The sequence below is a fragment of the Phaseolus vulgaris genome, chromosome 4, assembly GCF_000499845.2.
Source record: "Phaseolus vulgaris cultivar G19833 chromosome 4, P. vulgaris v2.0, whole genome shotgun sequence".
In the NCBI taxonomy this organism is placed as follows: Eukaryota; Viridiplantae; Streptophyta; class Magnoliopsida; order Fabales; family Fabaceae; genus Phaseolus; species Phaseolus vulgaris.
The window spans coordinates 26,801,162-26,945,340 of record NC_023756.2 but is presented as its reverse complement, the minus strand read 5'-3'; the positions used below and the strand labels follow the sequence as shown (position 1 = coordinate 26,945,340).

Here is a 144,179-nt window from a genome sequence, read left to right as displayed (position 1 = left end):
GGATTGACTCATAAAAAATCAAAGTTGGAACAGAAAAAAAAAATATAGATTCAGAAAATAACATTTATTTTCTTGATAAATGATATATTTATAGATAATATGAAATTATAATTAATATAGATTCATATTTTAAAGTTGAATTAAATTTTATAAAACTAAGGTTTAGATTCACTTATATATTATAAAAATATTCTTATCATAAAAAAAAATAATGAAAATGAAATAAAAAGAGAAAGGGAATAAACTTTGTTCATTAATTTCTATTGGCTTTGAATTGGAATCTATTATGGTACTAGATTCTGCAGTTTATCTAGATAATTGTTTGTTATGCTAGACTCACCTGTTCTGACATAAGTGAAGGGGTGTTGAAATCTTGAAAACATTAACAATAAATCTTAAACCTTGATTCTAGGTGTTTTTTTTTTATGCATAGTAGCAGAAAGAAAGTGGTACCTCAAAGACCCTCTTGAAGAAATGGAGAGTAACAGCAGATTGAAGGATGGTGGACCTCACACTTTGAGGAGGAAAGATCCAGAAGGATGCAAGGCCAGCAAGGAAAGCAGGAGTGTACAAGAGAAGCATGCCAGCTTTACTTGGCAACTTGATCTGGTTTTGTGCAGAGGGATTAGCATTCCAAAACTTAGAATAGTTCAAATGCTTCCCTCTAATTTCTGCCAGGAAAGAACTCACAAGTATCAGGAAGCTTATCACTGTCAACCCCGAAACCAGCAGAAAAGGTGGAGGTGGGAACATCAAGCTCAACAAAACAGACATCACCATGGTGCTATATATGCTAATTCTACCCTCTCTTCACACCTTTTTTCAAGGACTTAGATAAAGAAAATGCATGATAATGGTCCACTTATATAGTTACATATTGTGTTGAAATAATTATGGTGAGATCCACATCTATTTGTCATTAAAGGATCACAGAATCTTTAATGGAATCATATCAGACAAAACTTAGAACACCTCAAGATTATATTAGTAAATAATTGTAAGGGTTTATTAATGTTGAAAACTCTCAATAGAAAAAAATATTTATAGTGAAATAGAATGATTTTGAAATTAAATTATGTCACATCAATAAATAAATAAAAAAACATAATAAATGACTGATAAAAGAATGAGGATCATAAAAAATGAAATTGAAAAGAATATCAAAGGAAAATTGTATCTTCTTATTTTTGGGCTAAGTATATATTTTGCTTTGAGTACTGAGTGTATACACAGTAAATAAACATTTTTTAACTATTCAATAAATCAAGATTTTTCTTATTTTTATTTTATTTTTTAATTAAAAATATTATTATATTATTATAAGTAATTGTGAAATGAAAGTGCGTTACTCTTTGTGGTATCAAAGAAGTTTTTCACTTTTCCTTTATCTTATTTATAAAATTCAATCTGGTCATTTTTCTTTTTAAAAAAAGTTCCTTTACTCTTTTAAATTTGACGATCATTTTAAAATAGATATTGTTTTAAATTTTAAGATAGCATTTTAACCGTTTCTCCACTAATTCAGACACCAACATTCAAATTTTTCCTCTAGTATTGTTTCTGACTTCTTTTCTCAAATAATACTATTTTCACTTTTTAAATATTTATAAAATTGTAGTGAATTTAAGTATTTATAAAATTTAAAAAGATATCAAAATAAGTAATAGTAAAAATTAAATAAAATTATTTAGATATTTTATAAAAAAATATTAACTGAATGGTTTAAAAAATTATAAATAAAAATTAAGTTATTCATTGATGATATGTATGTAATAAAAAAAAGTGAATAAATTTATTATTAGATTTAATAAAAAAATAAATGTATAATTTATAATTTTAAAATAAAAATTAAGAAAAAATTATATTTAGATTGAGAGACTATGTAAATAATGAGTTATATATAAATATATGTCATAAATTATAATAACAAATATAATTATATAATATTTCTTATAATTTCTTAAGATTTAGTCTTTAGGGTTTAGGATTTATGGTTTGTGATCTATGTTAGGGTTTAGAATTTAGTGTTTATGGTATAGGATATATGATTTAAGATTTAGGGTATATGGTTTAGGGTTTACATTTATTTTGTCCATAATATTTACTTACATCAAAATGCCTATAAAATATTTTATTTCATTTTCTTTGTATTGATATTTCTTCATAAATTTTTATATATTTAATTTTTAATTTTTCTTCTATTTTAATTTTATAAATATTTAAATTTATGATAATTTTATAAATATTTAAAAATGAAAATAGTAGTATCTGAAGAAAAAGATAGAAAAATAAAAACAAAAGGATTGATAGAAAAATAAAAGCAGAAATAGTGTTATTTGAGAAAAAAGACACAAACATTCACCTACATATTAAAGAAATAAAAATAAATACGATAATATTTAGTTGAAAAAGTATTTCCACAAATAGTCTAAAAAAGAATATGATATTGATTATTTTTTAATTGTTGGTGAGTAATTAGAAAATATTATTAATTTAATTTGATATATTAAAAATTAATAATATTTGTTTCTATTAATTCAAATATATATTAAGACAACATTGGTTAGATCACTAAATTTAAAATAGTTTTATCATGGGAAATTCAACACAATAAAAATAATATTTCAACCAGAACAATAAGCAGTAAATAATAATTTTCCCAACTTGCAAGAATCTGTGAGGAACAATAACAAATAATGGCAGTAACAAAAACACATTTAAGGAAGACACAAAAATTTTAACGTGAAAAACCTTCTCAAAGTGAGAAGTAAAAACCAAGGGCACAAGCCAGTCAATCAAACTCCACTATAATCAAAGTTATGGTTACAAGAGAGTCTCAAATCACAGCAGAAACTGTGTTCAATAACCAACCAAATAGCAATACAACAAAGATAAACACAGAGAACAAGAAACCTGACAATTTCACAAAACTGTAGCTACCGTACACAGCCTATATGTCACTATTCCGATGACTTTTGAACAATCCGAACGGTCCAATTGAAGCACCACAAGATATGACTGTTAACAAAATTTCGGCCTGATTTAATGGTGGAAGAAAGAACAGCAACAATGTAAAAATTTTCCTCCTCAATAGAAATTAAAAAGTATTTTGGGTCCTAGAAGATTAGAAAATATTTTGGGTGTGATGACTTATGATTGAAACATTAATTACACATTTTTACCATAATTTAAGTTCATATAAATAAATTGTTCTTTAGTATACAGTGAAAAAAAGAAAAGAGACAGGAAAGACAGACACGTGTGAATTTGAAGGTCGTTTTATTTGACACGTTTAACCTTTCAATTGAAACCTGTAAATATAAGTGTAATGGGTTTTTCAAATTTAAATAATCTATGAATAACAAAAATTAATTAAAGTGAATAGAAAAATTATTTTCTTATTATTAATAAATATTTATTGTATTTAAGGATAAAATTTCTAAAGTTAAGAAAAATGCAAAAATGTATTAGTAAATTTAGAATGAATTATATATTTTTATTATCCAACTATCATAATTTCATAAATTTTATTACTTAAGTTTATTTTCTACATATTTTATTATTAATTTTGTTAATGTTTACACATTTTAGGCTTAAAGACTTCTTCTTTTTTATTAAAAAATATATGAAATAATTGACAAGTTATAACTAAATTTAGTTTATGTTTAATTTTAATTTATTTAATGATATGTTTATTTACTTGAGAAATATGAGGATCCAGAGCAGGATTTTTCAATTTAAACCCCTTCATTCAAGCAATAAATCTTTTTCAAATTTCAGTAAGGAAAAAAAAAATATATTATATATTGAAATGAGAAAACTTCAATGAAATAGTTTTTTTTTTTGGTTATTTAATATGAAGTTTCATTTGTTTTATATTAGTTCTTAAGGGTACTATAATGTATTATTTCATGAAAATTTGATATAGCTAGTTATTAATGGTTTAATATGTATTACAAATTAATGAAATGAAATTAAAGGAGTATTTTAAATGTATAATTTATTTTTGTTAAAACTTAATTCTCTCTACTGAAAAAATAACAAAATGGTGTAAGTACTTCATTTATTTATTCATGTTTGAAGTCATCTACAACAAGAGAATGATCACTACTTTACATGTGGCCATTTTCATTTTATTTTTATATTTTTAATATCATTTATTCTCCAATAATTTTTCATTAGGCACCTCCATTCATAAAGAACATACAAACAAATATGATCACAAGAAAAAAAGAAGATGCTAAGAAGAAATCCTGAAAACAAAGAAGCAATAACAACAAAGTGAGCACAAAGTGAAAAATCCCAAGAAAGAGTATTACAAAAGGATCGAAAAGAATATGAGAAAGAAAGAAAAGAGTAAAATTTATTAAGCAGAAAAGTAAAAAACTGTGTATCTGTACAAAGAGTTATATGGCCAATATACAAAAGATAAACGAAATAAAAACAAAATGTATTGGGCCAAAAACTCAAAAGCTCAAAAAAATAATTTTTTATCAACTCTCTCAAGCTCGGAATATATGTTTTTCATTCTCAACTTGGAATACAAATTCTTAAAAGTGGTTTGTTGAAGAGGTTTGGTGAAAATATTTGTAGTTTGTAGCGAAAAAGGAACAGTGAGAAGCTTGATCAATCATTTGTTAATTTTTTCTCAAAGCACATGAAAGTCATTCTCGATGTGCTTTGTCCTTTCGTGAAAAACTTAATTATTTGCAATCTGAATTTTTGACTGATTACCACAGTACAAGATGGTTGAATAAAGGGAACACAAAAATCTTGCAGCAAATAGATAAGCCACTGAATCTCACATGTTACAGCAGCTAAGGTCCGGTACTCGATTTCAGATGAACTCCTTGAGATGGTTTGTTGTTTCTTATATTTTCAGGAAATAAGAGTTTCCCCCAAATAAACGCATAATCTAGTGATGAATTTTCTGGTTTCAAGACAAGTTGCCCAATTTGAGTCATTGTAAGCTTTAATCTAGATTAAAGTGTTGCTATGAAGAAAAATACTAAAAGCAGAAGAGGCTTTTTCAGATATCTAATAACATACATAGTAACTTGATAATGTTCACTAGTTGGAGTAGAAACGAAATGACTGAGGTGGTTGACAGAAAAAGCAATATTTGGACATGTGTTGGTGAGATAAATGAGGTGTACTATGAGTCTCCTATGAGATAAGAAGTGGTGGTTTTTCTGTCATGTTTTAGAAACAATGAATGATCAGCAGCAGAGATATTATAATTGTTTGATTTTAAGAAGTGAGAAAGTTTTGGATACCATTGGTGTCCTGCTTGATTGAGACCATAGAGGACCTTTGGAGCTTGCACACAACAATCTTAATATTTGTTTGAAAGTTAAGTGGAAGTTTCATGTATACTTCGTCATGCAAATCATCATGGGGAAGGCATTATTCACAACCAATTGCTTCAGGATCCAATTATTGGTAGCAACAAGTGCCAAAAGGAGTCTCAACTCAAGGTTGTTAATTTTGCCACAAAAACAAAGGTTTCTAGGAAATCCAAACCTTCCAATTGATTGTATCCTTTGGCTACAAGCCTAGCTTTGTAATGCACTATGGGTCCATTCGAATCTTATTTGATATTTTAGACCCATTTACACATGATAGCAGTTTTTCCAGAAGGAAGACTTGTTATTGTCCAAGTCTGATTAGTTGGAAGGACAGTTAATTCTTCCTTCATAGCTTGAACTCAACATGGGTTTTTAATTGCTTCCTCATAATTTGGAGGTTCAATATGTGAAGAAATAGACATTATGGTATGTCTAAAACCAGTTAAGAAGGAATTATAGTTTAGAAATGATTGAATGGGGGTATTAAGTACTTGCATGATTGCTACTGGTTTGAAAATCTTAGAGATAAACAGGGGTTCTTTTCCTACGATTTGATCGTCTAAGAGGTGTGGTAGGAACTTCATTGTCAACAATTACATCATCATTATTATGAGAAACATTAACATAATATTGTGGAATGGGGAGAGAAAGACTATTTGAATCCTTGTCATTTCAAATTATATGGAAAAGGATTTTCGTAAAATATGACATGTTTAGAAATTTCAATTTTGTGATTATTGAGATTTAGCAAAACAAAATCTTTTGTATACGATTTAAAACCAAGAAAAACATCAGGTACAACATGACTATCAAGTTCTCTTTTGTAGGCAACAAGAGTAGTAAAATAGCAACCAAAAACACTTAAGTCATAAAATATCACATATTTTCTCATACAATTTTTCATACAGTGAGACATGTTAGAATGGATGGCTTTAAACTAGAGGGGGGAAGGGGTGAATTGTTTAAAGAATATGTTCACAAACTTTTAAGACAAGAATGAATTTATCTCAGGAAACAATTGATAAGAAATTCAGTTTACCAAAAACAGCAAACAAAACAGCAGAACTAGAAAAACAATCGGTTGTTTCACATAAACAATCGGTTGTTTATACCAGCAAACAACAAACAAAACTGAAATTAAAGAGTTAAGGATAGAGAGATTGCACACAAATGTTTATACTGGTTCACTCTAAACCCAGAGCTACATCCAGTCTTCTCAGAAACCCTGAGGAAATCCACTAAGCAATCACAACTTGATTACTTACACAACAACCAAGAGAATGACCTTGAACACCTCAAGACACACACTCTTCTTGGCCAACACACCAACACCAAGAATGTTGATCTTGATCCCCTCAAGAACACACAACCAATCTCAGCAAACACAGAAACGAAAATTGTTTCACAGAGTACAAGGATTAAACTTGTTACAGAAGATAATCTGAAATCAATACAAGCAGAATCCTATTCCACAACTTTGATCAATCACAAACTTTCAGCAATCTCAGCTCTTTTAAAAACTCAGAAAACTCTATTCAAAAACTTGTCAAAGATTGATTCTCAAATTTGTTTTTCTGAATTTATTCAAAGATGTAGTTTGTTATCAAATCTTAACAAACTCTTAAATTGCATTAAAAGATTGGTCAAAGCATTTAATGACTGGAGCATAAGCAGTTAAATCATTTAAAGCTCAGTCAAAGATAAAACAATTTTTCTGTTATCGTCCCAAAACAAACAATCGGTTGTTTCTTCGTATCAATCGGTTGTTTTGGTTCTTAACAGTTCAACCATTTTAAAAACAGTTTTCAATCTTTTTCTCAAAACATCTAAGTATAAACAATCGGTTGTTTCGACAAAACAATCGGTTGTTTTAACTTAGTTTGAAAACATTTTTACTTTCACAAAGATTGAGATGCTTATGCTTTAGATTCGATCAAGGGGTGGATTACAATACTCAAACTACCATAGAACTATACTAAACCAGCACAGCAACACCAAGCACAACCAAGGCTTCAACATCCTTCAAAGGGTTTGGATTCTTCAAAGTTTGAACACCACTTGGTTCAACAATCTCCCCCTATTTGATGAAGACAAATCTCTGATGCTTGTATTGTACCTGATTGAATCTGAAGCAGTTCCTGCAAGATACAGTTTTGAGAAAAACATAGAACTTCTGGTATTTGGTTAGCACAGACAAACAGTAATAAACTTCAGAGCTAAATATCAGAAAATATTACTCATCCAAACTGTTTTAACAACTAAAAACAGAAACTTAAACAGAGCATATATATCTCCCCCTATTTGTCTTCACAAATAGACAAAGAGAAGAAATAAAACAAGATATTGTTTTGATTACATCAGAATTAAAGCAGCAGCAACAGAAAGAAAAGATTTAAAAACCAAATATAAGCACCAAAAACAATCGATTGTTTCGATACACCAATCGGTTTGTTTTTCCTTTATTCTTCATCATCGGCAAACTGAAGATCAAAGATTTGGTTCTGGACAGCTTCAATCTGTTCATCTAGAGTCATGAATCGTGCATCCATGTTATCAAACCTGGTGTCAATCCTCTGGAAATTACTAACACAAAGATCATGAAGGCTCCTTTGATTTTCAGCGAAGCCATCAAGCCTATTCATCATTAGTCTTTCAAAAGGAGACATGGTTTGCATCCTTTCTTCTTAATTTCCAGCACCAGCACTTGGTCCAACATCTTGATAATCTTCAGGTGGATCTTCATGTCAAACATCCATATCAACAGGTTCATCTTGTTCAAGATCAGCAGCACCACTAGATGAGGCACCAAGGTCACCATCCTTACTAATCCATTTTCCACCTACTTTGGTAAAACCCATCTTGCTGAGTGATCCATTGTTCAACTCTTGAGTTGACTTGACCAACTCAGAAGTTTCATCTTCAAGGTTCACTTCAAAATAGAGTAGAAATTTAGATACTAAAACAGCATATGAATAGTGATAGTCACTTAACCTCATAGCCTTTTGCATGTGCTCTTTGATAATGTGAATCCAATTGATTTTGATCTTCTTCATGATGCAGAAAATATATACCAGATCTTCCTCAGTAAGAACAGAATGATTACTTCCCCTTGGAGCTAGAATCCAAGTCACAATGAGAGCAAGCAATCTTTCATTAAGCTTTAGACCTCCAACTGAGCATGTTCTCACTTGAGCATGTTGATTCTTCCAGCAACTCTTGTAGTATTGGATTTTGTTAAAATCCTCCACTACTCCAAGATTTCCTTTGTTGATTCTAAGGCCAAAGAACTTGAGACCAGCAATAGCAGTCCATACTTCATGAGTTATCTCCATTTCTACACCTTTCACATGAGAAACTAGATTGTTTCCCTCAAACTTTAGGTTTGTGTAGAACACCCTTACCAAATCTAGATATATGTTTCCCTTCATCTCCAGGAACTTTCTGAGAGATTGATCCTTGAGCAACCTTCTCACATTATCAAGCTTTTGACTTTTCATCCAATCAAAGCATACAACCTTGGGGTTGTTTATCTTTTTGATACTTGTTTCATACCTATACTTCTCAATAAGATCATTGTCTCCAGAAAACCAGCCTTCTAGCCTTCCTCCAAACCTTACAGCCCTGGTTTTGACTCTCTTTGAGGTGGGAGGAGTTGATTCCATGATGGCAGAGAAAAAACAGAGAAGAGCTCTCTTAACAGAGTTTTGCAAGAGATGTTGCAATTGGTTGTTCTTGTGAAAGAGATCAGCTGCATCAGATTTTATAGCAGAAAAAGAATCAATTAGCATTCAATTTTATTTAGTGGGTACTTGATTTTCAGAGAGAGAGGACTTGACTCTGCTCTGCACAGAAAACGTCAGAAAAAGTTGAGAATCACATGGTCTTCACATGTGATCTTTGACTAGTCATTAAGGCTCTTGAATTTTCAAGATTTTGGAATATTCTCCTTTATGACTGTTGTAACTTCTCTCTGAACATGATCAGCTTTCAACACAGATTCTTTGACCAAGATTCTCTCTTTGAATTGATCTGCAACGTATAAAAATTCAAAATAGCAATTAAAAAGATTTTTTTCACAGTGCTGTCAGACTCAAAACAATCGGTTAAAACTATTTTTGAATTTTAACCATGAGCAGAAAGAGTTCAAAGCAGATGATACTAAGCGTATTAAAAAGATTTTTAACCAAGATAGAAGACTTTTACAACACAAATTAAGAACAAATAAAGGAAAGTTTTATCCTTATGTTAAATCTTCCATGAGCCATGTGCTTTATGATCAAGAAGCCTCTTTTCACTGTTGAGGTCTTTTGCATAGCATTGATTCAGCTTCAATGACTGTCTTTTTCTTCAAGAACTTGATGTGATAACTCAGTCCCTCCTTTTTCTTTAGTTTTCCTGCATAAAACGATTTCAAGCAACAAGATTCAGTCCCCTTACAAAATTGGGTCCGTTTGGCTTTTCTTTGCAGTTAGAAACTTCACATCCCTTAGGAATCCACTTCATAAAACCTCTTGGAACAGAATATTTCCTTATTTTGCAGAACCTAACAGAGTGACCTTTCTTCATGCAGTAAAAGCATGTAACAACCGGTTGTTTCGTCTTAACAATCGGTTCTTTTCTGGCTTTCTTGAAAAACTTTTTGAAAACTTATCTTGTTTGTTTTGTGGATTAAAGCCTAAACCATCCCTTCCAAAAACACAGTTTTGAGATGCCAAGACATTCTCAAAGTTAGATTTTCCTTTCGAAATCTTATCCACAGTACTTACAAGATAGTGCACTTTCTTTTCAAGGTTTTCACAATTTTCACAGATAAGAGTATCACACTTGCAAGAAGAGTTTTTGAAATGTATTTCTAATTTTTCAAAATCACTTTTTGCTTTTTCCAGATCTTCTTCAAGTGATTTAACTCTCTTTTCAAGCCAACTGTTAAGATCTTTCAATCGGTTGTTTGAAAGAACCAATCTATTAGCTTCATCATGTGTTTCTTGAAAAGCTTCAAGTAATTCACTGTAATTTTATTCATTTAAGGAAGCACATGAACTTACCTCACTTAAGCTGCAAGATTCATCATCATTTTCAGCAACCAAGCAGATGATTGCTTTCTCATCTTCATTTGATGAAGAACTTGATGAAGATATCTCATTTTCATCCCAAGCTATGTAGGCTCTTTTTGTCTTGCCTTTCTTTTCCTTATAAGTAGGTTTTTTCTCCTTGCTTTTGTTTGCACAGTCTGTCTTTATATGACCTTGCTCACCACAACCAAAACAAGTATAGTTATTGGAATTAAAATCATTGGATTTCTTGTTTCCATACCTATCTTTGTTGTTGTCTTTATTGCGGTTTCTCTTTAGGAATTTAATAAACTTTCTTGGCAGCAAGCTAAGGTTTTCCTCATCACTGGAATCTTGTTTCCCTTTGTACTTGGATGCTTTTAAGGCTATGCTCCTTGTGTGCTTATCTTCACTCTCTTGAACATTGAGTCTATTCATCTCTAACTCATGTTCCCTAAGCTTTCCAAACAAAGAAGCAACACTTAATGATGTTAGATCTTTAGATTTGGAAATAGCAGTTACCTTTGGTTGCCATGCTCTATCAAGACATTTCAAGATCTTGATGTTCAGCTCTTCTTTATCAAAGGTCTTGTCAAGGCTCATAAGGTGATTGATGATGTGCGTGAATCTTTTCTGCACCTCAGCAATTGTTTCTCCTTTAAGCATTCTAAACATCTCATACTCTTGGATTAGAGCATGCTTTCTAGCTCTTGTCACCTCATTTGTTCCTTCATGAGTGACTTCCAAGGTGTCCCACATTTCTTTTGATGATTTGCATTACGAGACCCTGAAAAACTCATCAAAATTTAAAGCAGAGGTTATAATATTTTTGGCAATGTAATCGAATTTGGCCTTTTTGCTTTCTGCATCAGTCCATTGAGACCATAGCTTCTCAATGACAGATCCATCTTTTTCAAACTTTGGGACAAAAGGACCATTTTCAATTGCATCCGAAATTCCTTTGTCAAGTGATTCCATAAATATTTTCATTCTTACTTTCCAAAATTGGTAGTTCAAACCACAAAACAGAGGTGGTCTGTTAATTGAAGCACCTTCCCCAAAAGGTAGTCTATCAGTCATTAAAAAAGGTTTTTAGGATCAACTTGAATAACTTTCAAGAACCAAGCTCTTAATGCCAATTGTTAGAATGGATGACTTTAAACTAGAGGGGGGGTGAATTGTTTAAAGAAGATTTTCACAAACTTTTAAGACAAGAATGAATTTATCTCAGGAAACAATTGATAAGAAATTCAGTTTACCAAAAACAGCAAACAAAACAGCAGAACCAGAAAAACAATCGGTTGTTTATACCAGCAAACAACAAACAAAACTGAAATTAAAGAGTTAAGGATATAGAGATTGCACACAGATGTTTATACTGGTTCACTCCAAACCCAGTGCTACATCCATTCTTCTCAGAAACCCTGAGGAAATCCACTAAGCAATCACAACTTGATTACTTACACAACAACCAAGAGAATGACCTTGAACACCTCAAGACACACACTCTTCTTGGCCAACACACCAACACCAAGATTGCTGATCTTGATCCCCTCAAGAACACACAGTCAATCTCAGCAAACACAGAAACGAAACTTGTTTCACAGAGTACAAGGATTAAACTTGTTACAGAAGATAATCTGAAATCAATACAAGCAGAGTCATATTCCACAACTTTGATCAATCACAAACTTTCAGCAATCTCAGCTCTTTTAAAAACTCAGAAAACTCTATTCAAAAACTAGTCAAAGATTGATTCTCAAATCTGTTTTTCTGAATTTATTCAAAGATGTAGTTTGTTATCAAATCTTAACAAACTCTTAAATTGCATTAAAAGATTGGTCAAAGCATTTAATGATTGGAGCGTAAGCATTTAAATAATTTAAAGCTCAGTCAAAGATAAAACAGTTTTTCTGTTATGGTCCCAAAACAAACAATCGGTTGTTTCTTCAATCGGTTGTTTTGGTTCTTAACAGTTCAACCATTTTAAAAACAGTTTTCAATCTTTTTCTCAAAACATCTAAGTATAAACAATCGGTTGTTTCGACAAAATAATCGGTTGTTTTAACTTAGTTTGAAACATTTTTACTTTCACAAAGATTGAGATGCTTATGCTTTAGATTCGATCAAGGGTTGGATTACAATACTCAAACTACCCCAGAACTATACTAAATCAGCACAGCCAAGGCTTCAACATCCTTCAAAGGGTTTGGATTCTTCAAAGCTTAAATACCACTTAGTTCAACAAGACATTATTAAGTAAAGGTGTAGGAATATAGTTTATTAAGAAAGTAGCATGTTGGACAACAAAACTCCAAAAAGTTAGCAGGAAGATTAGAGTGAAAAATAATAGTTGTAGTGACATTTAAAAGATGTTGATGCTTTCTTTCTACAATATTGTTCTGCTCTGGTGTTTCCACACAAGTAATTTGGTGTATAATATCTTTAGAAGCAAAAAAATCTTTCAAGATAAACCCGACAACGTTATTAGTGTGAATAGTTTTAGTCTTTGTTTGAAAATGATTTTCAATGTAAGAAATAAAATTTACAACATTAGCTCTAACTTCAGACTTGTTATGCATAGGAAAAACCTAAGGGTAACGGGAAAAATCATCAACAACATCGAGAAAATATCTATAATCATGCATAGAAATAACAAAACATGGCCCCATATATCCATATGTATCATATCAAAGATATGAGAAGTGTGAGAATTACTAAAAGAAAAAATAAGTTTTTTTTGTTTGGCTAGGTGGAAAACATCACAAATATAAGATTTTCAAAAAAAAAAAAATACTATAGGATAAAAAAGACGCTTCCATTTGAAGGTTTGAGATACACAAAAGATCTCCTTGATCGTATCTAGTTCTGAGGTTGTTCCAGATATTTGTGGCTTTGTTCATTCAAATAATGTTTTGACGAATCAGAATGGAAACAAAGTGAACAAGCCACAAAATCACCATGTTGTTACATCGATTCCACACTAAAAAGGTGGAATCGGTTTTTATTGGTTAAGAAGTCATACCATCCACACACTCAACTTTATTCTTTGCACTCAACGTCGTGATCATGGATCTACTCCACAAATGGTAGTTACTGGAATCGAGCACCTACGAGACAAGAGGGGTCACTAGATTTTCATTTGAATAAAGATACAAGAGGTTTTGTACACGTTCTTCTTCTTTCCCCATACTGAAAGAACAAAATAGAAAAACAAAGCAAGTAAAAGTGGAAGAACAAGAACGAAAATGAGATCAAAGAACACAACAAAGCTCTTCAAAGAAAAGCTCTGACACCATAACAAGAAATCCTAAGAAGAAAGAAACATAAACATTATTACAGTGAGCACAACACTGAAAAATCCTAAGAAAAAATATTACAAAATGATTAAGAAGAAAATGATAAAAAAAGAAAAAGTAAAGTTTATTAAGCAAAAAGTCAAAAAATTGTGTATTTGTTAAAAAAAATAAACATAACAAAAACATATTATATTAGGCCAAAAAGCCCAAAAATAAAATTGTATCACCTACCCGTTCTTATAAAGATATCTCTCCATAACTTTTTTTAGTAATAGTCTCCATCTTCATAGTGTGAGATGAGTTACTTATGATTTTATTTAATCCTAAACTCTAAATATTAAATAAAAAATAATTTTTTAGAAAAAAAAAAACAATTAATTACTAAATTATTAAGTTAGACACTATTTTATATACTAAAGAAATAATTGGTATAGAAAGTAGTTCCTATTATTAATAATAGTTTCTAAATTAGTATCTGATTAGTTATCCATATTTTAAATGTCAACTTTAGAATCTAAATATTGGTAGCTAATATAAATTTAGAAACTATTTATCAATTATAGAAATTATTTTAGATACCAATAATCTTTTTAATCTCTAAAATAATATATAATTTAGTCAATATAATAATTTATTATATTTGATTTTAGAACTAATTTTTATTTAATAATTAAATTAGGTAGAGGTGGACAACAAAAATTAAATTAAATTCAACTAATATTAAACTGCAAACTTTCATGAAATAACAAATTTTTTTTCTTAAAGAAATTATATTGAACTATTTTTAGTGGTAGTTGGTAAAAACTGAACTGTTGTTGTAATAAACTTTTAAAACCAAACCTTAATTTATTTTACTCATAATAACCACCTAATTTAGAAAAATCCATCCACATGTTTAGACATAAATGACTACTTAAATTATATGACATTCACATTGACATTGTCAGATTTCTCACTATTAACTGTACTTTGGATTAGTTGATCAGTTAATAATAATAAACAATTCTGGCACTATGTATATCTTTCAGTTTGTACATAAATTCATTGAGATTGTGGCATAATATTGGCCATACATCCCTTATATAATTTTTAAGTCTATCAAATATGTTCACCAATATCATGCATTCTCACATATAGATCATGTAAAGTAGGTTCATTAATTTTATAATAATTATTTTAAATACTTATATTAGTTAAGTGTCGCAATAGAGCATTGTCAATGCAAACTGACATAAATATCACATGAAACAAAAGGAGAAATTAGCATGAAAGTTTAGATACACAGATATTAGGTTTATGATCACAATTATATTTAAATTATTTTCCCTTCAACTAATTTAATTAATATATAATTTAAAATAGCTTTATAAATCAAATTCAATCTTATAAAATTAATTTATAAAATGAAGTTTTCATCTACTTAATGATAATAATTTTTTAATTTTATAATAAAAGTTATCACTTTATAATGGTTTAAATTTTTTCTATCTATTTATACGGATTCACATCTCAATAAAAAAAATTATTTTTCTTTAATATATTTAGTATTTGTAATTGAAGAAAAATGACCTTGCCGTCTCTCTTAAATTGATTCTAAAATAATAAAATGATTTCAAGTAATTTTTAAAATATTGGATGCTAGTCCCTAAATTCATTTATTTCAGTTAAACTTAGATATTGATTTGAAGGATTATTTCGGTACTAAAGAGATTACTTAACATGATTTCTAGTATTTTAAGACTGCTCAAGTAATTTGTTTTATCTTAAAAATCATTCAGGAGAGAAGATAATATTTTAAAGATAAAATTGCTACTTTTCTTTTTATAACATGATAAACTTTATTGTACATTACACTACAATCATTTTAAAACGAAATTAACTAATTTTGGAGGCTAAATTTGTCATGAATTTAGTAAAACTGAATTCTAAATTATCATATATTTAACAAATTCAAGGACTAGAAATAATTTAAAAAAATATATATATATTAGAAAAAAGATAGTTTTAAAAATTAAATTATATAACCCATACTTTAAAGAATTAAATCAATATACCATCAAATTCAACATCTCAACATGCATTTTTATTTACACGAAAATAAATTTAGAACATATATTCCTTCTTTATTGGTGTTAACATATTTAGTTTTTCGGTTTTAAACTATTGGGTTTTGTTTGTTTGACCCAACTTTCCTTTTCTGTTTCAGCTAGGTCTTAGTCTTTTTCTTATATATATACCATGTATTTTATTCTCACATACACAAGTAAATAATAATTTCTTTTGTATTTTTTTGATCTATTTTTCTCTCTTTTATGCTTAAGTAATTGTCTCTTTTTCATTTGCAATTAGGGTTCATCAGAACCTCCCTTCCTCCATTGCTATTACGTGTGCTCCATTTGATGCACCACATCAGACAAGGAATATTCATCTTCATTGACTATAATATGGTATCAGAGCTCTTCGAATGAAGAGCTCTGCTGCGTTTCTCTCTGATCTTTATTTCTCCCTTTGTTATTCTTAGTTATCTTTTTCTGTTCTCTTTCAAAATCTTGATTGGGTTTCAAAATCTCTTAGGCAATGTCTAATGAAAACCCTAGTCTTCATAGTCTTAATAGTAGTCACACTATTACATGAAATTTGTGGTAAATACGGCCATACTGAAGCTGTTTGTTTTCGCAAAGTGGGTTTTCCTTCTGGTAATGTTAAAACCTCAAAGTTTTCTTCTACTAGAAAAGTCTGCACTTTTTGTAATCGTCTTGGCCACACTATCGACACCTGTTATAAAAAAGCATGGGTTGCCTCCTGGCTACAAATTCACCAATTGGACATCCCAAGCCAATAATATGATTACTACTGACACTTTTTCTGAGCTTTTTCCTAAAGAACAGAATGTAAAGGGGATTCAACTTACATCACAACAGTGTCAATTCCTTACTAACATTTTGCGTCAACAAAACCTTGAGGATCTTGTCCCTCACACTCAAATTAATCAAGTCATGATGTGATTCCAATAGCCACATAGAACAAGATTCTTGACACTTTGAGGAATCACCTTGAGCTGGAAAATGTAGAGGCACTTTCTTAGAAGTTGGATCATAGTTCTAAGATCAAGAACTCACCAAAACAAGTACCAAATCCCAAACTCATTTGGATGAACCAAATATTGTCAAATTGAATCAACAAAGGAGAAGGAAAAGAACAAACCGAACAGAATTGAACTTCAAAACAAAAGAACCGAACAGAATTTAAAAACTAAACAGAAAATAGGTGCTGGAAAATTAAAGGAACCGAAACAAAAACAACTCAAAACTCAAGGCAATAAGAACAAATTGAAGAAGAAGAAAGGAAGGAGAAGAGAATGCTCATGAAGATGGAGGAATGGTTGGATGATCACGCCACTAGAAGAATGGATGCTCCTAGATGAGTGTGGAAGCCGCCACTTGAGGAAACCATGGTCCTTCAAGATAAGACTAGAGAAGAAGCTCAAAGCTCTCCAAATGCTCACTCCAATTTTGAGTATAGTTTCTTTAGATAAAATTCAAATCTGAATTTTACAAAGGAAGCACCTCTATTTATAGCCTAAGGTGCTGAAAAATAGGTGGGAAATTTCAAATAAACTCATTTGAAATTCCCACCAAAAACAAGTCACATGGGAGGTGTGACCTTTTTCTACTATGACACCTCCCAAAAACTACACCTACACCACTCTCCTAAGTCACATGGACAATGTGACTTTATTTTACATTTTCACACACCTTTATTTAATAACCAAACCTCCTAAAACTATACAAGAGTATTTCAAAGCTTGGCCTTGCCCCTCGTGGGATGGACTTGGGCTCTTTGGGCTTTGGCCTTCTTGGGCTTGGGCTTGGGCTTTGGGCTTGGGCCTCATCTTTATTTTATTTCTTCTTTTAATTTTGAGAAGACTAGAAGGAAGAACTTCAAATGTGAGGGTGGATGTCCTCTTCCTCCATTAATAAAAGCCTCCTTTATTTGATTCTCATCATACTCCTCGAGTTGGAGAGAATTCGTCCACGAATTCTGAATCCCTGCATATAACAAAGTCAGTTTAGTTTTACAATTAAAAGTGGAAGAAAAATGTAAACATGACTTAGCATTTGTAAATAATGGGATTTCAGAAAAGGAGGTTCTATAAATCGACCAAGTTGGAAAAATTTGTTTGGGAATGATGTGATGTTTTGGAAAAAGACCTCTTAAATGGTGACAACCATTAGGAGGTATGAACAAATCATCCCTAACATTTTTTAACCAAGATGGTGGTGAAATAGGAACCTTGGGTAATGAAAAAGATAAGGAAGGAAAACACCTTGGAGGTGAAAGGATAAGACCCATGTCAACTTGGCCTTCTTTGTCTTTTTCTTGTTTACTTGTGGTAGGTGGGTGAGTTAGGTCTTGTTTTACCTTGTTGATCTTTAAGATTTGCTTTTGTGGACAATGAAGAGCTATGTGCCCAAAACCTAAACATTTAAAACATTTGATATTTGAAGTTTTGGTAGGTGACTTAGGAGTAGAAAGATTTGTAGTAGAAACTTTGTTTGGAAACATGGTTTGTTTGGAAAAATTGGAAGGAGAAATTTTGTTTGCATCCTTCCTAGAAGAGTTGTAGAAATCATCATCATGAGTATTTTTGAAAGTTTTGTTCAAAAGATATGATTCTACCTTGATGGCTTTGCGAAACACGCTCTTTAAAGAAGAATATTCTTTTAATTCTACAAAATCTCTAATATCTCTTTTCAAACCACGTACAAACCATTTAATCTTTGACTCTTCATTAGCATGCATATTCATTTTAGTCAAAGTTGTTTCAAAATCTTTAAAGTATTCTTCTACCATCCTATGTCCTTGAGGAAGCCTTTGGAACTTCAACAAGTGTTCCTTCCTAGAAGGAGGAACAAACCTCGCGCGCATACACTCTTTCAAAGCATTCCAAGAAACCACGGGAGGTTTCTTGCGATATATAATGTCCATTACAATTTTATGCCACCATTCTTTGGCATAGCCCAAAAAGGATAAAGAAACTAATCTAAGTTTTTGGTCATCTTGGACCTTATACACATGAAAATAATGGTCAACCTTAGTCTCCCATTCTAAATACACATTAGGATCACTATCACCATTAAAACTAGGGACTTTTTTACAAGCAATGTTGAACACTTGGTGATATCTTTGGTCACGGTTATAGCTCTCTTCATGAGAATGATGGTGATGCCACCTTCTTCTATGTTCTTCTTCACCAAGGACTGAAACTTTGCAAGGAGAATGCTGCTTGTAATATGCACCACTTGAATAGCCAGCCATTTTGCAAATAAAAAAACAGCAAACACACAAAAACAGCAAACAAGTTAAGAAACAAAATTAGCAAAAACAGTGAGCTTGGCAATGAAACTGCCGAAGTGAATTTAAGGCTGAAAAAGATATCACTCTCAAAGAAAATAATGTTCTTGCTCCAATCTGATCTTGAGGCCTTGGAATCCTCAAATGAAATATGTCAAAGCAAGCACACCAATCTTAAGAGCAAACCACCACAAAACCAAAGAAACAATAAAGACAAACAAGAAAAGGTATAAGCAAGGAAAGGTAATTGCAAAAGGAATACTATATGTAAGACAAACTCAAAGAGTAAGAATGAAAGACAATCAAGAAAATAAAGAACTCAATGAGAAAAGTAGGCACACAAAAGAATACCTAAGGAAAAGCACTAGAGTAGATGAAGAAAACAAAAAATATTAGCTACTGGAAAATTTTTTTTTATGCAAACTGTGCTTGATATTCACTGATTTAACTGGAACGTTGTAGAGCGAACTGGATTATGAAATTTATACCACAGAAACTTCAAGATGTTAACTCAAAAATGGCACTGGAATCAATTAAAAACAGTAAGCCAATTGAGAGAAATAAATTTTTTAAAATCACTGCCAGATTACCGTATTTTTTTCGGCAGGAATGTACACTTTTTTTATTTTATTTATCATTTTTTGTGTACTTCATATTTTTGAATGATTCTTTTTTCTATTCTTTTCTAACACTTTCAATATCTCAAATCCAGAATGATACCACATGATGTGATTCCAATAGCCACATAGAACAAGATTCTTGACACTTTGAGGAATCACCTTGAGCTGGAAAATGTAGAGGCACTTTCTTAGAAGTTGGATCATAGTTCTAAGATCAAGAACTCACCAAAACAAGTACCAAATCCCAAACTCATTTGGATGAACCAAATATTGTCAAATTGAATCAACAAAGGAGAAGGAAAAGAACAAACCGAACAGAATTGAACTTCAAAACAAAAGAACCGAACAGAATTTAAAAACTAAACAGAAAATAGGTGCTGGAAAATTAAAGGAACCGAAACAAAAACAACTCAAAACTCAAGGCAATAAGAACAAATTGAAGAAGAAGAAAGGAAGGAGAAGAGAATGCTCATGAAGATGGAGGAATGGTTGGATGATCACGCCACTAGAAGAATGGATGCTCCTAGATGAGTGTGGAAGCCGCCACTTGAGGAAACCATGGTCCTTCAAGATAAGACTAGAGAAGAAGCTCAAAGCTCTCCAAATGCTCACTCCAATTTTGAGTATAGTTTCTTTAGATAAAATTCAAATCTGAATTTTACAAAGGAAGCACCTCTATTTATAGCCTAAGGTGCTGAAAAATAGGTGGGAAATTTCAAATAAACTCATTTGAAATTCCCACCAAAAACAAGTCACATGGGAGGTGTGACCTTTTTCTACTATGACACCTCCCAAAAACTACACCTACACCACTCTCCTAAGTCACATGGACAATGTGACTTTATTTTACATTTTCACACACCTTTATTTAATAACCAAACCTCCTAAAACTATACAAGAGTATTTCAAAGCTTGGCCTTGCCCCTCGTGGGATGGACTTGGGCTCTTTGGGCTTTGGCCTTCTTGGGCTTGGGCTTGGGCTTTGGGCTTGGGCCTCATCTTTATTTTATTTCTTCTTTTAATTTTGAGAAGACTAGAAGGAAGAACTTCAAATGTGAGGGTGGATGTCCTCTTCCTCCATTAATAAAAGCCTCCTTTATTTGATTCTCATCAAGTCAGCACCTTCTCTGCGGATGAAATCCCTAATACTGAGCAATCTTCAATAGGTAAGTTTCTCTATTCACTATCTATATAAAAGAATCGTGGATTATTGATTTTGGTGTCAAGGATCATGTTTATCACAATTTGAACGTTTTTACTACTTATACTAAAATTAAATTTGTCTTAATTAGTCTTCCAAATGGCCAAACTGTTTATGCCACATATTCTGGTTTAGTACGTTTTTCTGATAAGTTTTATTTGTCTGATGTGTTATATGTGCCTCATTTTCAATTAAACTTAATATCTGTTTCTAAACTCACACACCAACTTAAAAGCACTTTAACTTTCACTTCAACCCCCTGCATTATACAGGACAATCTCACCCAAGAGATGATTGGTACAGTTAAAGCCACTGTTGGCTTGTACCTTGTCACTACCTTGTCTGCTTCTAGCCATTCTAAACCGCATGGTTTTGCTCCTTTTATTAATTGTAACATCACGGACAAAACACTGTGGCATTATAGACTAGGACACCCTTCACTTGAAAGATTACATGCCTTAAGCAAACAATACTCTTTTATTACTGTTTATACTCATCATGTATGTGACACTTGTAGTCGTGCAAAACAGAGAAAACTTCCTTTCACTTTAAGTAATATTGGTACCTCTGCTATTTTTGATCTTGTACACCTTGATCTTTGGGGACCATATTCCATAATTTCTATGCAAGGTTTTCGTTATTTCTTGACTATTGTTAATGATTACTCGCGTTATACTTGGGTTATTCTGTTGCATAACAAATCTGAAGTGCGTCAACACATCATTAACTTCACTGTTTTCGTTCAAAATCATTTCAAAACTAATATCAAAACGATTCGTACTGACAATGGTGTTGAGTTTGCTATGTCAAATTTTTATGCTTCAAAGAGAATTATACATCAAAAATCTTGTGTTGAAACACCACAACAAAATGGCATTGTAGAACGTAAACATCACATACTAAATGTAACCTGGGCTTTACTTTTTCAAGCAAATCTTCCTCCTATTTTTTGGGAATTTGCTGTAAATCATGTTGTTTTCTTAATAAATGTTATTCCAACTCCATTACTTAATAACATCACTCCTCATGAAAAGTTGTTTGGAAAACCGTATGATATTTTCTTTTTAAAAGTGTTTGGTTGTCTCTGTTATGCTAGTACCATTATTGCACATAGGAAAAAATTAGATGATAGATCTATCAAAGGTATTTTTCTTGGCTTCCCGCAAAACACTAAAGGTTATATTATCTTAAATTTAAAGTTTCATAGCTTTGAGATATCAAGACATGTAATCTTTCATGAAAACCATTTTCCATATAAATTGGATGGTGGCTTGCCTAGGGACCATAACACTTTATTTCACCCTATTTCTAACGCATATAATTCTGCTTTTGATATTTTTTCTGATATTGCACCTCTTGTCGAGCCATGTGCCTCTACTCCTGCACCCAATATTGTCCCTCCACCAGCCTCATTATCCTTTGATCTTTCAGCAAATAATGTCTCTGCTCCTGCATCCAACATTGCACCTCCACCAGAATTATCACCGCCTGCACCTCAAGGAAGCACCTCACCCCAATTTCCAAGAAGATCAACTCGTCCTCACCGAAAACCTGCCTATCTTGCGGATTTCCACACTGCAACCAACACTGTAAGTAGTAGATATCCTATTCATAATTACTTGTCTTACAATTCCTTATCTTCCAACTTTAGAAATATTATTTTCTCTATCAATTCTCATCATGAACCTCAAACCTATAACGAAGCCTCCAAACATGCCTATTGGCAATCTGCCATGCAAGATGAGCTTCAAGCTCTTGCTGCTAACAATACTTGGCAACTTACCCATCTCCCTCCAGGAAAGAAAACTATTATGAGTATATAAAATCAAATACCATCTTGATGGCACTGTTGAGCGCCACAAAGCTAGAGTTGTTGCCAAAGGGTTCACCCAACTTGAAGGACTTGATTTCTTAGACACTTTTGCACCTGTTGCTAAACTCACTACCCTCCGTCTCCTCCTTGTTGTTGCCACTACTAAAAAATTGGATTTTAAAACAACTTGATGTCAATAATGCCTTTCTTCATGGTGATCTCCATGAAGAGGTATACATGACCCCCCCCACCTGGCCTCTCTCTTCCTTCTCCCTAGCATGTCTGCAAGCTTCAACGGTCTTTGTATGGCCTTCGTCAAGTTGGTCGCCAATTGTACGCAAAACTTTCTACTTTTCTTTTATCAAATAATTACTCTATTTTTGTTGTTGATCACTCTCTTTTTCTTAAATATAATAACGATAAACTCACTCTTATTCTTGTTTATGTTGATGATTTGGTCTTAACTGGTGATGACAAGAAGGAAATCAAGACAACTACTGCATCCCTTCACCATCACTTCAAGGTAAAAAATTTAGGTCATCTCACTTACTTTTTGGGACTAGAAATTGCTCGCAACAGTTCTGGTCTTCATTTAAGTCTACGTTGTTGCAGATGGGAAGCTTTGATGTATCAAATCCTCATGAAACTTGAAGTTGTGTTGCTTTTTAGGTTTTGGTTTAGTTAAGGGGGTTTAGAATATTTGTAAGATCAGTCTTGATTCTCACACAAAGCTTGTTTCCATCTATTTTAAAGAACTAGGTGTTTTTCCATGCAATTGGAAAAACAACTGATTAAAGTTTTGAGACAATCGGTTGTTCGTCACTAAGCTGGCAAAGGAGTTTTGAAACTGTTTTTTGAATCAGTTGTATAACTGCTGAAACCATTCAACCGGTTAAATCGCAGTTTCAACCGATTAAATGTGAGTTTTCATAAAAGCTTTTCGAAAACCTATTTTAACTGTTTCAATTGTTTAAATATGCCTTAAACAGATGTTTTTCAAAGGTTATAAATATAACCTTCTTTCAAATGTTTAACACGAATAAAAAGAGAGAAGTTTTACACTCTGATTTGAGATAAAAAAGAGAGATTACCAACTGTTTGAGAAAATGTGTTTTTCCAAGTTTAGCAAGATTGTTTTTGGGATTTGCTATGATTCAAGAACTGATCAATAGGGTTTCTGGTGTAATGTAATTTCAAGTGTTTTCTACCCTTTCTTAGTTTCTTGTAATTGTTCAAATTACACTCTATAAAACTGTTTGTAAACCCGTATAAACCTTGTGTGTAAATCTCTCTATCTCTCTTCTCCATAATTGTTTGAAATTTTCGCTGTCATAAACAACTGATTAAATCGTGCTTTTAACCAATTGAAATTCTGATATCAGTTTATGTTTGACTATTTGATTGGCTTTCTAAATTGCTTATCTGAATTGATTGTTAAAGATTCATTCTAAAGAAAGTATTTGTGAAAATATTTTATAAACAATTCACCCCCCCCCCTTCTTGCATCAATCCTAACAAACGCAAATATACTCTTGATCTTCTTCACGAAACTGACATGCTTGACTCTGCACAGGCCACTCCTATGACTCACACCTTCCGTCTCTCTCCCGGTCAAGGCTCCCCTCTTGATGTTGATGAAACTTCCCAATACAGAAGACTCCTTGGACGTCTAATCTACTTAACCAACACGCGACTAGACATCGCCTTCGTTGTCCACAATTTAAGCCAATTCACATCTGCACCCACAACTCATCATCAACAAGTTGTCTCGCGCCTTTTGCGTTACCTCAAGGGCACCCCTGGTGAAGGACTATTTTTCTCATACTAGCTCATTTCACCTCTGTGGTTTTAGTGACTCTGACTGGGCAACATGTCCTACCACACGCAAATCTGACACTGGATATTCCATCTACTTAGGAGATTCCCTAATATCATGGAAATCAAAGAAGCAGCCAACTATCTCCTACAGCTCCTCCGAAGTCGAGTATAGAGCCCTTGCCACCACCACATGTGAGCTACAATGGTTGTCTTACCACCTTCAGGATTTACATATTCCTCTCTCCCAGCCTGCAACCCTGTATTGTGACAATAAATCTGCCCTTCAAATAGCATCCAATCAAGTCTTTCATGAACGCACCAAGCACATCGAAATTGATTGTCACCTAGTTCGTGAAAAACTTAACTTTGGTCTCCTCAAACTGTTGTCCATTACTTCTATCATGCAAATTGCTGACATATTCACCAAGCCTCTTGCTTTCACACAGTTCTCTACTCTTAAATCCAAGCTGGGTCTGACCAATATCTACTCCCCAGGTTGAGGGGGTGTTAACATATTTAGTTTTTCTATTTTAAGTTATTGAACTTTGTTTGTTTGACCAACTTTCCTTTTCTATTTATGTATTTTATTCTCACATACACAAGTAAATAAAAATTTCTTTTGTATTTTCTTTTCTTTACTTTTCTCTCTTTATGCTTAAGTCATTGTCTCTTTTTCATTTGCAATTAGGATTTATTAGAACCTCTCTTCCTCCCTCTCTTCCTCCATTACTATTATGTGCACTCCTTTTGATACACCACATCAAATAAAAAATATTCATCTTCTTTTGAATATAATAATTGGAACAAATTAAATGTATAAATAAATGTAAATTTTAACTTTTAACTTAATACTTTTAAGTCGAATTAAGATAACGATACCCGTATCCCAATTCAAACAACTCCAGCAGCATTTTTACTACATTAATATCTTTATCAAAGTGAAAATTAAGAAATTAGGGCTTGACACCATGTTTCTTTTAAGAAATCCTCATTTTTGCACTACAATTACACTTTGAAGATTTCTCTTAGACCTTTTCACACCTTGAATTACAATTACAACACATGAGCATGGGCTTTTGGAGTCCAAATATCCTTTAGGACAGATATCTTATGCATTTTTAAATGGTTTTCTGTGCAGAATACGCTTTTTTTCTTCTAAAGTTGTAGTCTTTTCTAAAGCCACCAAATGACATTAGATATAACTAGGTACTTTCTTCTTTTCCTCTTTCAATAGATCCACTTTAAAAAAGGACCCAAAGTTACAGATTGAATCACCAAAATTCTGATGTTGGTGAGTCATAGTTCCAAAAAACACAACCTATTTCATGTAACTCAAGAATAACTAGTTGTTCCTGCCAATTTAGAAGACAAATGGGATGATGGCCTTAACATTCTTAGGGAAATCCTCAAACTTAGAAAGATACCATTTCCTAGTTGAATAACTCCTGCCAAGCAGATAGAAAGTAGTGCCTACAGCAAATGATAGTGCATATAATGTCTGAGAAATGAAGAAGATTCCATAAAACATAGTGATCTCAAAGAGGTAATGGGGGCAGATCACAAGCTCAAAACAGCCACCCTTTGGAATCTTGTACTCCTTTTCACCCTTTCCCCTCAAGTTGGATAGAAGGTAGTGGTGGTAGAAGTTGCCAAGGATGCCCACCACAAACATCAAAATGCCAGGATACAACAGATTCATTGCTGGTTCTGGAAGGCCATTTGTAAGGTGTTGAGAATAGATCAAAGTTGCAGCTGATAGGAAATAACTCAGAGTGATGGGGATTGCAGATTCAAGAGTCATGCCTCCACTATATTTGTGAATAAACAGAACCTGCACATTAACAAACATTCTTACTTCATCTGAAATCAAATAAAATAACAAGCAAATAAGGCACCACGGGTTGTTTAGTGTTATAAAAACAAGAATCAACCATTTCCCATCAAAACAGAGCTTAGATTCTTTCTTATCAAGTATTTGATAAAAGCCTTGTACAAGGGTGCTCCTTTCTAGAAGTTCCTTAAGACTGATTCTAAAAATAAATGAGAAATTAAATTAGAAAAGTAGAAAAAATGAATAATTTAAATTCAGATTGCAGATTGTATCATGGTGATGAGGCAGCCTCCAGAAAACTACCAAGCCATGATTGTGGACTGCATCAAACCCAGTTGTGACCAAAAACCATAATTTAAAACCCAGTTGAATCATAAGCAAGGCATATAATTTCTTCCACACAATCCCATCTATTCCAACTCTGTGAACAAACAGAATCTACACAGTTGAGTAACAACTGCATTCACTTTTGTGTACTCTACAACTCCCAAAAGCAATCATAGAGCAACAATAAAACAATAAGCCCAGGTACCAGAAACCAAACAGAAAAAAAGAAAAACTACTTCAGCACTAAGAAAACAAAAACCCAGCCATTTCCAGCCAAACATTGAACGATTATTCTTTGCCCAGGTTCTTAAAAAAGGTTTGTGAACCGTGATTCTAGCTGCTGCCTCGAGGTTTTTGGATTCATTGCAATCATTATCGTTGCAATGACAAAGATAGCAATGAAACCCTAACCCCAACATAAAACCTTGTTCTTTATAACCATGTAACATGCTTGAACCCTTTTACATGTTACTAGATTCCAAGGTTTACGAGTTTTCAACACGACCTTTAATATTGTAGACAATTGCTGACAAATACAATGGACCCCGAACCAAATTCTAAAACCCTGCAAAATTCTATATTCCATCGTCCAAACAAACTACCAAGACGGTTTTCAAAATTGAATGCTAACATAAACTGAAAAAATCACTACAAAAAGGGGAAAAAACAACTTTGTACTAAACACTCCTAAAATTCATTTCATCATCACAAACCATTAAAACATAGGGTTTCAAATTGCACTCTACAATTTAATTGCAACCGCAACATAAAGGTTTTATTTACTCAAAACCACAATTGTGACTGTATCAGCAACAACTTCACATAAACATTCTCACAAAACCTAAAGCAATGATATTTAAAACCCAACTAACTTTTTTTTTCTTCCATATATATAATGCAATGTTAATTCCAAATTCCAAACCTAGTGGGTATTTTTTTATATTTTTGTGCATGGTAATTAGTAAGTATCAGTGTGAGAACATATCTACATAAGCATAACAAGCATTAGTGTTACTCACCTCAAAGACCCTCTTGAAGAAATGCAAGGTAACAGCAGATTGAAGGACGGTGGATCTGAGACCTTCATGAGGAAAGATCCAGAAGGAAGCAAGGCTAGCAAGAAAAGCAGGAGTGTATAACAGAAGCATGCCAGCTTTACTTGACAACTTGATCTGCTTTTCTGAAGAAGGGTTAGCATTCCAAAACTTTGAATAGTTCAAATGCTTCCCTCTAACTTCTGACAAACCAGCATTTGCCAGTGACACGAGACTTATCACTGACATGGTAGAAACCACCAGAGAAGGTGGCGGCGGGAAAATGAAGCTCAACAACACAGACATAACCATTGTTAGGTGTGTAAGCAGTGTTCTGGTTTGTTTCTTTTAGCATTGAAGGAAAAAGTTTGATGATGAAGCAATTTTATAGCCACATTTTTTGTTGAACATGGTTGTAGTGGGATCCACAAATAGGTAAGGAAATCATAAAAAAAAGACATCAAAATAATAAATTTTATCAAATTTAAATTACTCAATTTTTCAAATTTTTAATATGTTGAATTTGGTTTATTATTAGTAACAAAATATTTCCTATTTATTTGTATTATTTTTATTAGTAAATTTTGTTGAGGTTTGTCAATATATATTTTCTTATTTTATTAGTCAGAATAAAAAAAATTATATTTAAAATTTATCTTAAATTACACCCACAGGTTTATAGTATTTTAACTAAAAGAAGCATTCAAAAAAACTAAAAAGCTAAAAAACAACCAAATATACTATATAAAATGTATTACTAAATTTAATATATATTTTTTGTAATTTCTAAAATGTTAAATAAGAGAAAAAGAATATGTGTAAAAAAAATGTATTATCGACATTTATCAACTCATTGGATAAGGAACACGCACCGACTCAGATTGGTACAGAAAATTCAAAGGTTCACATAAAGACGCAGTTGTTAAATTCAAATTATAATTGATTAAAATGATAATGGTTTTAAATTTTGTTTAATTTATTTTATAGTATAAATCATCATAAATTGTAAATAAAATTTAGGAAACAGTAATTTAGAGGAATAACAATAAAAATAGAAAAAAAAATGTAGTTGATTTAACAAGACTAAAAATAGTTTTATCTTTCGTATTTAAAAATGGTTAAAAATGAAAATTCATTTTATAATTTGATCTCTAAAATTAACAACGTTAAGGACTATTTTATTAAGAAAAATATTTGTTCATATATTTAAAATATGTATCTATAAGTATTTCTTATAAAAACTCTTTTATAATAATTAATTTAAAATTTATTTTTATTTTTTTATAAACTAATGTTAATTTATTAAAAGATTTGTTTTATTTTTGTTAAATTTTTATAATATTATTTCTTAAAGGTTCATCGAACATCTTCTAATTTCTTCTTCGTGTTCTTACACACCTATAACCACTAAAGTTAAAATAAATAAAAAATAAAAAATTATGAAGTTCAAATACATTTTTTAAATCTGTGTCGAACAATATATCGAATATGGATATGAAATGTTCATTTAAAAAATATAAATTTTAATTTCGTTCTAATACAATTTAAATAAGAAAAAATATATTAATTTTTTAAAAATTTAAATTTATTGTATAAATTTTTATTATAATTATAAAAATAAAAAATAAATCTTTTAAATCAATTATAAAATTTTTACTTAAAAATTTGAAACATAATTATACCATAAATTTTTATTATTAATTTATAATTTATAGTTATATAATATATACATTGATATAGTATCTCTAATTTATATATTAAATACATATTCGTGTCCAAGTTCCGTTTCGTATTAGTGTGTACATATATCAGAAATGAAGTTGTGGAGATCCAAAATCACTTCTTTGTAAAGTTATCATTGCTTTATATATTTTGCTTTTGTTTTGAAAAGCTTGGAATTTGTGATGTGGTGCGTGCTGGTCTATGTCCTCACGTGGTCGTTGGGAGTTACTACTTATTAATGGGCATTCACATATACCTTGAGACGTGTCAAACCAACATTCATATTGGAACATCAAATAATTAAGAATATTGTGATTCTCGTTGGAACATGAACTTATCCAATTGTGAACTTATCCAATTGAGATGCTACTTTAGGTGAAGTTTCGTTAAAGATAGTAAATCAACTTGTTGTTGAGGAATGATCTTAATAAGAATTCATGCTTTGCTTTGAGTAGTTAATTCAAAAAACTTATTTTTATTATTCTCTTCTATCTTTTGTTTTATTCATTTGAGTAATCATTATTTTGTTATGCAATTTCATAGGAAATATAAAATTCAATTTTATTAAATTAAATTACTTTTAAGATATATATTTTGATTATTTCTATTTTTTAAAATATTTTTAGTTACTATTTATTTTATGTGACGTGAAAAATGAATAACTCTCAATTTTGAATGTTTAATTCTATAAATTTTAATTCATTGCGTAATCTAAAGGTATTATGTTCTATTTGTTTTGTGGTTCTTAGTTTTTTTTTTTTTTTAAGATCACTTATTTTACTAAGCAAATCAGTTTGATATCCACCATCAATTCATTGATGTGTTTTTCACCTCAACATTTGTAAAAATAATACATGTTGAGATTGTTATGAAATTTTAATTATATGTAATTGTTTATCTTTTTTCAATAATTACTTGATATTTATATAATTGTTATTTGATAATCTATTTTAATATTTGTGAAAATTATAATTTTATTTCTTCCTTAAGATTTGATCTTGAAAAAATAGATGTTGTTCCTATACTTATGAGTCACATGTTGTTCCTATACTTATAATCAATCACCTTCCATTGGTCATTGGGTTATTGACTATGTTACAATTGCTCACATATATGACAATTGTTCTTTTTTCTTTTTCGTCACTAAAGATGGCAACTTTCCTTTTATAACTGTTATCAGTGGTTCATAAACACAAGCTTGGAACATTGGTACAACTTAACCCCTTCCATCTCTTACTATTGACTCAAATCTTTATGTCCTCGCCTTCCTTTTAAATTTGTTGTTTGTTTCTAGATTGATTAAATACCATGATATTGTCCTCACCTTCACTTAAAATAATGTTACCTAGCAGAATCATATATCAAGTCGGACGATTGGCATCGGATGTGAGTCACATTGCCTTTATTATCTATATAAATCATCATTGATGATACCAACTCGAGAGGGATTCACTTGGAGTGAAAGCTTCCTTGACCAAAAGGTAATATATACATTGATGATCTCTAGAGGGATTCATGTTTTTTAGTGAAATCAACCTAGACTAAGCAAAAATTACAATCTTGATTGTTTAACTAAAATAAAACTTCAGGTGACTTGCATTCCATGTTTCCAGAATCACTTTTCCATCCAACCATTCAAGTATATAAATGCCATTTTGTAGATTTTCGATTACTCTCAATGGTCCTTCTCAATGGTCCTTCTCAATTTGGTGCAAACTTCCATTGGGTTGGATATTTTCTTTCTTATGTTCTCATTCATCATACTAAATCTCCTTCATTAAAGGTTCTCGGTTTGACTTTAGCATTGAATCTCTTTGTTGCTCTTCTCTTTACAGCCTTTTCTCGAATTTTTCACTTCTCTCGGAGTTCTTGTAGTAAATTTAAGTCTCTTCGAAGACATTCATCATTTATTCCCAAATCTTCAATTTTTCTTTGTAGTGTCGGCTCTCCGACTTCCACGGGTATCATTGCACCAGTTCCATATATAAGGTTGAAAGGAGTTTCTCCAATTGATGTTTCAACAATTCTGGTAATTTTTCTGCCCATATACCCTTTTGCATTTTCAAACCTTCTTCTTAGTTAGACGAGTATGATTTTGTTTGCTAACTATGCTTGTCGATTCATTTTGTAGATGTTCGAATAAGCTTGTTATCGGTTTGATTCCCAAATTTACATAGAATTCCACAAGTTTTTTATCAGTAAACTGTCGGCCATTTCTTGTTATCATGGTATATGGTATACCAAATATAGAAACAATATTTTTTTAAACAAAGGTTTGGACATGTTGCCCTGTTATTTTTGTCGCGGCTTATGCTTCTATCAATTTTGTGAAATAATCTATTACCACAACTAAAAACTTAGTTTAACCTCGTCCTGGAGGAAATGGACCTCGGATATCCATTCCCCATTTTGTAAATGGACACAGTGAATTAATTCCTTGCGACTCTTGAGAAAGCATATGGTTGAGATTGTTGAATTCTTGACATTTCTTATAGGACCTCACAAATATATTGCAATCTTTTCGCACTGGCGGCCAATAATATTCCGCACATAAGACTTTTGTTGCCATTGTTTGAGCACTACAATGCAAAACACATATTCCTTCATGTAATTCTTGGAGGATGTATTCAATTTGTTCTTGTGAAAGACATTTTACCAATGAAGTTGAGTGTCCTCTTTTGTATAAGTCATTTCCTATCATAACAAACTTCGTCGCTTTTCTTGCAATATTTACGTCATTCTCTGCACCCTTCTCTTGATTCTTAATAAATTATTTATAGATCTTAATCCAATCATTTTTGAGCTATATTTGTTGTCAAACACTTTTCTACCCCAACTTTCAGACTACTCATGGTTTGTTGTATGACCGAATTATGTTGAGTTTGTCGTTTGTAACTTGCTAACTTAGCAGAGAATTTGCTCTTGTGTTATGTTCTCTCATAATATTTCAATGTCGGTTTTGTTAATTTTAGGATAACACATTTTATGTGTTGCACTTTGTTTAGGATTTTCTTTGAATTAACAATTATGGTGAGAAACCAAAAGAAGATTCTCACTAGACACGAACTTAACCAAGTGGTTAAGTAAGTGTGAAGATTTACTTCTAGAGGGCAAAGAGAAAAAACACAATTATGTGGTGTTGATGATAATGAGGTGTGGAAATAAAAAATATATAATGGAAAGAAACAAGACGAAAGAAACCAAGGATATAAAAGGAATGTTAATGGCAGCAAATAAGAAAGGAAAAAGATGAATTGTTGAAGAAAGCTTATGGAATATAGAGCAAAGAATCACGCCACTTGGAATGGTGGATGATTCCAAGATGAGTGTTGCGGAGCTGCCACTTGAGGTGCACTACTCTCAAGATAAGACCCAAGAACTTTAGGAGACAAAGCTCACTAATCACTAAAGCCCAAGTTCTTTTCTATTCAATTTCAATTGTAAAAATACATGAGGCAAGACAATCTATTTATAGGATAAAGTGTCTTGGAGAACAAGATAGAGGGGTAGGGGTATCATTTGTGAGAAACCTTATAGAAGGTAGGTCAAAGAAACCCTAAACCTAGGTGCAATTTTCATGAAAGGTGGGCTTGCCAGAAGCCCAATTTATGCTAAGTACACCCCAATTTATTCTAAGTGATAGCTTATTCTTCTATTTGGACCCCTAAAGTGAGCCCAATTTATTTACATAAACTTGTCTTTTAAAAAGACCAGAAGAAAGAACATTTGATACTCTGACACATGTCCAGTTCTTCTTCTACTGAGGTCCTTCTGAAGTTTGGTGGGGCCTTGTCTTGGATGCTGAGATGACTGACTTAATTGTGAAGTGTCTGTTGTGTACTTGGTTATCTCCTTGTCTAATTGGTTTGTATCATTTATGTATCCCCCTGTATCTACCTTTTCACCCAAAAACCCGATTATTTGCTCTCGGTGTGGCATAATATCTTTTTCCCTCAATCTTAACTTCTGAAATGTCTCCCAATACAAGATATCAACAGAACTTCCGTAATCTACCAAAGTTTTCATCACTATATACTCTACTATCTCTACCGTAATCACCATAGGATCATCCTGATCTGGATCAATTGTTTGAAAGTCTTCATTAGTAAATGTAATTGGCGACATACTTCTTTTTCGAAAGATCGAATACATTGTTGGAGCCATTCTTAAATGATTATTTATGGCATACGAAGATATTCCTCCTCTGGCAAATCCTCCTGAAACTGTATTAATAAATCCTCTTATAGGTCTTCCCGAAATTCGTTCTCGACTTCTTCTCCTCTGAGGACTTTGACGATTCCTCTCATTTTCTTCCCTTCTCTCTACCCTTTCCTCCCTTCTCTCATCTCTTCTATCAAACTTTTCTTCCCTTCTATTCCCATACCTTCTCTCCTTTTGTTATGGGCTTCTTCTTCCCCTTCTCGGAATTCCTACATGTCTTATGAAACGCCTCAACTGCCCAGCTTGGATCAGTTCTTTTATTCGGTCTTTCAATGTTATACATTCTTCTGTATGATGACCATAATTCTAGTGGTACTGACAATGTTTACTTCGATTAACTCGTTCTGGTGTTCGAACCTTTCTTGGTGCGGGTATTATTTCTGTCGTCAATACTTCTTGTAATATTCGAGTTTGGTTAATACTCAAAGGTGTGTATTGTGGGAATTTTGGTCCACGATGCACTTCTCTCATTCTTTTATGCTGCTGACCTCCTTCTCTTTCATCCTGTTTCTTTTCAACTTCACCATCTGCTCTTACTTGATTTCTAACCTCAACTCCTCCATCTGCATAAACTTTGTGGCTCATTGTCTTAAATCATCTAGATTAATGGCTGGTTTCTTACAGAGGTTGTCGACAAACGGTCTCGGCCTCAACGTTGTGATCATATGATGCATTGTCACTTCGGGACTTAAATTGCATATACTCAATGCAACTTTTTCAAAGTGTTCCATGAACAACCTGAGCGATTCTCCTTTTTCTTGCCTTATATTGACTAGGTACAATTGAAGTTAAGTAATGTGGACGACTTGTAGCAAATTGTGCTCCGAACTTTTCAACAAATATATCAAAAAACAATCAATGGATAAAGGTAGTAAATGATAAGTGTCAGATTTAAGTAATATTTCATATTAAAATACATGCACTTATGGATATTAATTACTAAAATAAACATAATATAACCCCTAATTTATGAATTTATACATTTTTACATATTTTGTGATTATAATTTAAATAAGAACGATTTATTCCCAAACTTGTGTTAATTTCAAAATTATAGGGAAGTTTGGAGATGAAAAGGAAAAAGGAGAATATACAAAGCTAAAAGGGAAAGTTGGAACGCACCAGCACTCACCCAAACTCGCCCAAGCCAAAAGCTCCCAGAGGATCTCGCCCAAGCGAGCCCAATATCGCCCAAACGAGATCACTCTAGTGATGTTGGGTCTGTTTTCGTGCAACTTGCCCAGCGGAGAAGTCACTTAGCCCAAGCTCAACTAGGTTAAATATGAGGCATGAGACACTACCCTAGACATCCTTTAGTGGATTGGTATCCAATTGGGAGAATAAAAGGTATTAGAAATCCTAGAGGAGGCAACCGTTAAGGAGAAACATCCTGAATCTTATTTTCCTGTTCTTCATGCTTGTAATAACCAACATGAGTGGCTAATTCTACCCTTTGGGATTGTGAGTAATCCATTCAAACTCTTATGTATTGAAGTGATATTTAATTATAATATTTTTTTATTGATTGATGATTGATATTGTGTCATTTTATTTGTAATGTGTGTTTCTTAGATTTGACTAGAAAGTACTTCTAAGTTTCTGACCCAAATGATAATACTTAACATATTTGAATTCTAGGAATAGATTTCAAATGTTAATTTCTATCAACGTCTAATCGTAATGATAAGAAATTTTTATAAATATGCGAGGAATAAATATTTAGGAGACTCTCTTAATAATTTTATATGTGAGGAATCGATATAAATGACATTTATACGGGCATCAATATCAATCAAATGATAGAATATTGCTGATACAACCCAAATAGCCAAGAAGATGACCAAGGACACAAGAAACACTTCACACTTTCATAAGTCATCTCAACATCTAAGACAAGGCCCCACCAAATGTTGGAAGAACCTTAGTAGAAGAAGAATTGGGCATAAATAAGAGCATCAAATGTTCTTTCTTATGATCTTCTCACAAGACAAAATGTTTGTAAATAAATTGCGCTCACTTTAGGGGTCCAAATAGAAGAATAAGCTAGAGTCGGTTTACATAACATAAATAGGAGTGTACTTAGCAAAATGGGTTTGTTTCAAGCCCACTTTTCATGACACATGCACCTAGAATTAGGGTTTTTAACCTAACTTCTAGAAATTATGCCTATGGTGCGGTTTTGACCATGGTTAACACCCTAGGCAGACCCTCTCCCTTTCCTTTTCTACCCCTCGCTCATCTTGCCCTCCAAGTCATTTCTTCTAATATAAAGGGTCCCTTCCTCCATGTATTAACACATTGAATTTTGAATAGTAAAGAAATTCTACATGAGTGATTTTGTGAGACTTGTGAGCTCTCAATTTTTAGTCTTATCTTGGGTGGGTAACATCTCAAGTGGCGGCTCTTTGCACCACTTATCTTGGAGTCCTCTCTTCTCCAAGTGGTGTGACATCTTTCTTTCTTCCATAAGCTCTCTTCATCTCTTCCTCTTTTTATCTTTCTTTGTGCCCTCCATTCCATTCCTCTTTATACTTTCACGTTTATCTCTTAAATTGTTGGTTATCTTTGCCTTATTCTCTTCAATTCCACACCATTGCATCATTTTCATCATATAATTGTGTTTTTCTCTTTGCCCTCTAGAAGTGAACCTTCACACTTACTTAACCACTTGGTTAAGTTTGTGTCCAGTGGGGATATTCTTTGGGTTCTCACCTTACATTGCTAAAAATAAAAAATCATAAACAAAGAGCAACCAATAAAATGTGCAATCCTAAAATCAACTCACATCAATTACTATGCTAATAAAAATACAAAAGAGTAAGAAGGATGAACCTCAATCCCAATTTTCCCAATTGAACCAACAAACTCTTTAACTTGTTTTCCTTTTAATAATTGCAATCTTAACAAACTCCCAATAAACTTTATTGTTTTGTTTTCTATTTAGTGAATCTTTTACTTGATTATTCAATTTTTCCATGTGGATTCAATATCCGTCCTTAGGGATAAATTATTACTTCTAACAACATGGTGTACTTGTCATAAAGTAGTCATCAGTAAACGGGTGAATAAAAAGCTTAATGTCGCTCCTTTCAATGTTGTTGGAAATATTCAGCAAAGAATGACATCATTCCATGTATACAAGTTGATCTGCATTGTGTAAATTGTTATATGCTTAAAAGGATTTGTAGTTCCATCATACTTATCCATGGTTGGATTCTTCCAGTTATCAAGCAATGAAGTTTCTATATTTGCTTTTGATAAGTGATCATGCCTGTTGACCGGAACGCTGGAAACTGCTTCGTCAAAGGATCGACGTGCGCACCGCTTCTCACCTCCGTTCCTCTTCGAGATCCACCTCAAGAACCTGCAAAGAAACAGAGCGGCGCCGCTGCGGCCGATCGCACTCCAACGCTCAAGTCAGTGACGGTATCACCAAATACTAAGAGAACAAGAACCGTGCAAATCCTCTCTCACAGTCAGCTATATCACTCGCAAGCGTAAAGAGTGTAAACTGAACGTGCGTACCTCAGAAAGTTTGTTGAGAACTCTTATATACCTGGCTGTTTTCTCTCTCCTGGCAGTTACAGACCTGGACACGTGGCTCGCATCCAGTCGTACACGTGCCATCATCTGGAGCCTCCTTGACTTGGCGCTGCTTCTACTCTCATTTTGGCTAAGTTACTTATGCATGGTACTGCCCAGTGCATAGCTAACTTGGGAGTGCGATCTCTACTGGAACTGGCGAGTTAGGGTGCCCTCATACACCTTCCCTGTGGTCTCGCCGGCCGCCTTCATAATCTGCTTCTCTTTTATCTTTGGCGATGTGCTTGCTCTGGCGATCTCCAATGATCAGGTCGCCTGAATCTACACCTGGCGACTTCATCTTTAACCTGGTGATCGCCGATTCTGGTAAACTGGAGATCGGAACACGCCAATTTAACAATTGGCGACTACACGAGCCCCCCGACTTCCTTCCCTCTTGCCAACCTGGCGCCTTGCCAACACGCCTATACTGTAGCAGGGTGCCACGTCATCACTCCCGACCACCAGGGCGGTACACAAGCCCCCTAGTCTTAAGCGAAGACTTGTCTAGCGAAAAGACTGAAAGAGTCACGTCAACACCGGTCTACGTGGCACTGACGCAGAATTCCAAGCGGTTGTACCTTCTGCTGCTCTGACGCTCCACCAAACCCCTCACTCATCGCTTGACGCGTGGCTTCATCAACGGCTCTCTTCAGTTGCCGTTTGCGCTTCCTAAACCCATTTCGAAAAAACCCTTAAACCCATTTTCACTCAACACTGTTCCATCACTTTCCCTCGCATTCATGAACGCTCTAACTTCCTTCTGCGAAAAACTTTCAGCGCTCTCCAGCATTCTGAATCACCATCAACCTTCATCGTCTTCCTGATCATCAAAAGGTACCTACTTTCCCTCTTCTGCTGGTTTTCCTTGCATTTTAACCGATTCGCATCATCCTGTAACTGCCTGGTGCATACGTTGTGGGTTGTTTTTCCATTTCTCCTTCTGCGTAACTTAGGGCTTCGTCAATCGTCGCAACGAACCTACATTCGTTCGTTTTTCACCTTCCTTCTATGATCGAGTCAGCCTCTGTAACCCCCTGATCATTTTTCCTTTCTTCTTCCTTTGCAGCTGCTACCATGACTCGCACAAAGATTACCCCGAATCCTCCTCCTTCATCACGAAATCTCCCTTCACAAGCACACGACCCACCACAAGTTCGTGGCGCTTCATCTTTGCAGGCTGAGAGGCCTGCGTCTTCCCGTCCTGTCCTGGCCCAGGCGACTCCACCTATCGCTGGAGGAGCCCCCGTTCCTCTGCCAGACTTCAAAACTTTGTATCCCTGGGCCAACTCGACCCTTCTGAGGGAGACATCCTCTGTGAACACTGCGGGAGCAGTTTTGCGGCTGACAAAGGGGGACGAGATCTATCAATCGTTTCACAAGGAGCACGACGAGAAGATGATGGTGCTGCCTTGCCCCCCGATCTGCCTGTTTGTGCTGATGACAAAGTAAGCGCCGACGGGCCCTTCTGCTTTGTCTATACGACTTTATTCAAGAAGGTCAAGCTCAGGTTCCCTTTCACCCGATTCGAGAGGGAACTTCTTACCGAGCTCAACATTGCTGCCGCCCAGCTCCACCCCAACAGCTGGGCGTTTGTTCGAGCTTTTCAAGTGATGTGCGACCACCTGGGGTTGCCCGCGTCGGTGGACGTGTTCTTATTCCTCTTCAAAGCCAAGCACCCAGGAGACCGCCTATGGGTCAGCTTGAACGCGATTGCTGGGAGGTCCATCTTTGCTATCTTCCAGCAATCTTACAAGGACTGGAAGGGGAAATTCGTCCAAGTGCGTGCGAACGACAAGGACGCCTCCCTTCTCGATGGCTTCCCCTTGTACTGGGTGGACAAGGGGAAGAAGGAGTCCAAGAGCTGCTTCAGGAGGCCCAGAAGTCCTGACAGCATGGGAGCATTGGACAGAGACCTCTGTCTCTTCTGGAAAAAGGTGGCGGACGCCAATATAACTTTCCTTACCACCACCTTGATATGCTTCGAATTCTATGAAGATCAGCTAGAAATTCGAATAGGTTAGGACATTAAACTATTGCTTTGATACTGCTTCTGTTTAGCTGTTTCTGGGCGTCTTGTGCGTTATGCGCAAGACTTTGGTTTTACCTTTCCTGCACATATCATCTGCTTTGCTGTTTATTACCTTATGCACTTATTTGTTTTCCTTGAGTTAACCCATGCATTTTCGTTCCATGCAGACAACATGTTGCCCAAAAACATGCTCGCTGAACTAAAGGCGCTCGCCCGAAACCATGGGTTGGCGACGGGTTCGCAAACGGTGCCCAACTCGGTGGTGGAGACAGCCATCGTCCAAGGGCGATCACCTCCCAAGGAACCCACCCAACGCAAGAAACTGGTCCTCAGACCTAAAAGGAAAGCCCCTCAGGTGATCCATGAGGAAGAGGAAGAAGATGACGAGGCCACCGAGGACGGTTTGGTCTCAAAGAGGAAGAGGGTGGCACCTTCCTCACCGCCTGCTCCACCCCCTCTTCCAACCTCAACACCTCCGTCGACGCCTGCTCCTCCTCCAGCATCGCCACCCCCACAGGCTCCTGCCTCTCCAGTCCAAGCGGTCCCACTGGCCACTACGCCACCTGCAGCTGAGGCCCAAGAGCCAAACTTCCTGGAGGACCCCCCAAGCGCTTCAACGCCATATGTGTCAGCTGAAGGGGGTCCCCCTTCAAACGCTTCAGCTGCAGAAGATGCTCCAATCGGGGATGAGGTTGCTCATACCTCTCCGATTCTGATCACCGAATCCCCGATTCCGTCGCCACGCCAAGAAGCAACTACTGAAGAACCCGCTAAGGAAGGTGGCGACGAGAATCCACAACAGGCCCACCTGGTGCCCCTCCAAGCAGCAAACCTCCCTTTGGAGGTCACAAGGATGTGGGAGCCTCTAACCGCCAAGCTGAAGACCATAGTAGAGGATATCCCGGCGATCATAACTAGGGCTGTGGAGGGCACAACCAGGAGGCTCCAAGACGACCTCTTCAACCTCAAAACCGAAAACAGCACCATGAGGGTCGAGGTGGAGAAGTTGTCTTTCAGCCTGACGCTCGCAGAAATCGAACACTCCCGAGTGGAGGATGTAATGAACACCGAGCTCAGGCTGGCGCGCAAGGAGGCCACTGACCTTCGCCACAAGGTTCATCAACTTGCTCAAGAGAAAGTCGAATTGGAGAGCAAGATCGTGCCTCTTCGCGCCAGGGCGGTTGACCTAGAGGCTCTCATGAAAGCTGACGCCGCTAAGGTGCAAAAATTGGAGCAAAGGTCGATCGACCGAGAGAAATTACTTGGGCAAGTGGAAAAGGCGAGGGACGACGCCATAGCTGATCTTGCCGAGGCCAACAAAGAGAAGGGAGAGGTGGCTGCTGAATTGGCCCAAGTGCAAGCGGAATCCAAGAAGGTTACTGAAGACCTTCTCCAAGCTCAAGAGACCAACAAACAACTCAAAAAACAGGTTGAAGAGCTGGAGCAACAGAATAAAGAGCTGAAAGAGCAAACTGAAGACCTCAAGAAGCGGATTGAGGAACTTCAAAGGCAAATTGAAGAACTCAAGCTAAACTCTGCTCAAATTCTGGCTGCTGGATTCGAGGCTGCGCGGGAACAATTTGCTTGCCTATTCCCCGACCTGGATCTCAGCATGGTGTCGCTGAACAATGAAGTGGTGGATGGAAAAGTCGTTCCTGCTGAAGACTAATCAATTCTTCTTCATCTGCCACCTCTTGTGCTTTCCCTTGTATATAACTTGTAATAAACTTTTATGTCCCCTCGTATATATGCTCTAAACTGTTATTCATTGCTATCTGTTAATGACAAAGGTTTACGCTTTTCCCTTTATAACTTCTTCACTCGCTTCAACTTTCCTTGCTTGTTTAATTTCAAAGAAATGACTTAGGAAAACGGTAGGTACAACCTTTGACTTAACCGCTTCGGATCACTTCAGCCCTAAGCAACAAACACTTAACAATTCGTAACCTTAAGGCAATTAACCTTATCGTAAAAATACCCTTCAAGCAACGAACTGTAACTCAGTTGCTGGCTTAAACACGCTCCACTCGACCTGTTTCATCAAACAGGTCTTTTAACCTTCTCGCCGCTGTTTGAACTCTTCCCGATCGCCAAGGACTCTTGGTGACATCAGCTTCTTTCTAACCTCATGCTTTGGCCATTGTTTCTTTGTATGGGGGCAGAGACGCCTTTTGGGATCTTTCTTTACCTCCCTGAACTTCAGAACAAAGACCGGTTGACTAGGCGTTCTCTTCGAACCTACCTTAGCCACCTTCCAAACTTCTTCCACCCTCTGCACCGTACTGAACTCGTTCGAGACGAGAAGGATTTTATCTTGCCTAAGCTCGCATGTAGGCGAGAAGGTCTTTAACTCGCCTGAACTCGCTCATCGGCGAGAAGGTCTTTAACTCGCCTCTACATTGCCCAGGGGTTACATCTTCTCGCCCCCAGAAACACGGAGGACTTTTCACTGGTGCCTCTACATTGCCCCAGGGGTTACATCTTCTCGCCCCCAGAAACACGGAGGACTTTTACTCTTTCTCGCCTGCACACGCTCGACGGCGAGGAGGTCTTTATCTTGCCTCAAAACGCGCGAGGGCGTTGAGGTCTTTCATCTGGTGCCTCCGACCGCTGAAAGACGATGAGGACTTTAAATCTTTAAATGGCGCCTCCAATCGCCAAAAAACGATGAGGACTTTAAAAACTTTAACTGGCGCCTCCAATCGCCGAAAAACGATGAGGACTTAAAAACTTTAACTGGTGCCTCCAATCGCCGAAAAACGATAAGGACTTAAAAACTTTTTAGAAAGCATGCGAAATATCTTTTCTTGCCTTAAATCACGTACAAGCGACAAGGTCTTTCTTCAAAACTCTTGGAAAAAAGCAAACATGCAATCTGAAAACGCCTTATACTTCGAAAACTCTTCTTTTATTGGGTGGCCTCATTAAAAACCCTCCTTAGGGAAAAAAGAACGCCCCCTTGAAACTGTTTCATCAGAGACATTGTAATATGACTTTGTGTTTGTCTTTACTTACAAAGCTCTTAACTATAGTACAACTTCAGGTGTATGGCGTTCCAGGTGCGAGGAATCGCCCCTCCTTCCAGCGTCTCTAAGCGATCGGCTCCGTTCCCGAGCGCCTCGGTTATTCTGAACGGTCCAGTCCACTTGGGTGACAGTTTATTCTCCATCTCGTACTGGTGGGCCTTCCTCATCACCAAGTCGCCTTCTCTAAACTGCCTTGGCATCACCTTCGAGTTGTATCTTCGTTCGACCCTTCTCTTCACGGCTTCAGCCTTCAACCTTGCCTCTTCCCTGACCTCATCCAGTAGATCCAGGTTCAGCCTTCTCTCTTCATTCGAGTCTTCCTCTACGAAGTTCTGGAATCTCGGCGAGCTCTCCTGGATCTCCACCAGAATCATGGCATCACACCCATAGACCAAGCTGAACGGGGTCTCATGGGTTCCTGACTGCTCGGTGGTGTGGTACGCCCAGACTATACGGGGCACCTCCTCAGCCCAACTTCCCTTGGCTTTCTCAAGCCTTCTCTTCAAACCTCTCAACAACACCCGATTAGCTGACTCCACCTGGCCATTTGTCTGAGGGTGCTCGACGGATGCAAACACTTGTTGAATTCCCACCCCTTCGCAAAGCTTCTTCAACAGGTGGCTTGCAAACTGCGTCCCATTATCCGACACCAGGCGTTTAGGCACTCCAAACCGGCACACGATGTTCTTCCACACGAAACCTTCGATCTTGTGTGCGGTGATCTGGGCCACTGGTTCTGCTTCAATCCACTTGGTGAAATACTCAATCGCCACCACCAAGTACTTCATCTGCCTGATCGCCAGCGGGAAAGGTCCCAGGATGTCGATTCCCCAAGTATGAAACGGCCAAGGGCTATAGATCGACTTCAACTCCTCGGGAGGTGCCTTGTGCCAATCGGCGTGCTGTTGGCATTGTTTGCAACATTGGGCATACTTCTTGCAATCTTCTCTCATCGATGGCCAGTAGTAGCCTGCACGGAGAGTCCTCGCGGCCAGAGCTCGACCCCCAACGTGGCTTCCGCATATACCCTCGTGGAGCTCTGCCATGATCCTCGTGCACTTCTCGCCGTGTACGCATTCCAGGAGTGGGTGAGTGAACCCAAACCTGTACAGATCGCCATCAATCAATGTGTACTTGCTGGAATTTTTCTTTACCTTCCTAGCTTCTGTCGGATCCAGCGGGAGGAGGCCATCTGCCAGGCACCGCTTGTACTGTGTTATCCAAGTGTCTGGCTCATGGGTGGCGCAGACCTGCATCACATCCACCTTCTCTCCTCGACATGCTCTAATTCTCGGCGATCTCAGAGTTTCTTGCGTCAAGGACTTATGGCTTCTAGCTGCTTTCTCCGTCGACTTGCTTATCTGAAGGACCAGGTGATCTGCTACAAATGCCCTTGGCGTCTTCAGAGTTTCTTGAATCACCGTCCTCTGCCTACCCCCCTTGCCTGAGCTGGCGAGCTTAGCAAGCAAGTCAGCTCGGGCATTCTGCTCTCTGGGCACATGTACTACTTCAAAGGAGGCAAAGGAACTCTTCAATTCCTGCACATACGCCAAGTAAGCCGCCATTTGTGGATCTTTAGCCTGGAACTCGCCTGTTACTTGCCCCATGACTAGCAGCGAGTCACTCTTAGCCATCGCCTGTTTTCTCTTCATCCATGGGATGCATCTTGATCTGATTATATCCGGAGAAGGCATCCAGGAAACTCAGCAACTTACACCCTGCAGCACTATCAACCAGGGCATCTATGCTTGGTAAAGGATACGAATCCTTTGGGCAAGCTTTGTTCAGGTCGGTGAAATCGACGCACATGCGCCATTTCCCGTTACTCTTCTTCACCAGCACGACATTTGCCAACCATTCAGGGTACTGGACTTCCCTGATGTGGCCCGCAGCGAGGAGTTTCTGTGTTTCGTCCCTGATCGCCTGCCTCCTCTCCTCGTTGAACTTTCTTCTCCTTTGTCGCACCGGTCTCACCAAATTGCCCATCGCCAGATGATGGCACAAGAAGTCGAGATCAATCCCGGGCATGTCCGAAGCGGACCATGCAAACGCGTCCAGATGCCGCTCAATCACCTTGGCGATCTGGTCCTGGAGCTCGACCTCCAGAGATTTTCCCAGCTTGAAGATTTTTCCTTTGATCTCCTTTTCGAGCCACTGCTCGACAGGTTTAGGCCTGGATTCTCTGGCGATCACCGCCCTGGCGATTCCCTGCTCCCTTGCTTCCTCGGGGCGATTCCGCGCCTCTTCCTCCTCCAGGCCAGCATTCCTCTCCCCTAGCTCAGCGTCTACCATCTCCACATCTCTTCCGGCGGCCTCCTCTGTTACCGTCGATCTGGGCTTCACACCGGGAGGTGGGGTGGTTGTTACATAACTCACTGATCTTTTGTTTTTCAGGCTATTCTCATAGCACCTTTTCGCTTCTTTCTGATCAGACTTGATCGTGATCACCACCCCTTCCATGGACGGCAACTTTACCTTCATGTGCCGAGTCGACGGAATGGCGCCTATCCTGTTAAGCGTGGGCCTCCCCAACAGGATGTTATACGCTGAAGGAGCGTTTACGATGAGGTACTTGATTTTCTCCGTCCTCGAACCAGCCTCATCTGTAAACGTGGTTCTCAGCTCAATGTACCCCCTAACCTCCACCTGGTCACCAGCGAACCCATATAAGCACCCTCCATAGGGCCTTAGCTGGTCAAGGGGCAACTCCAGCTGCGTGAAAGTCGGCCAGAACATCACGTCTGCCGAGCTCCCTTGGTCCACCAGAACTCGGTGGACCTTCCTTCCCGCTGTAACCAACGAAATAACTATGGGATCGTTGTCATGAGGCACAACGTCCCGAAGATCCTGCTTGGTGAACGTAATGTCCACTTCCGGCGAGTGATCTTCAAACATATCCACTGTCATCACCGATCGCGCGTACTTCTTCCTCTGCGATGCGGTGCATCCACCACCTGAGAAGCCCCCTGCAATGGTGTGGATCTCCCCGTGGATAGGCATCTCGTGTTGCTGGGCTTCTCCTCCTGCTGGCTGGGAACCCGACGCTCCCCCCGTCCTCTTGTCCAGCAGATAGTCATTTAGGAACCCGCTCTTAACCAGATCGTCGAGCTGGTATCCTAAAGACAAACATGAGTCCAAAGTGTGGCCAAAACATTGGTGGAACTCGCACCAAGCATCCGGCTTTGACCCCAGCACCTTGTCGCCCACCTTCTCAGGCGCTTTCAACCTAGCAGATATATTAGGAATGGCGATTAGATCCGCTAATCCCATGACAAACTTGTGCTTAGGCGGGCGATTGTATTCCCGGCGTGCTGGTTGCTGGCGCCCCTGGCTCCTTCCCTTGTTCCTCCTGTCGTAAGGATGGCGAGTCCTTTGGTCCTTCCTGGCCGCCGCCACTGTTTCCAGCACCCTCTGCGGCTGGATCCTGGTCTGGGCGCGTGGCCTGGCGGAAGCCACGCTGCCTCTCTTCTCGGCGACTTCACTCTCGTCGGCGATGTGAGCCACCGCAAGTCGCCTGACTTCAGCAAACGTCGCTGGGTGAGCCCTGATCAAGGCCTCGCAGAATGGTCCTGGCTGCACGCCCTTCTTGAAGGCATAGACCAGCATTTCTTCATCCTTGGCCGGCGATCTGACCATCTGCGCTCCAAAGCGATTCAGGTAATCTCTGAGGGACTCTCCCTGGTACTGCCTTATATCAAACAGATCATAAGACACCCTGGGCGGTGCCTTATTCACGATGTACTGCTCAAGAAAGATCTTCGAGAACTGTTGAAAATTGGTTATGTGGCCGTTAGGCAGGCTCACAAACCACTCCATCGCCGTTCCCTGGAGCGTACTTACGAACATCTTGCAGTAGACGGCGTCTGACCCTCCCGACAGCATCATCTGCGTATGGAACGTGGTCAGATGAGCCTCTGGATCCTCCACGCCGGTAAAGACAGCCTTAACCGGAACCACGCTCGTGGGAATAGGCGTGTCGGTAATCGCCTGAACAAAAGGCATTGGGAAAACACGAGGTGGCGTCGACGGCGCCACCTCTTCAGCAGAAGAACGTCCTTGCTGCTCCCGAAGAGCTTGACGCAGCTCCTCAGTCACCTTGCTAAGCTCCTCGTTCCTGGCGCGAGAGGCGACCAGGTCCTCGTGTATCCTCGCCTGCTCTACGCGTGAGGCTTCCACAGTCGCCTGCAACGAGCGCATCATCTCCGCCATCTGCGCCATGGTCATGGCGGCGTCGCCTTCAGCAGCGACAGGCGCCACGGGGCTTGAACGATTGCTTCTCATTTTTCTCATGAACTTCAGCGAATCACAGGATGCAGCGAACAACACTTCCACCACGATCGAATCAGCGATCAACCGGAGAAAACAGTGCGAAACTGTGCAAGAAAACTCAAGAACACCGTAAGCCTTCAAAGAAAACCACCACTTCACCAGAAACCACTGCTTCCCCGCGAACAACCAAACAAGCGAAAGAACTCGAACTTCCACCAAACAGATTACGTGCAAACAGCAGGAAACCTCACTCCACCGATCGAAAAGCCAAACGAACGGTACAAAACGCAAATTCACCGAACGAAACTCAAGCAAACAGCGAACGATGGTTGCACCAGCACACAACCACGCAGAAAACTTCGAAAACTTCCAAAAACTCACGCTGTGGATGGGAGCAAGTTTTACACGGCCCCACGGTGGGCGCCTGATGATCTTGCCTGTTGACCGGAACGCTGGAAACTGCTTCGTCAAAGGATCGACGTGCGCACCGCTTCTCACCTCCGTTCCTCTTCGAGATCCACCTCAAGAACCTGCAAAGAAACAGAGCGGCGCCGCTGCGGCCGATCGCACTCCAACGCTCAAGTCAGTGACGGTATCACCAAATACTAAGAGAACAAGAACCGTGCAAATCCTCTCTCACAGTCAGCTATATCACTCGCAAGCGTAAAGAGTGTAAACTGAACGTGCGTACCTCAGAAAGTTTGTTGAGAACTCTTATATACCTGGCTGTTTTCTCTCTCCTGGCAGTTACAGACCTGGACACGTGGCTCGCATCCAGTCGTACACGTGCCATCATCTGGAGCCTCCTTGACTTGGCGCTGCTTCTACTCTCATTTTGGCTAAGTTACTTATGCATGGTACTGCCCAGTGCATAGCTAACTTGGGAGTGCGATCTCTACTGGAACTGGCGAGTTAGGGTGCCCTCATACACCTTCCCTGTGGTCTCGCCGGCCGCCTTCATAATCTGCTTCTCTTTTATCTTTGGCGATGTGCTTGCTCTGGCGATCTCCAATGATCAGGTCGCCTGAATCTACACCTGGCGACTTCATCTTTAACCTGGTGATCGCCGATTCTGGTAAACTGGAGATCGGAACACGCCAATTTAACAATTGGCGACTACACGAGCCCCCCGACTTCCTTCCCTCTTGCCAACCTGGCGCCTTGCCAACACGCCTATACTGTAGCAGGGTGCCACGTCATCACTCCCGACCACCAGGGCGGTACAATAAGGGATGCTTTCTCATAGATGTTCCAAAGAACATACTTGATGTTTCTTGTCACCTCCTTTATTTTGCTTCAAAACTTGCTTCATTATATGTACTCTGATGGATACGTATTCTCGGTTCAACAGTTTCTAAAGAAGTTGTGTTTAAAATTGTTTCTTCATTTAACTTTTGCTACTTATATGCATTTTCAGTCCTCAACATACTCATCTCTTCTTCATTTGTTTTCTTTAAAGTTTCAAACTCCTTCTGTAACCTCATAAGCATAACCATTGACACAACATTTGGATTATCCTCCATCCCTCCTGCTTGACCTCCCTTTCTACTTGTCATTCTTTAGTCTTCAGTTAAATTATTTTGAGCCTCACGGTGGACATCAAAATGTTCTTAAAGGGCTTAATATGAAGTAAAATAACTTCCATTATTCTCCTCCTCATGGCCTTCCTGTATCTTGTAGATGACTTAGGCTTCTAGTTCCTAGACAGATTGACTTGGGTTTTTTCTCTCGGTTAGATGGGCTTGGACTTTCTCTTGGTCACGTTGGCTTGGACTCTCTCCTCCATTGGGTGGATGTACCTGTAAGGTGCTCCAATGATAAAGTCAGAATTAGTTGAATTAAGTTGTAATCTTTATAATAAACAATCTACCTACCTATTAATTAGATCACCTATTTATAATGTTCGCTATTACATTTCATCAACTTTATCTGAATGTTTTGGACTTATCCATTAGATCTTGATACAATATTAAGATTATTTTATTCTTCTATTTTTTTTTCTAATTTTACTTAACTTTCGTGAGATAATGGTCTTTTGATCTCTCGACCTTTCGGCTAGGATCTTATTTGCTATTTTAATCTCTTTTATATTTTCTGCACAACTATCTCAACTCCCTTTTTTATCATTATTATTATTCCTAACTTCTATTACTTGCAAATATATTATAAACATTGATTTACTAATTTCACTATTGGATTCGTTGAGAGACGACTTGAGATCATCTGACCACTCCTATACTATCATCTCTCTAGTGTTAGGAATCATTTTAATTTGACAACAAAACGACAACTATCAGATACTAAAATGTCAAAACAGTTTATGGAGTGTGGGGGTAGTCTGGTGAACCAGTTTAGTGCGGTTCCCTTGAGGGATGTCGGGAATATTCTACATAACAGGGCGTCCTCGGTCATATACAGACTGACTTGTGTAACATAGGCATCCGCATGCTCATCCGGATCCGTGGTTTCGTCATACTTGTCCATTGTTGGACTTTTCCATGTGTTTGGGAGTGATACCTCCATGATCCCTTACGTGAAATGGTGCCTTCTTGACGACAACCGAATGTAATGACAGACATATGCGGTTTGTGGCGTGATGGTACGAACTATTTTCTCCTTCCATCCTTGTAACGGTTCGAGCATTGGAGTCCTCGTGGTTTCGGTGTTCCTCGTTAACAATAGGCGTCCTTCCGATTTCCAATTTTTGTTTCATCTCGGAATTATCGACCATTAATGCATTCATCTCCTCAACATTCTTCTTCTTCTTTAGGTTCTCCAACTCCCTTTTCATCTTTAACATTGCTTCCACGGGATCTATCCGGTGATCTTCCTCTTTTATCACCTGTCTTTCGCTTCCCATCATACTTCTCTTACCTACCATGTGGTTTCTCAATAGATTTTTATTTCGTTCCCACGATGGGTGCCAAAAATGTTCTTACACGGTTAAACAAGGTCAAATTTCCTCCATCAAGTCTCAAATCTTTTCGACTATGCGGTCCTTCAGCTTTTCGTCTCTTCAGTTCCTCGATGTCTTAGGATTGCGTACCTGCAAAAACATTTTTACACTCAAGTAAACAATGAATATGTAGAGTTTAAATATTGTGATTATAAAATCATTATTTTTTTTAGGATCGTTTCTATTTATATCTCCATTATCATCTTAAGCTATTGGAGTGATGGAGGATCATGTTTCTCTCCTCCCTCATAGCTATCCGCACTTCTTGTCCCTGTTATCCAAACTAGAAGTGACGCATGAATAATTTTTAATTTTATTTGTGTGGACGCCAAAATATTTTATAAAGATTATTTTAACAAGATCATTCATAATTTGTATTTTTTCTTTCTTTAGCTTCAAAGACTTCTCTTCATAATTGATTATTCTATTCATGTTTATAATTAAGTTTCAAGAAAAATATATATAGTTTGTAATTTTATTCCATCAATTATTTTATTTTTTTATTGATTATTCCCCGTTTACTGGCACAATGTTCCCTCAGAGATTCCAAGCAAAAGCTTAAGATAATGAAGGAAATGTGGAGAAGAGAAAGAGAAAGATGGAGATGAGAAGCAGTGAGGAGATAGAAATAGGAAGAGACATAACTCCAACACTCACTCCTCTCACTTTCTCTCTCCACGATTCCAATCTCAACACTCACTGCTCCGCCTGTTTCTCTCCTCTTTCCAGCCCTTCTCCCTCCATTCCCATTCCCAATCCCCTCATCTACTGCTCCCCTCCCTGCTCCGCCGCCCTTTCCCCCCTCCACCACGCCTCCGCCGAGACCCTCCTCCCTTCCTCCGCCCATTCCTCCCACCTCCGCGCCGCCCTCCGCCTCCTCCGCTCACACCGCCCCTCCCCCTCCTTTCGCCTCGCCGGCCTCCTCTCCAACCGCCGCATCCTCACCTCTCATCACCACGACCATGTCTCGGAGAGGATCAGGCTCGATGCCACCGTCATGGCCGAAGCCATCGCCGAGCAGCGCGCCGTTCCCCACGACGACGCCGTTTTGGAGGAAGCTACCATTGCGTTATGCGCTGTGCTAACGAACGCCGTGGAGGTGCACGATAACGAAGGGCGCGCCCTTGGAATTGCGGTTTTCGATCCCACCTTCTCTTGGATCAACCACAGCTGCTCCCCCAACGCATGCTACCGGTTCATCCTATCCTCTTTTCCTTCCAATGAACCTGAACTTCTTCGCATTGCTCCACATCCACAAGTGAAATACACTTCTTCTACTTCGTTATGTTACTTTTTTTGCTTCCCCTATATTGACACAATAGTTATGTTTTGCAGATGGGTAGTGGTGGGGTTTGTGTTAGCAGTGATGAATTTGCCAAAGGTTGTCATTGTTGTTAGTTAATTCATTGTTTAATTTGCTTACCTTTTCAAAAATAGAAAACTAACGAATGTGATTTTGTGCATGAAAATGTAGAGATGTTGGGTTATGGCCCTAGATTGGTTGTGAGGAGTATCAAGAAAATTAAAAAGGGAGAAGAGGTCACTGTAGCCTATACGGATATCTTGCAGACCAAGGTATGCTTCAAATTATTTTTATTATTCATGCTCTGTTAATTAAAATAATTTTACACTCTCAATCGATTAAATAGGAAATGAGAGAGTGCTTTCATTTTTTGAATTTGACTTTATATGTAGTTATTATGGTGGTTTTTTCATATGCAGTTAAAACATTACATTGTTGTAGGTTTTTTTATCATATTAATTAAGGAGTAAAATAGTCCAAACAAGATGGAGATCAAATCAAAAGTGGGTATTAGCGGTGTAATTGTTATAGATGTACGTCATGGATTATTCATACGAGTTGGCTCTTGTTCTGTTGAGTTAAGACCTTTGAGGAGCATTCTTATTATTTTAGTTTAGTTATGTAATTTTTAACTTCCATTGGATGGACGTTGACAAATAATGAAATATGATGCACTTGTGAAGTATGGAGTTTGAACACTCTAATATCAGAAGGTGCAGGTTTGTGTTGGATTCGGACACTCCTTTCAGTCCGTCACATTATAGAAATAGAATCTTGAAATCTTAATGGACAGTGTAAGTGTCCATGTAACCAATGATAGTTAAAATGTGAAGATGTGCTTCTGTTTTACTGCTTTGTCCTACATCACTTTTGTTAGCCTGACCTTTGTAGCATAACACGAGTGACTTGAATCATGTGTTCAGACTTTAGAAAGAGTTAATGTTGCTACTATCCAGCACTGGTGGGTGATACTGCAGAAGCTAATGTACATCCTTGGGGAGGGGATTGCTAATTATTTATTCCTTGGTGTCCTTTAATGGATGAATTGCATCTTTTTTGACAGGCACACTGTAGCTTGTCTCATTTGTTAACATGAATACAATTTTATGATGTTTTCATTTCTAGTACTGATAAATCTCTGCATATATTGTATTTATCCTTTTTCATTGTTTAATATCTCACCTTGGAAAGAATGTTTGTTGAAAACTAGTAGTTGCTTTTAAATATAAAATATATTCCCTCTCTGGCTGGCATGTATGAACTATTTTTTTACTTTTATTAATTGTTATATTATTTGTCATAAGAATTACATAAGAACATAGCCATTTGGGAATTTGTCACTTAAACACTAAGTTGTCTGGTAAATAATAAATGTAAACGTGTTTCTCATTATAATTAAAGTTTTACTTTTCTCTTTGAAACTTTCTAGTTTTTCTCTTTTGGTCTTGTTTTTGTCCTCGTTTTTTCTTGGCTCGTTCTTGCATTCTTTCACGTCATTTATTGATCAATTCTATTAATCTCAACTTGTATTTTTCTTTTCTAGGCAACGAGACAGTGGGAGCTATGGTCAAAGTATAGGTTTGTTTGTTGTTGCAAACGATGTAGTGATCTTCCTTTGTCATACGTGGACCATGCATTGCAAGTAAGTCTTTGAAATTGATATTCCACTCTTAGTTAAGCCAGCCTTTACCAACATTTTCCACTACTCACCCGACTACAGTTTTTTTGCCTTGTCATTCTGCAATTTTCTAATAAAAATTCCTATTACTAAACTTGGGAAGGGAAGTACCACGACTTACTGATATGATTGTTGGACACTAGACAGCCTAACATCATGGTCAATTTATTTTTTAGGAAATTTCAGCTTTCAGTTATGATTCAACGAGTTCATATTCCATGTTCCTCAAAGACATGGCTGATAGAAGATTGACCGAGTGCATTGATGATGTCATATCAGAGTATCTTTCGGTTGGTGATCCTGAGTCTTGTCGTGACAAGCTTGAGAAGATACTCACGCAAGGTCTAAATGAGCAGTTAGAAGACATTAAAGAAAAATCAGATTCTAAATTCATGCTGCATCCCCTAAATCACCACTCTTTAACAGCGTACACAACACTGGCTTCAGCATATAAAGTTTGTGCTAGTGATTTATTGTCTGTAGATTCTGACATAGATATAAATCAGTTAAAGGCTTTTGACATGAGCAGGACCAGTGCTGCATATTCTCTGTTACTTGCAGGTGCAACTCATCATCTCTTCAATTCTGAATCCTCACTTATTGCATCAGTCGCAAATTTTTGGATAGGAGCTGGTGAATCTTTGTTATTCCTAAGCAGAAGTTCTGGATGGAGTATGCGTGTTAATTTGGGTCTGATGGTTCCAAACCTTGCTTCAGCCATTAAATTCAAATTGTCGAAGTGTTCATTAATTGATAGGATTAGAACCTGTATATCAAATGGTCAAATTAACAGTTCTGATTTTGAGAATGTATCAAGTGAATTTATTTATTATGTCTCTAATATTACACAGAAAGTTTGGGGTTTCCTTATCTCTGATTCCCAATTTTTGATATCATGTAAAGATCCTATAAATTTCAGTTGGCTATTGTCTACCAAAAGTTCAAGTACAATGACACATGAACCTGAAAACAGCATCTATATTTGTGAAGGACCAACCTCCGCTGATGATGTAGTAGCATGCCTTTTACAGCTTGGTTTACACTGCTTAGCTTATGGGGGATTGTTGGGCAGTATTTGTTATGGTCCCCATTCACACGAGGTTTGTCATGTTCAAAATGTTCTAGACCGTGAAAAGAATTTTATTATATTCTCGTGAAGAATCTTGAAAATTCATGTCTGCAACCTTGTTGTGAGAGATCCAATATCAGCACGAATTTTGGGTTGACCTTAGCTTGATAACTGATAATGGATGAATATCAAGATGAAGTTGATGGATTGTTTATTTGGTAGGGGTTTGCTTTAGGTAGCCGCAGACAAAGTTTTGGGAATGCATTGGAGAAGAGATAGATGTACGGCTCATTTACAGCATGACAGGGAGTAAAATGGAAGACTGAAAGCATATATGACCATTGAAGAAGAAATGGTATTCTGCTAGCTCTTCTGATTGTTTCTCCACCTTTCACTTTTTATGAAATGGTATTGTTTTGTGATAGGATTAGGGGCACTTATGATAGTTATGAAAGAAATTTGGAGTGGGCTACTGGGTTCAGTTATGTATTTTAGCAGTTATTATATAGAAGGTCTGATGGCATACCATTGTTAGGTTTTTGGGAGCAATTATTATGTAAAATTTGTATAGAAAATGTTCCTAAATAAAGAAGTGGGCAGCAGGGTGTATTTGGTAGTTCGTTTGACAGACTTGTTCTTGGTGACAATTTCTTCTGTGATTTTCTGTTTAATCAATATTTATGATATTTAAATAAAAATTAATCATTACAAGAAATAATAACATATTTATAAAATAATACACTGAAAATGCTTTTAATATAATATAATTTAATATATTTAAATTGATGAATATATAACTATTGATCAAAAAGTAATTTTGTAGCACATTTTTTCTTGAATTAAAATAATATTCGTGTTTTATTCTTTTGTTGATTGCCCATTTTTTTTTATTACATATATATTGTCAAGAGTTACGTAGCTACATTGTGTTATAATTTTTAATGTTTTTAAAATAAATAAAAAAATATATAAATTATTATTTAAAATATAGTTAAAAATGAAATTAAACAATCAGTACTTGAAAAAAAACAATATGTTCCGCTAAGAACCAAATAATCTCTTGTAAGATAGATATTATTTTTTTTAAGGTAAAAATGTCCTATTTCTCTCATGAGTTTGTGTATGTGAACATATATGGGAATTGAATGGTAATTCAAAATTTAGAAACAAAATATGCACACCATGGGATGATAAATTGTAGATATATTATTTGAGTCATGAAAGCAGCTTCAGTTATATCTAGGTGTGATTCAAAAATATTAAGATTTCAAGAAGTTTATTTGGTGACATGGTACGAAGAAAGATACATACAAGTATGTAACTACTCAGTTATTTATAAAAAATCTAAGGTTAAATAAATAACAATTAGAAAGTATGTTAACTGTTTGTCATTTTCAAAATGGGAGTGAAATAATATTTTCATGAGTTTTATCATCTACTTATTACATACAATGGAGAAACATGAGTCAATGTGAGTAATAATGGATGAATTAATGAAGACTACTCACATTCTACCTATGGAAAAGAACTATATGCTTAAGATTGTGTAGATAATTGTGTGAGCTAAGAGATCTCAGTTTGACAAAAGTGGTGAAAAGGTAGCATTGGGTATTGTAACTAATGTTAAGAAAGTTTGTACTTGGTTGGGTTATGTCTATCTTTTCATAAAGGTGAGGATGTATCATTTAGCTTGTGGTATTGGGTGGAGTGAGATGGTGGTAAATTCTACTCTTAGTTCTAAGTAGAGGTCTATAGTAATTGGTGTTACACGTTCTTTTGAATATGAGAATATTATCGTTCGAGATGAAGAAAAAAAGGAGCTAATGACGTTGACACCCACATCATGAGTAGGTCACATCAACATCTCTTAGGCAATTTGACAAGAACCTTTCAACAAAAATATTGTGAAATACTCTAAGATCATGGGGTTGACCTAGATTGTTTATTTGAGATGGAAGATAAAGACATCGAAGCATCCATTGATATGCAATAGGAGGAAGTTAGTCAAGCAAAAACTTAATGTATTTTTTTATCACTTTAGTTATGAACAACTATGAGTCAAATTTCGAAAACTGTGATGATTAAAGACATCTTTGAGCAAGCAAAAATCTGATGTAGATAAAGGAAGAAGACTTTAGGTTTCTCAATGGACAAACATGATTTTCTAAAAGTTACACTGTTCACTGGTGTAGGGAAAGCAATCATATCTAAGAAGTTGACTTTAAAGTTCACAGGATCTTGTAAGATCCTCAGACTTGTTGCCTATGAACTTGTCTTACCTTCTCCTCTAACCAACACTCACAACATCTTTTGTAGACATATATATATATATATATATATATATATATATATATATATATATATATATATATATATATGGTCAGAATCATATTCTAGTGTCGAATTTAGTTAAATAAAAGATATGTCTTTTAAAGTGAAATCAATTAGAATTTTGGATTTTCAAGTAAAGTAACTTTGTGGTAGAATCCTATGATTATTTTTATCATCACTCTTGTAATCTCCTTATCCAGAAGTGACTATTTGGCAAATAATACTCTTAAACAGGGTCAATCAGGAGTGACTATGATCCAAAAACTAATTGTGTTAGTCAAGAGTGACTAAGCGTCAAACAATACTTGACGGTGTTAGTCAGGAGTGACATCAATCTTAAAAATATACTTATGCTAGTCAAGAGTGACTACGAGCCCAAACAGTACTCAAGGGTTAATTAAGAGTGACTATGAACCCAAACAATATTGAAGGGGTTAACTAGGAGTAGCTACGCTCCAAACACAAAGAATACTCATGAGGTTAGTCGTGAGTGGCTACGAGCCCAAATAATATTTGTAGGGGTTAGTAAGAAGTGGTTACAAGTCTAAACAATACCCAATTGTACTTTGTAGTATTAGTTTGCTTAATGAAATTCAATATATTTATTGAGAACTAGATGTAAGTCTGTTATGTGAAACAAACTAATATAAAAATATGTTGTCGAATTCTTTTAATTTGTATATTATTATTATTTGGAAATATAAGAGGGAGAATCAATGTGAAAAGTAAAATTTGAAAATCAATTTGAGAAGTAAATTTGTTAGAATTTGAAGTTGTGTTTAATACATCTAAACAAACATCATATAAAAATTGTTTAGCATATAAAAATATCGTCTAAATTTACATTATTCACTACAAAAAAATAAATTTAATTGTACCAGAGGTTTATTATCTAACCTCTAGCAAGAGTCTAGTAAGATCCACACCTATAATTGAGGTTTTAAAAACCTCTGTTAAGGCAAAGTGTGTGGCGAAGGGTGGGTGGATTTCATTTCCATGTTTCGTTGTCTTCCGATTCTCTCCTACCTATTAACCACAATGCTACTCCTTCCCAAAGCATCGCAATCAACCGAAGCATTTGATTCCTTGATCTTTCAGGTAAACAAACAAAACATGAAATTCTTTATAATTTGAATCTATGTAAAATATAATAAACTTTAAATACTTTTATATTATTTAATGAATCTTCTTACACATTCTAATTCTAATTAATGACTGACTTTTTATTACATTTATTATAATGTAAAATATTTTAAAAAAATTCATGAAAACGGTAACAATTAAACAATATTTTCACTAGTTTCATATCAATATTACTCTTAAGGGAATATGTTTAGAAAATCCAAGTGTTATATATCCTAAGTCTGTAGAAATTAAAAAAAGGTAATATATTAAAAAAAAATCACAAAGTTAATAGCTTAGCTTGATGTTTTAAGTTAAAGATAATGTTAATTCTTTAAATAGACTGGAGATTATATATATGTATTATTTAATAATAATATTTTTTTACTGCAGTGGAGAGAGCGTGGTCGGCGACAAAGGCACGACGAGAGAGGAGAATTTGGCGAAGACACATGAATGACAGCGTTTGGAAGCCATGAGCGGTGGCTTCTTCTATATTTTTCTCTGCAATTTGTTGAGTTTGTCATGTTTTGGAATGCGTCTCAAATATTTTGGTTCATTCTCTCAGCTAACTCCATCTTTTTACCGTTGTCTCTTCTTGCACCTTGTGTCCTCTTTATTTGGGATTTTGATATCATGAGTCTTTTTTTTCGTTTTTGCTAAAATGGGATCGGTTTTAAAAAAATTACAAATTTTGACAAGTCCTGCCAACATGACACGACTTCATATGTAAAAGTCGTGCCAAAACTCCGAAATTCGTGCCAACATGGCACGACTTTGTCCACGTCATATGTATATTTTTTTTTTATTTTTCTTGTAAAGTTTTCTTATTTATATATTGAGTAGTAAGTTATGTAATATTTAAAATTAATTTGATACATAATTTTCTATGAGTGTTAGTTTTAAGCAATAAAAAAAATGAATAATTGTGTATGGATCATGTTTGACGGTAATGCAATATATTAATTTAGTTATTAAATTAATAAAAAATATGAAAAAATTGTTATTGCATTTGGAAATAAATAGAAATGAGAATTAATTATTTGGAAAATAAAAAGAGAATTGTGGGAAGTTTCAAGTTGTACGTCTCCCTTGTCCACTATAATTGTTATTTACTCATTTTGTCATTTACAGCTAACGACATTTATCGCCCCAGTGTACATTTTCCACAATATTTCCAAGCATATGAGGTCTAATTCAATCCATGAAATAGATTATTCAATTCTAAATAAACAAAAAAATGTTCATATTGCAAAACCGAAGGTCACAATAGAAGCAATTATCCGCACAAACAAGCTTGATAATAAAATTCAATTTTAAATTTGATTATTAATTTCCTCATTTTCTTTACCTAAGTATTTATTCCTTCATAAAAATATTATTTATCAAATTAATTTCAAATATTACATAACATATAACTTTTATTATAATATATATTTATTTAAAAACAAAAAAAAAATTTTAAAAAAATATGATTTGGACAAAGTCGTGCCAAGTTGGCACGACTTCAGGTTGACATGGCAGAAATCGTGTCAAGTTGACACAACTTCAAGCTGACGTGGCAAAGTCGTGCCAACTTAGCACGACTTCTACATATTGACACGACTTGCCCCAAATTTGTAATTTTTTTTATAGCAACCCCATTTTGATAAAAAAAAAAAAGACTCATGATGGTTAAAAACCCTCTTTATTTCTTATGCTATCTTTTTTTCACCTTTCTTTTTTTCGCTTTTCGTGCTTCTTTTGTTTTGTTTATACTGTGCGTCTTCTCTATCTTTTACTCAAATGTATATTCCCTTCACACAATTGTTGCCCCATAATTCTTAGATCAACCTTTTTTATATAACCTTTTTTTATAACTATTTTTCTAGATTATATATAAAAATTACAATGTATAAGGATCTAAATCAATGAGATACAATTTTGTAAATAATGAAACTAAAATTGGTATTATTCGTAAGGAGTAAGAAAAAGTTTAAACTTTTGGTTAATTCATTTGAATATTAGTTTAAACTTTTGGGTATCATTTGTTTTACATGCTTTTTTTTTGGTTGCCATGGCTTGTGGTTGTATTGTGACAGTGGGCAAACAGCCTTTGCCAGGGAGCCAATAGGCCTCTTCATGTGCCTTTCAAGGTATTTCACTAATGCATTTCATTATTAACTTATTTTAAAATGATATATTTTTTGGAGAACTATTGTCATTTCCCACACATGTCCTAAACGTAAAAAAAAAACAATAAGTATTATTCTGTAGTCATCCATACCATATAGTTCTATCACGTTTATGAATTGTTTATAATCCCACACATATATATATATATATATTTATTTTATCTTGTAGAGTATCACTAAGTGTGTATCTCCTTATCAGAAGAAAAAACATAGAATATGCACAAATCCACTTCCCAAACAATAAAATTGCCCAATTCCACTGGTGCATCGTCATAAAAAAGGGAATGAGATGTTTAAGGTAGAAAAATATTGAGGAAATTTAAGTTTGTAATTAGTTTCTTCACACAATTGTTAGTTATTACTCTATTAGTGTGATTTTGGTTGTCTAAATTGTTTCATTTTGTGTTTTTGTGTTACATTTAGTTGCTATTATAGTATTTAATAATCTTTATAAGTTTCAAAAACATTAGAAATAATGGAGTTTGAAAATTGTTGGAAATAATGGGGGTTTGAAAATTGCTGAAAACACCAGGGGTTTGAAAACTGTTGAAAATATCATGAATTTGAAAATTGCCAGAAATACCAAGGGTTTGACAACCCCCCAGAAATATCAAGGGTTTGAAAACCCCCAGAAATATCAGAGGTTCCAAGAACCATCGGAAATACCAGGGGTTCCAAAAATTATCGAGAAGTAATTGTCATTCAATAGATTAGTTAAAATCACCGATAATCCGTTAACGACGCTGGATGTATCAGAGAAAAAATAAATCACGGGTAATTTAACGGAAGTTAAAATCGTCAAAAATATTAAATGTAACCTCCATTAAAAATATTTTTTCTTGTAGTGATTATACTGATATTTATAAAAAATCTAAAATTAAAAAAAAAAAACACAATTGAACCATTCTTTTATGTAATTTTCTTATTTTATATAATAGAGAATGAATCACTTACCTATATAAAAGAATAAAAGCAATTAGAATTGATCTTTATCTTATATCTCTTGTTAATATTTTGTGATAACATAATAAAATATTGGTTATTCTCTAAACTTTAAAGAATAAAGAAAGAAAAAATCTTAATAAGATAAATTTCTAATAAAATAAAAAATAATATATAAATTTATTTATAGACCTTCTATTCATTATTTACTTAAATTTTTATTTTTAATAATATTTAGGTCTTAATTTTTTTAATGCAAATTTAATACTTTTATTAGATAGAGAGTAAGTGATCTAAAAGAGCATTAATCCTAACTTTTATATTATTTTGTTCCAATTTTTTAGCCTTCCTTCTCACTTACTTTAGTACTAACTCTAATGAAAAATTTACCGTGATCATACGAACTATTTTTATAAAAGAACTATTGTCCTTTTTAAATTAGTGCAAACACTCGTGATTATTCCATTTGAATTCTTTTTGATTTTTTTAGCATCAATATGAGAATTGACCAATCTTAATTAGGTTTAGGTCAATTTAAATTAAGTATTATATATTATCCGACCACAAATAGGAAAATGAGAGGAACAGATAAATAAGGAAAGCAAAGTAACCGAATAAAATTTACAAAATGCAAATATTTCTTTCTTTGATGATAGAGTTTAATGTGATTTATTGGTTAAATTTTATATTGTAATTAATCAGAAATAATAGTTAAACAATTTAAAATTAGTTGTTATAAAAATTAATAAAAATTATTATTATTTTCAGTGAGTTCACGTAGAAATGAAAGAAGCAATGGTGCTGTAGAATTTGAAATCACTCTACTATATTATCAACACAGCCAATATAATGCACGTGAACATTACAGCATACAAGTTAGTACCATGATGTAATTAATCAAACATTCTTAAAACTTGCTCAGAAATTATTTGAAGACACTCCAAATTATAAAATAAAAGAGTCACACTGGTCATAGTTCTGAGCTTCAATAATATTATTATCTTGTTCATGTTCATTAAGCCACAGAGATGGTCTGCTTCTTTCCATGAGCTTCTTCATCTTCTTTCTTAGCTTCCTTTTTTTCTTCTTCATTTTCTTTCGTAGCTTCCTTTCCATGAGGTTCTTCACCTTCTTTCTTATCTTCCTTTTTCTCTCGGTCTTGCTTTGGCTCTTGCTTCGGCTCTTGCTTCTTTCCATGATCTTCTTCATGTGTGATTACCAAGGCATTAGCACCAGCATCAGCACCAGCTTCAGTAGTAACAATTTCTCCAGGACTTTTCGTATGGCTGTCCTCCTTAGACTTATCGTTACCATTGCCTTTCTGGTGCTTCTCAGGAGGATTAGTGTTACCATTGCCTTTCTGGTGCTCCTTAGGAGGATTAACGTTATTATAATTTTTGAGGTGGTGAGACATGATGATTGATTGAGGTAAATAGAATTTGAAAGTGTATAGTTAGAGAAATGGGTTTGAGGTGTGATGGGAGAGTTCAGAAGCTTAGTTCTTATATTTATAGAGCAAGATGAAGATCGTGGTAACCTTGTGTGATTGGTTGGTTACGTGGACCTTTCTTCGACCACAATAAATAATGATTTTATGGAAGATTTACAAACTCCTCACCCAATTCTACACTTAATTTATGCTTCGTCATATGTTTACAAGCCCATATTCAAATATATTATCTTTATAACTCAATAAATTCATAATATTATTATATTATTATAATAGGTGATCAAGTAGATTTGTTTTGTTTTTTCAAATTATTTTTTTCTTTAATTTTTTACCTTATACACTAACTTTACTAACACAAAAATATGTTTGGTAAAATATTTTAAAATAATTTCATTTATTTTATATAGTTCTAGTAGCTAACTTATTTAATCTTTTATTTTTCTCATACTTTAATATTTTTTTTCTTATTTTTATTAAAAAATCATTAAACATAAATTAATTTGAAGATAAAAAATAATTAGTCTTTATATTAATTAAATTGGATAGTGTTGTTTAAACTAAAAAAATTATTGCTATATAAACTACTTTATATTATTAATAAAAAATTTATTAATAAAATTTATAAGTAGTTTTTATTATTAATAAAAAATTTATAACGTAGTTTTTAAATTGTTATTTATCATTATTTTAGATTCTAAATTAGTCACTAAAAATTAATTTTATAAACTAAAAAAATTAATCACTATATTAATTAAATTAAATATTATTCTAAAATTTTTAAAAAATTATTAGTATCTAAAATAGTTTTTATTATTAATAAAATTTATAAACTAATTTAAAATTGATATCTAATTAATAAGATTTTAGCTACTACACTAGTCCAAAAAACATATACTATAACGATATATTAAGTCGGTTAATTGATAACCGACGTAAATAAAAACATAATAACATTTTTGTAAATATTTGGGATATATTACATATTGGTTGTAAGGACCAACCGGTGTAATATATCCTTAAGTGTTTAAAAAAAATTAAAAAAATAATTTAAAATGAGTTGAGTTTACTTGGTGGGTGTGGTGGTCTATTTATAGGTATTCGGACAATTTTGATTTTTAATAGCTTTCAATATCCATAATTATATTTATAAATCTACATTTTGTGTTATCTTTGTTTCTCGTTTTGCTAACTCTTCTTCGATCTCAGGGTGGAGCCTATGGATATAGTTGAAAAAGCTAAGGAAGACACTTTGCTTTCTAAAGGTATCTCGCTAGGCCTTTCTTTTCTCAGATTTGTGATTTTAGATTTAGATAAATTTTTATATGTTGTTTGAAAAATCATCTTTTACTAGATCATTTTTTTTTACCGTAAATGATGTGAAATGAAAATATGGATTTTGTGTTTGATGGTAAGTGCATTTCTTATTTTTGTTTTCATGTCTAGACTTGTGATTATTACAGTATTTGTTTGCATATCACTAATGGTATGTATGAGCAACAATAATTGTTGTATTGTATTTTAATAAATTTATAAAAAAAACTCTTTAACATAGTACACCGCTTGTGGCCTTAGCCGGTGTAATATTCCACATATTACATTGGTTGTTTGTTCCAATCAGCGTAATATATCTCCTAAAACTGATGTAATATGTGTTTTCTGCACTAATACTAATTAAAATTATTTATTTAATAAATAAATAAATAGAATTTACTTTTAAATAAAGCATAAAGTTGTTTCTTTTTAAAAAGGTAAAATTAAATAATGCATGAAAAAGCAAAACCAATTGCTTAATTATTTGATCAGAAAGCACACCTTTTAGAAAAAAATGAATACAGACAAACTCACTCTTAAAGATGAAAAATTCAACTAAAATGAATACAGGCAAACTCAACAATCTCTTTCTACTTCATAATTATCACATTATAAGAAATGATTTCGACTGGGGATTTTTAAGTTTCGAAAGAACTAAAATGCAACAGACCTTGTGGAGAATATGCTAAAATAAAGATGTCAAATAATGTATAACCGAGACAGGTTAGACTGGAGGTTAAGAAAAATCTTGAAAAATAATAATAAAATATTTATGACTTAAATTATAGTTTATATGTAAAAGTAATTTGTTGATTTTTTTATATAACTTTTGGACTTTTTAAGTTTTAAATTTTTTACACAAAAAGAAAATATTCCATTGTTTTATAAGAAGTTTTTCTAGAAATTTTTTTCCAAATATATTTTTTATCTATGATATGTTTTGTAATTTTTTTAACTCAAAAACTATTGAACCTACCCTTTGATAAGGACATATAAGTTCAACAAATTCTCCCTCTAACTCAAAAAAACCAAACTAACAGTCAAAGAATCTAACAATCAACATAATATTCACAAGAGTTAACAATAATAATCCAACTTTATTCAATTTAGTCTTTAATGATAAAAAAATAATAATAATAATCCAAAAAGAAGAAAAGAAGAAAATCACAACCACATATATAACAACCACATATATAACTTTTAGCATTGCCAATAGCAGAACAAGACTGATAAACACGAAAAAAAAAAGACACTATAAAAGTTGTGAGGTAGAAAAATAATTGTATGACTTTTTCGGATACAACAATGACTTTATACAATTATTGGAGCTAGTCAACAACAATTATACGTTATCCCATATTACCTTCCCAAAGACATATACCCAAACAATAAGATCATCTTATTTTTCTGCACTACTATATTTCAGACGCGTTTGCAGGAAACTAATTGTGATTTGATTTCTGCAATATAAAATTGCATATTTCACGCTTGTTTTACATATTCTAATAGTAAATATACATTATTAAAAGAATATAATATACTTAATGAAAGTTTAATTTTAAAAATCAACCCAAGCACTTTTTATTATGAAATTTGACATTTTTTATTCTTAAAGAACAAAACAAAAGTTACCTTTAATTCAAACTCTTTGTAATTTTTTTAAAGTAGAAACCCAATTTTATACCACCATAGTTAAAATTATATAAACAAATAATGATAGAGAGTTAAAATTTGACCTACTTTATGCTGAAAAGGAAAAAACTAATATGACTAATTTGACCATTTTACTATCTTAACTCATTGTATTACTTGGTCCTACCCAATTAATATTTAATAATATTTTAGTATTACAAATGATTAATTGAATTCTAGAGAAGAAATGGTTGTGTAGTAATTCACTATTTTGAAATTTTGTATTCTCAAATTCATAGACATTTTAAGTACATATTGCTAATAAAAATTTATTTATTTTTCATTTCATAAAATAATATTATTAGCAAATATTTTAAAATCAGACTTCAATGATATTTAATCAATTATCTTTGTCCACATCTAATTCTTATTCAAAACTGGGTATCATTCATTGAAATGATTATAAAGTTTCAAATTGTTTTTTTTCAAATTATTCTATTATATTTTTTAGTGGGGTCGAATTTGATTAAGGAAATAATAATTATTGTACGTTATTATATAATATTATACACAATTATTTAAGAAAATAAATAGTTGTCCCACTTTTTCGAGGAGGGGAGACAAAAAAATCAGGTTTTAAATAAACTTTGTTACCTTTTCATTTGGTAATAAAGGTTAAATTAGATATTAGTTTTTTTTTTCTTTTTTCTAGTTCTTTAGCTATTTTGTTTTGGTAGTTGTTACATTCTTTTCATATATTTAAGTTTTAATTATTATTTTATTATGATACCAGAGTTCGAAGAGATTACTCTTCTGAATGAAAGCCTCTCCATTGCAAAACAAGAAAAAGTGAATTTTTTTCTTTAGTTCTTTTTTTATTTATACAATATTTAAGTTGATTCGTGTTGATATTTGGGGTAAGTTTTTGTAATCTCCTCGTACAATCATTCTTATTTTCTTACTATAATGGATGATTAATAAAGACACTTGAATTTACTTACTAAAAACAAGACAAAAGTTCAACCTTTAAATCAAACTCTTTGTACTTTTTTAAGTAGAAAACCAATTTTATACCATAGTTAAAATCGTATAAACAAATAATGTTAGATAATTAAAATTTGACCTACTTTATGCTAAAAAGAAAAAAAAACTAATATGACTAATTTGTGTGTGCAAGTACAAAATTTGATAGAATATTCATTTATGTACAACATGCACAATCTTGCACAATCTCAATCATATGTGAGTTTTGTTTCTATTCATAGTAATAATTTTGCTATGAAAATTTGAATCTGCTGTGGGTTTTATTTCTATTCTTAGTAATAATTTTGCCGTGAACAATTATAATTTTTCTTTCTAGTTACAAAATACTACCATTATTTTAATGGTTACAAATGAGCTCACACAATAGAAAATATGTGTCAACAGGAATAAATACATTAAATATAATATTTGTTGATATCATTATATTTTGTTTGTATCTATTAGGATAGACTTGTTTCAGGTTCAAACTATTTTTTTTAGTGAATTATATTACGAAAGAGTGGACTTTAAGCCTAACTCAACCCCATAAAACCGGCTCAATGGTGTGAGGTTTGCACCCACTTATATACTATGAAAGGCTCTCATCTCTAGTCGATGTGGGATCTCCAACACACCCCCTCACGCCGAGAGTGATAGATAGAAGCTCGTGCGTGAGACTATATATTATGGGTGGTCCGATAGCGGCCCGATAGCGGGTGGCACGATAGGCCCAACACAAATACTCGCTAGGATAGGCTCGAAATGGCTCTGATACCATATTACAGTAAATGAAGATGATGAATATTCCTTGCCTGATGTGATGCTTTAATGTAGTGTACGTAATTGTACGTAATCGTAATGGAAAAAAAGGGTTTTGATAAACCCTACTTGTAGAGAAAACTAAATATAAAATAAACTTTTATTCACTTGTATATTAAAGAGTAAAATACATGGTGTATATATAAGAGAAAGATTAAGACCTAACTAAAATAGAAAAGGAAAGTTGGGCCAAAGAAACAGAGCCCAATAATTTGCAATAGAAAATTAAATATGTTAACAGTAAGTTAAATAATTAATTAAATAGAGTAATTCACATTTTTTTGCAATGATCAATCTCTACAAGTACCTGATTACTTAGTAATTTATAATTATACTGGTTACCCTTTTTACTTTTTCATATATTAAACATTTTAGTTTTTCTATTAAATATGCTTTGCTTTTTCAGGAATTTTTTTTTATCGGCAATAAAAAATAAATAAATTAGAACCACTTCAGGGGTGGTTCAACCCTTATACACAGTACTCAAACACCAATTTCAGCCAAAAACCTCCAAAACTAACTAAAAAAACCTTGCCCTTACTACACCTAACTAAAATTCAAGAAACTAACCTCATACACTCCATAGGTTCCAAACACCAATCAGAAAAGGAGAACGAAGCTAATCGAGAATTTGTAGAGACCCAAGACCAAACTTTTACTTGTACCAAAGCAAATACTTCAGACGCATCAGTCACTCCTCTTTTGAAAACTATACGATTTCTGTGACTCCAGATTTCACTAACCACCCCTACCCAGATTGTGTTCCAAACGATATGAACCGACTCTGAAGGAAGATTCATCCTAAATTGATCAAAGTTAAACTTCGGCTCAATGTGAGACACAAACAGAACCCCAAGCCATCTGTAGTAAACACCAAACTCACCAAGCGAAACTGCAACCGAAGAACAAATGTCTGCAAGACTCTTCCTCCTTCCCGCATAAACAACACCTCAAGCTTTCTATCAGCACCCCTCTTCTACTTAGATTTACCCTAGTAGCAAGCTTGTTTTCCAACACCCTCCAAGCCGTAAGCGCTTCAGAAGGTACTGCCTTGCACCTCCATAACTTACGAAAAATCGGCGAAGAATCCGCCTCTTTGTCCTTCCTAACAAGATTGTAGGCGGAGCTAACTATAAAAGTTTGGAGACCTCCATCCTTCCAAATCCAACTATCATCCTCTCCTGGGGCAACCCCAGCCCCAAGCAGAAGCTGACTCAACTGATCCGCCATCGACTTCTCCTAGTCAAAAAACGACCTTCTCCAAGCTAGTTGCCAAACCCATATTCCATTAGACCAAAAACCAAGCTCCGTCAGCTTTGCGTCTTTGTTAGAACTAATAGAAAACAATCTTGGATAAAAATTCTTCAGCGCCTCACCCTTCAACCAACTATCCTTCCAGAAGTAAATGTCCTTCCCGTCACCTACTTTCCACTTGAAACTGTCTTCAAAACTTCTCCCCCAACCCTCCGAAGACCATACCTCTTTCAAATCTTTCCACCAAAGAGAGCATCTCCTACCTTTACCTTCCTCTCCCAAACTTCTCCACCCACCATACTTAGAAATGAGAACCTCCTTCCAAAGGCCGCCCTCAATCGAACCCAACCTCCAAATCCACTTCCCCAGCAAAGCCAAGTTGAACAGCTTTGGATCTATAATTCCTAGCCCCCAAACTCACGAGGCTTACAAGCCAAGTTCCAGGAAGCCCAAACAATCTTTCTTCCGTCTGCACCCCATCCCTAGAGAAAATTCCTTTGTATCCTAACCAGCTTTCCTGCCACCCCAGAGAAATTTGTTAAGAAATATACAATGTCTCACTTAAATTAAATCATCAATTGAGTATACAATGTCTCACTTGAATTAAATCATCAATTGAGTTAGAAAAGCCCAAACAGCTAATATTGTTATGTTTTTCACACTTTTTACCACCTTAGTTCCTATTTTAAATATACTTTTAAAAATAACTTTTATCTATCTTTACAAAATTATAACTAGATCTAGAAAAAAAATTATAAAAAAAATTAATAAATATAAACCACTTAAAAATAAAATAGGTAATATTTGAACAAAATAGTGAATCAATGTTCGAACATTTAATGAAGATATTCGTATTTAATGCTTAATTAATAATGTTTTTAATATGATATTTAAAGAAAGATGCATGTATGCACCATAAAATTAAAAAACAAATACTATTACTTATTTTCTGTTTATTATATTATTACTGTTCTTTACTTATAATAATTAATTATTTGATACATTTATCACTGAATTATAAAAATAATAGATAACATTTATAGAAGTAAAGAACTTAAATAACATTTATAGAAGTAAAGAACTTAAATAATCTTTACAGAAACCAGATTTCTTATAGTGTTAGAGTTTTAAATTTACAAATATAGATTATTTATTAATTATAGTTCTTACCACAGACGAGTTTTAATAATAATAATAATAATAATAATAATAATAATAATAATAATAATAATAATAATAATAATAAGATAAATGTTTATCGATAATGGTGTATAATATAATTTAAAATATAATTTCATTAAATAAAATAAAAATAATTAAAATGTATTTATATTTGATATCTACAAAGGAATACTCTTTTTTTTTTTGGAATTATCTACAAAGGTACACTAAAAATTGGTTGTATTTTCAAGAATCATCTTATTAGAATTCTATGACATCTCATCGCCTTCCCGTGAATATGTCCCTATTGCGACTCCAAGATAAACATGTTACTAAAGACGTATGGGAAGGTAATGAAAGACTATTGAGACCCAAAAGACATGCTATATTGGCTTCTTTGTTCCTGCAATATTATATTCAAAATCCTTTACTTCCATTGTTCTTAATTTCCGCCCCTTGCATCATAATCACCTTATTCTTGTGTTTTTCTCTTTGCCCTTCAGAAGTGAACCTTCACACTTACTTAACCACTTGGTTAAGTTCGTTTCCAGTGAGAATCTTCATAGGGTTTCCACCTTAAATTGCTAATCTCAAATCATAAACAAGAGCAACCAATTAAAATGTGCAATCCTAAAATAAACTCACATCATGTGATATTTAGAGCGTGGTTATTTTGTGCTTATTTGCTTTGAGTTGATTTTGACAATTTATTTTCTAGCACATTTAAATTTTTGCTTTTACCTTTAAGAAATTTAAATTCCGCTTTTACATTCTTGTCATCTACAATTCTACAATTTTTATTCATTAAGCACTTTAAATTCCGCTTTTGAATTTTATTTTGTCTCAATTTTTTTTTCCTTACATCTTTTGCTTGAGTCCTTTGTTCTTAGTGTTCTAGGAGTCTTTATACTTATTTTGATTTTAATTGTGCAGAGTTCAAAACAAATTGGAAGTTGTGTGATTAGTGGTTGATTTAATTGCAAACATAGAATGCAAGTGTTCATATGATTTGAATCCAAACCTAACATCATTTTAAGAAGTAAAAAGTGGAATGACAACAAAAAATATGCATACAAAAAGGATACAAAACTTTTGAATCCATAAAGAAAAACAAAGATAAAAGAGTTTTGAGAAGCATTCACATTTCAACTTTCACTTTGCAAATTTCTAAAGAGGATTCTAAGTATATGACCAATTGTGTTCATAATTGTGGAGTTTAATCCCTCTTAGTCTCTCAATTTATAAGAAATTCCAAATCTTCATAATTAAAGTTTAAGTAAGTTTTCTTTGAGTCTTTTTCGTGCTTTTTTTTGCTTATCTTGTTAAAGTTTTGTCTTCATCTTATTTCCAATTTGGTTTAGCTTTCTTACTTTTGATCTTTTCTTAATTGTCTTTCAAATTTTCTTAAGTTTTGTTGTGGGAATCTTGAGTAAGCAAGTGTAAGAGCTTTGTCATCTTTAACTTGAAGTGATTGCTACCAAGTGTAGACCTTTGTGTTTTGAGTGCAAATATTTATTGAGTGCCTACAATTCTTCCCTCCTTTACTAAAATTTCCTAGTGACACAAGTGAGGAGTGGGTAAAATTGTTGTTTTTTTTCACTAATTTTTTTGTTTCCTTTTTGGTGCAAGTCATGGTGCATTTGTCTTCGGGAGAATCTTCAAAGCCACAATCTCCTCAAAAGGCTTTTCTTTTGGGAGAACTTGCAGAAACCAAGAGGACTTTGACCCAAAAAGAAGAAGAGATGAAACAATTAGTGGAGAGGTTACAAAGACTAGAAGCAGCTCAAGAGAGACAACCTAGAGGAAGGAGATGGGAACAAAGAAGAGCCTCTAGAAGTTACATGCACTATGGGAGTCAAGAAGAAGACCAAGATTGGAGAATGCATAACTTTGAAGAGAGACGCATACCTTTACTGACTAAGGTAAAGGTAATATAAATAGCACACATTCCAAGAATAAGGGGATCATCATCCAGTACAGTGCATTGATAACTGAGTGTTAAATACCTTTACTGACTTGAGCGTCGAGGTGTCTTCTGCAGATACCATCCGAGTCTGGATTACGAGAAGGCTGAGGAATGGAGCGAGCAGAGGAGAGGAAGGAACTTGTGGAGAGAGTAACTGAAGTGCACGACCGACCGACCAAGGAGGGGTCTCAATAGTTCTTTGGGTCTCAATCCGTTCGAGAAAAAAATTTAATTAAATATAATTAAATATTAATTGATTGAGTTATGAAAATAATATTTTTCAAATATTGGCTTGTAATCATATCACCAAGCATAAATTAAGTGTAAAATTGGGTGAGAAGTTTGTAAATCTTCCATAAAATCATTATTTATTGTGGTCTAAGAAAGGTGTACGTAACCAACCAATCACACATGGTTACCATGATCATCATTTTGCTCTATAAATAGAAGAACTAAGCTTCTGAACTCTCCCATCACACCTCAAACCCATTTCTCTAATTATACACTTTCAAATTCTATTTACCTCAATCAATCATCATGGCTGGGGAGCACCACCAAAAAGAGGGTGATAAAGTTGTCATCATGGCTGGGGAGCACCACCAAAAAGAGGGTGATAAAGTTGTCATCATGGCTGGGGAGCACCACCACAAAGAGGGTGGTAAAGTTGATCAGAAGAAGGAGGTGAAGCATCACAAGCCTCTTGAAGAAGTTGGTGCTACTCCAGCTAGTGCTCATGTAATCACATATCTATCTTCCTTCAATCAATCATATTTTTCCTCATCATCCCTTTTCTTAATTTCAAATATATTTATGTAAAATCTTTGTTATGCATCTTCTATACATGTCATTCTGGTTTGTTTTATATAATTTTTTTTATGATGCATCATAAATAAAGTGATGGACTACCTTTTAATCTGAAAAGAATTATATATATGTGAATTGTTTGATGTAGCATAAGAAGCAAGAGGCAAAGTAAGACCCAGAAAATGAGAAAAAGGAAGCTAAGAAAGAAGATGAAGAAGCTCATGGAAAGAACTCTGGCTGAAGGAAGATGAACAACATAATAATATTCAAGCTCAGAACTATGACCAGTGTGTCTCTTTTATTTTATAATTTGGAGTGTCTTCAAATAATTTCTGAGCAAGTTTGAAGAATGTTTGATTAATTACATCATGTATTAACTCATATGCTGTAATGTTCACGTCCATTATATTGGCTGTGTTAATAATAACAGTAGAGTGATTTTAAATTGTACAGCACCAATACTTCTTTCATTTCTGGAAATAATAATAATTTATTAATTTTTATAACAACTAATTTTAAATTGTTTAATTATTATTTCTGATTAATTACAATATAAAATCTAACCAATAAATCACATTAAACTCTATCAACAAAGAATATAAAGTCACTACACTAGTACAAAAAATAAGTATTTTACAACAAGTCGACATATTATATCGGTTAATTGATAACCAATGTAAATAAAAACACGGTAATATTTGTAAATATTTGAAATATATTACATTAGTGGTAAGGACCAACCGGTGTAATATGTTTTTTTTAGAGTTAAAAAATAATTTTTTTAGAAAAACTTATTTGGGCACTACACATATTACACCGATTGGTAATCCAACCGGTGTAATATGTCCTTAAGAGTTTAAAAAAATAAAAATAAAAATATGAGTTGAGATTACTTCGTGGATGCGGTGGTAGATCTTCGTAAACATGGACAATTAATATTAATTTTTAATAGCTTTTATTATGCATAATTATATTTAATGATAATATCATGTAACAAAATCAAAGTATCATGTAACAAAATCAGAGTATGAAGAAAGTATATAATAAAAATGAGGTGGCATTTTTATAAATATTTGACATATATTACATCGGTTGACCAACTGGTATAATATGTTCTTTTCAAAGTTAAAAAATAAAGTTTTAAAAAAAATGATTTTGGCGCTACATATTACATTGTTGGTTAATCCAATCAGTGTAATATTTATCCTACTTTTTGCCTTACGCTCTCACTGCTCACTCGTGCTTAAAGTTATTTCTCTCTTGCTTTTGCCTTCACTACTACGGTAACATATTACACCGGTTGTGGCCTTAATCACAATACTAACTAAATTAAATATTATTCTAAAAATTAAAAAAAAATATTAATATTTAAAATAGTTTTTATTAATAATAAAATTTATAAACTAATTTTAGATTGATATCTAATTAATACTAAGATTTTAGCTACTATAATTAAAATTATTTATTTAATAAATAAATAAAATTTATTTTTAAATAAAGCATAAAGTTGTTTCTTTTTTAAAAGGTAAAATTATATAATGCATGAAAAAGCTAAAACAATTGCTTAATTATTTCATCAGAAAGCACCTTTTAGAAACAAAATGGATACAGACAAACTCACTCTTAATGACGAAAAATTCAACTAAAATGAATACAGGCAAATTCAATAATCTCTTTCTAGGTCATGATTATCACATTATAAGAAATGATAACTCAGATTTCAATTGGGGATTTTTAAGTTTTGAAAGAACTAAAATGCAACAGACCTTGTGGAGAATATGCTAAAATAAAGATGTCAAATAATGTATAACCGAGACAGGTTAGATTGAGGAAAAGAAAATTCTTGAAAAAAATAAAAATAAAATATTTATGACTTAAATTATAGTTTATGTAAAAGTTATTTGTTGAATTTTTATATAACTTTTGGACATTTTTATTTTTAAAATATACGAAAAAAAATATTCCATTTTCGTATCAGAAGTTTGTATAGAAAAAAAATTCCAAATATATTTTTTATCTATGATATTAATTTTTTAACTAAAAAACTATTGGACCTACTATTTGATAAGGACATATAAGTTCAAGAAATTCTCCCTCCAACTCCTATGGAGAGATAAACCAAACTAACAGGCAAATAAGGAATGTAACAATCTAACAATAATACTCACAAGAGTACAATAACAATCCAACTTTATTCAATTTATTCTTTAATAAAATAAACAATAATAATTCAAAAAGATGAAAAAAAAAGAAGAAAGAAGAAAATTAGAACCACAACCACAACCATACATATAACAACCACATATATAACTTTGAGCATTGCCAAAAGCAGAACAAGACTGATAAACACGCAAAAAAAAAAAAAAACTTAGTGGGCAAACTTTTTCCACTAAAAAAAGATATGAAATAATTGTGAGACGACAAAGAATTTTACATCATTATACACGAACGAAAAAAGAGAATGGAAAAGAACTCAACGACAAGTTTTCTCAAAGTATGTTGAATGTTTGTTGTGAAGCTTGAATATAGTGTTTATAATTCAAGATAATATCGAAACTAGTTGTATTGTGATTTAAATCGATTACATACCAATTATAGTATATTAATATTAACGTAATAAATAATAGAATTAAAAAAAACTATCTAATATTAAGGATGTGCATATTTAATAATAATTACTTTTTTAACCGATAATATTATTATAAGGTTGTTTTATACACTTCAAAAGTTGTCAAGGAGAAAAGGAGAAAAATAATTGTATGACTTTTTTCCATACGACAATGACTTTACAACACATATATTACGTGAATAATTTACCTATATATTACTAAACATTTTTTTAAATAAAAGTCTAATATATAAATTTCCATTCAATAACAATTTTCATGATCATTATATTTAATTATTCAAAAATTTCTTTTAAGAAATTAATATATTTTTTTATTTATTGAGTTATATATATATATATATATATATATATTATCAATAAAAATAAATGAATAAATATGAAATATTTTAGAAATGTTTTAATCCTATGCACATAAGTTATGGTGTCAGCATAACCTTTCAAAAGACGTTCAAAATCTTACAATAAAACAAAAAAAATATGATTCTATCGAATCCTCAAGCTTTTACAAATTTGTTTCAATCTCTCGACATAAAGCTAATAAACGTGATCATCGATTCTATCTAAACCCAATCCATAATCTAAACAAACAGTATGTATAATCAACATAAAAAAAGTTGTCCATAAAATCATAACCTAACAAATCCTATATTGTTGTTATACATCACTACATATTACCTTCCCTTGTGTTTTCCCAACAAAGACAGACCCCAAACAACAACATCATCTTGTTTTTCTACTCTACTATATTCTAGAAGCAGAGCGTAACACCTGCAACTTAAAGTGAAGAAAGAGCCCCAAAAACAATTGCGAGCCCAAAAGCAATAAAAAAAATATAAATCTAGGTTTGATAACCTGATGTAGTTACTTTAACAGTTGAATGCAAGTGACAGGATTTTAAATCACTAGCTAGTGAATGCAGAGATAAAATCACAATTCAACCAGATTTTAAATGAGTGAGAGAGAGAAGATCACACAAACAATTATACTGGTTCACTCCTTACCAGAGCTACATCTAGTCCCTAGAAAACCACTGGGTATTCACTAGGTAATCAACAACAGACTACAACACACAAACACCACAAAGAGGTGATCTTGACCACATAAGAACACACACTCTCTTTGCCTTTTCACACACACAGTCAGAACAACCCTCTGACTTGCAGATTTACTGTTTTACATGTATACAAAATGAAAAACAATTACAAGAATAGAAGGAAAAGATTACACCTGGTGTACAGGAAATCACAAAGATCTTAATTCACTTCTTGAACTAATGGCACAGCCTTAGGAAATCTAGCAAAGCTTGAATTAAATCTTCCTCAAAATTGTTTCTTAATCTCTCTTTCTGTGTCTTTCAAATATGGGGGTAACCTAGATTTATAGCTTTTCAAACTAGCCGTTTTAGGAAGTTAAACACGAGCCAAAACAGTTTCAAACCCTCCAAACAAACTGGGTGGAAAACAACCGACTAAACCGAGAAATCAATTGGTTGTTTTTCACTTAGCTTAGAAAAACACTTTTTATTGTCAAAACCAGATTGATTCAGCTGTGCTTTGGATTAAGAATGATTTTTACAAATTCTAAACTACCTAGAACTAAACCCCAAACATAACAGCACATGCATCAAGCTCTCTTAACAGATTTGGAGGTATCAAAGCTTCATTTTCAATAATAAACACTTCACAATTAAGTCAGTGATCTCAACATCCAAGACAAGGTCCCACCAAACTTTAAAAGGACCTCGGTAAAAGAAGAATTGGACATAGGTCAGAGCATCAAATGTTCTTTCTTCTGGTATTTTTAAAAAGACAAGTTTATGTAAATAGATTATGCTCACTTTGGGGGTCCAATTATAAGAATAAGCTAGAGTAGGGTTCAATTAGCATAAATTGGGTGTACTTAGCATAAATTGGTCTTGTGGCAAGCCCACCTTTCATGACATGTGCTTCTAGGTTTTGGGTTTCTTTGCACAAATGACACGCCTACCCCTCTATCTTGTTCTGCAAGACACTCTCTCCTATATAAATAGATTGCCTTGCCTCATGTATTTCACATTGAATTTGGAATGGAAAGGAAACTCTGCAGGAGTGTTTAGTGAGCTTTGTCTCCTAGAAATTGGGTCTTATCTTGGGTATTTGGGCACTTCAAGTGGCGGCTCTTCACCACTTATCTTGGAGTCTCCTCCCCTTCCAATGGCGTGATTCCTTATTCCATAAACATCTCTTAATCTCTTCACCTTTGTGTTTTTCTTTCCTTTTTCCTTATGCCATTCTTTCATACTTTTATTCATTTATGTTTGACCCTCTTCATCATCTTATTCTTCTTTTCATGTCTTTCATTTTCGCACCTTCATCATCATAATAACCATATTTGTATTTTCTCTTTGCCCTCTGGAAGTGCACCTTCCACTTACTTAACCACTTGGTTAAGTTCGTGTCCAGTGGGAATCTTCTTTGGGTCTCTCACCATAATTGCTAATGTCAAAACTCAAACAAAAGAGTAACCCATAAATGTGCAATCTTAAATTCAACTCACATCACTTATTAACTTTAATCATAAATTATTGGAATGCAATAATAAATAAATCTATTGTTTTAATTAATATACTTCTAATTGGGTTTATTTGGGTCTTAATTATTATTTATATTTATTTTGTATTTTTAAACCAAGTTGCTTCTTTTGGATCAAAATTTGAAATAAAGAATGAGAGAATTAAATATGCAAATATTTGAGAAAAGGAATTGAATGCAAATTTTTGTAGGGGTATTCTATAAAAATCCTGCAATTAAAATTCCTCTGCAAAATCCTTCAAAAATAGAGAAAATATACTTTGAAGATATTATTCAAGAAAATCTTCTGCAATATCTCTAAGAACGATGTTGAAATCAATTACAATCAAAGAACAAATCTGAAGAAAAATGGAAACAATATTTCTGGAAGAAAAGTAAGAATAAAATCTGAGACTATTCGGGAATGAAGATATATGTTTAATAATTTGAAACAGGAAAGGAAACATCTGATAATTGTAAAACAATATCATAAGGCAGATTTTAATTTGATTTTGTGATGGGAAAGAAGATTACAGAAGAGACTTCAGTGGAAGGAAAAAGCAACTTTTGAGATCGTGTTTCATAGGAGCAAACACATTCTAAACCTAGTTTTCTTTTCTTCTTTATAATACTTTTGCTTTTCCTCGGCATGGAAAGCTAAACCTTTTTGGTTGATTTCTTTGTAATTTCCCATTGAGTTATGAGGTTGCTGGGGATTTGGCGTCGTTGTTGGGGAATCCAATTTTTTTTTTATCAGCAATAAATAAATGAAATTAAGAGGGATACTTCAGGGGTATCCCAACCCGTATACAACAGCCACAAAGGTACTCCACCAAAATAAGGGAAGATAACCAAAGTGTGACTTATCCTGCAAAAAGAAAAGTTATAACCCCAACCAACACACATATTGCACCATAATGACAGCAAACCTACAAGGTCATAGCAGCACCCAAAACCCAAACACTGTTCCAGAAAAGTAAAATCTGCATCACCTAATATTTAATATTCAACGAGCATTATGCACCAGCGTTCTAACAGCTCCCCAATTTGCACCTTAGTGTCCAAGCCCTCTACACCAACTTTGGTTTCTCGTTCATCCGTCTATGTACCCTACTCCAGCAGCCTCTGCTTCCTGCCTTTCCCCTTTATACCAAAGCTCCATCAAAATTGTGCCTCCAAATTTGATTTTGGTTTTTCATATTTTTTTTAATTCTCCTATATTTATTTTCTGCATATTTAACTTGTGTTTTCTCCTGGTCAACACACCAACACTAAGAATACTGATCTTGATCCCCTCAAGAACACACATCACTTCTCAGCAAACACACAAAGTTCTTTCAACAGATACAAGGATTACACTTGTTACAGAAACAAATCTGAAATCAATACAAGCAGAAAATCCTATCTCACACTCTTTGATCAATCTCAATCTCTAAGCAATCTCAACTTTTTCTCTTAAGCAAAATCAGTGAAAAACTCAAATTTGTTTTTCTGTATATATTCAAAGATGTTGTTTGTTATCAAATCTTAACAAACTATTCATTGCATTTAAGGATTGGTCAAAGCAATAAAAACTGGAGCGTAATCACTTAGAAAAGCATTTAATGCTCAGTCAAAGCACAAACCATTTTTCTGTTATGGTACCAAAACAAACAATTGGTTGTTTCCTCGAATCAATCGGTTGTTTTGGTTTTGACAACAAGTCAACCATAAAAACAGTTTTCAACCTTTTCTAAAAACACCTAAGTATAAAACAATTGGTTGTTTCGACAAAACAACAGGTTGTTTTTCAGTTAGTTTGAAAAACACTTTTCTTTTAAAAAGATTGAGAATGCCTATGCTTTGGATTCAATCAAGAGTGGATTACAAACACAATCTACCCCAGATCCTATCTAAGACAGCTCAGCAACAACAAGCACAACCTAGCCTTCAACATCCTTCAAAGGGTTTTGGATTCTTCAAAGCTTGAACACCACTTGGTTCAACAATCTCCCCCTATTTGATGAAGACAAATCCCTGGTGCTTGTGTTTGATCTGATTGAATCTGAAGCAGTACCTGCAAAAAAATAACAGATATACAATCCAATGCTTCTTACAGCAGCAGGTTAGATTTTCACACATTAAAAGCATAAATCCTGATAAACAATCGGTTGTTTATTCGAAACAATCGGTTGTTTTTATCAGCAGCAACATAAAATAGTTTTATATCAGAAATTTCAACTTATTTAAACAGTTTCAGATAAGATACACAAGACCAATTTATTCTCCCCCTATTTGTCTTCACAAATAGACTTTAACATGTATCAAAACAGATTTAGGAGAGATTATTAAGATCAATGATACGTAACTCATTTCTTAGGAAGAAAAACCTTTCTTTTGGTAGTGGTTTCGTGAAGATGTCAGCTAACTGCAGTTTGGTCTCCACAAACTTCACTTCACAGTTCCCATTGTTTACATGATCCCTGATGAAATGATGCCTTATCTCAATATGTTTGGTCCTTGAGTGCTGAATCTGATTTTTGGTAAGATTGATGGCACTTGTGTTATCACACATCAAAGGGACTTTGTCGATCTTCAATCCAAAGTCTGCAAGTTGTTATTTGAGCCACAAAATTTGTGCACAACAGCTTCCAACAGCAATATACTCAGCCTCAGCAGTAGAGAGAGCAATACATGCTTTCTTCTTGCTATGCCATGAGATTAGGCTTGAGCCAAGAAGGTGGCAAGTGCCACTTGTGCTCTTTCTATCTAGCTTGCAACCTGCAAAGTCAGAATTTGAATAACCAATTAAATGAATTGGAGAGTGAGAAGGATACCATAACTGTTGGAGATCAAGATCAAGAAGAAATAGAAGCCAACAATCAAGGACAAGAGGAGGTAGAGGCCCAAGTTGAGGACACTCAAGAAGTCATTAGCCCACCTCATAGGCTTACAAGGCGCAAGTTTAAGGAATTAGGGAATAGTGGAAGATTGTTTTCTCTTTTTATAGTATCTTTTGTATTAAAAGGTGCTTAGAGGGAAACATTAGACACCTCTTTTGTAAAAGCATCTATAGGCTTTAGTTTAGAAAATTCTAGAAGCTTGGGGAGTGAGCTTAGTAGGGGCGTGAGCTTAGGAGTATTTTGGGTAGCTTATAGAATAAGCTTTGTAAGCAAATGACCGGCCCTTGCTCCTATAAAAGGAGGGCTTAGGTCCTTCATAATGGAGGATGGATGTTTGATGTAGCAAAACTCTCCCAAATTGGTGATTGAGTGTGTGAGAACTTGTCTTCTCCTCTTCCTTGTCTCATCTTGAGCGCCTTGGTTCTCTCAAGTGGCGGCATTGCACACTTATCTTGGAGCATTCATACTTCAAGTGGCGTGTCCATCAACCAAGCTCTTCATTCACATAAGTTCCTCTCTTCTCCATCTTTTCATTTCATCTCCATGTTCATACGAAGCTAAAACATGTCTTAGGTTCCTATTCTTGCAATTTCATTCGGTACTTTAGCTTAATTCTTGTTTTAGTTCGGTGCTTCTTCTCTTTTGCTGGATTCGTTTGGTTCTTCTTCATTTCCTACTGTTTGTTCGGTTCAGTTCAGTTTTTAAGCAATTTAATCAGTGCATTTGGTTTCTTACTTCTTTTAATCGGTTCAATTGGCAAGAAATGGGTCTTCCATGTGAGTTTGGTGTTTGGTGCAAGTTTTGGTGAGTTCTTGAAACATAGAACATTGATCCATTTCTATTAAAAGTGCCTATTCATTCTCCAACTCAAGTTGATTCCATAAAATGTCAAAGAATCATCGATATCTTGCTATTGGAATCATATCAATAACCCAACAGATGATGTTCCTTTGAGATATTTCAGAATTCTTTTTGCAGCATTGAAGTGTGACTCTTTAGGATTTGCTTGATATCTTGCACAAAGGCACACCGCAAACATGATGTTCGTCCTACTAACTGTTACATATAGCAAAGAGCCAATCAATCCTCTGTATTTGGTTTGATCTACACTCTTTCCAGCAGCATCATCATCCATATAGCAGCTTGATGGCATTAGAGTGCTTGCTTCTTTGCAACTCTCCATTTCAAATTTCTTGAGAATCTCCTTGCAATACTTTGATTGACATAGAAAGATCTCATCCTTTGTTTGCTTAACCTGCAATCCAAGAAAGAAAGACAGTTCTCCCATCATAGACATTTCAAACTCACCTTTCATTGCAGCCACAAATTCTTCACACAAACTATCTTGTGTAGCACCAAAGATGATGTCATCAACATAGATTTGCACAAGAATTATTTCTGAATTTGACTTTTTGATGAAGAGAGTCTTGTCTACCATTCCCCTTTCATAACCATGAGATAGCAGAAAGTTGCTAAGCCTTTCATACCACTGCCTTGAAGCTTGCTTCAGTCCATACAAAGCTTTCTTCAACTTGAAGACATGGTTGGGATGCTTATGATCTTAAAACCTAGTGGTTGATCTACATATACTTCCTCATTGATGTAACCATTCAAGAAGGCACTCTTGACATCCATTTGGAAGAGTTTGAAACCACTCATACAAGCAAAAGCCAGCAGCAGCCTCACAGCCTCCATCCTTGCAATAGGGGCAAAGGTTTCACCATAATCTATGCCCTCCTCTTGATTGTAGCCTTTGGCAACTAGCCTTGCTTTGTTCCTTGTGATCACACCATCTTCATCCAACTTGTTCCTGAACACCCACTTCGAACCTATAATGTTCATCTCATCTGTTCTAGGGACAAGAAACCATACCTCATTCCTTGCAAACTGATTCAACTCTTCATGCATAGCTTCAACCCACTTCTCATCCTTGAGAGCTTCATCAATTGACTTTGGTTCAATTTGTGAGACGAAAGTTGTGTGCCTACAGAAGTTTGAGATGGAGCTTCGTGTGGAGACACCTTCCTTTATCTGCCCTATGATGTTTTCCACTGACAGATCTCTAGGAATCCTCCACTCATTGGGCAACTCACTCTGTTGCAAAATTTCAATCGGTTGTTTCTGCGAATCAATCGGTTGTTTTTCTGCACAAATTTCCAGCTTCTCCAAACTGATGCTCTGTTCATCCTCTTCAGCTCTGGTCTTCGGGATTTGGATGTTTCTGCGATCTACCTCATCAAAGACAACGTGAACTGATTCTTCTACAGTCATCAACCTCTTATTGTAGATTCTATATGCATGACTTGTGAGAGAATACCCTATGAAGATGCCAAGATCCGCTTTCTCATCAAACTTCCCCAAGTTTTCTTTTCCATTGTTAAGAACGAAACAACTGCACCCAAAAACTCTGAGATGGTTGATGTTAGGCTTCCTTCCATTGAAGAGTTCATATGGAGTCTTCTTCAGAATAGGCCTAATAACCACTCTATTCATCACATAACAAGAAGTGTTCACTGCATCCGCCCAAAAGTACTTAGGAAGAGATGATTCACTAAGCATTGTCCTTGCTAGCTCTTGAAGAGACTTGTTCTTCCTTTCTACCACACCATTCTGTTGTGGAGTTCTTGGAGCAGAGAAGTTGTGCAGAATCCCCATCTTCTCACAGAACTTGCTGAACTTCTCATTTTGGAATTCTCCTCCATGATCACTTCTAATAGAGCCTATGTTGCAATTCCTTGTATTTTGCAACCTTCTTGATAGCTTCTTGAATGCAGAAAAGGCATCACTCTTTGATTCCAAGAAAAGAGTCCAAGTGAACCTAGAAAAGTCATCAACAATAACAAGAGCATAATAATTTCCACCAAGGCTCATAGTTCTTGATGGTCCAAAAAGATCCATGTGAAGAAGCTCAAGGGGTTTTAAAGAAGAAACAACATTTTTTATTTTAAAAGAACTTTTCACTTGTTTCCCTTTTTGGCAAGCTTCACAAATATGGTCCCTCTCAAACTTGAGCTTTGGTAGCCCAATCACAAGATCCCTTGAAATTAACTTGTTCAAGTGATTCATGTGAATATGAGCAATTCTTCTATGCCAAAGCCAAGACTCATCTTGCTTGGATAGAAGACAACCAATTGAACATGGTGAAGAGATATCTAGAAGATACACATTATTGACTCTCTTACCTACCAATATTACCTCTTTGGTGTGGGGTAGACAGATTTCACATGTGTTTGACTTGAACATCACTTGATATCCCTTGTCACATAGTTGGCTAATGCTCAGCAGATTGTGCTTTAGACCTTCTACATAGAGCACATCATGGATGACCAAGATGTCTTTGTCTCCTATGGATCCTCTCCCAAGAATCCTTCCCTTGTTGTTGTCCCCATAGGTGACATGCCCTTCTTGCTTAAAGGAGATGCTCAGGAACTTTGATTTGTCCCCTGTTATGTGCTTGGAGTATCCACTGTCCAAGTACCATTGTTGCTTGCTCTCCTCCAAGATTTCCTACAAAGAAGATTTTCAAGTACAAAGATTTGGTCCCCTTATGAATGTGGGCCCATTTGGTTTACATTTATCAATTGAATCTTTATTACACTTAGGAATCCACTTCATAAAGCCCCTAAGAACAACATATTTTCTGATTTTACAGAACCTCACAGAATGGCCTCTTTTCATGCAATAGAAGCATGTAACAATCGGTTGTTTTTCTAGCGTTTTCGAAAATGATTTTGAAAATCTATCTTGTTTGTTTTGTGGGTTAAAACTCAATCCAGCTTTTCCAAAAACACAGTTTTGAGATGCCAAGACATTCTCAAAGTTGGATTGACCTTTAGAAAGCTTATCCACAGTTTTAACAAGATAGTGGACATTCTTTTCAAGATTTTCGCAATTTTCACAAACAAGAGTATCACACTTGCAAGAGGAGTTTTTGTAAACAATTTCAAGGTTTTCAAAATCTATTTTTGAATTTTCTAATTCCTCTTCCAGTGATTTTACTCTGTTTTCAAGCCAGCTATTTCTTCCCTTTAACCGATTGTTGAAGAGGGCCAATCGGTTGGCTTCTTCATGCGTTTCTTGAAAGGCTAGAAGCAATTTACTATAATTTTCAGAGTTTGAGGAGTTTGATGAACTTACACTACTTGAGTCATCCTCCTTTCTGGCCATGAAGCAGAGGTTGAGGCTTTTCTTGTTTTGCCTTCTTTTCCTTCTTGCTTGACTCTTTGACCTTGCCTCCTTTGGTTCATTGTTTCCATGAGCAGCCTTGAGTGCGTCCCACATCTCTTTAGCAGTTTTGCATCTTGATACCCTGAAAAACTCATTAGTATCTAGTGCAGAAGCTATTATGTTTTGAGCAGTACAATCAAGCTTGGCCATTTTACATTCATCATTGGTCTATTGAGACCAAGGTTTTGCAATGAAAGAACCATTCTTTTTAATTTTTGGAATGTAAGGACCATTCTCAATTGAATCCCAAATTCCTTGATCAATAGATTCCACAAATATTTTCATTTTGGCTTCCCAATACTTGTAATTTAATCCACAAAATAAAGGTGGTTTGTAGATTGAAGCACCTTCCTCAAAAGATTGTTTTCCAACCATAGAAAAAAGATTTTTGGATCAACTTGAATAACTTTCAAGAACCAAGCTCTTGATGCCAATTGTTAGAAAGTATGGCTTTAAACTAAAAGGGAGGTGAATGGTTTAAAGAGGGATTTCGAAAACTTTTTAAGCCTTTAATGAAATTACCTCGAGAATATCTTGATTAAGAAATCAGTTTTTGAAAACACAAAGCTAAAAGCATAGCACCAGAAAAACAATCGGTTGTTTCGCAGAAACAATCGGTTGTTTATACTAGTTTACAAATATAAAAACTGAATTTAAAGAGTTAAGGATAGAGAAAAATGCACACAGAGATTTATACTGGTTCACTCTAAACCCAGAGCTACATCCAGTCTTCTCAGAAACCACTGAGGAAAACCACTAAGTAATCAAACCTAGATCACTTACAACACAACCAAGAAAGTGACCTTGATCCCCTCAAGAAACATACTTCTCTTGGTCAACACACCAACACTAAGAATGCTGATCTTGATCCCCTCAAGAACACACATCACTTCCCAGCAAACACACAAAGTTCTTTCAACAGATACAAGGATTACACTTGTTACAGAAAAAATCTGAAATCAATACAAGCAGAAAATCCCAGCTCACACTCTTTGATCAATCTCTAAGCAATCTCAACTTTTTCTCTTAAGCAAAATCAGTGAAAAACTCAAATTTGTTTTTCTGTATATATTCAAAGATGTTGTTTGTTATCAAATCTTAACAAACTATTCATTGCATTTAAGGATTGGTCAAAGCAATAAAAACTGGAGCGTAATCAGTTAGAAAAACATTTAATGCTCAGTCAAAGCACAAACCATTTTTTTGTTATGGTACCAAAACAAACAATTGGTTGTTTCCTCGAATCAATCGGTTGTTTTGGTTTTGACAACAAGTCAATCATAAAAACAGTTTTCAACATTTTCTAAAAACACCTAAGTATAAAACAATCGGTTGTTTCGACAAAACAACAGGTCGTTTTTCACTTAGTTTGAAAAACACTTTTCTTTTAAAAAGATTGAGAATGCCTATGCTTTGGATTCAATCAAGAGTGGATTACAAACACAATCTACCCCAGATCCTATCTAAGACAGCTCAGCAACAACAAACACAACCTAGCCTTCAACATCCTTCAAAGGGTTTTGGATTCTTCAAAGCTTGAACACCACTTGGTTCAACAGTTTATTTTGATGATATACTAATCTATAGTTTGTCTTTAGAAGATCATGAGTCACATGTTAGGCCAAAGGGGTTCCTAGGGTTTGTTGTTAGTTCAAAAGTGGGTGCATGTAGACAAAGAAAAGGTTGCAACAAATGAAATATGTCAAAGCAAGCACACCAATCTCAAAGCCAACCACAACAAAACCAATGAAACAATAAAGACAAACAAGAAAAAGTTATAAGCAAAGAAAGGCTAGAACAAAAGGAGTACTAGATGTATGACAAACTCAAAGATTAATGAACAAAAGACAAGCAAGAAAAGAAGGAACTCAATGAAAAAATAGGCACACAAAAGAATACTTAAAGAAAAGCACTAGAGTAGATGAAGAAAACAAAAACAAGCTACTGGAAAATATTTTTTATGCAAATTATGTTTGATGTTCACTGATTTAACTGGAATGATATAGAGCGAACTGGATTATGAAAATTTAACCATAGAAACTTCAAGATCTTAACTCAACAATGGCACTGGAATTACTTAAAAACAGTAAGCCAATTAATTGAGATAAATTTTTCAAAATCGCTGCCAGATTACCGTATTTTTTTCGGCAGAATTGTACACTTTTTGTATTTTATTTATCATTTTTTGTGTACTTTGAATTTTTGAGTACTTCTTTTTGCTATGCTTTTATAACACTTTGAAGAACATAAATCCAGAATTTCAGAATTTTTCAGAGAGTAAATCAATTGCAATAAGCAAAAACAGTAAGCACGTTTTCAGAAAACAGAGGAATCCTAACAGGAATGAAAAACAGAATTAAGAACTAGCAAAGACATAATGGAAAATTATGTATAGGAACTTGTATAGGTCTAAAATACAAGTAAGAACTCAATTCTAAAACAGAAAATGAACAAAGGATCAAATATCAAACTCAAAAAATTATATGACACCAAAGCAAGAAACAAAAAATTCAAGAAAAGTACTACAAGAAGTGATGACAATTATGGAAAAACAAGACTTAAGACAAAACTTGTATGGATTCAAAAAGGAAAATACTCAAACACTTGATAGGCAAAATAAAGAAAACAGCAAGCAAACTCAAAATAAGCCTAAAAACAGAAATGTAAATTGCAAGAAATTAAAGAGCTCTTGAAATAAAGTGCAACACAACTCAAAATTAAACAAGAATGAACCTAAGACTCATGATACCACATGATGTGATATCAATGGCAAAATAGAGAATGATTCTTGACCTTCTTAGGAATCAACTTGAGTTGGACAATAGTTAGGCACTTTTTCTTAGAATTGGATCAATGTTCTAAGTCAAGAACTCACCAAAACTAGCACCAAATCCAAACTCATATGGAAGTTCCAATTATAGTCAAATTGAACCGATTAAAGTGAAAGAAGAAGCAATTGCACCGAATAGAATTAGCTAAAAACTGAAAAGAACCGAACATAAAGGCTGAAAATGAATAAGAACAACAATGAACAGCAAGGAAACAAAGGCACCGAACCAAAACACCTAAGAATTGAAAACTGCCGAACAGAAATTCAAGAACAACAAGCTAAACATGAACAATTGAAAGAGAAGGAAGGAAGGAGAGGAGAAAGCTCATGAAGATGGATGTATGGTTGGATGATTACACCACTAGAAGGATGGAGACTCCTAGATGAGTGTGCAAGCCGCCACTTGAGGTAACCATGGAACCATCAAGATAAGACTAGAGAAGAAGGCACAAAGCTCTCCAATGCTCTCTCAAAATTTGAGTATAGTTTCTTTAGTCTAAATTCAAATCTGAATTGTACAAGGGCAGCACCTTAATTTATAGCCTAGAGGTGCTGAAAAATAGGTGGGAAATTTCAAATAAAACTCATTTGAAATTCCCACCAAAAACAAGTCACATGGGAGGTGTGACCTTTTTCTACTATGACACCTCCTAAAAACTACACCTACACCACTCTCCTAAGTCACATGGACAATGTGACTTTCTTTTACATATTCACACTCTTTTATTTAATATCCACACCTCCTAAAACTATACTAGAGTATTTCAAAGCTTGGCCTTTCCCCTCATGGGATGGACTTGGGCTTTTCGGGCTTTGGCCTTCTTGGGCTTGGGCTTGGGCTTTGGGCTTGGGCCTCATCTTTATTTTATGTCTTCTTTTAATTTTTAGAAGACTAGAAGAAAGAACTTCAAATGTGAGGGTGGATGTCCTCTTCCTCCATTAATAAAAGCCTCCTTTATTTGATTCTCATCATCAAAAGTGGGTGCATGTAGACAAAGAAAAGGTTGCAACAATTCAACATTGGCCAACACCCACCAATGTTAATGAAGTTCGAAATTTTCATGGACTTGCTAGTTTTTATAGATGGTTTGTGCAAAACTTTAGTACCATTGCTGCACCACTAAATGCTATAGTAAAGAAGGATGTGGTATTCAAGTGGGGACATGACCAAATTCAAGCTTTTGAAACTTTAAAGAAAAAATTGACTAAGGCCCCCATTTTAGCCCTTCCTAACTTTACTAAAACATTTGATATAGAATGTCATGCTTCTAATATAGGCATTGGGGTTGTTCTCCTTCAAGAGGGTCATCCTATTGCTTATTTTAGTGAGAAACTCAAGGGGAGTCATCTCAACTACTCCACCTATGATGAAGAACTTTATGCTCTTGTAAGAGCCTTTGCAAAATTGGCAACATTATCTTTTTCCAAAGGAGTTTGTGATACATAGTGATCATGAATCCCTTAAATATTTGAAAAGCCAAAGCAAGCTTAACAAGAGACATGCCAAGTGAGTGGAGTTCCTTGAGCAATTTTCTTATGTGATCAAACATAAGCAAGGTAAAATAAATGTGGTTGCGGATGCTCTTTCTAGACGTTATACCTTGTTAAATGTTTTGGATGTTCAATACTTAGGTTTTGATCACATAAAGGAACTTTATAATGATGACCTTGATTTCTCTCTTATCTATCAAGAGTGTTCCAAAGGAGGACACAAATATTTTTTTCATACATAATGGTTTTCTTTTCAAAGGAAAAAGACTTTGTGTTCCCCATGGATCTTTAAGACAATCTCTTGTTATAGAAGCACATGAGGTAGGACTTATGGGACACTTTGGGGTAGCTAAAACTTAAGATACATTGCATGAACATTTCTTTTGGTCACACATGCACAAATTCGTACATAACTTCTATGATAAATGCATAGCATGTAGGAAGGATAAATCTAAAGTGCAGCCCCATGGTTTATATACCCCTTTTCCCATCCCAACAATGTCTTAGGTAAATATTTCTATGGATTCTATCTTAGGTCTTCCCAAGACATCGAAGGGTATGGATTCTATCTTTGTGGTAATGGACTGGTTTTCTAAAATGACTCACTTTATTCCATGCCACAAAGTAGATGATGCTTGTTTTATTGCAAATCTCTTCTTTAAGGAAGTAGTTCGTTTGCATGGGTTTCCTATAAGTATTGTGTCCGACAAAGATTCAAAGTTCTTAAGCCATTTTTGAAGGAATTTGTGGGGAAAACTTGGCACTAAACTCTTGTTTTCTACTGCTTGCCACCCCCAAACTAATGGTCAAACTAAGGTGGTTAATAGAACTTTGGGTCAAATGTTAAGATGCCTTATTTTCGGGAACTTGTTTTCTACTACCTCATATTGAATTTGCTTATAATAGAGTAGTAAATTCTACCACTGCCCATACTACTTTTGAGGTTGTTTATGGGTTCAATCCCCTCACACCTCTTGACCTTTTTCCAATTCTTGTACTTGATGAGGTGTTGTGCAAGGATGGTTTTGAAAAGGCTTCTTTTATTAAAGACTTGCACCATCACATCAAGCTGCAAATTGAAAGAAAGGTCGGCAAGTATGTTGAACTTGCCAACAAAAGGCGCAAGGCATTAATCTTTGAACTCGGGGATTGGGTTTGGTTACACTTGAGGAATGATAGATTTCCTACTCAAAGGAAGTCCAAACATATGCCACGTGGTGATAGTCCTTTTCAAGTCATCAAAAGGATTAATGATAATGCCTATGAGTTAGATATGCCTGATACATACCTTGGTAGTCATTCTTTTAATATCAGTGATCTAACTCCTTTCTCTACAGGTCTTCCAAATTCGTGGACGAATTCTCTCTCACTCGGGGAGCATGATGTAGACCAAGGAGAGAGGACGCCTGAGGCCCAAGCCCAACAAGCCCAAGCCTAATCTGAGGCCCAAGCCCAACCCATGATTACATCATCTACCATGCCTCAGAGGATTACTACAAGTAGGGCACAAGCATTACGAGATGAGCATCAATTGATGTATCTTTTGGTAATTTCTTTATAGTAGATTTAAAATATAACATAAAAGGGAGGTGTGAATAGGAGTTTAGGGCTTATGAGAAGTAGTAGCAAAGTCACACTTTCCACGAGGAGTCACACCTACCATGTTTGGGCGGCATTTTCAAATGCTTTTCTTTTTATTTTTCCCACCATAAAACCGGACCTTTACTAGTATAAATAGGGGTGCTTGGTTCATGTAAAATAAAATTGAAATTGAAGTAAAGTTACTATACTCAAATTGAGTGAGAATTTGTGAGATTTGTTCTCCTTTCCTAGTCTTATCTTATGAGTCTTTGGAAACTCTCAAGTGGCGGCATCCTTCACTTATCTTGGAGTCTATTCACCTTCCAAGTGGCGTGTACCTCTTCCCTTGCTTCAACCACATAATTTTTTGTTATCATTCATCTTTTAATTCCATTTCCATTCCATATCAAATTCTAAACATGTTTTGTTGTTGTGTTCTGGAATTCAATTGGTTTAGATGTCTTGATTCTTAATTCTAATTGGTTCAATCTATTTGTTTGGTATTTTAATTGGTTAAATTGTCCTTGTTCTTGTGTTCATGTTTCCGCACATTGTTTAGCATTCATTCATCACCTATACTTGTGTTTTTCCTTTGATCTTTGGAAATGAACCTTCACATCTACTTAACACTTGTTAAGTTAATGTTCAGTGGGGATTTTCCTTAGATTTCTCACCTTAATTGCTTAAGAATTTCGATCCTAATTCTAAAAAGTGTCACCTAATGAATCAACCTAAAATCAACTCACATCACTTCTCTATCTTTCCTTTCATTCTCCTCTCTTTCTCTTTTCTCCTTCTTTCTTTCTAACAAGAGCTTGAAATTTTTCTTTAAACTATTTTTCTCTTCTAGCATATTCTTTTTCTCCGTATATAAAGTTTCTTCCTTTTTCTACAAGCTCTTTCATTTCTTCTTTAAGCTTTTTCTTTCTCACATATGAAGACGGAACAAACTTTCTTCTCATACACATATTCAATTCATCCCAATTAAGTACTTTTGATTTTCTGCCAATTCTAACATCAATTTCCCTTTTTGTTCACCAAGACCTAGCATATTCTTGAAAACACAGGGTAGCCATGGAAAATCTGCTAAATTCATCCAATTGATGTTTTTCAAAGATTTGATCAACTTTTGTTTCCCATTCTATATATGCTTCAACAATTTTATTTCCATCAAAGTAAGGAATGTATACTTCAGGCTCGGTAGAATAATATAAACTTCTAGGCTCAAAACACATCCCTTCCTTTTTTTGATAATGAGGGTTATAAATCTTTCTTCTATGACTATGCTCCTCATCTCTATGACTATTTCCTTTTTGGCCCAATTTTTCATATCTATACCCTATCTTCCTTTCTTTTTCCAGGTCTTTTGGATGTTTTATACCTTGTTTTTCTTTACTTTTTTCTCATCTTTTTGCCATAAAATTCTAAGTTCCTTCTCAAGAATGGCAAGACAGATATCTCTTTCAATCTTTTCATTTTCTTGTGGAATAACCTCTTCATTTTCATTGGTAACAAAAAGTGGGTCTGCGGACCTGAAGATCATTGGTGCCCGTGGCAGGTGGTTTTTCGGTTAGAGATAAAAGATTGACGTACTTAATATATTTTTAGTTAAGATTTGCTTATCTCCATGGAGAATGGTTGCATGTTGCTTGTGAGGAAGTAAAAGGAGAATAAGTCTCCAAGTAAAGGTACATTATTTTTAATATACTTTCTTAATTGGTTACTTTCGATAAGTCCTAGCTGACTTGATCGTCAGAGTGTAATCAACAGGTAGGGCGCCCTCTATCTTAATGGAGCCTTATTCTAGTGCGACAAGGAGACGCGAAATCGGTTCCAGAAGAGGTAGATACAAAAGGGGTTATTCAACCTGAAGTCAACCGGCAACTCAGTCAACCGGCAATAATTTTTTTTATAAAGCACAAATTTCATTTACTCTTTCCTTTTTTTTTATTTCTCTCTTTGGATATAAATAAAAGTATAAAAACATTTTTTTTTTATTTCTTTCTTTGGATATATATATCCAGAGAGAGAAATAAAAAAAGGAAAGAGTAAATGAAATTTGTGTTTTATAAAAAAAATTATATGATAATAATTTTTAAAATTATTAAATGTTTTTATACTTTTATTTACTTTTAAAAAGTTGTATATGTTATTTTTATTATAGATAAATCATTTCATTTAAATAAGTTTATCTAATAAATATTTTTTTTATAAAAGTTTTCATTTTAGACATCATTATGCAACCTGACATCTCAGTTAGATTGACACTTCAAGCAATAACAATCATCTGCCATCACATAAATATTAATCAAAGTTATTCTTTTATAAATTTATTTTTTTTATTTCTCAATTTAAATTACTTTTTCATTGAATTTCTTTTTAACATTTTTCAAGGTGATTAATTTTCATATAATACCATATAATAAAACATTAATTACTTTAATTTATAATATTAAATATTTTTTAATTTGAACTATCTAAAATAAAAATATAATAAATAAATATTAAAAATAGTACGATAATTAATTATCTCTATATGGCGGTGGTGCGGTGAGTAGTGGCTTTTGGAATGGCGGAGGGTTCTAATGGTTTCATCATCCCATGGAATTGTTTGAAGGATAGGGAAGTATCTCCTGCGAAGACTGTATATGCTAAGCCTGGACAAAAGAAAAATTTTGCTCAAGCTTTGGGAACTACATGCGATATTTCTTTGTCCGAGTTACCCACTCCTTATGTTAAGGGAGACATGATTGTGGTTCGGATCGATGAGATAGAATACTTGGCTGGCCTTGAGGATTGCAAGACTCATTTACATGGTCGGGTTATTCTTTCTAAGGGAGATAAACCTCTCACACACCTGGACTTAACTAAAAAGTTGCAGCCGGTGTGGAAGGCTATTGGACCGTGGAAAGCAATTCCTCTTGGGAAAGGTTTTTATGAGTTTGAGTTCGCTTCTTTAGAAGACATGCGGTGGGTTCCTTGAAGCTATCTCTGGGTTTCTTGAGACTTTTTTCCTGGACAAAAGATTTTGTTCCAACTACCATGAAAAGTACAAAAACTCAGGCATGGGTTAGAATCTATAGTTTGCCTTTGGAGTATTGGAGGCCACATGTGATTTTTTCAATCATAAAATGTCTTGGTACTCCTTTGGTTTTGGATGAGAATACTATAAGAAAGAAAAGGGGTATGTTTGCTAAAGTGCTGGTGGATATTGATATGTTGTCTCCTCTTCCTGATCATCTCTGGGTTGAACGCTCAGACTTTACCGTTGTAGCTGGTGTGGAATATGAATGACTCCCTCCTTTTTGTTCTCACTGTAAGGTGATAGGCCATGAGCTTGCTCAGTGCCGAGTGATTCATGATCAGGGTCGTGCTCCTGGGTCTCAACATAAATCTTCTCATAAGATAATTTCTTATGAACGAGATCAGGGGAGGACTGAGGTCCCAAAACAACGTAAAGAGTACCGTAAAAAAGATCCGCATCCGAAGCACGTGGAAGGTAACACTGATAAATTGACCATTAATGCTTCTGGCAGAGCTAAAGCAGGGTCACTCTTGGGTTATACTGCTCTTGATAAACCAGGTGGAGTGGAGGATGATTTTGCTGATATGCCTTCTCTTGAAGATGTCTCAGATCATGAATCCAGGCAGGGATTGCCCACTCACACTTCGGATTTCCCAAAAATGGGGGACGCTAAGGAATTCACCTGCTGGTATGCAAGCCATGGGCTCCGAGTCTCATGCTCTTTTTGATGCTCATCATGTGGAGGTCTTGACTCCTGTGGTGGTATCACCTCAGTTACGTCCCATCTCTCCTCAGCGGGTTAAATCACCTGTTCATACTACAACCCTAACCAATACTCCAATGATGGTCATCATGAGGAGGTCTCTGCTATTGTGACTGTACCATCCTCGTCGTTGGTGCTAAAAAATCACTTCTCCTCTCTTGATGGTTTAGACACTACAAATGTGGGAGGTGATCCTTATATTGGTACGTCTAGTGCCATTGTTGAACTCAGAAGGCTAAATCTTCTGCAAATGTTAAAGTTGTTAGAATATATGGCTTTAAACTAGAGGGGGGGTGAATTGTTTAAAGAGGGTTTTCGAAAAATTTTAAGCCAAGAATGAAATTACTTCGAGAAACAAATGATAAGGAATTCAGTTTGCCAAAACACAAAGCAAAAACAACAGCACCAGAAAAACAATCGGTTGTTTCACAGAAACAATCGGTTGTTTATACCAATTCACAAATATTGAAATTGAATTTAAAGAGATTAAGGATAGAGAGAATGCACACAAATGTTTATACTGGTTCACTCTAAACCCAGAGCTACAACCAGTCTTCTCAGAAACCACTGAGGAATTCCACTAAGTAATCAAACCTAGATCGCATACAACACAACCAAGAAAGTGACCTTGATCCCCTCAAGACACACACTTCTCTTGGCCAACACACCAACACTAAGAATGTTGATCTTGATCCCCTCAAGAACACACAGCACTTCTCAGCAACCACACAAAGATTCTTGTTTAACAGATACAAGGATTACACTTGTTACAGAAACAAATCTGAAATCAATACAAGCATAAATCCTATCTCACACACTTTGATCAATCTCAATCTCTAAGCAATCTCAACTTCTCAAAATCTTAAAATCTGCATTGTCAAAACTCAAATATGTTTTTTTTGAATATATGAAAGATGTTGTTTGTTATCAAATCTTAACAAACTATTAATTGCATTTAAAGATTGGTCAAAGCATTAAAAACTGGAGCGTAAACAGTTAGAAAATCATTTAATGCTCAGTTAAAGCACAAAACAGTTTTTCTGTTATGATACCAAAACAAACAATCGGTTGTTTCCTCGAATCAATCGGTTGTTTTGGTTTTAACAGCTCAACCATTTGAAAAACAGTTTTCAATCTCTCTAAAAACACCTAAGTATAAAACAATTGGTTGTTTCGACAAAACAATCGGTTGTTTTTCACTTAGTTTGAAAACACTTTTCTTTTAAAAAGATTGAGAATGCCTATGCTTTGGATTCAATCAAAGAGTGGATTACATACACAATCTACCCCGGATCCTATCTAGGACAACTCAGCAACAACAAGCACAACCTAGCCTTCAACATCCTTCAAAGGGTTTGGATTCTTCAAAGCTTGAACACTACTTGGTTCAACAAAAGCACTATCGTTGGTCCTGCAAAATCACTTTTCCTCTCTTGATGGTTTGGAAAATACAAATGTTTTTTCAAAATTTTGGGCTGATCCCAACAAGATGGAGGAGGATGACAGTGATACTGGGGAGGAAATAGTTTGCACTAAAAGAAAACCAGGGAGACCACCTAAGAAGAATGGTAAATCCAAAAAAACTGCTAAGGCAGTTCTTTCCACAACGTCGCAATGAAAGTCTCTTCATTTTTCTGGAATGTTAGAGGATTGGGAAACCACAAAACTGTGGAGATGTTGATTAGTTTACTCAAACTACATAAACTTCTTCTAGTTTTTCTTGCTGAACCTATGGTGTCGTACACTGATGCTTTTGAAGTCATTTTCAAATCTGTTAATATGCATTTGGTGGCTACGTCTCCTATTGTTAATAAAGTTGCTAAGCTTTGGTGTTTGTCGGTTCCTAATTTGGTTCGAAATTTCTTGGTAAATGAACAATTTATTTCTGTAACTTGTCATTTGCATGATAAATGTTTTAGTTTTGTAGGTGTTTATGGTGCTACCACATACGTGGCTAGACGTGTTTTGTGGAGGGATCTTAGTTCCTTCATAGGGCCTTGGTGTATTATGGGTGATTTTAATGTTGTGCTCTCGGCGGATGACTGTAAAGGAGGGGTGGCTCCTAATCAAGTTTCTTGCAATGAATTCCTTGATTGGATTAATACTAATGATCTTTCTTGTATGCCTTTTACTGGCACTTGCTATACTTGGTGTAATGGAAGGAGAGGGCTCCATAGAATTCATAGAAGATTGGATAGGGCGTTATGTAACGAAGTGTGTTTGGATGAATGGGATTCTTGTACTTATCAGGTTCTTGTTAAAAATTGTTCTGATCATTCCCCTATTCTTACTAGTCTTGCTAGTAATTCTTTGAGGAAGGTTAGCAATTTTCATTTCTTTTCTATGTGGCTTCAAGACGCTTCATGTATGAAGCTTATTCATGATTCTTGGGCTAATAAGGTTGTTGGTTGTCCTATGTTTATTTTACATCATAAGTTAAAAAGGTTGAAAGTTGAGCGACGTGACTAGAATAAAAATTCTTTTGGTAATGTTCACAATGTAGTTCTTCTTAAACAGGGTCTTTTCCTTGGTATTCAACAAACCTTAGAGACTGCTAGTATGTCTGATATTGATGGGCTTCTCTGTCAAGAAAGGATCGCTAAGGATGAGCTTGATCAGGCTCTTCACTGTCAATATTTTTTTTGGAAAGAAAGGGCTAAAATGCTTTGGTTTAAAGATGGGGATAGAAATACTGCTTTTTTCCATGCTGTGGTCAAGAGGAGAAATAATTCTAGTGGGATTCGTCGTCTACGAATTGATAATGTTGTTAATGAGGATCCTACACTCATTAAGGAACATATTTTGGACTTTTATAAAACTCTTTATGCTGAGTCTATTTCTCATGATCAGGATACAGACAATATGGAAGATTTTATTGGTACTTATATTCCTGAGCTGGTTTCCTCTGAGGAGAATATGATGTTGATTAAGTGTCCTGGTTTTTTGGAAATCAAGAATGTTGTTTTTAACCTTAATGGTAATAGTGCTCCTGGTCCTGATGGCTTTGGTGGTGTTTTTTTATCATTCTTGTTGGGATATTATTGGGACAGATGTTTGTAATGCAGTCCAACAGTTTTTTAAACAAAACTGGGTTCTCCCTGGAATGAACAGTAATGTGGTATCTCTTATTCCTAAGATTTAGGGTGTTGAATCTATTAAAGACTACAAGCCGATTGCTGTTGCTAATTTTAAATTTAAGATTATTTCCAAAATTTTGGCAGATCGGCTTGCTCTTGTGGCTGCCAAAATTATTTCTCCTAATCAGTATGGGTTTGTGCAGGGCAGACAAATTCAAGATTGTATTAGTATTGCTTCTGAAGTTATTAACTTGCTTTCTGAAAAGGTTCACGGAGGCAATGTGGCTTACAAAGTTGATATTCACAAAGCCTTTGACATTCTAAGTTGGAAGTTTTTACTATTAGTTTTGTCACGCTTTGGTTTTCACCCCTCGTTTGTCGGTTGGATTAGTACTATTCTCCGTTCAGCTATGCTTTCTATCAGAATAAATGGTAGTTTGGTGGGTTTTTTTCCTTGTAGTAGAGGTGTTAGACAAAGTGATCCTTTGTCTCCTATACTTTTTTGTCTTGCAGAGGAAGTTCTTAGTAGAGGTCTCTCAAAGCTTGTGAATGATAAGAAGATTCTACATATGGCTAGTCTACAAGGTTTTCTCACTCCCTCTCATATTTTATATGCGGATGACATTTTTATTTTCTGTAGGGCGGATAATAAGTCTCTTAGAAATTTGAGTAATTTTCTTAAAACATATGGTGATTTCTCTGGTCAATATGTTAATAATTCTAAGAGTAGTTTTTTCACTATGGATAATTCTACAAGATTTGTCACCAAAATTCAGCGTATTCTTTCTTGTAGTCATGGTTGTTTGCCTTTCACTTATTTAGGAGTGCCTATCTTTGTTGGTGCTCCAAGGGGTCATTTTCTTCAACCTTTGGCTGATAAAGTCAAATTGAAGCTAGCTTCTTGGAAAGGTAAATCTCTTAGCATGATGGGTCAGGTTCAGTTGGTCAATACGGTGATTACGGGTCTTCTAGCTTATAGTTTTAATTTGTATAAATGGCCTGTTTCTCTTCTTAAGCAAGTTGAGCAGTGGTGTCGAAATTTTATCTGGACTGGTGATATTCTGAAAAAAGGTATAGCTACTGTTAATTGGGATACGATTTGTTCTCCCCTTGAGAATGGAGGTTTGAAAATTATTAACCTTCACCATGAAAATAATGCATATCTTCTTAAGCTTGCTTGGAACTTTGCTTATAGCAACAAGCTTTGGTCTTTGCTCTTGAAAGCTAGGGTCCTTAAATCAAAATACGAGTTTCGAATGATTTATAAATCGTCATCTCTTTGGCCTGGAATTAAGCAGTTTTATTCTACTATACTTGATTATACTTCTTGGACTGTTGGTATAGGTTCTCTTATTAATTTTTGGAATGATAAATGGTGTGCTACTACTTCTTTAGCAAATATTGCAGGATTATCTGATGGTGCTAGTATTCCGGATACAGTCTCTCAGTTTTGGACAGGTGGTGATTGGAATATTCCATTGTCTTTACAGCAAATGCCTCATCTTTTTAGTCATATCATGGTTAGGGCGGTACAGGATATTCCTAATTGGATTCTAAATGAGTCTGGTCGTCTCACTCTTAAATCAGCTAGGACTTTTTTCTTGGATCCAGGGATTTCCTGTGGTTGGGGTAAATTTATTTGGTCTTCATATATTCCTCCTTCCAAAACTCTTGTCCTTTGGAAAGTTTTTCATGGGCGGCTTCCTACAGATCAGCATATTCAAAATAAAGGTTTGCATATTTGTTCTATGTGTACGCTTTGTGAAAAGCACGAGGAATCTATTCAACATTTATTTTTTGAATGTGCTAATGCTTTGCGTATTTTGAGTTGGGTTCGACACATTTTTCCTACTTATCATTTCTCTAATAAGGATGATCTTCTTTCTTTTATTAAGAGTGATGGTAGTCCATTGGTTAAATTGATTAAGCTAGTTATGATAACTTTTTCTATTTGGATGATATGGCGTATGAGGAATTATGCTCATTTTCAGGATAAGATTGAGGTTTCTAGGGCTATTTTGGTTATTAAAGATTTAACTTGTCTAGTGGGTAATTCGTTTAAAGCTTCAATGAAGAATGATATGTTCGATTTCAATGTGCTCAAGTTTTTTGGTATTAACACTCGTACTGGTAAAGTTCTACGTCCTCTTCCTGTTAGATGAGAGTTTCCTTCACCAGGCTGGGTTAAAATTAACATTGATGGGGCTGCTAGGGGATATCCTGGTCTTGCTACTTGCGGAGGTATTTTTCATGGGAGTATGGGGGAATTTATTGGAGTTTTTTTTGCGTTTCTTGAAGTTCAGACTGCTCTGGTTGCTGAGTTTTATGGGGTTATACATGCTATGGAGGAAGTTCAAAAGATGGGGCTTACTAATGTCTGGCTGGAATGTGATTCTGCTTTGGTTTGTGTTGCGTTTACTGCTAGGACAAATGTTCCTTGGATGCTTCGTAATCGATGAAATGCTTGTCTTAATTACTGTGGGAAAATTAGGTTTACGGTTACTCATATTTTCGTGAAGGAAATGCGTATGCTAATAAGTTGGCTAATTTAGGATTTTTTTCATAGAGAATCTTTTCTTTGGTATAATAGGCTTCCACCTTATCTGTTCTTAGAATTCTTTATGAATAGGTATAGTCTACCTATGTATCGTTTTTGTTAACATATGGGTTTTGGTCTAGTCCCCCGTATTTTTGTATTTTCTTTCTTTATTTTCTTTTGTTTAATAATACTTTTTTCATGTGATGGTAAATGATTGTTGTTATTTGAGGTGTCAGCATAGCCGAGATCTTAAGTTGCATAGTGATGCCTAACATGAAAGCTTTTATTTAAAACAAAAGATTAAAATAGATAATAATAGAAAAAATTTAAAGAAAATAAAAAGAATTCTTAAAATATAAAAGGCAACAATAAAAGTAAATTAAATAAGTTAAAAACTTGAAATTACTTAAAAAAAACTTTGACATACCTTATCCAACATTTATTCTCTTTAAAAAAAATGCAATATACTTAATTTCTTTTTAAATAAATAATAATTAAATAATAAAAAATAGCTTTTAAATTAGTATTTAACATTAACTAAATTAGATATTATTTTATAAATTAAAAATTTATTGGTATCTAAAATAATTTATATTATTAAAAAATAAAAAATAGCTTTTAAATTAGTATTTAACATTAACTATTAAAATTTTATTTAAATTAAAGTAATAAGTATTAAAATCTTCGTAACTAATATTGATACTAATTTAAAAATTATTTTTTAATTATTTATTAATAATATAAACTACTTTAAATAATAATATTTTTTATTAGTTTATAAAATATTATTTAAATATAATTAATCAATATTTATTTTTTATCTTCAAATTAGTTGATACTTAATAAATTGTTTAGTAAAAATAAGAAAAATAAGAAAATATATTAAAATAGAGATAATAATAAAAGATTAAAAAAGTTAGCTACTATAAACTATATAAATAAATTAAATTATTTTTAAATATTTTACCAAACATATTTTTGTGTGTTAGCAAAGTTAATGTTTAATGTAATAAATTAAGTGTACAGTTGGCTAAATCTTCCATAAAATCATTTATTGTGGTCTAAGAAAGGTGCACCAAACCAACCAATCACACATGGTTAACATGATCATCATTTTCCATTATAAATACAACAGCTAAGCTTCTCAACTCTCCCATCACACCTCCCTTTCCCTAATTATACACTTTGGGATTTACTTCAATCAATCATCATGGCTGAGGAGCACCACCATCACCACCCCCTCCACCACCACAAAGAGGATGTGCCTGGTGAAGTTGATTATAAGAAGGAGGAGAAGCATCACAAGCATCTTGAGCACCTTGGAGAACTTGGTGCTACTGCAGCTGGTGCTTATGCCTTGGTAATCACATATCTATCTTTCTTCAATCAATCATATTTTCCTCATCATCCTTTTTCTTAACTTCAAATATATTTATGTAAATCTTTGTTATGCATCTTCTATACATGTCATTCTGGTTTGTTTTATATAATTTTATATAAATTGATGGACTAATCTGAAAAGAATTATATGTGATATAGCATGAGAAGCACGAGGCAAAGAAAGACCCAGAACATGGTCACAGGCACAAGATAGAAGAGGAGATTGCAGCAGCTGCAGCTGTTGGTGCTGGTGGTTTTGTGTTCCATGAACACCATGAGAAAAAGGAAGCTAAGAAAGAAGATGAAGAAGCTCATGGAAAGAAGCACCACCATCTCTTTGGCTGAAGGAACATGAACACGATAATAATATTCAAGCTCAGAACTATCACCTGTGTGTCTCTTTTGTTTTATATTTTGCAGTGTTCTAAAATAATTTCTGAGCAAGTTTGAAGAATGTTTGATTAATTACATCATGTATTAACTCATATGCTATATATTCATGTGCATTATATTGGCTATGTACGTTAATAATATAGTAGAGTGATTTCAAATTGTACAACACCAATACTTCTTTCATCTCTATGTGAACTCACTGAAAATAATAATAATTTATTAATTTTTATAACTAATTTTAAATTTTTTAATTATTATTCTTATTAATTCTGAAAATATAAAATTTAACCAATAAATTACATTAAACTCTATCATTCAAGCATGACATATAAAAGAGTTACTAAAATATCATTAAATAAAAATCAGTTTTTATAGATTATTAGTTATTAAATAAACGAAATTACATACTATTTTAAAAACCAAAAATTATTAATATTTAAATTAATTTTTATTATTAATAAAATTTATAAATTAATTTTAAATTAATATATAATTAATTAACTATCAATTAAAATCATTTATTTAATAAATGAATAGAATTTACTTTTAAATAAAGCATAAATTTGTTTCCTTTTAAAAAGGTAAAATTAAATAATGATGAAAAAGCAAAAACAATTGCTTAATTATTTGATTAGAAAGCACTTTATTTAAAAAAATGAATACAAACAAACTCACTCTTAATAATGAAAAATTCAACTAAGATTGAAAAAGTTAGCTTGTTGCAAACTCAACAGTCTCTTTCTAGGTCATAATGATCACATTATAAGAAATGATAACTTTGATTTCAACTGGGAATCTTAAGTTTTGAAAGAACTAAAATTCAACAGACCTTGTAGAGAATATGCTAAAATAAAGATGTCAAATAATGTATAACCGAGACAGGTTAGACTGAGGTAAAGAAAAATCTTGAAAAATAATAATAAAATATGTATGAATTAAATTATAGTTTATGTAAAAGTTATTTGTTGAAATTTTATATAACTTTTGGACATTTTTATTTTTAAATTTTACATACGACAAAAAATTATTCCATTTTCTTATCAGAATTTTTTATAGAAAAAAATCCAAATATATTTTTTTATCTATGATATTAATTTTTTAACTAAAAAAAATATTGGATCTACAATTTGATAAGGACATATAAGTTCAAGAAATTCTCCCTTCAACTCAAATGGAGAGATAAACCAAACTAACAGTCAAATAAGGAATGTAACAATCAACAATAATACTAATCTAATTTTGTTCCTAATAAGGATGTCGAGCTATAGAACTATTAAAGTCTTTTTCTCCTTCCTTTGATCGGTCAGGTTGTTGGGTGATGAATTGGGGTTCTTCTCGTCCTTCTGCTTCTTCTTTGGCACTCGGTCTCGGGTGAACACCGGATGGTGGGGGTACCTGCGAAGACACTCCGACGCTCAAGTCAGTAAAGCGGGTGATAGTATTCTAGTAGGTGAACAATAATAAATGACGTACATTTTTCATTGGGATGTGTGTTATTATATTATTCTAATGGGCCTACCTTGTTGGGCCCTGTTTATCGGAGTGGATCCTGCTTAGGGTTGTATTACCTAATTCTTAATGACGGGTTAACTTTACTGACCTTGGTTTGAGCATTAACGGTGGTATGGGTCGACCGGCCAGACCGGCCGTGATGATTGCATCTGTCTCGGCCAAGCTTCTATGGTCTCAGCCAGGTCTCTCTGGTCTCGGTCGCCTCGGCCGAATTTACCAGATCTCGGCCAGGTTCCCCCTGGTCTCGGTCAGCCAGGTGGGTATCGGTCAGGGAGTACACGTGTCGGTCTCGACCATACCAGTACAAATTTATTCTTTAATAATAAAAAAACAATAATAACCCAAAATAATGAAAAAATGATAAAAGAAAATCCCAACCACAACCACGTGTAACTTTTGAGCATTGCCAAAAACAGAACAAGAGTGATTAAACACGCAAAAAAAAAATCTTAGGCAAACTTTTTCCACTAAAATCAAGATATGGAATAATTGTGAGATGGCAAAGAGTTTTACATCACCAGACAATAATGACAAAAAAAGAAAGGAAAAGAACTCAACGACAAGTTTTCTCAAAGTATATGTTGAATGTTTGTTGTGAAGCTTGAATATGGTGTTTATAATTCGAGTAATTTTAATTCTTATTCAAACTAGTTGTATTGTGATTTTAAATCGATTACATACGAATTATAGTATGATTAATTTTCACGACGTAATGAATAATAGAATTAGAAAAAACTATTTAATATCAAGGATGTACATATTTAATAATAATTGCCTTTTTACCCGACAATATTATTATAAGGTTGATTTATACACTTCAAAAGTTGTCATGGAGAAAAATAATTGTATGACTTTTTCGGATACGACAATGACTACAGATATATTACGTGAATAGTTTAGCTATATATTACTATTTTATTTTAAATAAAAGTCTAATTATAAATGTCCATTCAATAACAATTTTCATGATCATTATATTTAATTATTCAACATTTTATTTTAAGAAATTAATATATCTTTTTATTAAGTTATATATATATATATATATATATATATAATTTCTTAACATATGAATATCTAAAAGTTTCAACTTATCTTTAACTATTAAAAGTTGATCCTTTTCGATGTTTTTTTAAAATAATGGTAAATATGCTTTTCATCATATAAAAAGGTTAATCTATTTTTATGTTTTTTTTTAAATAATGATAAATATATTTTCTATTATCCTGTAGGTTTTTATATGAAATTGATTTTTATTTTTAATTTAAACTTTATATCTTCTAAAATTAAGAAAATTATTGAAATAAATCATTACCATTTTTTCTTTAACATAACAAACCTATTTTTAATATAAACTATATTATAATATTGTAACATTCACATAATAAATTAATATTAAATATTTTAATATCTTAATTCATATTAAAAATTATTTAACAAGAAAAACTGATAATAATTTTTTTTAATAATTTTTTTTATATTAAAATTTAAAAAATATAAAATTTGAATTAAAAAAAATTATATAAAAATACAAATATCATATTTTACCCTTAAAATATTAACCAAAACACATACGAAGGTATATTCAAACCAAGCTAGCAACTTTTCTCTAAGTATGCCAGAATCCATTTCAATATGCTTTCTGTATGGTGGTCAACACTTTGTTGCGACGTGTTTGGTTGTCACATTAAATAATTGTGCAGGTGCTTCTTGTGTAACCTTCAAGTCAAACAATACGTAACTCAAGCCAAAATAATTTTGGATGTGTTTACCATAGCACCTATTTTAGAAGCATTTCTTTGCTTCTTTCATCTAAAAAAAATACAATATTATGTTACTATTTTTGGTCACAAAACATCTACTTCTCGTAACCAAATATCTCACCATAACAGGACGAAAAAAAATAGAAAATATTGAAAAAATTAAGAGAAGAAAATAATTTTTAGAATTAAATTTCAATGTAGTAGCGATTACACGTAAATAATGTATTAACATCTTATAACTTTCATTTTAAAGATGATTGCTTTTAATTCTAAAAGGTTAAAAATTAATATAATTTTAAAAGTATTTATTTTACTCTTTAAACTAAAAAAATGTAAATTATAAAATTAAATAAATTATTTAGTTTAAAAATATTAATAAAAATTATTTATTTTAAAAAATATTAATGAATTCTTTTCAATAATATAAAATCAAATTTACCTTTTAATTTTGATTTACTATTATTAATGAACTGGTCATGTCAAAAGTATGTATGTCGGAAGGCCAAAAGGTCATAAAAAGTTAAGAGTAAGTACAAGCGATAGTGGAAGTACACAAGTGTCAACACTAAAAGGAGACACACATAAATACATGAATAAAATTAATTAAGTGTAAAAATCAATTAGTGTGAGATAAAAGTAACGTGACAAGCTCAATATGCCCATTAGCAAGTAGTATAAATAAATAAAATGCTTAGTTCAGTTTTTAGTTTTTTTGTGTGCTAATTAAGGCAAAACACTGACTTAATCTTCAGAGTGCTCCTACAGGTACCACATCACACATCGAGAGACCGAAAGGAATTCCCATAAACACGAGTGACCGAGAGAGAAGACGTGAAGGGAGGAATGAAGGAACGGAGAGATACGAAGGACAAAGTGAAGGCGAATTCGAAAGGCACTCTTTCCCATATATTTTGTACAAGTACATTTTGGTGCCCACCATGGGACAAAATGTGAAGCTTTGAGGAAAATGGTAGTCATAAGGGGTAAGAATCATATGGAGGAGGAAAGTGGACAGGAGGAATCAACTATGTCTATGATGATTAAGTTGCAAAGGGATTGGAGGAGTTGAAGAAGAAAGATGTAGATGAAGTGGAAACCTTAAGAGCAGAAAACAGGTACATGAAACAAAAGCTTAAAGAAGAAAATGTTATGCCTTTGAATTCAACGGGGAGTATGCAGAGACAAGTACTTGGCCAAATCCAACAACTTTTAATAGCTTTGAAGTATCCCACAAGAGGCCTCGAACAACATCTCATGATGTTTATGGAACAACAATAAGAAAGCACCATTTTTCTGAAGGGATTATGGTGGTTTTGTTGCCTGACATTTGGAAGAGTCTGACATTGGAGAAGTATGATGGAAGCACTGATCCTGATGAACATGTTGCGGTGTACATTACTCAGATCAGTTTGTACATTTCGGAGGATGCCATTTTATGTAGAGTATTTCCGACAACATTGAAAGAAGTTGCATTGAGTTGGTTCACAAAGTTAACACCTGATTCGATTGATTGTTTTAATACACTTGTGATGAAATTTGGAGCCTAGTTTGCTACCAGTAGGCCACATCATCTTACATCTATAGTGTTGGTGAATATTAGGCAGGAGAATGAGGAGTCATTAAGGGCGTTCATGGAAAGATTTATACGAGTGGCTTTGAGTATTCAAAATTTAAGTCCTGAGGTAACCATGCATCATTTGTTTACGACACTGAGGCCGTGGGCATTTACAGATAGCCTATGTAAGTGGCCTACAACTAATCTTGATGGGTTAAGGCAAACAATAGCGAAGTTTATGCAGTTAGAAGAGTTGAGGAGCTTCAAGAGTCAAATAAGGATGGAAGAGGGAGTTAAAAGGATGGAAAAGGATGCAGGAAGATGGAAGAAGCAAAAAGATGTGTACAAAGGAACACGGTTTGCACGATATTCTCCTCTCAATATTAACCAAGCAAAGATATTGGAAGAGACACTTTATACCGAGTTAATTCCTTTACCAAGGAAAATTCCTACTCCAAGTAATGTTGATCACAACAAGCATTGCAGATATCACAAGAATTTTGACCATAATACAGAAGTGTGTGCGGGGTTAAGAGATAAAATTGAAGAGTTGATTCAAGCAGGGCATGTCAAACAATATGTACAAAGAAATGAAGCAAAAATATTCAATTATAGAGAAGGAGGCATGGAATGAAGGGATGGAAGAAGTTGGGAGAAAAGAAATGAGGAAAGTCGAGGAGAAGGAAGGGAGAGAAGTCGTGAACCACAAAAGGAGATATTTCAATGATGAAACGGGGGATAGAGGAAGAAGTCCTAGGTCGAGAAGGGGGAGAAGTTCGGTGAAACCAATATGGGGGGTAATCAATACTATTTCAGGAGGATTTATAGGGGGAGGAGTTTCATCGTCATCAAGAAAGAGGCATGTGAGGTCGTCAAGAACTACTCACTCAACGTATGAAAGAAGTATTCCGACAATAACATTTACAGGTGAAGACTTTCAAGATATTGACCCCGAACAAGATGATCCAACACTACAAAAAAAATTACTTTTATCGACCACCAAATTCGGTCGCTAAAATCACTATAATCGGTCGCTAATCATATCTGCGACCGAAACAGTCACCAAATAAAGATGGAAGCGAAAACCCTGGTCGTAAAGCCGTTAGCGACCGAATTATAAAGTGGTCGCTAATTTGCAACCGACATTTCGGTGGCTATATCGGTCGCAGGAAATTTGGTCACCAAAATTTAGAAACTAAATTAGCCACCAAAAATTCGGTTGCCAAATTTGTCGCAGATAAATTTAGTCACCAAAATTTGAAAACCAAATTAGCAACCGAAATTTCGGTGACTAAATCGGTCGCAGAAAATTTGGTCACAGAAATTCAAAACCCAAATTAGCTACCCAAATTTCGGTGGCTAAATCGGTGGCTGAATTAGAAGGTGATAGCGACCACCATTTTCGGTTGCTAAAAAGAAATCTTTTGGTGACTATTTTGGTGGCTAAATGGAGACTTCTACAGCGACAGATTTGATTTCGGTGGCTAAATAGCCACCAAATCAATTTTCGGTGGCTATTTTTATTTGTATTATTAATACCTATTTAAAATGGGATTTTGACCATTTTATAAAAATATTCAGACCTGCATATAGAGATACTCAAAATTCAATCAAACTAAATTGTAATGAACTTCAAATACATAGTTTAAGAAGAAGTAGTGCTCAAATTAAAGGTAAATCATACTACACAACTAAAACTGTTGAAAACTAGTTAAAAGAGTCAAATCTATGATATAATTCAACATATAACTAATCTTCTTCTGAATTGTTATCTCTACTCTGGTCTCCTTTATGATGTCCACTGGTAGTAGGATCTGAAGAGCCTGATGCGGGATTATTCATTTGAATGTGTTGTAGGATGAGTTGCATCTTCTCATCTTGTTTGCGCATGCGTTCACTTTGCTCTTCATGAGTTTTCATCAATAGCTCCATCTTTTCTTCAAGTGTCCGCTCCTTGACACGTTTTGTCATAAGTTCATCATTTAGCTTTTGAATAATCTAACGCATTTCTTCTATTTGATGGACTACTGGAGCTTGACTTGCAGCAGAGTGAGCACTTGTTGAACTATTAAACCTTTTGCTCAATACACCAAGACCATAGACATTCCCTTTTTTATTTCCACTTCCAACAACATCGATGTATATTTCATTGTCATCAATAGAGGCAACATGAGAGTTTTGCGAAGATGCGCTTTCAAGCATTTGCTGTTGTTGGGCTTCTTCTCGACGTTTCTTATATTTCTCCTGAAAATGAAGTCAAATTGATTATTGCGAAGAAAACATATAGTAAAAATTAAACCATAACAAATTTTAAACATACCGCAAGGTCGCGAGTCTTGTCATTGACCCATTGTCCAGTCTTCAATTTCTTTGTTCTTTCTACAACCTCCCAAGCAGTTGGTTGTCGTTCAAGCTCTTTAGTCTACATAAATTCAATAAAAAAGATATCATAGATTGTATTTAAATTAAATATAGAAAGAGAAGAAATATAATAATATTACCATTTTCTCAAAGTGAGCTGCGGTAGATATGGAACCACCACAGTAGGCTGAGGCTCCCTTCTCAACAGCCCGATTCGCCTTGGCAATAGCACTCTTGTTCTGGAATTCTGTAGAACTCCAATGCTGGTCCAAGGTTGCTCGAACAAGTTGTGGAATCCAGGTCCCCTTATCTTGACCATGCCTAACTTTACTCATAGCATTTTTAAAGATACGGGAGGCTTTTGTATCAAAAATGGATCTAATGAGTTGGTCTTGTTCCATATCCCACCTATACTCTTTCTGCATGTAAAATAAATTAGAAAAAAAACATTGTAGAAAAATAAAATATCATTTTAAATGTAATCATAACTCAAATTACCTTGAACTCTCCAAACCATCTATCTCTAAGCTCAAGACGAACCTTCTTCCAAGTGGGACTGGGTTCATCATATTTTTGCTTGATGATTCGTGAGATTACATTGGAAGGTCCATTTGCAGGTGAAAAACTATGTTTAAAATATATTGTCAAAATGATATATGAAAATTAGATCATATTTACGAATTACAATTAGATTAAAATATACTTACTCTCCTCTTTCTGCATGAAGCCAGGGTCTTTGATCAACTACATTGCCAGACTCATTGTCAGGTGTAAGAGAGTCTTGTATCGGTGAAGGTTGATTCATAGTTGGCTCTGTAGAAAAGGTAGTAGGATTTGATTCTCCTACATGATGTTCAATATCTTGTCCGTGAAGTGTAGGAAGTGGGGCAGCTCCTTCATAAATAGGATGTGTAGACTCCATAGTTGTTGGTAGAACAAACGAAGGGGGAATGTTGGTATTGGGTAAAGATATATCATCAACACGAACACCTCGACCACCACGATTAGGTGGTCTACGACCACCACCTCTACCCCTTGGTGTCATCTGCAAGTAAAAAATATTACATATATAAGATGTAATTAATACAATAATCAAAGTGGATCAATCAATTTTGAATAAACAAATAAAGTAATCATGATCAAAAGACTCAAACCTGATTGTGTTTTCTACAACCAAATATGTCAACCAAATATGTCAGTCATCTTCCCTGTTATTCACTACAATTATGGGAAACCACAATAAAATTAATGTTAAACATAATTTGGACAAGGTATACAATCAATTTTAATGCATGAATTACCGAAGAGGTATCTGTGTCACTGAAATCACTCTCAATGTTATCCTCACTTGAAATATATTCCTCCTCGTATTGTTCATCTATGTTTGTTTCATTTAGTAATTGTATATCTACTTCTTCTCCCCCCCCCATCAACATCAGCAAGAGAATCATGAATGAATTCTGGATCAACATGTAGCACTACTTCAAGTTGTAGAAGCTCATCATCTTGGTATGGAGTGTCATGCTCAACCTCACTTACTGTGTTATCAATGATTCTAATACGAGCTTTTGTTTTAATTACTCCCAACCAACCTTGATGTCCCTCTGGATATTTGGTGTAATAAACTTGCTCTGCCTGTTGGGCAAATATGAATGGATCATATGCTTTATTATATCTCCGTGATTCTTTTACTTGAACGATCCCATAGTTCTTATCTACTTTGGTTCCTATATTAGGAGTATTATCAAACCATTCACACTGGAAGAGAACTACATTCATTATTGGAAAGCCAATATACTCCAATTGAATAATATTAGACAATATTCCATAAAAATCTGACTCTGATTGACCATTGGTTCCTCGTACATAAACACCATAGTTAGTGGAATTCATGCCTTCACTCCAAAGAACAGTGTGAAATTTGTATCCATTGATAACATAGATAGACCATGATTGAACTTTTCTCTTAGGACCCCATGCTAAGTTAACCAATAATGGATCTTCAATATTATTTTCTGGATTTAGAACCTAAACAAAAGATTATAAATTACACAATGTTTATCTAAAAGTAAAATTTGTATAAAAGGCAAATTTAAAACATACATATTGTTTGAACCATGTAGCAAAATAGGATGAAATGTATTGGCCAATTTGAGCTTCTGAAGCAGTAGGACTAATCTCTCTTAAATATTCAACATAAATACTGCAACAAAGAAATTGATTATTCAAACCTCATGCAACATAATTAACTTTCTTTTCAAATGAGTGAACATTGTCTTACTCAAAGTATGGTTGAACCTCTTCACAGTTTTGAAGAACATACAATTGGGCAGCATCAAAGTCTTTTTGATTTAGATAATATGTCATGCATTTTCCGATTTCTCTTCCTGGATAATTGAAAATTGAAATAGGAGGAGCACGTGAAGAACCCTCGCCTACTTCAAGATTACGAGGGATCCTAGTCCTTCTTGTTTCAACATGATCAGGATAATAAAATGAGGCAAATGTAGATGTTTCCTCCACCAAGTAAGCTTCACAAATAGAGCCTTCCACCCTCGCTTTATTTTTTACTTTTTTTTAGGGAGTGTAAGAACCTAAAAATGAATATGGATGTACATAATTTTAAATATTAAATAAATAAACAACAAATATTATAATAGTGATTAGTAATCTTATACCTCTCAAATGGATACATCCAACGATATTGGACTGGACCACCAACTTTTGCCTCGTAAGGTAGATGAATTGGAAGATGTTCCATGGAATCAAAGAAGCTTGGTGGAAATATTTGTTCCAATTTACACAATAACACAGGAATATTTTCTTCCATAACTCTTAGGTGTTCAACATTTAGTGTTGTCGAACTTAATTCTCTGAAGAAAAGACTAAGTTCAATAAGAACTTTCCAGATTGATTTTGGTAATGCGTCAAATGCAATTGGAAGCAAACGTTGCATGAACACATGACAATCATGACTTTTCATGCCATGTAACTTGCCTTGATTAAGGTCAACACATCTACCCAAATTGGAAGCATATCCATCTGGAAGCTTCAGTTCTTTAACCCATTTACAAATAAAGACTCTTTGGGATTTCGTAAATGTATATGCTGCTTTTGGTTTGATAAGTTTCCCACCACCAATGTCTTTCAACTCTAGCTCTTTTCGATTGCATATTTGTGCTACATCCAATCGAGCCTTGTTTGTGTCCTTAGTTTTTCCTTTGATATCCATCACAGTGTCAAACACATTCATAAACACATTTCTCTCTGTGTGCATAACATCAATATTGTGACGTAAAAGTTGAGTTTTCCAATATGGCAACCTCCAAAATATACTTTGTTTCTTCCAATTATGTTTAATACCATATTCAGGAATATTTGGTTGTTCTTGTAATTCAGTGCAAACTGGTAAGTGTGCAACCCTATTCCAAATGTCAAGACTAGACAAACGTGGAGGAGGGGGATCAGTCTCAACAAACTTCTTCTTGAATGCCTTTTTATTCTTCCTAAATTGATGATCTTATGGCTATGACTAAGATAAAAAGCCTTTGTTCTTTCCATGCATATAGGGCAAGAAAGTCTACCAGAAGTCATCCAACCCGATAACATGTCGTAAGCTGGAAAGTCATTAATTGTCCACATCAAAGCAGCTTTCATCATAAAATTTTGCCTTAGTGACACGTCATAAGTCAATATCCCTTCAGCCCACAAGGTGCATAAGTCATCTATAAGTGGTTGCAAGAACACATCAATCTTATGCTTTGGATTTGAAGGACCTGGAACTAAGATTGTCAAAAACATAAACTCTCTCTTCATGCACATGGAAGGCGGAAGGTTGTATGGGGTTAGGATAACTGGCCAACAAGAATATCTTTTTCCATATTGACCAAAAGGATTAAACCCATCTGCACATAAACCTAATCTGACATTTCTTGGGTCTTGACTAAAATCTGGATGCATTCTATCAAAATGCTTCCAAGCTTCTCCATCAGATGGATGAGACAAAATAGACGGGTCCCTTTGATTCTCACTATGCCATCTCATGTGAGGTGCAGTTGCCATTGAAGAGTATAACCTTCTAAGTCTAGGAATGATGGGAAAGTACCACATTTTCTTAATAGCAATTTTCTTTTCAATTCCCCTCCCAGTGACTGTCTTATATCGCTCCATTCCACAAATAAAGCAATTAGTTATACTTTTATGACAATGTTCCCTATAATACAACATGCATCCTTTTGGACAACAATCAATTTTCGTACAACTCAAACCCAATTTTTCCACTGACTTCTTAGCTTGGAAAAAATTATTAACCATTCGATGATCTTTGGGCATAGTCTCCCCCATAAGTTGGACCATTCTATTGAAACATCCTTCAGACATATTATAATCAGATTTCAAGCTTAGAGCTTCCAAAGAAGCTGACAATTCTGAGTGATTCTCGCATCCTTCCCACAAGGGTGCTTGTGCAGCAGCAAGCATGTTAAAAAAATTTCGAGTTTCAAGATCAGGATTTTCCTCCATGTACTCAGATCCAATAACACTCTCTGGTTGCATGCAATGTGCATTTGAGGGCCCCACATGATCCATTATCATTTGATGGAAACGACCTAATTCTTCTCTTTGTTCACAAGTTCCATAACATGAACTGGCAACATCCACTGGGGGGGATTGTGGCAATTCTTCACCGTGATTTGTCCACCAATAATAATTAGGCATGAATCCCTCTTGATAAAGATCCCACCCAACTTGATCAACATACTTGAAAACTTTACAACTACATTTAATACAAGGACATCTTAACATTTCACCTTGTTCTTGAAACTTTTCTTGACTAATAACATGTTGTAGGAACTCATACACTCCTTCTCTAAATTCCTCTGTCAGATGTTTGTTTTTGTCCAATCTTTTATACATCCACTTTCTACCTTCGGGGATTTCCATTAATGCAATCTGACTACAACAAATTCTTAATGTATACACTTGTTTTAGGAGAGAGAAAACAGGACACTGAATGGAGAAAGTAAAAAATGGATGCAAATATGAAAGTATTGGGTTGACAGGAAGAGAAGCATACCTTTGTTGGTTCACTTTGTGACTGATCTTCGGAGGAGGTTCTATTATTTATATAGAGCTGCTGCTATATATATTTTTCCTGTAGACAAGAGAGATGAAGAATGTCATATTGAATAAAAAGATCATTTAAATAAGTAAACTAGCTTCAGCCTAATAATAAAGGTTTAGTCACCATCATGGAAAACTAATACAAAGTGAGATATAATCAACCATTGATTAGCCATATTGCCAACAGTTTCATCCCGATATCATACAAAAGAATAAGAAAGAAGAAACTACAAACTAAGGAAATGAATGTAGAGGCAAGTTTAGAACACAGGGAAAAATCTTTCACCTTTTATTTTTTAAAGTTCAACCATTAATTTGGTTTAGAACACAGGGAAATGAATATTATAGAATAGAACATTCGAAAAAAAGATGAATGAGGCTGAAGAAACATTGTAATTAGTCATATTGATGGCCCTATAAATAAAAAGAAGTTATATGGTTGTTAGTGGGATAGGATTTAACGCTAGCGAAACAGAGAAGCATAAACATGTTGTGAGCAGAAAAGGAGCAAAGGAATAGGAATAAACCGTGCATGCACTATGCAAGTAAAAGTGGGATTTTCGTAGATCTTCACTTACTGTTCATTATGAAAGGTTTCTCTTTAGGACAAGGAAGGGTCAAGTGTGGAACGATAGGGCACTTAATTATCAAATCATCAAATAAATACTCCAACAACTTCCTCAAACCAGACATGCTGCCCCTTAATTGCTATATATTAACTCATTTCTCTAACACTATAAAGTCAATAGTATTTTATAAAAGAAATATCATAACAGGTAAAATATAAATATAAAAAGTATTGTTAATTAGATTAAAGTAAACTTATAATGATAAATACACTGAGTATAACACTTTAGTAGGAAAGACGTAACATTGATCACACAATATACTAGAAAAAATTGACATTAATGAACCATCAACTGTTTATATAATCACATTATTTCCAACTCAAAATATAATTTTTTTAATATATAATAATGTTTAACTTTCTCACTTAACGTGACTTACTAATATATAGATAAACATCATCCACATATTTCCGACATAGTGCATGACAATGAAATGTAGTCATGAGTTTTGATTAAAATAAAATTCATGAGTGGAACATATCCATGCTGCAGCCAACGTAAGCATGATCCAATAAGTATATATTATCCCTTTTGCACGTTTTAAAGACACAACAATGAGCTTAGACTGTTCAGAGATATAATAATGATATTTTAAAGTGATTAATTACTAAATGATAATTCAGTTTTTCTGTTTGATTTAAGATTTTTTCCCAAATATTGATTTCTATAGGGAAATTAAGACAAGCCATTAAATAAAATAAAAAATGACATTTTAATCCATAATATTTCCAACTTTTCTGTTACTTCAACATTTAAACTTTTATTTGTGAGACCTTAGAAAATTGGGTTTTAAGCTTGTTTTAAACAATTTTTTATAAATAATATGACTCCACTACAGAAGGCTACAAAGGAAACAAAGGGCATGATTATAGGCCACAAAAAAAGAGCACTGGAGCACTAAGTACTCTTTACAACTGTTGGAACTGGATGCTTCTGGAAATAGACACATCTAGAAGTTGATGCAGCTGGAGATTTGACACAGCTAATATTGGAGAGATAGTGGTCAACCTGTGACTGGATTAAATTGGGGCTAAACTCTAATTGCTGGGAAGGCCCAAGCTAGACAACTTTAACCTTTCTACTCCTCAATGTAATGACAGAAAAAATGAAGCCCAGAAAAGGAGCCAAACGGCCATATCACACATGTAGGGGAATAACAGAGAACTGGACAGAAACAAGCTTCAAATGCACACTAGAAAGCTTGAAAAAGGTTCAGGCTGCAGACTATTAACCTAAGGTTTCACTACCAAACTCACAAATCCCAGAAGCAACTGGCTTTCAAAAAATTTCAACAATGACTATCACTATATCACCAAATTTCAGTTTCCTCACATAACACACTAGATTGGTAGAAGGCAAGCTAATCCATTTGGGGAACAAAACTATCAAACATAGAAAAGAGTTAACAAAACTGAGAGGAGAAATATCCTCTGTTCGTACCTCTGCCTCCGCTCACCTCCGTCTCCGCTCACCTCCGCCTCCGCTCACCTCCGCCTCCGCTAACCTCCGCCTCCGCTCACCTTCGCCTCCGCTCACCTCCGCCTCCGCTAACCTCCGCCTCCGCTCACCTCCGCCTCCGACCACCTTGCAGCTTCCTCCCCACCTTTGCTTACACCATGGACCAATTTTGAGTATTTGGTGCCCTAAGCATCTGCAACTTCAAAATAACTTTGAAACTTAAAAAAAACAAATCTCCAATTTTATCTAATTATCACATTCTTTTTTACTCCTCTTCATAAATAATATTAAAAAATGTAGAATTAAAAAATAACTATTAAATAAGTATTTAAATATTCATATAATAAATGTGGATATTTTAATCAATTAATTATTTTTCATAATGATACATTTATAATTTCTAAGGCAGATAAAATTGTTATTAATAAAAGAAATTAATAATTAAAAAATTATTTACAATTTAATTTGGAAAATATATTTATTTTTAAAAATTAAAGTTATTTTAAAGAAATCATTTTATTTAAGTTTAATTATATAGTGTAATCTATTTTTTTTAAAGGATTAATTTTATTAATAATAATATTGTGTTATATAATTTTATTTAGAATTTTTATTTGAGCTGCTATTATAAAATCAATATTTAATAAATTTTATTTAAATTTAAGAAATTACAAATATAATTGACACATATTTTTTAAATAGAAAAAGAAATTAGTAATACAACTAATTATTTTTTAAAGGGATGAGTACGCATTAATATTCAAAGTGTATGTGATCCTTCTATAATTTTTTAAATATAAAAATGAATTATTATTATTACTATTATTATTATTATTAATAGTACTAGTAAAATAAACAATTATATTTAGCGACCAAAAGAAATTCGGTGGCTAAAAAATAAACGTATTTGGTGGCTAATTCAGGGGTAAAAATAAACAATTATATCTAGCGACCGAAGCAAAATCAGTGGCTAAAACATAAATAAATTTGGTGGCTGATTCGGTGGCAAAAATAAACATTTATATTTAGCGACCAAAAGAAAATCGGTGGCTAAAAAGTAAGAATATTCGGTGGCTAATTCGGTGGCAGAAAAAAGCAATAAAATTTAGCGACCGAAATAACAGCGGTGACTAAAAAATAAACATATTCGGTCGCTAATTCGGTCGCAGATATATTTTTCCTAAGTTATTCGAAACAGCCACCACTTTAGCGACCAATGGTTTTGTCACTCTCATGTTCGGTCGCGGATTTGGTCGCAAAACTAACTAACATAATAAATAATTCATTCGGTCGCTATTTCGGTCGCAGATTTGACACTACAGTTATTTGGTGGCTATTTCAGTTGCAAATTGCGACCACTAATTTTCGGTCACTAAATTCGGTGACTAAATTGTTATTTCCTTGTAGTGCAATGGTGATTACAATTGAGATAGAAGATTTTGTGGTTAAGAAAATGTTAGTGGATCATGAAAGCTCGGTTAACATTTTGTATTGGGATACGTTTATGAAATTAAATTTATCAAAATATGAAATTCAACCTCACTATGAGTAGGTAATCGACTTTGCAGGATGATATAATTCCAAATATAAGTAACAATAGAATTGGGAATTTAGGGTTACGAAATTGAATCAATTAAAAACAGTAACAATGAAAAACCAGGATAGAGGAAGGCGCCACAAACAAAGTTTGATAAGCCTAAAGATGATTGTCACAAGAATTGGTGGATTATTGATAAGATTTCAAGATATAGGAAAAAATCGTAGCAGAGAAATATTCTCTCTAAAATTGCCAAAGTATTCATTCTCATCCTGAATTCCAAAAGTGTATAAATACAAATTTGGTTATAGGTCTTGCGTCATTTGTAAGTAAATAAAATAAAAATACAATCCCTATATTTCAAGAAAGGATCATTTGTCTCAGTGGTTAAGTTGATACTTTCTAATTAGTCTTGAGTTCAAATCCTAATTCCAAGCAAAATAATATTATTATTTTATTCTAATACTCCGAGCGTGTGATAGACGCTAAAACATCTTATAATGTCTTGCTTGGAAGACTGTCTTTAAATAAGTTGGGAGCAATTGTACCAACGCCTCATTAAGCTATGAAATTCCTTGTTGGCCGAAAGGAGGTTGCGATAGTTTATGTAGATCAACGTACGTCTAGAGAATGCCACTTATCAAGCTTAAAGATTGAACCAAGGTTGAGGAGGAGGAAGTCAAGAGATGGGGGTATTGGTGAAAATTTTGCAAAAGAATAAAGCTTTGTATGCATGGAGTGATGCCGACATGCCGGGAATAAATCCGAAAATTATTACTCACAAGTTAGCAATATGTCAGTCAACGAAACCGGTAGCTCAGAAAAGATCATATATACCACGTGGTTAGCAGATGTGGTCCTGGTTAAGAAAGCGAGTGGGAAATGGAGGATGTGTATGGATTACACAGATTTGAATAAAGTGTGCCTTAAGGATTCATATCATTTTCCAAGTATAGACCAATTAGTGGATGGAGCTTCAGGACAATTTATGTTGAGTTTTCTTGATGCGTATTCGGGATAAAACCAAATATCGATGTATCATGATGATATACCGAAAACAACATTCACCACTGAAACGTCCAACTTTTTTTATCGGGTAATGCCATTCGAATTGAAGAATGTTGGGGCAACATATCAGAGGTTGATGAATGAGATGTTTCAGGAGCAAATTGGGAGGAACAGGGAGATATATGTGGATGACATGGTGGTTAAGTCCATGACACCTTAAGGATTCATATCATTTTCCAAGTATAGACCAATTAGTGGATGGAGCTTCAGGACAATTTATGTTGAGTTTTCTTGATGCGTATTCGGGATAAAACCAAATATCGATGTATCATGATGATATACCGAAAACAACATTCACCACTGAAACGTCCAACTTTTTTTATCGGGTAATGCCATTCGAATTGAAGAATGTTGGGGCAACATATCAGAGGTTGATGAATGAGATGTTTCAGGAGCAAATTGGGAGGAACAGGGAGATATATGTGGATGACATGGTGGTTAAGTCCATGACAGTGGAAGCTCATGTGAACGACCTAGAAGAAGTGTTGGCTCAAGACAGAAAATATGAAATGAGGTTGAATCCTGGAAAATGTGTGTTTGGAGTAAAGGGGGGCAAGTTTTTGGGATTCATGTTAACCGAGAGGGGAATAAAAGCCAATCCTGATAAGTGTCAAGCCATAGTGCAAATGAGAAATCCAAGAAATTTGAAAGAAGTCCAAAGGTTGATAGGCAAGCTAACGACGTTATCTAGATTTCTACCAGCATTGGTCGAGAAGGCTAGGCCGATAATTATGTTGTTAAGGAAGAAATAATCTTTTAAATGGAGTGATGATTGCGAGCAAGCTTTTATAGAGCTAAAAGTTTTCTCAATGCACCACCAATACTGATAAAGCCGAAAGCAGAAAAATATATTATAGTATACTTGGCAGTATCCCAAGAAGCCATTGGAGTTGCGTTGGTTCAAGAGTTTCCTGAGCAAAAACCAGTGTATTTCGTAAGTAGAGCTTTGAAAAATGTCGAAACGAGATATCAGTTAGTGCAAAAAGGTGGTGTTAGCATTGGTCTATGCAGCAAGACGTTTTCGGCCGTATTTTCAAAGCCATTAGATAGTGGTTAGATCTGATTGTCTGATATCTAAAATTTTTAGGAAACCGGAGTTGGCTGGAAGAATGGTGTCATGGTCGATAGAACTGTCCGAGTTTGGGATTAAATATGAGCCGGGAGGTCCAATAAAAGCTCAGTATTTGGCAGATTTTGTGGTAGAGTTGTCGGAGGAAAAGTTCTTAGAGGAGGAGGTATGGATTTTTTATGTGGATGGAACATCGAATAAGAAAGGCAGTGGTGCAGGAATAATGTTAGAAGGACCAGGAAGATTCAGGGTGGAGCAAGCTTTAATATTTGAATTTAAAACGTCAAAGGATCAAGTCGAATACGAGGCGTTGATAGCAGGATTGTGTTAGCAAGAGACATGGGAGCAACGGAATTGTCATGCAAAACTAATTCGAAGTTGATGGTGGGACACATTATCAGGTGAAAGATAATTTATTAATTTAGTATTATCACAAGGTTAAAAGTATCATGCAACAGTTTGAAATGGTCGAGATAGAGCATATACTGAGAAAGAAGAATACAAAAGTTGATTCATTATCCCAGTTGGCAAGTTGTAAGAAACAAGTACATCACAACTCAATTATTTAACAAACCTTGCATATCCCAACAGTAACTTCTAATGAATGTTTGGTGGTGACGGGAGAATAAGAGGACTGGATGGTGCCTATTAAAGAGTTTATTCTAGCGTAAGAGAAGGGAGAAATAAGAGATATAAGTTTGGCGAAGAATGCAACGAAGTATACCTTAATCAGCCAAGATTTATACAAAAGAGGATATTCAACCCCTTTATTGAAATGTGTAATGAAAGAGCAGGGAGATTATGTTATGAAAGAACTTCATGAAGGCATGTGTGGATATCATTTGGGAGCAAGGGCTATGGCAGCAAGAATTCTGAGGTCTGGTTGTTATTGGCTGACAATCCGAGAAGATAGCAAGAACTTAGTGCAGAAGTGTAAGAAATGTCAGGAGTTTGGGAGGTTTAAGCACTTGTCGTCACATGAGTTGTAAGAAATACATACACCATGGCCATTTGCTAAGTGGGGAATGGATATTTTGGGTCATTTCCACCAAGTCAAGGGTAAAACAAATTCCTTATAGTAGTTGTTGATTGATTTACTAAGTGGATAGAAGCAAAGTCGTTCGCAAAAATCACTACTCAACAAGTTGAAAGTTTTGTGTGGAAGAATATAATCTATCGCTTTGGAATACTGAATACAATTATTATTGATAATGGAAAGCAGTTCATTGATAAGAAGTTAGCAGATTTTACAAAAGGTTGCAAATTAAACATCTTACTAGCTCAGTCGAACATCCACAAACAAACGACCAAGTGAAGTAAGCTAATAAAGTGATTTTGATTCAATTGAAGAAGAGGTTGGGAAATGCAAAAGGATTATGGACAGACAATTTACTGAAAACTTTATGGGCTTACAAATGTAAACCTCAAATAACAACTAGGGAAACTCCTTTTAATTTAGCATATGGGATGGATGCGATGATACTGGTAGAAATTGGGGAACCAACATTACGTCAACAATTGCAAGATTTTAGAAGAGCAGACCATTCAAATCATTCTCAGAAATGTATTTACTATGCACGAATCTCAAGAACAAAAGTACAACAACATCGCCAAAACCAGTAAAGGCATTTTTATACGACCACATACTACTTTAGGATCTTCGTCAATCAAGCTTTCCTTGATCATGGGGGGCAAGTGAACTGGTCATGTCGAAATTATGTATGCCGGAAGGCCGGAAGAAGTCAAGAGTAAGTGCAAACGATAGTGGAAACGTTGCGTGCAGAAGCACACAAGTGTCAGCATTAAAAGGAGACACACATAAATACATTAATAAAATTAATTAAGTGTAAAAATCAATTGGTGTGAGATAAAAAAAAAATATTAAAGTGATGTGACAAACCCAATAGGCCCATTAACAGTATAAATAGATAAAATGTTTAGTTCGACTTTTAGTTTTTTGGTGTGCTAATTAAGACAAAACACTGACTTAATCTTGGGAGTGCTCCTACAGGTACCACATCACACGTCGAGAGGCCGAGAAGAATTCCCATAAACACGAGTGACCAAGAAAGAAGACGTGAAGGAAGGAACGGAGGAACGGAAAGACCGAAAGAACAAAGTGAAGGCGAATTCAGAATACACTCTTTCCCTTATATGTTGTACTAGTACAATTAAACTAAACACATTTAATTCTTCAACATTGTTAAAATGAAAATTAAATAAAATTACAAATAACTAAAAATTAAGAAATTAAAAACTGTGAAAAAGTCTATTTATAAATAACATTATACAGCAGTAATTAATCACGTGAAATTAACTATATCCAAAAAAATACATGAAATTAAGAAGAATTTTACAAAACTATTTTGAGGTTAATTATGTTTTTAGTTTTAAACGTCTTGTAAATTCCACTTTTACAAATAATTTTTTATTTATTCTATCAAATGGCTTTCTACTTTCTTTAAATGGATAACAGTTATGATATGAAGAAAACAATGGTATGAAACCTAATATAATGGAAAAAGAGTGTAAATATAATGGATAACACCTTTTGCACTCATTCTCTCTATTTTCTTCTTAAACCAAATCACTTTCTTTCTTTTTTCTTCATCTTCCAACTTCTATTCCAACCAAACTAATCCTTGAAAGGTAACAAACATTAACACAAAAAAAAAAAAAATTGAAGGGCACTTTGCTTAAATTTATGATTAGCACATGCGAAATTAGTGAATTATTTGTAAGTCACATGTAGCATGTCTCAAGTGGTGGATAAAGTTGTGGTTCAAAGGGATTGGGAATTATCAATACTTATGAGGGCAACATGGATATTGATGAAAGGTTGAAAGCACTATATTAAGTCATAATGTGAGCATTAACCTTTAAAATGGATGCTATTAGGCCAAGACATGACATGCCACCTACTGATAAGGACTTACACAAGCGAAATTACTAAATACGATTAAAGTTTATATCTCTTTCTCATGTTTATGAATTTTAGATTCAAACCTTCTCAATTAAAATATGATCTCTATTGTAATCATTATTTATATAGATCTATGGTAGGATATTAGTTTTAAAATATTATTGTAATATTTACTCTAATGAAAGGATCTTATTAAACTCATATTTTAATTAGTATTTTGTTTAGTTAAGAAATATTGTAAACAAGTCTTAAACTATTAATATAAAGAAATCTGATAATCAAATTTTTATCTGAAAAAAATAATAAAAAATATTGTTTAAATAACATATCTTTTATTTTATACATGTTATTAGTATGAGTATCGTTTAAATAAATTTGTTGGGGTTAAATTTTTTATGTTTGAAGATATAAAAAAATTATAACTTATGGTGTTCTTCAACCAATATGTGTTAAATCTTCAATGATATATGCGAAAAAGGAAAATTAGGCTCTTTTTAATATATTAAGCAGACTAAATTAATTTTAATTTTTTAGTTTTTATTTTTACTTTTTGTGATTTTGATTTTTTTTCTGTGATTTTGATATCTAAGTTTTAGAAAAACTACAAATTTGATCCAATCCTCGATTTGGTATATATTTTTATTATGGTCTAATTGAATTCTAAACTTAACATAACCATTTAAGATATCAATGAAAAACAATTAATTAGAACATAAAAGATGATCATGCATATACAAATTAAGAATTAAAATAAAATTTAGATTTTTTTTTCTAAATATCTTAAAGTCTAAATTGCAGCAAAGGTGAATTTCCCATTAATGCAAAAAAGTGATTCCATGTGGAAACCGATTTGTTTGGTTTGAAGAGTAGCTTGAGACTTCAAAAACAATTGTAGCATTTGGTTGGCTCTTAAATTAGATATTTTAGCATTCATTGAAAGATAAATAAGGATAACTACAACAAAATAAAATAAAACCAGTTTCTAAAGCATATACTAACAAGCAAGATTAATTACATTTTATTTTTATTTTTTAATTATATTTTTCACATTAATTCCACCACTTGTAATCAAATATTAAAATTAGACTAAATTACATTCACATCCAAAAATTTATTTGGTGATATTAGATTTGTCGAATTGCAACTCCATAAGAGTTACCATGATAATAAATAAAATTATCATTTTCTTTTCTTTTATAGTTTATGTTTTTGTCGGTTGACCTTTGTCAGATTTGAAGGTAGGTTCCGAGTTGAAATGACTTTGCTTGGTATTGTTGAACCGAGATGCTAGCGCTTTGTAATGAAGGAGGCTCCACTTGTTGATCACAATTCGACGATCAAGTCAGTGAGAGCATTCAAACTATGATTATCTGAATAAAATCAGTATTAGTGTAGAGTCCTCCGGAAAACTTACCTTTACTCAGAATCTTAAACTCATTTTATAGACGTTCTTTCAACAATTCCATCAGTGTAAGGACTTGGAGGTAAGTTTTTCGAAGGACTCTACACTGATACTGATTTTATTCAGATAATCATAGTTTGAATGCTCTCATTGAATTGATCGTCGGATCCAACTCAAATTTTTGTTTGAATTTTTGGCTCCTAAAAAAAATTAGTTGGGTTTCATTAATAAAGGGATAAAACTTTGTGGTTTTAATTCTAATAGGAAAACAAAAAGCATCGAGCTTTCATTTATTTTTTATTTGGAGGTGAAATTTGTAAATAAAAAAAAGGATTAATTCATTATGTCGTGTATCCTCAATTAATGAAGCCTTATATGCTAATATAAAAAAGTCCAAGCCTCGGCAGGAGATCCATCTCTACTGGATGGCTTTCCTCTATACTGGTCACCCAACCCTCAATTCTAGAGTGCCCCACGCCTGAAGGACATTTCCCCAAGGGAACAAGGCATTTGTGGATTCTTGGGGAATCTTAAAGTCGTCTTTGATACTCCGACACTATTGACTAAAGAATATCTCCTCGGTGCTCTCAAAGCCTAAATTAGTACATCTCATTTCTCACCCTTGAAGGGAAAACTTAATCCATGACCTTTAAGTATTTGTTTGTTTTTGTAGATAGCATGCTTTCCAATATTAGCAAGGCTGAGCTAGTCAAGCTTACTAGGAAAATGTGGGCAGTCGCGAGCTTGCACAAGGATTCTTTGCTGCAAAAGAGAAAAGCTTCAGCTGGTGTTACTCAAGTTCAATTTGACCAAGACGAGCAGACCACATCGGGCCTCGTCTTTAGAAGGAAAAGATTGGAAGCCCCTCTACCGAACATTCTCACTCGGATGGTCGAGCCCCCAATCAGGAGGTCATCACCATCTAAGAGTGCAAGGCCGAAAGCTCAGAGAAGAAAAGTTTATGGGACCCTCATTTTGACATCGCAACTCATGGTGAGTCGTTCTTTTTGTCTTACGAGGATAAGACCAGATTGATGGCTCATGACGAAGACCACCTCCGCCACGATGTTGAGAAACTCCTCGGTCAAGCATTTTCTCTGACCTGCCTAGTTAATATCAAGGTAAAAGACCGAAAAAGAGCTAAGGACCAAAGAGTTAAGGAGAACATGGAACTTTTTCAAGAGGTGGAACGCCTCTGAGCTGAGATTAACCGTTTGAGTGTGGCTTTGACCGACAAGACCCAGGAGGGATTGATCTTGGCATACGAGAAGAGCAAACTCTCAAAGGAGATTGAAGTCTTGAAAAGAGAATTAACTCGCAAAGAATAAAATTATTCCAAGGCCACCAACTCCTTCAAAGAAGATGTTACACAATCCTATCTCGTTGGGTTTGAAGCTGCTTTGGAACAGGTAGTTGTCATCCACCCTGCTATAGACTTCTCAAAACAAGACCCAGGCAAGACCGTGGTTGAGGGAAAGCTGGTGAGGGATACTTAATTTGAACTTTTATGGATTGTATTAACCATTGAACTTATTTATGTTTAAACCCTTTGTTAGGATTTATTCGGCACTTCAGAACTTTAGATAATTCTAAGTCGATTATTATTTTGGAATCAACAAGCTTTACCTATAGCGCTATGAATGTATGCACAAATGTTTTGCCAATTGAGTTGACTTACCTTTTACACCCTAAACATAACATGATTAATTAACCCGATATGAATACAAGCATAAACGATATCAATTCTTAACGAAAAGACTAACTGATGGAGGACCATCCAAAGCCACCATATACACTAATAAAGGACATAAATACTATCCATATAAATAAAGAAGAATACAATTGTGTAGAAGTTGTATTTGTACATATAATTTTTAAAATGCATGTTGTAGAGATATTAAAAGACACTCTAGGAGATCCTCACTTGTCACACAAGCAAGGATCTCTAGAGCATCTTAAAAGGATACAAGCCACTCCTTAAGCCATCAACCCTACCATGGTTAAGCAAGCTTACCTAGGATTAGAGTAGCTTAAGGAGCAAGCTATCTACTTCTTTATAAATACCTGGATTAAATACTTTGTATGTAGATTTAGTCGTCAATAAAGTTTTCTAAATTCAGAAATCATTCTCGCTCAAATCTCCTATTGTTTGTAAGCCTAGAAGGCCTAGTAAAGTCTTGGAAGGTTGGCCTCACCAACTTCCTCTTCATGCATACACCATTGCCTTCACGAACCAAACTACTCGGTTTCCTTCTCACTCCATTCAAGTCTTCTGCTGCATCTCATTCATCAATTCCGCAAGTATGAACCTTGGTTTACATCAGGTGGATCAGAGCATCTAAGATCCTTCGGCTAAGCTAAGTAGTTTCTCTATAAAAAAAAAATTGTCAAGTGTGTTCTTCACGGTTCATACTTGTTCTTGCTTGATTTTGTCATAATTCTTATGTTTACACCGATTAAAATCTTGTTTCCCCATTTATTTTTTTTCCACCGATTATCTTCCATTTTCACCGATTATTTTTCGTTGACACATTCATCAAACAGTTTCATTTAGTTCCGCTACACAACTTTTGTGTTCTTAACTGTTTTCACTGGTTTTTGTTGTTTTCTTCATTTTAATCGGTGAATTTTGTATTTTCTTAGATGTTTCACTGTTTAACATCCTTTCTATACAAATTATAGGGTTACTTTTCCTTGGAACATTCATCAAACAGTTTTCGCTATAAAATTTCTCTGTTATTCACAGTTGCTGTATTTTCTTGGTGTTCTTCTTGACTCTGTGTTTATTTCTTGTTTTTTCTTGAGTATTAATCTTGTGTTTGTCTTTGTTTAGGTGTACTTTAGGTTTTCAACTCATTACATGTAAATTGTCTCGTTACATTTTTGCTTCATCATGTCACCATTCATTTTGTATTGTTCTTGTATGAACATTGTTTTCTTCATGTTGTTTTGTGCCAATTATCGTGAGGTTTGCTATGTGTTCCTTCATTTTGTGTCTCGTAACGTCCTTTTTCTTCTATTGTGAGTTTATTGCTTCAAGTTCTACTGGATTCTTGAAGTGTTTGTTGTTAGAATAAATGGCCTTAAACGAGAGGGGGGGTGAATTGTTTAAGGGGGAGTTTTTGAAAACTTTTTCAGCTAGAACAAAATCCTTTGTATGAAAATCAATCAGAAATTCAGTTAGCCAAGATATAAAGCACAAAACAGAAAAGCACCATAAAAACAATCGGTTGTTTATACCAGCAAAGCAATAACAACTGAATTTAAATGAGTTTAAGGGAAGAAAGAGATACACAACAGTTTATACTGGTTCACTCTTAAACCAAGAACTACATCCAGACCCCAGAAGCCACTGGGTAATCCACTAAGCAATCAAAACAGATTACACATAAACCACCAAAGAAGTGGCCTTGAACCCTTCAAGAAACACATTTCCTTTGGCACAACACACACCAAGAATATTGATTTTGACAACCTCAAGAGCACACAACACTATTTGGCAACAACACCAGAATTTACAAAGTATTCAGAATGAATTACACTTGTTTACAGAACAATATGAAATTAATACATATGTAATCATATTCCACTCTCTCTTGAGAAAATCCAAAATTGAATGTGAATGTTCAAAGCTTGAAAGCAATCTTTCACAACTGAAAAACTCAAATCTGTTTTCCTTGTTTGTTATAAAACATAAACAAACTATTTATAGCTTTCAATGATTGGTCAAAGCATTTAATAGAGGAGCGTATTCAGTTGGTAATCATTTAAAGCACACTCAACTAACAAAACAAAATTATGTTAGGATTTTCAGAGAAACAATCGATTGAAACCACGAAACAATCAATTGTTTTGGTTTGACAACAAGTCAACCAACCAAAACAGTTTTCAACCTTTTTAAAAACACATAAGAGTAAAACAATATGTTGTTTCGACAAAACAACAGGTTGTTTTTCACTTAGTTTGAAAAACACTTTAAACTTAAAAAGGTTTTAAAACACATTAGCTTTAGATTCAACAAAGAGTGAATTACACAAATAAACTACCATGATCTTATCCTAAACACAGCAGCAACTCCAGCCTTGCATCAAACACTTGGATTTGGATTCTTCAAAGCCTTTGATCACCCTTGATTAACAATCTCCCCCTATTTGATGAAGACAAATCACTGTTGCTTGTGTTAGACTTTGTTTGAATCTGAAGCAGTTCCTGCAAAACAAAACTTATGCAATACACAACATCTATAACAGCAGGTTAGAGTAGCACATTTAGCTTGTTTTCTGCATAACCTTTATAGCAGAGAAAACCAGCCAAAAAGGCAAACCACATTCAAACTATAAAACATCAGCAGCAGAATAAAAACCACTTAAGCAGATAAAGTTTGCAGACTTTTAGACAACACAACACAAAATTCTCCTCCTATTTGTCTTCACAAATAGACTTTAGGAAGAGATAAAACAGAAATTGTTTCAGATAAAATAGAATATGAAAAGAAAGAGCAGTAAAGCTTCCACAGAGCAAAAAAACAATCGGTTGTCCTAAGCATTCAACTGGTTGTTTTTCTTCAGTCATCCTTGCCATATTGCAGCTCAAAGATCTGGTTCTGAACAACTTCAATCTGTTCATCAAGGGTCTGAAAGCGAGTGTCCATGCTCTGGAATCTGTTGTCAATGTTCTAGAAATTTGTAACACAAAGATCATGGAGGTTTCTTTGATTTTCAGCAAAGCCATCAAGTATATCCACTATGTATCTTTCAAAAGAAAACATTGAGGGAATCCCATCCCCTTGATGTCCAGCACTTGTTCTAGCATCAAAGTCAGTTGCAGGTTGTTCTTCATTGTGAATATTCATATCAGCAGCTTGATCTTCTTCATCAAAATCAGCAGCTGCAACACTTGAGGAACCACAATGATCACCATCTTTGCTTACCCATCTTCCATTTATCTTGGTGAAACCCATTTTGCTTAGTGAACCATTGTTCACTTCTTGTGTTGATTTTACCAACTCAGAGGTTTCATCTTCAAGATTCACTTCAAAATAGAGTAAAAATTTAGAAATTAAAACAGCATAGGGGTAATGGTAGTCACTTAACCTCATGGACTTTTGCATATGCTCTTTGATTATATGAATCCAAATGATCTTGACTTTCTTCATGATACAGTAGATATAGACAAGATCTTCTTCTGTTAAAACAGAATGGTTGCTCCCCCTTGGAGTTAAAATCCAAGTGACAATTAGAGCCAACACCCTCTCATCTAATTTCAGTCCTCCAACTGAACAAGTTCTCACTTGAGCTTGTGGATTCTTCAAACAGCTTTTGTAGTATTGAATCTTGTTGAAATCTTCCACAACACCAATGTTTGCTTTATTTATTCTAAGACCAGCATACTTCAACCCAGTTACAGCAGCCCATACATCATGGGTAATCTCCATGTCTACACCTTTAACATGTGAAACAAGATTGTTTCCTTCAAACTTCAAGTTTGTGTAGAACACCTGAATTAGATCTGGATATATGTTCCCCTTCATCTCCAAGAATCTCTTCAGTAGTTGATCCTTGAGAAGCCTTCTCACATTGTCCAGCTTTTGGCTTTTCAACCAATCAAAGGAGACAACTTTTGGATTGTTGATCACTTTTGCACTTGTCTCAAAGTGATACCTCTCAATTAATTCATTATCTCCTGAAAACCAGCCTTCAAGCCTTCCTCCGGACCTCACAACCCTTGTTTTGATCCTCTTGGATGTAGGTGGAGTGGAATCCATGACAGCAGAATGAGACAAAGGCACACACACAAGGAGAGAAAGAGATGTTGCAAGAGATGAGCCAATTGGTTGTTTTTGTGAAGGAAAACAACTGCAACAGATTTTATAGCAAATCAGAAACCTTCTTTGATCCTTTGGTGATTGTGGGTTTCAGTCTTCAAGAAAGGAAACTGGTCCAAGCTCTGCACAGAAAATGTCAGCATAGAGCAGAAAAACACATGGTCAACACATGTGACTTTTGACTAGACATAAAGGCTCTTGAATTTCTAAGATATGGAATATATTCCTTTATGACAACTTGTAACTTCCTCTAGAACCAAATCAGGCTTTCAAGACTGCTTTATTGACTCAAGATCCTCTCTTTTTTCGAAATCTGCAACAGTCAGAATGTATAGTGAAATTAAATCAATTCTTCACAGTGCTGTCAGAGGAGAAACAATCGGTTGTTTCGAGGAAACAATCGGTTGTTTCGAGGAAACAATCGGTTGTTTCGAGGAAACAATCGGTTGTTTTTCTACAGCAGTTTAACAGGATGTGAATTTCAAGCATAAACTGAGAAAGGTTCAAAACAGATGTAATTGCTCATAAAAGAAAATGAAATTAATCATGAATTAGTAATTTGAACAGTAAAGATAAGGAAGGTCTTATTCTTTTATGAAGTCCCTTCAATGAGTCATTGTTTGCGATCAAGAATGCTTCTTTTGGCTTTTAAAATAGCTTGGTCTGGTACACACCCTCAATTCAGTTCCAGTCACAATTATTTTCTTCCAAGAACTTGATCAGATAACTCAGAGCTTCATGTTTCTCTAGTATCCCTGCATCAAAATGAATTCAAGCAACAAGATTTGGTCCCCTTACAAATGTGGGTCCATTTGATTTATTTTTGTCATTTGAAACCTCACAACCTTTGGGAATCCATTTCATGAAACCTCTGGGAACAAAATATTTCCTTATTTTACAAAATCTGATTGAATGGCCTCTTTTCATGCAATAAAAGCATGTAACAACCGGTTGTTTCAACTTAACAATCGGTTGCTTTCCTGGCAGTTTTGAAAAAGTCTTTAAAACTTATCTTGCTTGTTCTGTGGATTAAAACCTAATCCAACTCTTCCAAAAACAAAATTTTGAGATGCCAAGACATTCTCAAAGTTGGATTACCCTTTGAAAGCTTATCCACAATTCTAACAAGATAATGAACTTTCCTTTCAAGATTTTCACAATTTTCACAAACAAGAGAGTCACTCACATGAGAAAAGTTTTTGCAATGTTTTTCAAACTTTTCAAAATCATTTTTTGATTTTTCCAACTCTTCTTCAAGTGTCTTAACCCTCTTTTCAAGCCAATTGTTCAACCCTTTCAATCGGTTGTTTGAGAGAGTCAATCGGTTAGCTTCTTCATGAGTTTCTTGAAAAGCTTGAAGCAGTTTACTATAATTTTCAGCACTTAGGGAAGCACATGAACTTACACTGCTTGTGCTGCTTGACTCATCATCTCCTTCTGCAATTAGGCATATGTTAGCTTTTTCATCTTCACTTGATGAGGAGCTTGATGAGGAGACTTCATTTTCATCCCAAACAATATATGCTCTTCTTGATTTTCCCTTTTTTTCTTTGTAGCTTGATTTCTTTTCATTTCTTTCTTTATTTGGGCAATCAGCTTTTATATGCCCTTGTTCACCACAACCAAAGCAAGTATAATTGTTAGAATTGAAATCACTAGTTTTCTTGTTTCCATACCTTTCTTTGTTGGCTTATTTGTTGCAATTTCTCTTCAAGAATCTACTAAACTTTTTGGACAGCAAGCTAAGGTTTTCTTCCTCACTTTCATCACTTGAATCTTGTTTGCTTTTGTGCTTGGCAGCTTTCAAGGCAATGCTTCTCACATGCTTGTCTTCACTTTCTTGAACATTGAGTCTATTCATCTCTAACTCATGTTCTCTAAGCTTACCAAACAATGAAGCCGTTGTCAAGGATGTCAAATCTTTTGATTCAGAATTTGTTGTTACCTTAGGTTGCCAAGATCTATCTAGGCACTTGAGAATCTTGATGTTTAGTTCTTCTTTATCAAAGGTTTTCCCAAGGCTCATTAGATGGTTGATGATGTGAGTGAACCTCTTTTGCACTTCAGCAATAGATTCTCCCTTAAGCATTCTGAACATCTCATACTCTTGTATTAGAGTATGTTTCCTTGCTCTCTTCACATCATTTGTTCCTTCATGGGTGACTTCCAAAGTGTCCCACATTTCCTTGGCCGATGAACATTGTGATATCCTGAAAAATTCATCTAAATTTAAAGCAGATGTTATGATATTCTTGGCAATACAATCAAACTTGGCCTTTTTATTTTCGGCATCAGTCCATTGGGACCAAGGTTTTTCAATAGAAGATCCATCCTTTTCAAATTTAGGGATAAAAGGGCCATTTTCAATTGCATCCTAAATTCCTTTATCAAGAGATTCAACAAAGATTTTCATTCTAACTTTCCATAATTGATAATTCAAACCACAGAACAGAGGTGGTCTGTTAATTAAAGCACCTTCCTCAAAAGGTAGTTTTTCAGCCATTTTAAAAAAGATTTTAGGATCAAACTTGAGTATTTTTCAAGTACCAAGCTCTTGATGCCAATTGTTAGAATAAATAGCCTTAAACGAAAGGGGAGGTGAATTGTTTAAGGGGAGCTTTTGAAAACTTTTTCAACTAGAAAAAAATCTTTTGTATGAAACTCAATCAGAAATTCAGTTAGCCAAGATATAAAGCACAAAACAAAAAAGCACCATAAAAACAATCGGTTGTTTCTTCGAAATAATCGGTTGTTTATACCAGCAAAGCAATAACAACTGAATTTAAATGAGTTTAAGGGAAGAAAGAGATACACAAACAGTTTATACTGCTTCACTCTTAAACCAAGAGCTACATCCAGTCCCCATAAGCCACTAGGTAATCCACTAAGCAATCAAAACAGATTACACACAAACCACCAAAGAAGTGACCTAGAACCCTTCAAGAAACACACTTTCTTTGGCACAACACACACTAAGAATGTTGATCTTGACAACCTCAAGAGCACACAACACTCCTTGGCAACAACACCAGAATTTACAAAGTATTTAGAACGAATTACACTTGTTTACAAAACAATATGAAATCAATACAGATGTAATCCTATTCATCTCTCTTGAGAAAACCCAAAGTTGAATGTGAATGTTCAAAGCTTGAAAGCAATCTTTCACAACTGAAAAACACAAATATGTTTTTCTTGTTTGTTATAAAACATAAACAAACTAATTATAGCTTTCAAAGATTGGTCAAAAGCATTTAATAGAGGAGTGTATTCAGTTCGAAATCATTTAAAGCACATTCAACTAACAAAACAGAATTTTGTTAGGATTTTCAAAGAAACAATCGATTGAAACCACGAAACAATCGATTGTTTTGGTTTGACAACAAGTCAACCAACCAAAACAGTTTTCAACCTTTTCAAAAACACCTAAGAGTAAAACAACCGGTTGTTTCGACAAAACAACAGGTTGTTTTTCACTTAGTTTGAAAAACACTTTAAACTTAAAAAGGTTATAAAACACATTAGCTTTAGATTCAACAAAGAGTGGATTACACAAATAAATTACCCAGATCCTATCCTAAACACAGCAGCAACTCCAGCCTTGCATCAAACACTTGGATTTGGATTCTTCAAAGCCTTTGATCACTCTTGATCAAAATTTTTGTTATTTGCTTTGCTTTTTTAGGTCCTTGTTTTTTGTTTCCAGACTTTGTAGTTTTCCACTTAGTTTGAGAAATTTATCTTGCACTCATTTCGCATCCAACGTGTGTGCAATTTTCCTTGTAGAACCTTCACATGTGTAGCACAATTAGTAAAAAAGGCACGTCCTCATTTTACGTTTATAAAGAGATATAAATTTTAAAAGCCATGATGTTGTTTGTTGCTTGTTAAATTGTTTCAATGCTAGTTTACTTTTGGTTTTAATTTTACTACACCTATTTTCCTTGGTTTTTTCACCTGAAAATTTTATCATCTTTTGTTTCATATGTTAGCTTCAATACAGAAAAATTACCATAAATTGGATAATTCCCTCTGTCAATTTTGAATCCAGTTTTACTGTCCTGCTAAACTGTTTGTGTTTTTACTAGTTTGGTTGATTTGTTTCTTAGTGTATACATCTTTGTTGGTTATGATCTTTGTGGCATTTTGTTCCTTATTGAGGGCGAAATATACGATAAAAAATCCAGTTTCAATACCTTAGTGGAAAATGACATATAAATTATGGAATAGTTCCTGCCAGTTTCTTCTAGTTTTGTTTGTTCATCTTTTCTAGAGCTTTCCTTAGGTTTCTTTTGCTTGTCTTTGTTGGTTTTCTATTCTGTTTTGTCCACTTTATTCCTCTTTGCGTTTAGCTCATTTTGTTCAAATTGTGTTTTTCTTGCTTTATTCCTTGTTTCCTCTATTGTGATTTGTTTGAAGGGTGCCCCAAGAAGTGAATCTCAACCAACCTTCCAGTGGGTTTTACTTGGCTTTCTAGACTTAATCTCAAGCGGAGACAATAAGGTAACAAGAGATATTTTAGTTTCCCTCATTTCACAAGTATCAAATCAAGACACCCCTTTACCATTTTCTCTACATTTGTACTTTTCTGTATCACATAATTTTGTGTGTTTACTTTCTCTTTGTATTATAGTTCTCTTGTTTTCTGGTTTGGGCAACTGCGTTATTGGGCCCTCTCACTCTATCTTGTACTACTTTCCTGCATGCGTGTGGTCGTGTGATAGGGTACTTTCAAGTATTCATTGCATTTTTCATATCGGGTTTCGTCTAGCATTTTCATTCATTCTTTGCTATTTTCTTCTTTCACTTTTGTCTTTCTTTTCTTGCATTTTACGTCTTTGTGATACATTAGGATTTGTCGTCTTGCCTTTAGCCTAAACCGTTCTTTGGTTTTTAGGAGCATTTACCTACATCTATTTGTTTTTCTTTCGACTTATTTTTACACTAGACTTTTGAACATCTTTGTGAGTTCTCAATGCAGTAAGCTTTACCTAAGCAGGTTTTGGTACTCACTTTGTTGTCCTGGGCGTACAATTGTTCTCTCCAACTTATTTTTTTTTCTTTCTACTCGTTAACTATTTTCTGACTCTTCTTTTGTTTTTGTTCCATCATGAGTGATCCATCCCATCCTTCCAGTGTACATGGGAATTTACAGTCTCCTTCAACCATTGATATCACAATTATTCTTCAGAGACATGATACTTAATTACAAAAAATTAAAACTTTGCTTCATCAGCTTGTTCTCGAATGTGACCGCAAATCACACGACTCTCGTAGTCACCATCGAGATCCATCTCTTCATTGGGCCAGTGTTCATCATCTTCATCCTGAGGCCTATAGTAGTCATCACAATCATGATTTTTATCAACCACCTCCCAAACCTACCCATCACTACTGCCAGTCTACGTTTCGGGAGCCCAAGATTTCCCTTCCTTCTTTTTTTGGCACGACTAGCACAGATGCCTATCTCAACTGGGAGATGAAAGTTGAGCAAATCTTTGGGTGCCATCATGTGGACCATAAACATCGTGTAGTCTTAGCCACTCTTAGCTTTCAAAAAGGTGTTATGCATTGGTGGACTACTTATTCCCGTGATCTCCTAATACATCGTCATCATCCCATCCCATCAAGTATTGGAATGAACTTCGTTCTACTCAACATAAACGATATATTCCTTCCTTTTATGATCATGACCTTATCAATCAGCTCCATTGGTTAACTCAGAAAGATTTATTTGTTGATCAGTACCGCCAGAAGATGGAGTTTCTTTTGTTACGAGTTGGTATTCGGGAAGAACCTCGTTTAACCATTGCTCGATTCCTCAAACAAACTTTGGCACATATTTGTATATTTAGTGAATATTATATTTGAGATTTTAGAATTGTTCCTTGTGGATTCGATATTTGTCCTTAGGGACAATTTATTACTTTTGTCTCGGTACACTTGCCAAATTAAGGAGTCATCACCTAGGTCGAACTTAATTTGGGTCCAGGCTTTGGTCGAACCGAGTTAGCTTGGATGCGAGATTAGCTTAGTCAACACTAACGTAGGTCTATCTAAGTCAACCCGAACACAGGTCGAGTCGAGTGATAAGTGCCTAATTTTAGTAATATTCCATATTAAAATATAGGCAATTATGACTATTAATTGCTAATTTACATATAAAATAATCCCTAATTTATGAATTTATACCTTTTTATTTTTTTTATGTTCTTTATTTGAATAAGAGCATTTTATTCTCAGATTCTGTGTTAATTGTAGGCTTCTAGGGAAGATTGGAGATTTGGATTAAAGAGTAATGATTTGAGCTAAAAAGAGAAAGCTGGAAGGTCCCAAAATGGAGAAAGTGCCGAAAAAGCCAATTTTGCAACAGTAGATTCTTGCTCAAGCGAGAATGCTCCAGGACTATTTTAGGAAATCAACGTCTTTCTCACTCAAGCGAGAATTCCTCGCTTGAGCGAGAATACATCAGACATATTAGGTTTTTTTTTTATGTTTTATCACTTAGCCCATCAGAGCGACACGTGAAACAACCTAACCGTAGAAAATTAGGTTAAATAGGGGGCTAGAGGCTCAACCCTAGTGTACAAGATTGAGAGGAAAACATCATTGAGTAACCCAATTGGGTGAATGGAAGGTGCTAAAAGTAAGCATGGTTAATTCTACCCTTTAGGATTCGGAGTAATCTGCTCAAACTCTTATGTATTGAGGTGATATATTATATATTAAAATATTTAGTTCTTGATTGATTATTGGTATTGTTGTTTTATTTCTAAATTTCCTTGACAAATTGAGAATCTTAAATCTAACTGGAAAGTATTTTTAGGGTTCTGACCTAAACAACAATACTTAACATATTTGAGTGCTAGGAATAAACTTGAAATGTTAATTGTTATTAACGCCTGAGCTTCGTTATAACTTATTCTTATAATTATGCGAGGGATTGATAGTTAGGGAACATTTTTAAGGATTTTATATGCGAGGAATCGATATAAATGAATTTTATACGGGCATCAATTTCAATCAAAGAACTTAATATTAACATGTTAATCAAAATACATGAGAGTGAGAGAGATGAAACCTAATCCCTATTTTTCCAACTTGAAGCAATTCATTCTTTGTCTGTTTTCTTATTAATCATTGGCAACAAAATCACTTCAACATTCTTTTTAATTGTTTTTGTTTCATATTTAGCGATTATTGTACTTGATAATTCATTGTTCCTTGTTGAATCGATATTTGTCCTTAGGGACAATTATTACTTCTGACAAACATGGTGCACTTGCTGTAGAAAGTCATCATTGAGCTAGTTCGGGACTAGGTCAACCTAAGTCAGCCCAGACCAAAGTCAAGCTGAGTCAATCAAGGCTAGGTCGAGATGAGTCAACTCATTTATGGGTTGAGTCGAGTTAACACAAATCTAGGTAGAGATGAGTTGATACAAGCCTAGGTAGATTTGTGCCTACACTGACCCAAGTCGAGTTAAGTCAACCTAGGTGCAAGTCACATTAAGTCAACCTAGGTCCAGGTCGAACTAAGGCATGACCATGTTTATTGATGAGAATCAACTAAAGGTGGCTTTTTATAATGAAGAACAAGATCATTCGCCTTCACATTTAAAGTTTTTCTTGTTAATCTTTGCAAAAGATAAAGCCCAAGCCCAAGCCCAAGAAGGCCAAAGCCCACAAAAGCCCAAAGACCATCCCATGAAGGGCAAGGCCAAGTTTTAAATAAATATTGTTTAGAAAGGTGCTTAGAGGGAAACATTAGAAACCTCTATTGTTAAAGCATCTTTTAGTCTTTAGTTAAGAGTCTTAGGGGGGTGTATTAGTAGATAGGTGTAGGAGTAAATAAGGAGGTGCCAAAGTGAGAGAAAGGATCACACCTTCCTCATGCCTTGTTTTAGGCGCAAATTCTAGAAGCTTTTTGGGAGGGAGTTTTTTTTGAATTTGTGTAGCTTACATTTCAGCACCTTAGGCTATAAATAGAGGTGCTCTCTTTGTAAAATTCAGATTGGAATTAATCTAAGAAAACTCTACTCAAATTTTGAGTGACCTTTGGAGAGCTTTTGGAGCCTTCTTCTCTAGTCTTATCTTGATGGATCAATGGAGTCCTCAAGTGGCGGCATCACTCTCATCTAGGAGCATTCCACACTTCTAGTGGCGAGATCATCCATCCTCCTTCCATCTTCATGAGCATTCTCTTCTCCTTCCTTTCTTCTTCTTCAATTGTTCATGTTGCTTTGTGTTCTTGAGTTTTTCAGTTTCGGTTTTTCTATTTTCCAGCACTTGTTCTGTTTTGTTGTTTAAATCTGTTCGGTCATTCCAGTTTTCATATCTTTGTTGATTCAATTTGACAATATTTGGTTCATCCAAATGAGTTTGGGATTTGGTGCTAGTTATTGGTGAGTTCTTGTCTTAGAACCATGATCCAACTCTAAGAAAAGTGCCTCTATATTTTCCAGCTCAAGGTGATTCCTAAAAATGTCAAGAATCTTGTTCTATGTGGCTATTGGAATCACATCATGTGGTATCATGAGTCTTAGGTTCTTCTTGTTTAATTGTTGAGTTGTGTGCACTTTATTTCAAGAGCTCTTTTTAATTTCTTGCAATTTAAGTTTCTGTTTTAGAATTTTAATTGAGTATTCTTGCTGTTTTTCTTTTGCTCCATGTGTTTGTGGAAAGGTTTATGGCACTCATAATTCTTATGAGTATGGTTGCTCTTTTGGAATGGCATTATCCTTCCTAGAGTTTACCTTAAGCTTCCTTTCACTTGTTACAATTTGTGTTGTGTCTTTTAATTTTGTAATCATGTCAAGTTTTGTCTTAGTCATGTTATTCCATATATGTCATTACTTCTAGTAGTACTTTTATTGTTTTGATTGTTTCTTGCTTTGGTGTCATATAATTTTCTGAATTGATGTTGATCCTTTGTGCATTTTCTTTTTAGAATTGAGTTCATACTTGTATTCTAGACCTATACAAGTTCCAATACATCATTTTCTATTATGTCTTTGCTAGTTCATCATCCTGTTTTTTATTCCTATTAGGATTCCTCTGTTTCTGAAAAAAAGTGCTTACTGTTTTTCCTTATTGCAACTGATTTACGTACTGTAAAATTCTGAAATTCTGGATTTGAGATATTCAAAGTGTTAGAAAAGAATAGAAAAAAGAATCATTCAAAAATATGAAGTACACAAAAAATGATAAATAAAATAAAAAAAGTGTACATTCCTGCCGAAAACAATACGGTAATCTGGCAGCGATTTTAAAAAATTTATTTCTCTCAATTGGCTTACTGTTTTTAATTGATTCCAGTGCCATTATTGAGTTAACATCTTGAAGTTTCTGTGGTATAAATTTCATAATCCAGTTCGCTCTACAACGTTCCAGTTAAATCAGTGAATATCAAGCACAGTTTGCATTTAAAAAAAAATAAAATAAAATTCCAGTAGCTATATTTTTTGTTTTCTTCATCTACTCTAGTGCTTTTCCTTAGGTATTCTTTTGTGTGCCTACTTTTCTCATTGAGTTCTTTATTTTCTTGATTGTCTTTCATTCTTACTCTTTGAGTTTGTCTTACATATAGTATTCCTTTTGCAATTACCTTTCCTTGCTTATACCTTTTCTTGTTTGTCTTTATTGTTTCATTGGTTTTGTGGTGGTTGCTCTTGAGATTGGTGTGCTTGCTTTGACATATTTCATTTGAGGATTCCAAGGCCTCAAGATCAGATTGGTGCAAGAACATTGTTTCTTTGAGAGTGATCTCTTTTTTCAGCTTCATTTCACTTCGGCAGTTTCATTGCCAAAGCTCACTGTTTTTGCTAATTTTTAACTTGTTTGCTGTTTTTGTGTGTTTGCTGTTTTTTAATTACAAATGGCTGGATTTTCAAGTGATGCATCCTACAAGCAGAATTCTCCTTCCAAAGCTTCAATCCTTGGTGAATTACATGAAGCTCAAAGAACCATTAGACGGTTGGAGGAGAAAATGCAAAAGATGAACTAAGGCATGACCATGTTTATGGTCAAGACCAAGTCGAGTCGGGCTCAAATGAAATTGAGACTAACTAGATCCGACAAGTCAAGTTGGGTCATCTGAGACCGACACATTGAGCCGATATTAGATTAGGACCATGTCAAGCTGAGTTGGATCACACGTCAAATTGATAAATTGAATTTAATCTAAATTTAATTTAATTTTAATTAAATTGAAAAAAATACAAATGAGTTTGATGTAGTTAAAATATATATGAATTTTAAATCAAATCTATTTTATTATATTTGAATTGAATCTAAATTCAATTTTAAAAAATTCAATTCATAATCACCCTAGTTGTAGTTGTAATTCTATTTGATAATTAATAGTTGTAAGTATATCTGATGATACAAGACCACCTTAGGAGTCTTACTTTTGTGGTGAGAAGAATGCGCATATATTTTTTATTTGTAAAACCTATATATTTAGATATTATATATTATATTATATTTTAAATCTGGGATGTTACGTGGGATGCAAAATAATATATTAGAATATAAGAGTTAACATGAAATTATTTTAAGGTGAAAGAATGTATTTCATGAAAATAAGAAAAGAAAATTATATTGAGAAAGAAAAAAAAGAAACAAAGAAGCATAGCCAAAATTCAGTTGCTTTCTCTATCTAGGAGCATGTCTTGCTAGCTTGCTTCTGGTTTATGCCAGACTTTAAATGATGCAAAGGAAATAAAGATTAACTAAACAAAATAATGAGTAAACATTATCACCAGCAAAACAAGATCTTGATTGGAAAAAATGTGTTGTTATTTAATAGAATTAGAAACATCAAAATAAATGTATTCTGTTTCATCCATCTACCTTGTCCAAAACAGGCTGAAATAAAGTTGTTGTAAATATGAGTGTATTTTCTATTTTACTATTCTTTTTAGTGACTTAATTTAATATTTATAGTAATTCTCGTTTTGTGTATTTTTTAAAATAAAATGGTTTGTATTCTGAAATTTGAAATTTAAACACATCACATATCAACATGGTATCGGGCCTCACTCTCTCTTATATTGATTTTGTTAGATTGTTTCTTCCCGCACCTCCATAGGTTCTTCTGTCACCCCATATAAAACGTGAAAATACTTTTTTATATTTCTTGTGTCGCTCTCATATAGTAGCTTCCGGATTATGTAATCCGAATACGCAATTGAAAAAAGACTTCTGAAATACATAATCCATAAGCTAAAAAAGACTTTCGGATTACATAATCTGGAAACTAATCATGCATCTGAAAAAAAAGGCATTCGGATTACATAATCCAGAAACTAATTACAAATTTGAAAGAAGACTTTCGAATTACATAATTCAGAATAATACAGAGGAGTATTTTTGGAAATATAAAAATATATGAAGATGAGAGAATAATATATGGAGTTGGAGGAAGAAACAATATTTTTTAAACCTAACTCTTTTCTCTTCCCATTACAAAATTCATTTATAAATAAAAGTAAAATAAAAGCATAATTTATATAACCAGATGAAACAGTTCTCATTCTCATTATATATCACATATCATTATAAAATATATTAAATTTCTAGTTTGTAGTACAAGAAAAGAAAATAACGGGGTTATGGAATTTATTTTATTTTCACTCCAAGGAGGTTGTTTCTTCATCCACTTCCATAACTTCTTAAAATATAAAAAATACTTTCTATTGATGTTTTTTATTTTGAAAAAAATATCATGAAAAACTCTAAATTATAGAATCCATAAGATATTTTTATATTTGAAAATACCTTTCAGATTCTATAATCCAGAATGTGTTTCTTTAAAAAATAATACATTCTAAATTATAGAATCTAAAACGTATTTTCAAAAATACTTTTCAAATTTTACAATATAGAATGTGTAAATTAAAGATAATATATTCTAGATTATTGAATCTAGAAGGTATTTTTTGGATCCACTTAGGATTCTATAATCTAAAATGTATTCTTAAAAAAAATATTGTAGAATCCAGAACGTGTAAATAAAAAAAAAATATTCCAAATATAGAATTTGGAAGTTATTTCTGAATCCAGAAATACTTTTAGTTTACAATCCAAAATAACTAAGGAAAGGAAGTAGAAGCTTCTATGGAATGGATGTGCACAAATAAACAACCCTGCTTGGAATAATCTTTGTTATGAAACAAAAGCTATTATTCAATCTTTTGGGCGTAACATTAAAACTAGTTCATCATAACATTACGAACCATGTTTCAAACTTTGGATCTTTTTGAAACAAGAAAAGCAAAGGATTGGTTTTTAATGAAGAGGGTTTTAAAAGGAAAGGAAGTACTAGGTTCCCAGCAAGGAAAGAACAACACAAACCGTATAGGCATCATCCTCATACTTAGGACCCACAAGAGCTACATGAGAAAGAAAAGAATAAATACTTCTCTCATTTGTTGAAACTTCACAATCATGATAGAACCCTCAAACATCATGTTTCTGTTCTGATACTCATTAAAAAATTTAACACTTTTATTTTAAACTCTTACACCACATTTTTTTAATCCTTGTTCTGAAAATATTATAGCAGCAATATAGATGGACCTTGAATTGGGACTCAAAATCACTAAAACTAGAGATGACGTTGCTTCCATCTCTGAATATCGATTCGCAAAAGCAGAACCTATCTTTCAATCTAGAGAAACAAACACTGCTTTCATCCTCACTGCTCATCTCAAAGGTCAGTCTTGTAACATCTTCTATAACTGTTTTTTTTTTTGTAGAGATCACAATTATTCTTCATGATATACAATATTTCTTGAATTAGTAGGGAAAACTATTGTGATAGCCAAACTCTCTTTCCGAGTATGTAATGCAGTTATATACTTAGAATTCAAACTTGATATTAGGGGTTAAGTAAGAACAAGGCTCGTCTAGGATTGGAAGGATTCCTGTGATCTAGCATATAAGTGATGTACTTGTTTGTCTTTATTTTCTTTTCATTTTTTTTCTTTTATTCTTTATGTAATATATCATGTTAAGAGTCCACGCAAACACAGGTTATAAGAAGAATAACATTAACATCAAGATTAGTGAAGATGGTAGTAAGATATCAATTAGTGGAGAGAAGCCTGTTCAGAATATTCTGATGATGGGATGGTTAATGCATAGGAAAGAGGTTGATGTTGCAGGGTTTAATAAGGTTTTCAAAATTCCTGATGGGGTGAAATTGAATGGGGTCAAAGCAAAGTATGATGAGGAGGAATGGATAATGAATATTATCATGCCAAAATTTGTGAAGGGAATTTGTGGGGCTAAGATTGAAGAGATCAAAGAAGAAGAATCTAGCGGAAGGGGAAGGAGATCAGAACAAGAGAAAAGCGAAGGTGATCACATTCCTACTGCTGTTGGAGAGACAAGCCAAAAAGGATCTAAAGAGTCTGAAGTTCAGGCAATGGAGGACAGTGAAAATACCATGGAGAAGAAAGCAGAAGTGTCTAACAAGATGCTTGATGATTCCAACAGGAAAATAATTAAGGATAGGGTACATAAAGAAGTAGAAGAACCTAATGTTGGAACTGATGGTGGAAATGGGGGTAGTTTTGGAGAGGTTGGAAAGGAAGGATATGAAGTGAAGAAGACATCAGAACCAGAGCGAAAAGTTGGAGTAGACACCTCACAGAAAATTGGAGAAGCAAGCCAAAAGGAAATCGAAGAATTAGATTTGAAGAATGAGGATGAAAGGGTAAAAGGCACGAGAGAAGAGGTTGGAAAGACAGAAGCAGTGAAAACATTAGAAAAGGGGAAAAGTGTAGGTGAACGTATGCCCCGAAATATTGGAGGAGATAAAAGACAAGATAAAGAGTTTGAGGTTCAAGAAATGGAGAACAATGAGGGTTTTGTAGAGAAGGAGGAGAAAGGAGTAAGTGAAAATATGCTTGATGATGGCAATGCAAACATAATTGGAGAGATGATCCAGAAAGAACAAGAATCCAAGTCAGGAATCAAGGATAGAGATGGAGAAAGTGTGAAAGAAAAGAATGTAAGAGCAGTAAACAAAGGAATAAAAACATCAGAAATTGAGCAGAATGTTGGTGCACATGCCACACAGGATATTGGAGGAGATAAAAGACAAGATAAAGAGTTTGAGGTTCGAGAAATGGAGAACAATGAAGATTTTGTAGAGAAGGAGGAGAAAGGAGTAAGTGAAAATATGCTTGATGATGGCAATGCAAACATAATTGGAGAGGTGATCCAGAAAGAACAAGAATCCAAGTCAGGAATCAAGGAAAGAGATGGAGAAAGTGTGAAAGAAAAGAATGTAAGAGCAGTAAACAAAGGAATGAAAACATCAGAAATTGAGCAGAATGTTGGTGCACAAGTCACACATGATATTGGAGGAGACAAAAGACAAGATAAAGAGTTTGAGGTTAAAGAAATGGAGGACAATGAAGGTTTTGTAGAGAAGGAGGAGAAAGGAGTAAATGAAAATATGCTTGATGATGGCAATGCAAGAATAATTGGAGAGGTGATCCAGAAAGAACAAGAAGAATCCAAGTCAGGAACCAAGGATAGAGATGGAGAAAGTGTGAAAGAAAAGAATGTGGGAGCAGGATACAAAGGAATGAAGAGATCAGAAATTGAGCAGAATGTTGGTGCACATGTCACACAGAATATTGGAGATCCAATCCAAGGAGTATGTAAAGAGTCTGCTATAGAACAAATGGGGGAAAGTAAAAGTATTGTAGAGAAGATGGAGAGAGAAGAGCCAGGAGAGATGCTTGTTGAAGCCAATGTGTCTACTGTGGGAGAGAGACTTGGAGAGTCAAGCCAAAAACAATTTGGAGAACCTAGGTCTGAAACTGAGGACAGACTAAAAGAAAGTGTGAAGGAAAGTAGAATGGAAACAATGAAGGCACCAGAACTTGACCAAAATGTAGATGATCAGATTCCTACCAACATTGGTGGTATAAGCCAGGAAGAATTTAAGGAGTCTAGGATTCAATGGAAGGAGAAAACTGAAAGCATAAAAGAGAATATGGATGGAGGGAAATCTGAAAAAATACCTAT

General features: G+C 34.3%; 10 protein-coding genes and 1 long non-coding RNA gene across 16 annotated transcripts in view; 5 read left to right on the top strand and 6 right to left on the bottom strand.

The window, feature by feature from the left end:
- Window positions 1–954, bottom strand: part of LOC137837495 (steroid 5-alpha-reductase DET2-like) — a 1,636-nt gene extending 682 nt beyond the window's left edge. Inside the window, exon 1 of one of the 2 annotated variants that reach the window (XM_068646501.1) lies at window positions 454–954. In XM_068646501.1, the coding sequence (XP_068502602.1) occupies window positions 454–780 (327 nt within the window). In that variant the 5' untranslated portion in view covers window positions 781–954. The remainder of the gene's footprint in view (window positions 1–453) is intronic. The other variant, XM_068646502.1, reaches the window with a different exon arrangement.
- Window positions 955–25,697: 24,743 nt separating this feature from the next.
- LOC137837494 (uncharacterized) lies at window positions 25,698–28,067 on the bottom strand. Its single transcript, XM_068646500.1, has 2 exons — window positions 27,683–28,067; window positions 25,698–26,336 (listed from the first exon to the last, which is right to left on the bottom strand). The coding sequence occupies exons 1-2, from the start codon at window positions 28,007–28,009 to the stop codon at window positions 25,866–25,868; spliced, it is 798 nt and encodes a 265-aa protein (XP_068502601.1). The 5' UTR covers window positions 28,010–28,067; the 3' UTR covers window positions 25,698–25,865.
- A 21,652-nt stretch (window positions 28,068–49,719) lies between these two features.
- LOC137837493 (protein SET DOMAIN GROUP 41) lies at window positions 49,720–54,171 on the top strand. Its single transcript, XM_068646499.1, has 5 exons — window positions 49,720–50,763; window positions 50,841–50,886; window positions 50,980–51,080; window positions 52,352–52,450; window positions 52,663–54,171. Exons 1-5 carry the CDS (start codon window positions 50,104–50,106, stop codon window positions 53,641–53,643), a joined length of 1,887 nt encoding a protein of 628 aa, XP_068502600.1. The 5' UTR covers window positions 49,720–50,103; the 3' UTR covers window positions 53,644–54,171.
- Window positions 54,172–61,139: 6,968 nt separating this feature from the next.
- LOC137838569 (uncharacterized) lies at window positions 61,140–61,538 on the bottom strand. The gene has a single exon (XM_068647816.1). The coding sequence runs from the start codon at window positions 61,536–61,538 to the stop codon at window positions 61,140–61,142; it is 399 nt and encodes a 132-aa protein (XP_068503917.1).
- A 5,378-nt stretch (window positions 61,539–66,916) lies between these two features.
- Window positions 66,917–67,589, bottom strand: LOC137838568 (uncharacterized). The gene is made up of 2 exons (XM_068647815.1): window positions 67,309–67,589; window positions 66,917–67,220 (listed from the first exon to the last, which is right to left on the bottom strand). The coding sequence occupies exons 1-2, from the start codon at window positions 67,587–67,589 to the stop codon at window positions 66,917–66,919; spliced, it is 585 nt and encodes a 194-aa protein (XP_068503916.1).
- Window positions 67,590–71,114: 3,525 nt separating this feature from the next.
- Window positions 71,115–71,989, top strand: LOC137837492 (uncharacterized). The gene is made up of 2 exons (XR_011085477.1): window positions 71,115–71,475; window positions 71,693–71,989. It is a non-coding gene; the product is annotated as an uncharacterized lncRNA (long non-coding RNA).
- Window positions 71,990–100,206: 28,217 nt separating this feature from the next.
- On the top strand, window positions 100,207–101,076 carry LOC137837491 (abscisic stress-ripening protein 2-like). The gene is made up of 2 exons (XM_068646498.1): window positions 100,207–100,497; window positions 100,677–101,076. The coding sequence occupies exons 1-2, from the start codon at window positions 100,348–100,350 to the stop codon at window positions 100,860–100,862; spliced, it is 336 nt and encodes a 111-aa protein (XP_068502599.1). The 5' UTR covers window positions 100,207–100,347; the 3' UTR covers window positions 100,863–101,076.
- Window positions 101,077–105,489: 4,413 nt separating this feature from the next.
- On the top strand, window positions 105,490–106,374 carry LOC137838567 (uncharacterized). The gene is made up of 2 exons (XM_068647814.1): window positions 105,490–105,665; window positions 105,786–106,374. The coding sequence occupies exons 1-2, from the start codon at window positions 105,490–105,492 to the stop codon at window positions 106,372–106,374; spliced, it is 765 nt and encodes a 254-aa protein (XP_068503915.1).
- Window positions 106,375–107,345: 971 nt separating this feature from the next.
- LOC137837489 (uncharacterized) lies at window positions 107,346–115,380 on the bottom strand. Of its 3 annotated transcripts, none has more exons than XM_068646494.1 (8): window positions 115,292–115,380; window positions 113,176–113,253; window positions 109,256–109,319; window positions 108,809–109,146; window positions 108,600–108,726; window positions 108,242–108,520; window positions 108,061–108,162; window positions 107,346–107,984 (listed from the first exon to the last, which is right to left on the bottom strand). In XM_068646494.1, the coding sequence occupies exons 4-8, from the start codon at window positions 109,144–109,146 to the stop codon at window positions 107,739–107,741; spliced, it is 1,092 nt and encodes a 363-aa protein (XP_068502595.1). In that variant the 5' UTR covers window positions 109,256–109,319; window positions 113,176–113,253; window positions 115,292–115,380; the 3' UTR covers window positions 107,346–107,738. The 3 variants fall into 3 exon arrangements, with proteins under 3 accessions (XP_068502595.1, XP_068502596.1, XP_068502597.1); XM_068646495.1 differs by having other exon boundaries at window positions 115,324–115,342; XM_068646496.1 differs by lacking the exons at window positions 113,176–113,253; window positions 115,292–115,380 and adding an exon at window positions 109,403–109,444.
- LOC137837490 (uncharacterized) lies at window positions 109,469–112,351 on the bottom strand. Of its 2 annotated transcripts, none has more exons than XR_011085476.1 (4): window positions 110,780–112,351; window positions 110,383–110,695; window positions 110,205–110,304; window positions 109,469–110,129 (listed from the first exon to the last, which is right to left on the bottom strand). XR_011085476.1 is itself a non-coding variant. In XM_068646497.1 (4 exons), the coding sequence occupies exons 2-4, from the start codon at window positions 110,466–110,468 to the stop codon at window positions 109,491–109,493; spliced, it is 825 nt and encodes a 274-aa protein (XP_068502598.1). In that variant the 5' UTR covers window positions 110,469–110,695; window positions 110,780–111,631; the 3' UTR covers window positions 109,469–109,490. The 2 variants fall into 2 exon arrangements, 1 of the variants encoding a protein (XP_068502598.1); XM_068646497.1 differs by having other exon boundaries at window positions 110,780–111,631.
- Window positions 115,381–141,585: 26,205 nt separating the features above from the next.
- LOC137837487 (uncharacterized) overlaps window positions 141,586–144,179 on the top strand; it is a 9,733-nt gene continuing 7,139 nt past the window's right edge. For both annotated transcript variants that reach the window (XR_011085475.1, XM_068646491.1), the window contains exons 1-2: window positions 141,586–141,849; window positions 142,169–144,179. The exon at window positions 142,169–144,179 is cut by the window's right edge and continues 6,537 nt beyond it. Coding sequence is in view for 1 of the 2 variants with exons in the window: in XM_068646491.1 (XP_068502592.1) it covers window positions 141,708–141,849; window positions 142,169–144,179 (2,153 nt within the window). In the remaining variant the exon portion in view is untranslated. The remainder of the gene's footprint in view (window positions 141,850–142,168) is intronic.

What these genes read in the sequence shown, in the direction of transcription:
- LOC137837489 (XM_068646494.1), bottom strand. Translation starts at nt 109,146, where the DNA reads ATGACACCAAGGGGTAGAGGTGGTGGTCGTAGACCACCTAATCGTGGT. An exon ending in CAGCTCACTTTGAGAAAATG is followed by an intron (nt 108,163 to 108,241) that starts GTAATATTATTA and finishes GAATTTATGTAG; the next exon opens with ACTAAAGAGCTTGAACGACA. An exon ending in ACAAGACTCGCGACCTTGCG is followed by an intron (nt 107,985 to 108,060) that starts GTATGTTTAAAA and finishes CTTCATTTTCAG; the next exon opens with GAGAAATATAAGAAACGTCG.
- LOC137838569 (XM_068647816.1), bottom strand. Translation starts at nt 61,538, where the DNA reads ATGTCTCACCACCTCAAAAATTATAATAACGTTAATCCTCCTAAGGAG.
- LOC137837494 (XM_068646500.1), bottom strand. Translation starts at nt 28,009, where the DNA reads ATGGTTATGTCTGTGTTGTTGAGCTTCATTTTCCCGCCGCCACCTTCT. An exon ending in TCTTCAAGAGGGTCTTTGAG is followed by an intron (nt 26,337 to 27,682) that starts GTGAGTAACACT and finishes GTTAATGTGCAG; the next exon opens with GTTCTGTTTATTCACAAATA.
- LOC137837490 (XM_068646497.1), bottom strand. Translation starts at nt 110,468, where the DNA reads ATGACATATTATCTAAATCAAAAAGACTTTGATGCTGCCCAATTGTAT. An exon ending in GAGGTTCAACCATACTTTGA is followed by an intron (nt 110,305 to 110,382) that starts GTAAGACAATGT and finishes TCTTTGTTGCAG; the next exon opens with TATTTATGTTGAATATTTAA. An exon ending in CTACATGGTTCAAACAATAT is followed by an intron (nt 110,130 to 110,204) that starts GTATGTTTTAAA and finishes TCTTTTGTTTAG; the next exon opens with GTTCTAAATCCAGAAAATAA.
- LOC137838567 (XM_068647814.1), top strand. Translation starts at nt 105,490, where the DNA reads ATGGTGGTTTTGTTGCCTGACATTTGGAAGAGTCTGACATTGGAGAAG. An exon ending in AAAGAAGTTGCATTGAGTTG is followed by an intron (nt 105,666 to 105,785) that starts GTTCACAAAGTT and finishes GGTGAATATTAG; the next exon opens with GCAGGAGAATGAGGAGTCAT.
- LOC137837491 (XM_068646498.1), top strand. Translation starts at nt 100,348, where the DNA reads ATGGCTGAGGAGCACCACCATCACCACCCCCTCCACCACCACAAAGAG. An exon ending in CAGCTGGTGCTTATGCCTTG is followed by an intron (nt 100,498 to 100,676) that starts GTAATCACATAT and finishes TATGTGATATAG; the next exon opens with CATGAGAAGCACGAGGCAAA.
- LOC137837493 (XM_068646499.1), top strand. Translation starts at nt 50,104, where the DNA reads ATGGAGATGAGAAGCAGTGAGGAGATAGAAATAGGAAGAGACATAACT. An exon ending in CAGTGATGAATTTGCCAAAG is followed by an intron (nt 50,887 to 50,979) that starts GTTGTCATTGTT and finishes ATGAAAATGTAG; the next exon opens with AGATGTTGGGTTATGGCCCT. An exon ending in ACGTGGACCATGCATTGCAA is followed by an intron (nt 52,451 to 52,662) that starts GTAAGTCTTTGA and finishes TTTATTTTTTAG; the next exon opens with GAAATTTCAGCTTTCAGTTA.
- LOC137838568 (XM_068647815.1), bottom strand. Translation starts at nt 67,589, where the DNA reads ATGGCGGATCAGTTGAGTCAGCTTCTGCTTGGGGCTGGGGTTGCCCCA. An exon ending in GTGCTGATAGAAAGCTTGAG is followed by an intron (nt 67,221 to 67,308) that starts GTGTTGTTTATG and finishes TGTTTACTACAG; the next exon opens with ATGGCTTGGGGTTCTGTTTG.